This window comes from Phyllobates terribilis, unplaced genomic scaffold (genome assembly GCF_046119375.1).
Source record: "Phyllobates terribilis strain yellow unplaced genomic scaffold, ASM4611937v1 Scaffold_5__5_contigs__length_657084704, whole genome shotgun sequence".
NCBI classification, from domain to species: Eukaryota; Metazoa; Chordata; class Amphibia; order Anura; family Dendrobatidae; genus Phyllobates; species Phyllobates terribilis.
Genome location: NW_027362765.1, coordinates 288,411,271 through 288,555,449, shown reverse-complemented (window position 1 = coordinate 288,555,449; position 144,179 = coordinate 288,411,271). Strand labels below are relative to the sequence as shown.

The window sequence follows — 144,179 nt, the reverse complement described above, 5'->3', positions numbered from 1 at the left end:
TGATGACTGCTTTGCACACTCTTGGCATTCTCTTGATGAGCTTCAAGAGGTAGTCACCGGAAATGGTCTTCCAACAATCTTGAAGGAGTTCCCAGAGATGATTAGCACTTGTTGGCCCTTTTGCCTTCACTCTGCGGTACAGCTCACCCCAAACCATCTCGATTGGGTTTAGGTCTGGTGACTGTGGAGGCCAGGTCATCTGGCGTAGCACCCCATCACTCTCCTCCTTGGTCAAATAGCCCTTACACAGCCTGGAGGTGTGTTTGGGGTCATTGTCCTGTTGAAAAATAAATGATGGTCCAACTAAACGCAAACCGGATGGAATAGCATGCCGCTGCAAGATGCTGTGGTAGCCATGCTGGTTCAGTATGCCTTCAATTTTGAATAAATCCCCAACAGTGTCACCAGCAAAGCACCCCCACACCATCACACCTCCTCCTCCATGCTTCACGTTGGGAACCAGGCATGTAGCGTCCATCCGTTCACCTTTTCTGCATCGCACAAAGACACGGTGGTTGGCACCAAAGATCTCAAATTTGGACTCATCAGACCAAAGCACAGATTTCCACTGGTCTAATGTCCATTACTTGTGTTCTTTAGCCCAAACAAGTCTCTTCTGCTTGTTGCCTGTCCTTAGCAGTGGTTTCCTAGCAGCTATTTTACCATGAAGGCCTGCTGCACAAAGTCTCCTCTTAACAGTTGTTGAAGAGATGTGTCTGCTGCTAGAACTCTGTGTGGCATTGACCTGGTCTCTAATCTGAGCTGCTGTTAACCTGCGATTTCTAAGGCTGGTGACTCGGATAAACTTATCCTCAGAAGCAGAGGTGACTCTTGGTCTTCCTTTCCTGGGGCGGTCCTCATGTGAGCCAGTTTCTTTGTAGCGCTTGATGGTTTTTGCAACTGCACTAGGGGACACTTTCAAAGTTTGCCCAATTTTTCGGACTGACTGACCTTCATTTCTTAAAGTAATGATGGCCACTCGTTTTTCTTTACTTAGCTGCTTTTTTCTTGCCATAATACAAATTCTAACAGTCTATTTAGTAGGACTATCAGCTGTGTATCCACCTGACTTCTGCACAACACAACTGATGGTCCCAGCCCCATTTATAAGGCAAGAAATCCCACTTATTAAACCTGACAGGGCACACCTGTGAAGTGAAAACCATTTCCGGTGACTACCTCTTGAAGCTCATCAAGAGAATGCCAAGAGTGTGCAAAGCAGTCATCAAAGCAAAAGGTGGCAACTTTAAAGAACCTAGAATATAAGATATATTTTCAGTTGTTTCACATTTTTTTGTTAAGTATATAATTCCACATGAGATAATTCATAGTTTTGATGCTGTAACATACCTGGCGGCGTACTTGCATAGTGCACCATCTCCCACTATGTAAGATCGCAAACTTAATCTTCAGTCCAGTCTGCCAGCCTGGCTTCTGTTCTTGCTGTCTGCTTGTCCCCATCCTGACTGCTTAGGGCGGCGGCCCGATTACTTCCTGTTTCTTGTAGCTGCTGTGAGCACACCCGTAATGCGTCTCCAGCCTATTGCTGTCTGTCACTGGATATTTAAACCAGCTCCACCCTGAAGCTGGGGACTGAGCAACTCTTACCTTCAGAGGGCTCCTTGCCTCTGATGTGCCAGGTCCTGTCCCGTTCTGTTTCTTACCTGTCCGCCAACCTGGGGGCTGTATTCCCAGGCCTGTCTGAACTATCTCCTAGCCTGTTTGTCCGCCTTTCTGGGGGCCATATACCCAGACTCGCTCCTGTATCTTGTTGCCGTGTCAGTTCCTGTCTGAACACTCTCCTAGCCTGTTTGTCTCTGTGTCCGTATCTTCCCTTTTCCTGCAGTCTGTTTTGTTTTAAATGTTTTATTTAAAGTGAATCAGTAACACAAATAACCAGTACAAGGTATTCCCGCGGAAGAACAAAATCTGAGAGTACAAAAGTGCATTACAAACATTTTCAGAATAACATAACAAAGGTTGTAAAATAATAGGGCTAGGAAAGGGAAGGGTACCCTGCTGGGAAAAAGAAAGGTAAATGATTAAAGTTTTATTATTTTTTGAGAAGTGAACGAGGGATGAGATGAAGGAATTAGATGGGTTGGGGGGAAAGGGAGGGGAAGAGAGTAGGTCCGAAAGCAAATTAATGATTTGATGTCATGTTGGTAATTCTAGGAGATTAAGGAGATAAAATTAACGGATTTCCTAAACTTTTCCCAAGGGGCCCATATTTGAGTGAAAATGGGGAGGCTTCCTTGTGCCAGAGCTGCTACTTCTTCAATGAGGAATAGTTGATCAATTTTAGGAATAAGTTGTTTTTTGTTTGGTATGTTAGCTGTGCACCAGAATGTAGGAATAAGAAGTTTACCAGCTGATAAAATGAAAAAAGCCAGCTTTGATTCAGTTTTCCTGCTTGGATCTAAAGGAAGGTTCAAGAAAATATGTTCTGGTGTTAAAGCAGTATGTAAGTGGAGGACTTCGTAGATAGTTTGGGAAACTACTTTCCAGAAAGTTTGGATGACCTGGCATGACCACCATATATGAAGGTATGAATAGAGATGAGCGTTGTTCTACTCGAACTGTTCGCCAATCTCAAATTCGAGCTGTTTTGGGCGGTGTTCGAGCCGTTCGGCGAACACGAACAATTTGAGAAAAATTCGGCTGTTCGAGGTTATGTTCGATAACTGTTCGTGCACCAAAATCATAACTGGATTTTTTCTCAGTAATGATGAAAATTAATGTTAATACGCAGTTTGAGTGTACAGCGGGGTGGGGGGAGGGGCAGGGGATGGATCTCTGCAGGAACAATGAAGATCTCCATTTTTTTTTCTCTTTCCCGCATTTACAGTGGGGAGGTGCAGTCTGTCAGCCTATCAGCAGCGCACACACGGAGCGAAGTGCTTTTTTTCACACAAGCAAGGGCATGTGTCATTGGCAGTGTATGTCACATGTCCTTGCCCTATAAGACCAAGCCATTTTCCCCGTCGCCACCATTTTCTCACTGCTGCAGCTGCGTGTTAGACGGCACCGCTGTTGCTGTGTGCGCTATACCTTGTTAATTTCAAGCCAATTTTCGCACAAATATACAGATAGCTTGGGAGTAGGGAATAGTTGTGATTGCAGTCCTTTTAAGGACTAGGTTACAGCATTTCCTACGACTTTTATCAGGGAGGTCTGTGCTCTTAAATAGATCGGTTGTGGGAGTAAAGACTAATTGTAATTGCAGTCCTTTTCAGGACTAGGTTACATGAGTTCCTATCAGTTTTTGCCAGGCAGGTCTGTGCCAGTGCTGTGCAAGTTTTTTTCACAGCATTTGGCTGAATCTAGCAAAGCTAATCCTTTTTGGCCTATTGCAGAGTGTGTTAGTCAGTGGAGTAGCCTATCTGTGTTGCAAGATATACCACCTGTGTATAGAATACCAATTTTTTTACTGCACCTAGTGAAGTAAAATCTTTTGGGCATAGCATCATTCTATTAGTCCATCTATACTGACCTCCATCAGGTTGCAAATTAAAACTAATTTTTATCTGCATCTACAGTACCTCTGAAAAAATATTTGGGCTTCTAGCAGTGTGTGGGACTTGTTCTATTAGTCCATCTATACTGACCTCCATCAGGTTGCAAACTGAATATATTTTTTTCTGCATCTACCTCTGAAAAAATATTGGGCTTCTAGCTGTGTGTGGGTCTTGTTCTATTAATCCATCTATACTGACCTCCATCAGGTTGCAAACTGAATATATTTTTTTCTGCATCTACCTCTGAAAAAATATTTGGCCTTCTAGTAGTGTGTCGGACTTTCTCTATTAGTCCATCTATACTGACCTCCATCAGGTTGCAAATTAAAACTAATTTTTATCTGCATCTACAGTACCTCTGAAAAAATATTTGGGCTTCTAGCAGTGTGTGGGACTTGTTCTATTAGTCCATCTATACTGACCTCCATCAGGTTGCAAACTGAATATAGTTTTTTCTGCATCTACCTCTGAAAAAATATTGGGCTTGTTCTATTAATCCATCTATACTGACCTCCATCAGGTTGCAAACTGAATATATTTTTTTCTGCATCTACCTCTGAAAAAATATTTGGCCTTCTAGTAGTGTGTCGGACTTTCTCTGTTAGTCCATCTATACTGACCTCCATCAGGTTGCAAACTGAATATAATTTTTTTCTGCATCTAGCTCTGAAAAAATATTTGGCCTTCTAGTAGTGTGTCGGACTTTCTCTATTAGTCCATCTATACTGACCTCCATCAGGTTGCAAATTAAAACTAATTTTTATCTGCATCTACAGTACCTCTGAAAAAATATTTGGGCTTCTAGCAGTGTGTGGGACTTGTTCTATTAGTCCATCTATACTGACCTCCATCAGGTTGCAAACTGAATATATTTTTTTCTGCATCTACCTCTGAAAAAATATTGGGCTTCTAGCTGTGTGTGGGTCTTGTTCTATTAATCCATCTATACTGACCTCCATCAGGTTGCAAACTGAATATAATTTTTTTCTGCATCTAGCTCTGAAAAAATATTTGGCCTTCTAGTAGTGTGTCGGACTTTCTCTATTAGTCCATCTATACTGACCTCCATCAGGTTGCAAATTGAATATAATTTTTTTCTGCATCTAACCCAGCCAATAGTTTTGGCCTAATACCACAGTTTGGCCACTCAGCTCTGCTCGGTTACCATCCATTGTTTTTTTGTGCAAACAACTCCAGAGTTGTGAATTAGTTAACCACCAAAATGAGTGGAAAAAGGCCTGCTGCTGGTGGAAAGGGGAATAGGCGTGTTGGGAAGGGGAAAAAAGGTTGTGTCCGTGGGGTAGGTGTTAAAGCAACAGTAACATCTGCAGAAGAAAGACCATCTTCCAGCCAAACTAAAATGTCTACTTCTTTTAGCGGACAATGTGATAAGATCCCTTTCTTACGGCCACGCCAATCGCTACAAATTCCAGATGAGGCACAAAAACAGCAGGTGCTTCAACGGATATCAAGTGCTCCTTTAAGTGGGCTCTCCTCCACATCAACTTCAACATCACAAATACTCCAGTCCTCAAAGGTGTCACCCAAATCGCACTTGCTTCCTCACAGCTCCCAAATCTCCAGCTGCCCGTCTGAGTATGAGGTAGAACAGATGGTTGAGTCTGCAGAGCTGTTTACTCATACTATAGCCTGGGAATCAGAGGTCGACTCCAGCGCTTCTGTGAATCCAGACGAGGAAATGATCTGCACTGATGCCCAGAATCTTTATGAGTCGGATCCAGGACCAGACGCAGAAGGTTCTGACCATAATGTAGACCCTCATTCCCAAACTGTAACTCCTGTTGGTGGAGACAATGAGGAAGACGATGATAAGACTCAAATACCTGATTGGAGCGACAACTTTAGTTTTTTGTCAGGGCAGGAACAGGTTGGCTCTGAGGACGACGGGTGTGATAACGCACAGGGTGATGATGATGAGGTCGGAGATCCCACTTACTGTCAACCCACAGTCAGCCAAGAGATGAGGTCAGCAGAGGAGGTGGAGGAAGATGCTAGTGACGACGAGGTCAGGTTGCACCTTCCTGGACAGAGACGTAGTACTGGAAGCACGTCAACAACTGCATCCTCAAACACAACTCTGCCTCTCACCACAAGTCGTGGTGGCTCTTCAGGTCGCATGGGTGCTAAGCCTTGCATAGCCTGGGCATTTTTTCAGATCGATAAAGATGACCCAACTCGTGTTATCTGTAACATTTGTCAGCAAAAGCTAAGTAGAGGCCAAAAAATACATAGTTTGAGTACTTCATGCATGAACCGGCACATGGACATGAAGCATAAGTTGCAGTGGGAAGCTCAGTGTGCTACAATGCGGCCTAGCCGGCCGGGCCAACCACCGTCTGCCATATCTTGTGCATCCGCGGCCTCTTCATCCTCTGTGACTGGGGGGACAGCAGTCACACCTGTTTTGGGGCGCAGACCTGCCACCTCTTTACCCGCAACAGCCAGCGTGATTGGCAGGTCATCATTTTCTTTGGAGGTGGTAACACCAGCTGGTGTTGAGGGCTGTCCGACATCGATAGCACCACCTTTGGATGAAGGCAACCTAACATGTCCGCCTGCATCTTCCTCACAGACCGGCAGTTTGCCGGGGACACCCTTATCAACCCCGTCTAAGCACAATAGCCAGCCCTCGGTCCCTCAGATGTGGACAAGTAAAAGACCATTTCCTCCTAGCCATGAGAAAGCTAAGAGGTTGAATTTCACCATCTGCAAGCTCTTGGCTACAGAAATGCTGCCTTTCTGCCTTGTGCCCCAGTACCAGATGCCCAGTCGGCACTACTTCTCAAAGAAAGGTGTGCCTGCGCTCCACCAGCATGTCGCACACAACATCACCGCTTCTTTGAGAAACTCTGTGTGTGACAGGGTGCATTTCACCACAGACACTTGGACGAGTAGGCATGGACAGGGGCGTTACATGTCGCTGACTGGGCACTGGGTAACTATGGTGACAGCAGGACAAGGGGCTGCTGTCCAAGTCTTGCCGTCCCCACGAGTTGTGCGTCAATCCTCTTTATGTCAAAGTTCCTCCACTGCTTCTGCCTCCTCAACCTCCTCTCGGTCTTCCACCTGCACCCAAAGCCTGTCTGGTCATGCCACAAGCTTTCTAACTGCGCAGAAGGGATCCTGCACACCTCCTTACTATGCTGGCAGTAGGGCTCAACGTCATCAGGCGGTTTTTACATTGAAATGTCTGGGAAATGTGAGTCACACAGCTGAGGAGTTGTGGTCAGCTCTGGAGAACCAATTTCATGAATGGTTGTCTCCACTGGACCTGAAACCAGGGAAGGCCGTGTGCGACAATGCTGCAAACCTGGGTGCGGCCCGTCGCCGGGGCAATGTCACACACGTGCCTTGTATGGCTCACGTGTTGAACCTGGTTGTCCAGCAATTTTTAGCCCACTATCCCAGACTAGATGGCCTTCTGCAGAGGGCACGGTCGCTGTGTGCTCACTTCCGCCGTTCGCATCCCGCAGCTCAGCGACTTACATCTCTACAGAAGTCGTTGGGCCTGCCACTTCACCGGCTAAAATGCGATGTGCCTACCCGGTGGAATTCAACTCTGCACATGTTGCAGCGACTGTGGCAGCACCGACAAGCCCTGGTGCAATACGTTCTGACGTATAGCCTGGGCCAACGAGATTCAGAGGTGGGGCAAATCACGCTGGAGGAGTGGTCTCAGATCAGGGACCTATGCACCCTTCTGCACAGTTTTGAAATGGCGACGAAGATGTTTAGTGCTGACGATGCCATTATCAGCATGACTATTCCGGTGATTTACATGCTGGAGCACATGTTAAACAGAATTCGGAGTCAGGTGGTGGCACAAGAGGAGGTGGAGGAAGTAGAGGAGGAGGAGTTGTATGCGGAAGGGCTAACATCTGCAAGGTCCAGAAGGTCGGCAGCACCAAGGCGGCAGGCATGTGAGGGTGGGGGAGATGGTTTTACCAGGGCGCATGGTAGCAGCCAAACTAGTGAGGAAGGTGCAGGAGCCCAGGAAGAAGTGGAGGACGAACTGATGGAAGACTCATCAGATGAGGGAGACCTTGATCACATTTCTGTTGTGCGAGGTTGGGGGGAGAGGACAGAGGAAGGAAGCATGATTGTTACCTCGCCACCAACACAACAGGGACTTGGTGCTCCTGGATGCGCAACACACATGAGTGCCTTCTTGCTGCACTACCTGCAACATGACCCTCGAATTGTGAGAATTAGAAATAATCCTGACTACTGGGTTGCCACACTGTTAGATCCCCGGTACAAAAGTAAATTTGCAGAAATTATTCCTGCCATAGAAAGGGATGCACGCATGCAGGAGTATCAGCAGAGACTGTTGCAGAATCTTACATGTGCTTTTCCACAAAACACCAGTGGTGCACGTAGTGAATCTCACAGTTCCAACTTGCCAACCGTGGGACCGTCAAGTGTTCAGCACTCAAACCGTAACAGAACCACAGTATCTGCTGGTAACATCAATTTTGCGGAATCATTTCACCACTTTTTTAGCCCATCCTTTGCAAGGCCACAGGAGACAAGAAGTCTGACACATAGTCAACGCCTAGAGACGATGGTACAGGAGTATCTCCAAGTAAACATTGAAGCCATGACTGTGTCACTGGACCCTTGCTCTTTTTGGGCTTCCAATCTGGATAAATGGCCGGAGCTAGCCACTTACGCCTTGGAGATCTTGTCATGCCCCGCAGCCAGCGTTCTGTCTGAACGTGTGTTCAGCGCTGCTGGTGGTGTGCTGACAGATAAGCGCACGCGGCACTCCACTGATAATGTAGACAGACTCACGTTCATAAAGATGAACAAATCATGGATCCGAAACGACTTTTCTACCCCTGTGTCATCCTGGGGAGAGTAAAAGCTTGATGATTGGTTAAAATCACCCTACCAAACGTTTTAAGCTTTCAAATTACTAATCATGTTTATCTGTATCTTGACTGGAAAATAATTTGGGCTTTGTAGCAGTGTGCAGCACTGATCCTATTAGGCCATCTATAATAAGCTTCACCAGATTTAAAATTAAAAATAATTTTTAGCTGCATCTAGCCCGGAAAATAATTTTGGGGCTCCGAGATGCGCAAGACACATAAGTGCCTTCTTGCTGCACTACCTGCAGCATGACCCTCATATTGTCAGAATTCGAAGTAATCATGACTACTGGGTTGCCACACTCTTAGATCCCCCAAACTTTTCGATCAACTTTTTCATTTTAATAAAGACCAAAAAAATGGTCATTTTTGAAATTATAAGCATTAGCAGGTTGTTAGAAACTGAAATCAAACAGTTTTCAACTCAAAACTTTATTCTAGGTGATGTTACATTTTCACATAGGACCCCTTGTTCAAAAGGAGCTTCTGAACTCTCTCGTCCATTGAATTTGTCAGGTTTTGGATGGTTTCTGCTTCAATTGTTTTGCATGAGGACAGAATACCCTCCCAGAGCTGTTGCTTAGATGTGAACTGCCTCCCGCCATCATAGACACTCCTTTTAATGATGCTCCAAAGGTTCTGAATGGGGTAGAGGTCAGGGGAGCATGGGGGTCACACCATAAGTTTGTCCCCTTTTATGCCCATATCAGCCAGAGATGCAGATGTTTTATGTGCAGCATGAGATGGTGCATTATCATGCAGAAAAATGATCTTGCTGTGAAATACACGGTTCTTCTTCTTGAACCATGGCAGGAAGTGCTGTTTGAGAAAATCCACATACATTATGGAGTTAATCTTTAGCGCCTTCAGGGATCCTAAAGGGGCCGACAATCTCTCTCCCCATGATTCCAGCCCAAAACATTACTCCACCTCCTCCTTGTTGGCGCTGTAGCCGTGTTTGCGTGGGGTGTCCATCAACCAGCCATCCTCCACTCCATCCATCTGGACCATCGAGTGCTGCACGGCACTCATCCGTGAACAAAACAGTTTTGAAATCAGTCTTCATGTAATGTTTGGCCCACTGGAGCCGTTTCTGCTTGTGTGAAGTGGATAGAGGAGGTCGACAGGATGGCGTATGCACAGCTGCAAACCTCTGAAGGACCCTGCATCTTGTTGTTCGGGGGACGTTGGAGGCACAAGCAGCTTCAAAAACTTGTCTGCTGCTATGACAAGGCTTTTTTGCCGCTGCTCTTTCAACCTGACGTAATTGCCTGTAGGAAAGAGTCCTCAATTTGCCCTTATCAGCACGCACACGTGTGTACTGTGAATCAGCTACATACTTCTTGATTGCCAAGACACTTCATCCTGATCATCGCACAATGTTGATTGTAGTCATGCCTTGACCTAAACACTCCACAATTTGTTGCTTCTCAGCAGCCGACACATCCTTTTTCTTTCCCATTTTGGCAGAAAATGTAGGCTGCTTAATAATGTGAGAGAGCCTTCTTAAGTAGTCTTGCCTTTCATTGGACACACCTGCCAAACTAATTAGCACAGGTGTCTGCAATTGCTTACAGTGATATAAAGAGCCCTGACACACATCACCATCAATGAGTTTAACTGACAAACAAACAAATTCTTCCCTTATCACTCCTAAACACTTTTTGCATAATAATTTGGAACGCGGTGTACATGTGCTTTTCCACAAAACACCAGCGGTTCACGTAGTGAATCTTACAGTTCTAACTTGCCAACCGTGGTCTGTATGGAATTGTTCAATAAAGGGCCCAAAATTAAGATAACATAGATGGGAGAGGTCTCTATGAATAGGAATTCCTAAGTATTTGATACCCTGTGAGGGCCAGGCAAAGGGAAAGTTGGACTGGATGGAATCCTATATGGATTTGGGGAGGGAGACATCGAGGACCTCAGACTTCGCTGCATTGATTTTAAAATTTTACTATGTAACAAAGTGATCTATTTCAGCCATAACAGCATGGATGGATATATGTGATTGAGTGATATATACTAGGACATCATCAGCAAATAGAGAGCACTTGTACTCGGTGCCTCCCACCTCAATCCACCTAATATTGGGGTTATGGCGAATTGATGAGAGCAGGTGCTCCGTCACTAGGATGTATAAGAGAGGGGACAGAGGACATCCCTGCCTTGTCCCATTGGTGATTGTGAAAGGTGATGAAAATGTTCTGACGCACCCCCTGGGCCTTGGGACACCCGGAGCCGGACCCTTTTTGGTGGATGCTGGTGGTTGTAGTCTTCGTGGCGGTGACCCGGTTCCGTGGCTCAGGGCGGTCAAACCAGTGTCGGAACTATTTATGTGGTTTTGATGTTTAAATGTCCGACTACGCCACCCGTGGATTGCGGTCAGAGTGAACCGCCGCTACAGGGCAGACCGCTGAGGCTGGTGTTGTGGGTGCAGCAGAGCGTAGCATAACTCCCCACGGGAGGAGTATAGCCTCAGGGCAGTGTATGCGGAGGATGGGGGTGATGGTGCAGGGCAGCAGCAGTAACGACACGGAGTCAGTGATGCAGTCCAGGGCCTTTACTCACAGTTCTTATTATCCAGACCACGTCTGCAGGTAACGGCTGCCCACGTCGTACTGTGCTCACCAGGTGAGGGGCTCAGACAACTCCCAGATAACTTTGGAGCACTTCACAGGACCCCCTTTGTGTGTCCTTTGTCTGGCCTTTCTTACCAACACTTCTGTCCGGCTGCCTCGGGCCTCCTCTTGGTAAACTTGGCGCCAGTTTCCCTGACCCTATGTGGTGCCTTCCTAGCGGGTGTAGCGAGGGGCTGCGCCACATAAAATGTCAGAGCCTCCGGTTTCTAGCTGAGGGTCGTTTCCTGCCTCCACTAGTTCGGGGACCGGTCTCCCCCTTTGGCCTGACCCCTCCACGCAGGTGGATTCGGGCGTGCGGTGGCGACTCGCCCGTCCGCACCCCTGGGATCCCTTCATTCCTCGTTCCTGGAGCCTTCTCCGCTCCTCTTCCTTCCTTCTCCCTCTTCCAGGCCTGGGCCTCTGTTACTAGGCCCGCCTCCGGAGCAGAGCTCATGCAGAGCCCCTGCTCCCTGCCACTTCTGCTCAGACTTCTCTGCACTGAACTAAGATGGTGCCCACCTTTTATACTCCCTTCTCAATGCACCCAGGAAATGCTTCCTCCCTGCTCCTGCACTACAGGGTTCCCCTTCCTCAGTGTTCCCTCCCCCCACTCCAGCCAGGGACAGGGACTGTCGTGCCCATCTCAGGGGCATATTGGTCGCCCTGCCCCACGGCAATATGGTGTAATGCATGCAGGTGTCGGGTCCTGATCCACACTCCATCCTTACCTGAGAGTGAGATATCACACCTCTGGGTGAGGTGCAATACGTCTGTAGCAACCGAGCCCTCAGGGTGCTACAGTTCCATTTATCTTCAGCCTAGGTGACGTATTGCGATACAGGGCCGTGATTTTGGCTATAAAAGGGTCCCCTAGACCCCTACCCCAAGCTTTTTAAGAGAATCATATATGGCGTGCCAGGAGACTCTATGGAATGCTTTCTCAGCATCCAACGAGAGTATCTAATTACAAATGTTTAACTGCATCTAGCCCAGGAAATACTTTGTGCCTAGTAGCAGTGTCTGCTAGTCAGCGGATTATCCCGGCTGTTAAGCAAGCTACATCACCTGTAGTTTAGACATTTAATTTTTTCAAAGGAAATGCTTCGGGACCATGGGATACTCAGTGAAGAGCATCAGGAGGCACCCCAAGGCATAGGGGCTGGGACTGGCAGTAGGATGCCTTGCGGTGGACAGCCGAGCTCGATCCTTATAAAAGCTTTTTAACTGCAGCAGCTTTAGTGGACGCTACTGGAGCTGGAATTACGCGGCTGCTGGCATGAGACTTGCCCTCCAACAGATCCTTGTAAATGGATTTAAAGTGTATTCATTCAAATTAGAGAGACAATTTAAATTAAAAAGCTTAGAGCTGCCTCCACCACAGGGGGGCTCGCTCGACCCACCAGCGGACAGGCACCAGTATTGGGAGAGGGGGGCTGGCCATCAGGGTTCACCGCGGCTCTGGCACAAACCCGGCGACACGGAGGTGGCACGGGCAGGAGCGGACTGGCCGTGTCGGCTTCTCACTTTTTGGATTTTAGAAGGGCATGACATGCCTATATCTGTGTCTCCCCCTCCTTTTACTCCTCCACCTCTTTTATTTTCGCATGACTATATGTACTTGTCACTTTTCCATGTGTTAGTTGTGTCTTCTGAGCAGTTTGTCAGCTTTTGGACACCTTTGAAGGTGTTTTCTATGTGTTTCTATGTGTTTTTGTTTGCCTGCCATTGGTTTTAACGGTGTTCGAAGGTGTTCGACGAACAGTTCGACGAACAGTTCGGCGAACACACGGGTGTTCGACGAACCGAACTCGAACACTACGGGGATGGCTCAACACTAGGTATGAACCCTTTCCAGTTACACAACGCCAGCATAAATCTGCGGTGTTGGGAAACCATCTGTGCATCTGGATAGGGGATGTGTACCACTGAGAAAGTATTTTGTAATTATTTTCCTGAACTCTAACGCATTGTGAGGGGCCATGGGAAAATTTATAGATCCGTTTAATTTGAGAATCAGTAAAGGTAGAATCAAGTTCCTTTTCCCAGCTCAATAGGAAGGCTCTTTTCAGAGAAACATCCCTTGTGTTTAAAATATTATAGAGTGAGGAAAGCAACTTTTTTGGGGTCTTTACTTGTGAGCACATGGATTCGAATATAGTTAGCGATCTTGTGGAGTCTCCTTTAGAAATGAATTGTCGTATTGTTTTCTTTAGGGATTCGTAATGGATAAAGGTGTAGTTTGACATTGTGGGTAATGTCTTTAGATCTTGGAAGGATATAAAGGAGCCTTCATTATATAGTTGATCTATTAAGGGTGATGTAGTAGAGGATGAGTCATAATCTAGGTCTGGAGCTATTATGTCGGATATTCGAGTTAGTGGGGATGGGGATGGCGCAAGGTGGGACACGACGAGTTTCCAGCTTTTGACCGATGCTCTTGTGAGAGGGTTAAAGAATGAAATTTTATGGGAAAGTGTGAAGGGAAAAGATAATTGAGCGCAATTGGATAGGAGACATGTACTCTTCTAAGGAGAGCCAAGGTTTCTCTTTTGGTTTCCGTACCCAGTCAATAGTTCTAGACAGTGTGGCAGCTACATAGTAGTTATATATATTGGGAGCTCCCATACCCCCAAGCCTCTTTTGGTAGTGAGAGAGTGTGTGAGTTTAGCCTCGATCGATGTTTGTTCCAGATATAATTAAAGAATATAGAGTTGATTTTGGTGAGGAATGATTTTGGGAGGGCAATGGGTAACATTTGGAAAAGGTAGAGGATTTTAGACAGTAGAATACTTTTTAATTAAGTTTTTTCTAACCATCCAGGAAAGAAAGGGGGCCTTCCATTTTTTAATCTGATCAGGGATTGTAGTGAGAAGTTGTTTGTAGTTTAGATTGAAGAGCTCTTTATTAGACATGCTAATTTTAATGCCCAAATATTTTATGTATTTATCTGGCCAATTAAAGGGAAATTGGGATTTGAGATGGGCTAGGGTACTTAAAGGTATGTTTATTCCCAACGCTTCGGATTTAGTTAGATTTATTTTAAAGTTAGACAGGGAGCCATAATGCGCTAAAATTTGCATAATGGCCGGAATGCCTTTGCAAGGTTGCGACATTGTAATAAGAAGGTCGTCAGCAAAAGCCATAGTTTTGTGATGGATTCCTTGTATATGAACACCCTTTATATCTTTGCAGTCATTGATAGACTTAATCAGAGGTTCCATTACCATTATGAAAAGTAGAGGTGAAAGTGGGCAACCCGGTCTAGTACCATTGTATATATTAAATGATTGGGTAAGTGTGTTGTTGAGTTTAATCTTGGCGTAAGGGTGAGAGTACATCTGCAGAATAGCTGCTGTCACTGAGGGGGGAAATTAAAGCAATTTAGAGTTTCTTGTAGAAAGGTCCAGTCCACCCTGTCGAACGCTTTCTCTGCGTCAGTGCCAAGTAGCACTAATGGGAGTTTATGATGAGTAGAATATTGGATCAAGTGTAAGACTCGCCAGGCATTTTCCTTCCCCTCCCTCCCTCTGATAAAGCCCGTTTGGTCTGGGGAGACCAAGTTTGGAAGAAAGTCAGCAATTCGTTTAGTCAACATACTCGCATAAGTTTTAAGATCCACATTTAATAAGGAGATAGGTCTGTAATTGCTACAATATTCTGGATCCTTGCCTTCCTTATGAATAAGAGATATATGTGCTTCTAGAGTTTTTGGGGGGGAGGATTTACCCCGGAGTATTTCGTTACACATTTTGAGAAAAAATGGTTCTAATGTCTTTGAAAAAGTCTTATAATATACTGTAGGGAGGCCATCAGGGCCCGGGGCTTTCCCTTTAGGATTGCTAGTCAGGGTGGATCGGACCTCGCTCAAGGTGAAAGGTTTGGAGAGAGTTGTTTGTTTGTTCCATTGATAATTTAGGTAATTTAAGTTTATTTAGGAATGATTGTATTTCTAGACGTTTCTTTTCTTTATTTGTGGCAGATTCATCTGGGTGAAGATTATAAAGGTTAGAGTAATACTTTAAGAATTCTGAGGAGATTATTTTGAGATCTGATGAACATTGGCCAGTGGAGGTTTTTAAGGAATGGATATAAGTTTTAGCTTGTCTGGTTTTAATTAGTGACATCATGAGTTTAGAAGCTTTATCGCCATGAACAAACATACGATTTCTCCAGTTTAGATATTGTTTTGCGGATTGTTTGTTAAGCAGATCTCTTAATTGTAGACGTTTGGCGGTTAGGTCTACCAGACTTTGACGTAGTAAAGTTCTTTTATGCTGTGTTTCAAGTATGGCTATTTCCTCATATAGATCTTGTGTGGTCTTTTTGCGTTGTTTATTTAAGTGGGAAGCTATAGAGATCAACTCACCTCTGACTACTGCTTTATGGGATTCCCAGAGGATTGGGTAGCTTATTTCTGGTGTGTCATTAATTTTGAAGAAATTGGATAGGGCATCTTGAATTCTCTGTCTATTTATGTCGGAGGTTAGGAGTGATTAGTTTAACCTCCATGTACGATGGTTAGAGAAGGGTTTAGAAAGAGAAAAGCAGACTGAGACTATAGAATGATCTGAATGGACTGATGGGAGAATTTCTGCTTTTGATGTGTTTGTTAGTAAAGACTTTGGTAAGAAAACATAATCAATCCTGTGGTAAGAATTATGGGGATGGGAGAAAAAAGTAAAGTCTAGGTCATTAGGATGTAGATACCGCCATAAGTCCAAAAGTGAAAGGGAGTGGAGCGATTTTTTTTATCCTAATGATATTACGATAGGAGATTTGACACTTTTTTGAAGTAGAATCAAGAGAGGGGTCTAAGGGGATATTTGGTGTTCCTTCTATGAAGGTATGAAATTTGTTTAATTTCGAAACGATCCATTTAATTTGTTTCTTATTAGGGGCATAAAGATTGCCGATAGTAATTAAGGATCCCGCAAGGAGACCCTTCACAAAAATAAATCTCCCTTCCGGATCAACTATTGAATCAGATAATAAGAAGGGGGAGTTATTAGCGAATGCTATTGATACTCCTCTTGAAACTTTTTGCGGGGAGGTGGCATGGAACCATTGATTATAGTGATTTTTTTCAAAGGAAGGGAGTTTTTCCATTTGGAAATGAGTTTCTTGTAGGATGAGTATGTCAAAGTTATCTTTCTTGAATCTGTTCAAAATCTGAGATCTAGGTATTGGGGAGTTTAATCCATGCGCGTTGGAATTTGCTAATTTAAGTGTGGCTAGTTCATGTGTCATTCATGAGAGTGGTAAAAGAGGTGGGGGCCTTTGTTTTTTGTAACTGAAGAGTAGGACCTAGGTAAGGAGTAAGGAAAAATATAAAGGGAAGTGGGGGGAAAAAATTGGGTAAAGGTTAGGGTAGAGCACATAACTGAGAAATAACATGTAACAGTAATACTAAACATAATTAATATGTTAGAGTTAAACATTAGACAATGAAGGGAACGTGTTGATGTCATAGCAGTAGGCTTATAATAATTAGACCATCTCCACGTCCCCGGGGCCAGTCCCGTCTAATCATTTGGAATCAAGTCATAGCTAGATAATGACAGGAGGGATCCCACGGCAGGGAAGATGATAAACTCAAATAGGAACAAAGGCCTAAAAAATAATAAAAGGCCTAAAAAATAATCAAGGCAAGTTAAACTAGAGGAGTTGAGAGGCAAAGCGCCGACTCAAACTGTGTTGTTACCTTGGAAGAACAAGTCAAACATAAGAAACAGTTAAGTTTAAGCAATCAAAGAAAAAATGGGACAAATGAGTCCAGTAATATAGAATATAATATTATATTAAGATCAGATCTTGAAACACTAGTTCTTCCGTTTTCACCGTCGTCAGGAGCGTAGGGATGCTTCGTTGGTCTGCGTTTAGGCCTTTGGGTTTTAGATGGTGGGACCACATTCCATGGTGCGGGTTGAGCCAAGGGCTTTAAGGAGGATGAAGACTGGAAAGTCTCTAGATCAGGGTATTTCTCCAGTGTTATCTCAAGTTCTTTGCATGCCTTTTGGACATCTGACGAGGTCCTGACTTGAAAGCGTTTGTCTTTAGCCGTTATTGCGATACCGAAGGGAAAAAGCCAGCGGTACTGAAATTGATTGCGGCGTAGGGCCTCTGTGAAGGGTTTTAATAGGGCGTCTTTTGTAGAGGGTTGAGGCTGCAAGGTCTTGGAAGATCAAAATCGGCGAATCTTCAAAAGGTGATGTTATCAGACTCTCTCGACCTTTTAATTATTAAATCTTTGGTGCGGAAGTCCAAAAAACGGCAGATAACATCTCTTGGTGGTTCTCCTGATTTAGGCTTGGGTCTTAATGACCTGTGAGCTCTGACTATCTCAATTTGAGTGGTATCTTCAGAGCGTAGAATTTTAGAGAAAATCTCGATTAACGTCGGGGTTAAAATTTCTGCTGCTACTGATTCAGGAATGCCTTTAATACGTAGGTTATTTAGTCTCTCTCTGTTTTCGTGGTCCTCTAAAATGGAGTGTATTTGATTAATTTGTTCTTCTTGGTTATGGACACAAGTTATGGTAGCATTGGTTTGCTGAATTAAAGTAGAGTTTGTTGCTTCTAGAGTATCTACTCTGTTGCCAATTTGTGTGATTTCTTGTTTGATGTCAGACAAATCTTTTATGACTGGTTCTAGAGATTTAACTAGGATTCTTTTTATGAAAGATCGTGAGATTGGGTGGTCATTTGATAAACCGCATTCTTCTGTGTCTCTTTCTATTTCAGAATCAGAGTTGTCCATTGAACGCGAGTCCGAGGGTAACTGGGGTGTGGGTTTAGATGTGGAAGATTTTGATTGTTTTTTGTTGAGAAATTTGTTTAGGTCAGCTTGTGTGCGAGAGTTATTTGGTCTAGAAATTGCTCCTGAGGCTTTATTGCCGATTTTGACCATTATGACTTGCTCAAACTTGCCTTAATAGAGTAATTGACAAAACATCAGGCACGTTCCCTAGTGCATGAGGTCGGAGATGAGAAAAATAACTGTTAGGCTATGTGCCCACGTTGCATTTATGAAGCAGAAAATTTCTGCTGCATAAATGCAAGTCCTCTCCCGGAAAAACGCATGCGGAATTCCGCACGCGTTTATCGCGCATTTTTCGCGCGTTTATCACGCGTTTTCCACATGCGGAATTGCCTTGCGTTTTTTATGCATTGGACTAAGGCAATTCCGCTTGCGGAAACGCAAAATTAAATGACATGCTGCGGATTTTTGAACGCGGCATAAACGCTGCGGAAAAATCCGCAACATGTGCATAGAACTTGCGGAATCCCATTGGGGACCATGGGGTGCGGATATACATGCGTTTTTCAAGCGTTTACGCTGCGGAAATTCCGCAGCATATACGCTTGAAAAATGCTACGTGGGCACACAGCCTTACATCTTAAAGGGGAAAAAGATGCGCGGAATTCTCCTTTCTCCCTTGTTGGAGGATTTTGGGTGAGCTTGAAACAGTCTTATTAAATGACCACTAGGTGTCCCTCTTGTTCTTTGAGGGATAGAAATGGAGGAGTTTCAGTTTACAGGAGAAATGTATGAGATTCAATCATGGAGAAAAGACTCCTGTGATATCAAGCGCTCCCTAGGTCAGGGGAAGCAAATGGGAGACAGCACTTAGTTTATGTATCCTCTGTGTTCTTTAACGTTTCAGTATGAACTTTATATCCCTATCCTTTTCAATCAGTTCGTTCTGATCTGTGTTGGCAAAGGCAGGACGGGTAACAGTCAGTCCCAGCTTCTGACTACCGATCTGTCGTCTCTCTTTCAGGGCGCAGTTCAGCCAAGATGGCGTCGGCCGCGGCGGGAAAACCCCAGACAGCAGGGTCAGAGCCGACAAAGCAGCCCTGCAGGGCTCCCGTGCTCAGGAACAAGGGAGCAGCCAAAACTAGAGCCCCGAGAGTTAACCAGATCAGAGTCCGTGACGTGGGCTTGCCCAGCTGCAGGATATGGGCCGGTAGGTATAGAAGGCCTTCCCTTTTAGGTTTAGCGATGGCGATGTCTGTTGTGAGCGGGGGATAGCGGTACCTTGTGGAAGAGTCACGGAGCTCCCCAGACCTGCTGAATCGGATCCGGCGTCACTGTTCACCTCGGGGCTCTGTCGCGCTGCAACAGAAGCTGCGGGCCGTCGCGTTTCACGTGTCGGGTCTCCTCCTTCGGTATCATCAGCCGCACACCCGGCTCCGTCCGGAGGCCGGACCACTCCACTGCCGTGACACACCGCCGACTCGCGTCAAAACTCCGGAGACGAGTCAGGCGGTGTCCGATCCGCTCCACAGCCTGACGGGGACCCGCTACACAATGATGTGCCCTTCGGTTCCGCCGCGTACACGTGGGGAAGGCCGCGGTCTCGGCCCTCACGGTAGGCCTCAGACCTCTGTAAGGGGGAAATTCACTGCAAAAGCTCTATCTGGGATCAGAAGAGTCTGTAGCAATCTCCAGAGCTCACAAATGTGTCTGATAAGGAGAAAATACCCTTATAAACAAGGGGATTGAGGGAGATTTGTCAGAATGCACAGGAACTCCTCAGGATGCGACTGTCTCCTTCAGTGGCTGGACACGCCCCCCCTTCCTGCAGTCTCTGAACCTGCACCTAACTCCTACTCGTTGTCTCTGTACTTCTGTTGTGAGTTTAGAGTCCACTCTCTACTTCACTGTAAGTACCTTGTGCGTATCTGGTTCTGCTTTTCCCTTCCAGTCTGTTCAGTGTGAACAGAGCCCTGTCCTCTCTGCTTTGCATTGTTCACCGCTCCGGCGGTTCCTCTCTGCTTTGCCTTGTTCACCGCTCCGGCAGTTCCTTCCTGCTCTGCCTAGCTCACCGCTCTGGCGGTTCCTTACTGCTCTGCCTTGCTCACCGCTCCGGCGGTTCCTCTCCGCTCTGCCTTGTTCACCGCTCCCGCGGTTCCTCTCTGTTCTGCCTTGCTCACCGCTCCGGCGGTTCCTCTCTGCTCTGCCTTGCTCACCGCTCCGGCGGTTCCTCTCTGCTCTGCCTTGCTCACCGCTCCGGCGGTTCCTGCCTGCTCTGCCTTGCCCACTGCTCCGGCAGTTCCTGCCTGCTCTGCCTTGCTCACCGCTCCGGCGGTTCCTGCCTGCTCTGCCTTGCTCACCGCTCCGGCAGTTCCTGCCTGCTCTGCCTTGCTCACCGCTCCGGCGGTTCCTGCCTGCTCTGCCTTGCTCACTGCTCCGGCGGTTCCTGCCTGCTCTGCCTTGCTCACCGCTCCGGCGGTTTCTCCATGCCCTGCTTGCTCACCGCTCCGGCGGTACCTCTCTGCTCCGCCTTGCCCACCGCATCTGCGGTTCTGTTCCTGAAGCCCAGTCTGTACTGGACCCTATCCAGCCTGTGCTCCAACCTGCTAGTACCTCCCCGTCTGCACGCCAACCGTGCCTGCCAGTATCCTCCTGTCTGCACTCCAGTCGTGCCTGCCAGTGCCCACCTGTCTGCATGCCAGCCGTGCCTGCCAATTCCCACCTGTCTGTGTGCCAGCCTAATCTGCCTGTTCCTGTATTCCCCGGTGTGGGTCAACAGCCGTGTCCGGGGTCTGGCCTGGAGTAGCACCTGGTCCCTCTGCTCGGTTCCTCCCTGGTGCACGGCGTCGTTAGCCGTCGTGCGACCTTGGTCGGATCGGGTAGATACTTAGTTACGCCCCTCCAGGCACTCTCCGGTTCAAGGCACAGTGGAATCACTAAATCACGCACATGCCAGTCAGCCCGGGCGTGTGCATAACAGATGCCTTCAGTGTGAATGTACAATTTTCATAGTCATGAAAATACAGAAATTTCTTTAAATGAGAAGGTGTGTCCAAACTTTGTCTGTACTGTAGGCCCCTCAAAGTCAATTCAAATGTGATATGGTCCGTAAAAAAAAAAAAATGGTTTTGTAAATTTTGTTGGAAAAATGAGAAATTGCTGATCAACTTTTAACCCTTATAACTTCCTAACAAAAAAAAAAAAATGTCAAAAATGTGCTAATGTAAAGTAGACCTGTGGGAAATGTTATTTATTAACTATTTTGTGTGAAATAACTCTGATTTGAGGGCATAAGAATTCAACGTTTGAAAATTGCAAAATGTTCTCCAAATTTGCGTTTTTTCCACAAATAAACGCAAGTTATATCGAAGAAATTTTACCACTGTCATGAAGTACAATATGTTACGGAAAAACAGTCTCAGAAACCGTGGGATTTGTTGAAGCTTTCCAGAGTTATTATCTCATAAAGTGACAGTGGTCAGAATTGTAATAATTGGATTGGTCATTAAGGACATAATTGGCTCTGTTACTAAGGGGTTAAACTTACCCTACTGTTTTTTCGTTTGCAATTGTGTATTTTTACCTTTATCCATGACAGCACACCTGAGAGAGGATCCGCCCTTCGAGGACAGGAAACCATCTGAAATAAAAAGGCGGCACCTCTCTCCCGCTTCAGTTGGTTTCCTGTCCTTGATGGGAATCCTCATGAAGTATCAGGCGGCTGTCATGCTGAAGATCCTTACCCAGGCCTGTCCCGGCGCTGGAAGAGCGGGCTCTTGTCTGTGGCGCCGGCCTTCAGGTGCTGGTAGCGCCGTTTGCAGGTTTCCCGGCGACCTGTTGCACGTACGGGCGCAGGCCTGTGCGGAGGTCCTGGGCTTCCGTACACTGCCGCGCCACCCTCCCCCTGCCACCCATGTGACCGGAAGTGACCGCGGTCATGTGCCTCTGACATCATGGTGCGGGGCACGCTGGGTAGGGCGTGCCTCGAAGACGTCGGGGGTGGCACCGGAAGAAAGATGTCGGCGCCCTGTGTAATGCCGGCCGGCATGGCAAAAACGCTGGCGGCTGCAGAAATGGCGGCCAGGGGGAGGCGGCTAAACACCGGAAGGAGACCGCAGGGACCTGGAGGTGGCTGACCCCGCCCATCTCCCTATTTAAAGGAGCACCTGAGGTCAGAACGCTGCTCAAAGTCCCGACATAATGTCTGACATAGAGCAGCAGCAGCTGTCGCCACGGCCACAGTCGCTGCCACCTTCATCACCACCTTCGTCTGCTTGCCGATCTAGAGGGTCCAGCGGAAGGAGCAGCAGTCATCCCAGTCAGAAGGGTAAAGCTTCTCAGGACTCCACGGTCTCCACGGACTGCATTCAGAAAACTATTTGTGAGGGTACCCCGGATTTTGCAGCTAGCCTCAGGTCTGTCATCAGATCGGAGGTAGAGGGTTGCCTTAAAACAATTTTGAGGAAAAGAAGAAAAATCATATCTGATCCTTCTTCTGACTCTGGCTCCTCTGTTTTATCGGATGGACAGTGTCGTAGTGGGGCCTCATCCTCATCCTTTTCAGATAGTGATAGAGGGGGGAGACCATGCTTCCCTATAGAAGACACAGATAAATTGGTAAAGGCTGTCTGAACCACTGGGGTTAAAGGAAGATAAATCCGTTAAGTCCCTAGAAGACATCATGTTTGCAGGGTTAGAAGAAAAGAAAAAACTTACCTTCCCGGTGAACGCAAAGGTCCAGGCACCTATCAATAGAGAATGGAGGAAGCCTGAGAAAATAGGAGCCTTGCCTTCATCCTCAAAGAGGAAGTATCCCTTTGACCTAAAGGACTCTGAAAACTGGGATAAGGTGCCAAAAACTGACGCTGCGGTGTCTAGATCATCAAAAAGATCAGCACTCCCTCTTGAAGACTCAGGGGTACTTAGAGATCCCTTGGACAAAAAGGCGGATACCTTTTTAAAGGATACTTGGGAATCCGCAGCAGGAGGTCTAAAGCCAGCCATTGCAGGAACATGCACCGCTCGTTCCCTTATGATATGGTTACAGCAGTTGGAAGATCAGCTGAAAGATAAAAAGACTTCAAGGGAAAAATTCTAGCCAACCTTCCCCTGTTACATGGTGCAGCTGCCCACCTAGCAGATACCTCTGCTGACTCAGTAAAACTGGCAGCTAGGTCGGCTGGTCTATCAAACGCGGCTAGACGAGCTCTGTGGCTCAAGGGATGCCCTGGGGACTTACAATCAAAATCAAGATTGTGTTCTATCGCCTGTGACAGCCAATTTCTCTTTGGCAAAAAATTGGACGATGTCCTTGAGAAAGCGAGCGACAAAAAAGGAAGGTTCCTTGGGTTTTTGGCGGACGCCAGGAAGACTTCTTTTCAGAGGGGAAAATTTAGTAGAGGTCGCCCCCCCGGGAAAAAAAAGAAAGTGGGATTTCAAGAACAAGAAAGAGTCTGGATATACTGTATGTTTGGAGGTCCCTCCCCCGCCTCTAAAAAACCTCCACAATGATGCCAGGCTACAAGTTGGAGGGAGACTTTCTCAATTTGTTCAGGCCTGGGAAAACATTTCCTCCAGTCCCTGGGTCCTCAACATAGTGAGAGATGGACTAAGGATTCAATTCCTTCAGCAGCCACGGCACTTGTTTATGATAACTCCTGTAAGAAAATCCCCAGACGAACAGCTGGCCCTAGAATCAGAGATCTTGAGCCTGTTGAACAAACGAGTGCTATGCGAAGTTGTGGTCATTCAAAAAGGACGGGGATTTTATTCCCCTCTCTTTCTAATAAAAAAAACGGACGGTTCATTCAGAACTATTATAAATCTAAAAGGCCTCAACCGATTTGTAGACAACCATACATTCAAAATAGAATCGATAAATTCAACAATAAAGCTTCTTTTTCACAATTCCTTTATGGCAGTGATAGATCTCAAAGACGCGTATTATCACGTCCCAATTCACCCAGATTATCAAAAGTATCTAAGGGTTGCTCTTTACATCCAAGGAAGTTGCAGACACTTCCAATTTCAAGCTCTTCCCTTCGAGTTGTCGATTGCTCCAAGGGTATTCACCAAGCTGATAGCCGAGGTGACAGCCTTTCTTCGCATTCAAAATACAGTCATAATACCATATCTGGACGACTTCCTTATAGTGGGGAATTCAGAGAGCCACTGTATTTCACAACTGAATCTAGTCATGGCTGTCTTGCAGAACTTAGGCTGGATGGTCAATACCCAAAAATCAAGGCTAGAGCCTGCAAGGGTCCAGGCCTTTCTGGGGTTTACTCTAAACTCCGAGTGTCAGACTTGTCTTCCACCCGACAGCAAAATAGACAAAATCACAAATTTGGTCTCAGCAGCCATACACACCCCAGACAAGTCCTTAAGGAAGGCTAGGTACTCTAACATCATGCATTCCGGCAGTCAAGTGGGCCCAATTTCACACAAGAAACCTTCAGTGGGAAATCTTGTCAGCACAAAGATTGTTAAAAGGGTATTTAGAAGGAAAGGTACATCTCTCCTTGCGAACCAGGAATGCCCTCTTGTGGTGGACAGACTATCTTTGGGGGTCCAGTGGGACACACCAGTACAAAACATCATCACGACCGATGCGAGCAACTCAGGGTGGGGGGCACACCTGGAAAATCACATAATTCAAGGCTCTTGGTCATTCCTAGAGAAAAAGAGGTTGTCAAACGTAAAAGAGCTATGGGTAGTAAGGAACGCTTTAGAAGGCTTCCTCCCTTTACTCCAGGGTCATCATGTTCGGATTATGTCGGACAACAGAACCACTATGGCCTACATAAACCACCAGGGGGGAACAAGATCTCATTCTCTTCTGGAAGCAGTAGGCAGACTTTTTCAAATAGCGGAGCAAAATCTTTTACCTCTTACGGCGCTACATATACGAGGCATAGAAAATACGAGAGCAGACTTCCTAAGCTGCAACAAGTTGAGACAAGAGGAATGGGCCCTGAATCCCAGTATATTCCATCAGATAGTACAGCTGTGGGGTCTACCAGAGATAGATTTGTTCGCCGACAAAAACAGGAAAGTGGAGAAGTTCTGCTCACTAGACCCAAGGGGAAACCCATTGGCAATAGATGCTCTCCAGATTACTTGGAGCTTCAAGTTGGCCTATACCTTCCCTCCAATAGCTATGATACCTCTGGTAGTAAGGAAGATCAGGAAGGATCAAGCGAGAGTGATTCTCATAGCCCCCTTCTGGCCAAAGAGACCATGGTTCTCCCTTTTGAGGATGATGTCACGATCAGACCCATAGATCCTACCAGAGACCCCGGACCTTCTAGCTCAGGGACCAATATTCCACTCTCAAGTGAAGGGTTTCCACCTAGCAGCGTGGAATTTGAGAGGGCAATATTGAGGGGCAAAGGTTTTTCATCAGATTTAGTGTCTACTCTATTAAAAAGTAGAAAACCCATAACCACCAAAATCTATGGTAGAACATGGAGAAAATTTTTAGATTTTCTAGGAAAGCCTTTAAGCCAAAAACCTCCAATTAATTCCATCCTGGAGTTCAGAAAGGGTTTGAGTTAGGTCTGGCTACCAGTACACTTAAGGTCCAGGTTTCTGCCTTGGGTGTGCTGTATAACCATAACCTCGCAGCCAATATATGGATTACAAGGTTCAATAAATCTTGTGGTAGATCTAGGCCAGTCTCAATACCCAAAGTTCCTCTATGGAACCCGAATTTAGTACTTGACGCCCTAACTATGGAACCCTTTGAACCAGTTCAGGAGTTGTCTGCAAAATACATAACTCTCAAAACAATTATTTTGGTAGCTTTAACATCGGCCCGTAGAGTAAGTGATTTGCAGGCCCTATCCATAAATCCTCCATATACACAAATATTTGAGGATAGAATAGTATTGAGGCCAGATCCTGCCTACCTTCCTAAGGTTGAGCTCAAGTTTCATAGATCTCAGGAAACTCCTTTTGTAACAACCCGAAGAACCCAGGGGAATAAAAGTTTCATAACCTTGACGTTAGAAGGGCTCTATTACAATACATAAAAGTAACTAGCCAGTGGAGACGTAGCCAATCCCTGTTCATAGTCTTCCAGGAGAGTAGGAAGGGTTATGGGGTGACAAAAGCAACTGTAGCCAGATGGATTAGGGAGGCCATTTGCTTAGCCTACACGACTAGTAACACCCCGATCCCTGACGGCATCAAGGCTCACTCCACCAGAGCCGTGGCTACCTCCTGGGCAGAGAAGGCAGAGGTATCGATAGATCAGATCTGTAAGGCCGCTACATGGTCATCACCATCTACCTTTTTCAAACACTACCGTTTGGATCTATCCTGCCTATCTGACTTAACCTTTGGTAGAAGGGTGCTGCAAGCGGTGGTCCCTCTCTAAGGTGTTTCTTTCTCCAAAATTCTCTCAGGCGTGCTGTCATGGGTGAAGGGAAAACACGAAAGTTACTTACCGGTAGCCAGTTTTTCCAGAACCCATGACAGCACCCGTATATTCCCCCCCCCTTCTTTCTCACCATATGGATGTGCTCGTTTGTGTGGTGTTATTTGATGTGGTGTTGGATTTTGTATATAACTCTTTATTTTTATGGAGGTCCTCTCAATGCTCTGTTACCAACTGAATCGCCTGAGAGGTGCTGTCCTTTTATTTCAGATGGTTTCCTGTCCTCGAAGGGCGGATCCTCTCTCAGGTGTGCTGTCATGAGTTGTGGAAAAACAGGCTACCGGTAAGTAACCTTGGTGTTTTTCATGCACTCTCACAATATTAGTTCACGGCTGCGCTTTTTTGTTTAGAATAGTCACTATTTTTTCAGACAGAAAAGAACAATCTTTTTTGTTTCTCCCCACTCCAAGCATAGCCTAATTGAATTAGTGATAATTAAAATAATATTTGTTAAAAATAAACAATAACCTACCTAATAAACATTAAAAAACTTTTTCCCCCTAAATATTTAATCAAATGCCCTTTTTTGCAAAAATGTTTTGTTTTCACATACCTCTTACATTGGTGTCCTCACAATTATTTATGCTTGCAATGTAGAAGCAAGGCTGAACTTTGGGATCCTAGAAAAAAAACGCTAATACTCAGCAAAAAAACACAGAAAAATGGCCTGCGTTTTGGCTGCAGCTTTTTACTGCCAACAGATCAGGGTTTGGCTGTAGAAAAAAACACAGAAAAATGCGATGTGTGAACATAGCCTAAAGACTCATTTAGATGTTTCCAATGCATCACTTCTGAATGAGGCTTTACTACTGCGTCAGCGGGGTGTGGATCAATCATAAGGGGTGGCAGTGGTGGGATTCTGCGGGGTCCCTCTGGTGCCATTCTTCACAAGTGGTGGGATTCTACGGGGTCCCTCTGGTGCCATTCATCACAAGTGGTAGCAAGCAGTGTGGGATCGAGATAATAGAGCGTGTGAGTGTGGAACGCAAACTGACAGACACTAAAGACTGCCAGTGGTAGCTTTTGCTGCTGGAGTCTTAAGATCAGCTCAGCACTAGACGGTCCGAGTGCAAGTACTGTAAAGTGTGCGGGTGCATCAGGTTGCAGTTCGGTGTCAGTGACCATAGAGTGCAAGGATGGCCAGTGGCACCAGGGGGGCAGAACCAATGAGATGGCCAGTGCTCTGGATGGTAGGGAGGAGGTGGAAGACTATGTCGCTCCAGAAAAAGGGGAGTCCCGCCTAGGCTCCCCAGAGAGAGAGTCGCCGGTGGTCGGTCCCAGAGTGGGCCATCCACCACCTGACCATCCCCCGAGGCAGGCAGACTTGGATGACCTTGTGCAAACTGCCCTGGCCAGTCTCAAGGCTGGAGACAAGGCCACCTATGAGACCCTCACAGCTGCAGTGGAACGTCTTGAGGCAGCAGCAGCATGTTGCAAGGCAGCAGCAGCACGTTACGAGGCAACAGCCGCAGCAGAATGTCAGCGGGAGCGCGAGCACCAGGAAAATATGCTTCGGCTCCGGCTGCAGGCCCCAGCCAGTCCAAAGCCCCCTGAGATCCGAGTCCCAAAGCTACGGGTCGAGGACTTCCCCCTGCTGGACAAAGGAGGGGATTTGGTTCACTTTCTTGCTGGCATTTCAAAAAACCTGCTGTCAGTACCATCTGCCTGAGGACCAGTGGGTCCGGTTCTTAACCCCTCGCCTTAGGGGTAAGGCCCTGGAAATCTTTGGGTACCTGCCCAGTGAGACCACCCTGAGCTATGAGGACATCAAGTAGGCTCTGGTCCGGCAGTACAACTTGACCCCTGAAACATACCAGAAGAAGCTCCGGAGTATACAGCGGGGTCCTGCAGACAGCTGGGTCGATCACATGCGGGCAATCCTGAGAGCCGTTGATCAATGGACCACAGGACTGGAGCTCACCACCGTCCAGCAGCTGAAAGAGCTCATCGCGACTGAGCAGTTTCTGTGGAACTGCCCGGAGGACCTTCAACAGTACCTCCATGACCGGAAGCCAAAGGGGGCCTCTGCAACAGCGACACTTGCTGACGAGTACTCCAACAACAGGATTCCAGAGACCAAGAAACTTGCCGGCTGGAGAGGGAATAAGACGGAGCTTTCCTCTCTACGGAATTAGGGAAAACACGACTGTGTCAGCTTTGCAGCCAGGCCACTTCAAAGCCATGAATCCCCAGCGCCAGAAGGGCCCGTCCCTGTCCCAGAACCCGTCCACTGTTTTGTGTGTGAGTGAGGGTGGTGGGAGGTCCCTTGACAACCTTCAGACTGTCACCATAGGCCACGCCGGGGCCATGGGATTGTGAGACACCGGCGCTGAGATGACTCTTGTGCGGCCTGAACTGGTGTCACCTCAGGATTTGACACCTGGGAAAACTCGCCGTCTCCGGGACTGGAGCCGTTGAGCTGGCGCTGCCCATCCCCAAGATGTATTTGGACTGGGGTGCCGGGAGGGGAGTGCCGGAGGTGGGGGTAACTCCGAACATTTCCGCGAGTGTTTTCCTTGGGAGAGACTTGGGGCAGCTAGTGTCCCACTATGTGGCCACTGAACCCTTAAGGCCTGACCCTCCCGACAACGTCATGTCCACCCGTTGATGCCATTGTTATTGACATGCCTACTGATGGGGATGTGGGGGTGGGTAATGTACTGTGTCCCTCTCCCCTTGGGGGGCAGGAGATCAATCAAGTCAGCAGTGATAAGGACTTAGAGTGTGGCCAGCCGATAGGCTGGAGCAATTTTTCCTGCGAGGTTGTCACCGAGAGGACAGACATGAGGCAAAAGCTGCAGAGGGGGAGCATGCCATGGAGGGCAGGGCAGTCCCAGGAGAGGTAGGGCGTGCAGTGGTGGCACCCGGACCCCAGGGGCCCCTCGGGAGTCCGACGGCTTCTCTTCTTCTGACCAAGTGGCTTCCGAGTCAGACGGAGGCCAGGAGACAGGTCCTGGGGAACTGACAGAAGATGTGGCAGTTTCGTCTATTCTGGCCACGTCCAGTCAGGTTTCAGGCTGCGTTGGAGACTGACGACAGCCTGAAAGCTATCAAGGAGCAGACGGCACAGCCTCCCTCGGACTCAGACCTTGAGCGGGTGGTCTGGGACCAAGAACGGCTGTACAGGGTAACGGTCCAGCAAGGTTCACCGGAGGTGTGGCCCAGGTACCGCCCGTTAGTAGTATCCTATCCGTTCAGGGCGGAGTTGTTGTGGATGGCTTATGAGATTCCGATGGCCGGACATTTAGGGATCAATAAGATCAAGGCCAGGCTAGCCCAGCATTTCTACTGGCCAAGGATGGGGGCCGAGGTGACTGCCTACTGCCTGTCATGTGACATCTGTCAGAGGGTGGGGAAGACGGCGTGGCGCCCGCCCCAAAGCCCCACTGGTAACTCTGCCCATTGTTGAAGAGCCTTTCAGGAGGGTGGCTGTGGATTTGGTTGGCCCGATGGCCACTCCCAGCAGCTCGGGGAAACGCTTCATACTGACTGTAGTAGACTATGCCACCCAGAAGCGGTAGCCTTGTCATCCATTCGGGCCAACAAGGTGGCCACCGCCTTACTGGAGATTTTCTCCCGAGTGGGTGTTCCCTAGGAAATGCTCATCGAGCTGGGGACCCAGTTCATGTTGCAGCTGGAGTCCCTTGGTAAGCAAATAGAGGTGCAACATCATGTGACCAGCCCGTACCACACACAGACCAATGGCCTGTGCAAACGGTTCAGTGGCACCCTGAAGCAGATGCTTAAGATGTTGGTTGACTCCCACGGGCGCGACTGGGAGCGGTACCTCCCACACCTGCTATTTGCCTACCGGGAGGTTTCACAGGCCTCAACGGGGTTCTCCTCCTTTGAGCTCCTATACGGCCGGCGTGCGCGGGGCCCCCTGGCTCTGGTGAAGGAGGTCTGGGAAGGGGACTTAGCCACCCCTGGAGTGTCGGTTATCAAATATGTCGTGAGCTTCCGTGACAAAATGCAGGCCTTGGTGCAGCTTGTGCCCAACAATATGACGCGAGCCCAGGCCGACCAGAAGCAATGGTACGACCAGAATGCTTGTAAGAGAACCTACCAGTTGGATCAAAACGTACGGGGACACGTGGCTGGTCCCCGTACCCCAGGACAATCTTCAGGCGGCCTGGCAAGGCCCATACCTCGTACACCAGCAGCTCAACGCCGTGAAGTACCTGGTCACCCTGGACCACGCCTGGGGAAGTTTGAAGGCCTTCCACATAAACAGGATGAAGGCCCATCATGAGCGGGAGACCTGCGCCCTCCCTGTGTGCAACCTGCCAGAGGAGGGAGAGGCGGAGACCCTCCAGGACATGCTCGTCCAGGCTAGAGCGGGTGGGACCATCAAGGACGTGGAGGTTTGCCACCAACTGTTGTCGGACCAACGGTCCCAGCTTTGGGCAACCCTACACCCCATCCGTGATGTGCTCAGCAACGAGCCCGGAAGGACAGAGTCGGCCGTCCATCACATGGGCACCGGGCATCAACCCCCAATCCGGCGTTCAGCATATCGGGTCTCCCTGGAGGTACAGCAGCACATGCACCAGAAGATTGACGAGATGCTGAAGCTGGGGGTCATCCAACCATCCAGCAGCGCTTGGGCCTCGCCTGTGGTCTTCGTCCCAAAGAAGGACCGGACAACCCGGTTCTACATGGACTACAGGGGGCTCAATGCTGTCACGGTCACCGATGCCGCGCATAGATGACCTGCTCGATCAGTTGGCCAGGGCCAAGTACCTGACCATCATGGATCTGAGACGGGATATTGGCAGATTCCCCTGGCTCACGAGGCACAGGAACGCTCTGCCTTTATCACCCCCATTCGGACTGTACGAGTCCATGGTGATGCCATTCGGCATGAAGAATGCCCCTGCCACTCTTCATCAGGGTCAGGGTTTGGCTGCAGAAAAAAAAACACAGAAAAAATGCAATGTGTGAACACAGCCTAAAGCCTCATTTAAATGTCTCCAATGCATCACTCCTGAATGAGGCATTACTACTGCGTCAGCGGAGTGTGGATCAGTCACAAGGGATGGCAGCGGTGGGATTCTGCGGGGTCCCTCTGGTGCCATTCTTCACAAGTGGTGGCAGTGGTGGGATTATGCGGGGTCCCTCTGGTGCCATTCATCACAGAGGTTAAGATTGGAAATGCTGAAGCTTGACATAATGTCCTGGTGTGATTTCAGTGGAAAAGCTTTGGCTGTCATCATACCAGTAACGGGGCTCTGGGTGTCACTACTGTGAGTGGGGCAGAAGCTGGATGTGGCTCGCGACCCTCTTTCATAGATGAATGTGGCTCTCAAGGTCACAAAGGTTTGGGACTTCTGTTTTAGACCATAAAAAATACAATAAATACTTTATTTTTTCAATTGTTGAAAAAAAGCTTTTGTTTTAGTTTTTCCATTTTACTTTTACTTTAAACCATTGATTTTATGCCCTTAAATCAGAGATATGTTACACAAAATAGTTAATAAATAACATTTCCCGTATGTCTACTTTACATTAGCACAATTTTTTAAATAAAATTTTTTTTTGTGTTAGGAAGTTATAAGCGTTAAAAGTTGACCAACGATTTCTAATTTTTGAAATCTATAAAACCACTGCGCTGATATACTGAGAGGAGTAGGTACGGATTACTGGGGGTAGTAATGGAAGAATACACGAATGTTGATGAACATTAATATTCCTATCCTCATTTTGTGAACCAATAGTAAAAAATGTTATGGATACATATTAGCATTAAAACAAAGGTTAAAAATAGAGCATTGGGTAGTTCCTCCAGGGATCCAGAGCTGTTTGGAACCTGGGATGGCAGGAGGATCTTATTGGAGGATGAGGAGGAGAATAGGAGCGGAATAATAGATCTTCTTATTAGATAAAATATTGAAGTGATTACTGCACTGGTCTAGTTGTAGCAGGGTGTCTGCTCTGACTTCATAATGAAGATCTATTATTCCGCTCCTATTCTCCTCCTCATCCTCCAATAAGATCCTCCTGCCATCCCAGGTTCCAAACAGCTCTGGATCCCTGGAGGAACTACCCAATGCTCTATTTTTAACCTTTGTTTTAATGCTAATATGTATCCATAACATTTTTTACTATTGGTTCACAAAATGAGGATAGGACTATTAATGTTCATCAACATTCGTGTATTCTTCCATTACTACCCCCAGTAATCCGTACCTACTCCTCTCAGTATATCAGCGCAGTGGTTTTATATATTTCTGACTTTATTTTCTATAGTGGTCTATGGTGACACATACCATCTGCAGCAGATATACTGAGCTTACCTACCAGCGCCCCTGATTTTATATTTAATTCCCCGATTTCTAATTTTTCCAACATTTACAAAACCATTTTTTTAGGGACCACATCAAATTTGAAGTGACTTTGTGGGGTCTACATGACAGAAAATCCTCGAAAGTGACACCATTCTGAAAATTGCACCCCTCAAGGTGCTCAAAACCACATTCAAAAAGTTTATTAACCCTTCACGTGCTTCACAGGAACTGAAACAACGTGGAAGGAAAAAATGAACATTTAACTTTTTTTCACACAAATTTTACTTCAGGCCCCAAATGTTTTATTTTCACAATGGTAACAAGAGAAAATGGGCCACAAAATGTGTTTTGCAATTTCTCCTGAGTATGCCGATACCCCATATGTGGGGGAAAACCACTTTTTTGGCGCATAGCAGGGCTCGGAAGGGAAGGAGCGCCATTTGACTCTTTGAATGTAAAATTTGCTTGAATAATTAGTGGACGCAATGTTGCGTTTGGGGAGCCCCTGATGTACCTAAACAGTGGAAACCCCCCACAAGTGATACCATTTTGGAAACAAGACCCCTCAGGGAACTTATCTAGATGTGTGGTGAGCACCTTGAACCCCCAGGTATGTCACAAAAGTTTATAACATTGAGCCGTAAAAATAACATTTTCACATTTTTCCCACAAAAATGTTTTTCAGCCCCCAATTTTGTGATTTCATAAGGGTAACAGCAGATTTTGCACCATACCATTTGTTGTGCAATTTCTACTGAGTACACCGATACTTCATATGTGGGGAAAAACTACTGTTTGGACGCGTGGCAGGGTTCAGAAGGGAAAGAGCACTGTGTGACTTTATGAACGCAAAATTGGCTGGAATCGAGAGCAGACGCTATGTTGTGTTTGGAGAACCCCTGATGTGCCTAAACAGTGGAAACCCCCCACAAGTGACCCCATTTTGGAAAGACCCCTCAAAGATTTTATCAAGGGGTATAGTGAACATTTTGAATCCAGAGGTACGACACAGCATTTGATAAAATTAGGTCATCATATTGAATATGTTGTCATTAGTCTTGAGCGCAAGTGCTCGCTACTTGAGTTTGCATCGGGTACTTGGGTATGCACCAATATCGCGGGTGCTCGAGTGACATGCTCGAGTCCCCGTCCAGCATGTTTCACGGTTGTTAGACACACAAAAAAACATGCGGGGATTGCTCACGTATGGCAGGCAATCCCCGCGTGTTTTTTTTTTGCTGTATAACAGCCGCGAAACATGCGGGGCGAGGACTCGAGCACTCGCGATACTCAGTGCATACCTGAGCATCCGATGCAAACTCAAGTAGCGAGCACTTGCACTCAACACTAGTCGCCATATCATAATCATTTTTTTTTTTTGTTTACTTTTGAAAAAATCCCAACCTCAACACAACCCTAATCCTAACCCTACCACAACCCTAAGGGTATGTGCACACTGTCCGGAGCTGCCTGCGGCACCGACACTGCGGAATAGCCTCCAGTGGCTTCCGCTCAATATGCAAATGAGTGGCACCATTTTTTTTTTTCACCTGTGAACTTTCCTCATAGAGGTTAGGTCTATGGGGAAAGCCCACATGCAGACCTGCAAGAGAAATTGACATGCTGCGATCTGGAAAGACACGCAATGTGTCAGTTTCCGTGGGTGAGCCGCAGGTGCATGGAGACGCATAGCGGACATGGGATTTCTACAAATCCCATCCACTATGCTGTAACAGCTGGCCGCTGCGGGTTTGATGCTGCTTAAGCATGCAGCGTCAAACCTGCAGCGGCTCCTGATCGTGTGCACATACCCCAGCACACCCCTAATCCTAACACAACCCCAACCCTAACTGCAAAGAATGGAAAAAAAAATATTTTAGATTTTTTATCTAACAAAGGGGGCTTTGATGTATTATTTGGAGTCACCCCCAAAATTAAAGTGGAAAAACACACTACAGGCTGATCCAACTTTGATGTAATGTCTTTAAAACAAGTCAAAATGAGGCTCAGTATTGTGTGTGTGGCCTCCACATGCCTGTATGACCTCCCTACAACGCCTGAGCATGCTCCTGATGAGGTTGCAGATGGTCTCCTGTGGGATCTCCTCCCAGACCTGAATTAAAGCATCCGCCAACTCCTGGACAGTCTGTGTGCAAGCGAGACATGGATGGAGCGAGACATGATGTCCTAGATGTGCTCAATCGGATTCAGGTCTGGGGAACGGGAGGGCCAGTCCATAGCTTCAATGCCTTCATCTTGCAGGAACTGCTGACACACTCCAGCCACATGAGGTCTGGCATTGTCCTGCATTAGGAGGAAATCAGGGCCAACCGCACCAGCATATGGTCACACAAGGGGTCTGAGGATCTCATCTCAGTACCTAATGGCAGTCAGGCTACCTCTGGCGAGCACATGGAGGGCTGTTCGGCCCTCCAAAGAAATGTCACCCCAAACCATTACTGACCCACTGCCAAACCAGTCATGCTGAAGGATGTTGCAGGCAGCAGATCACTCTCCACGGAATCTCCAGACTCACGTCTGTTTCTGCCGCTGCGGAAACGCTTAAAAAATGTAATGTGGGCACACAGCCTAAAGCTGAGCTGTTAGTGTGCTAGAAATGAAGACTAGAGGGGTCCAGCTACGATACATGATGCCATCCCACGTCATAATCCTGGGAGTAGGCCTTTTGTGACATTCTCTCATTAAGGTCTCTCCATGGTGATGACCACATGTACCGTGTCCATTTTAGGACATGATCAGATATCAAAAGCAAACATCAGAATGATGTCAGGTTGAGGCTAAACACTATCTGAGAACTGATTCTGACAAGTGATTTTGACAACTGTAATAATAATAAAAATATATTCACTGTTTGTTGATGGGACTTGAACCCAATACTCTTAAGTCTAGAAACCAGTGCACTAACCATTGAGCAATAAACTCAGTTAAGTAAAGCTAAGAGTTCTATTTGATTATATGATTTTCAGTGCAAACCTTGTCTGAAATTGGGACTTTCAGAAATACCTCCCCCAAGCCACAATCAAATGATGTTTGATTTTGATGTGTGACTTTCTTCAAACATCAGAATCACAATGACTTTTAGTCACCCTGAGTATTTTCATGGTTGACCTCATAAGACAAGAAAAGCTCCCAGTCAGTATCGCTTGACTGGATAGCTCAATGGTACTCATTCAAGTGATACTGCCTGGTAGCTTTTCTTGTCTTATGAGATCAACCATGAAAATACTCAGGGTCACTAAAAGTCATTGTGATTGTGATCTTTGAAGAAAGTCACATATCAGACTCAAACATCATTTGAATTTGGCTTGGAGGAGGTATTTCTGAAAGTCCCAATCAGTTTCAGACAGGTTTGCACTGAAAATCATATAACCAAATAGAATGCTTGGCTTGTCTCAACAGAATTTATAGCTCAATGGTTAGTGCACTGGCTTCTTGATGTAGAGTTGTGTGTTCAAGTCCCATCAGCGAACAGTGAATTTTTTTTTTATTATTATTACAGTTGTAAAAGTCACTTGTCAAAATCACTTGTCAGACAGGGTATTTAGCCTCAAACTGACATCATTCTGATATCTGATCATGTCCTAAAATGGACACTGTACACACGGCCTCCATATTAATCTCTATCATTCCAGACAAGCCAAAAGCGGGACTCATCATGTTATGACTTTTCACATATTTGTGCAGAACCCTCCTGGGCCTCAAAACCGGGAACATCCCTCATCAAAGTCAGAAGTTTCTGTCCAACGTGTGGCGGGGATTTCACTGCGAGCTGAAGATGTGGTGCGAACCGGGCAGGTGACGTGAAGGGGCCAGAAAGGTAAATAGATTTTTTTTTCGACATTTTGATGATCTTTTACGGTTCAGAAATATGGTAGCTAGTGGCCGCCACTTTGCTGAATCAGCATGGAAATGAATTACAAAAAAATCTGCATTTTGGTAATTCATTTCGCTACAATTCAATTCCACGCCAAACTGAGTCACTCATCACTTATCTGAACAGACCTGATCACATCCCTACAGCTGTAGACATCAGTCCCTTCACACAGCACAGAAGCCCCCACCCACGGCACAGAGGAGGCCGCACAGGGAGCCCCCACCCACGGCACAGAGGAGGCCTCACAGGGCACAGGAAGCCCCCACCCACGGCACAGAGGAGGCCGCACAGGGAGCCCCCACCCACGGCACAGAGGCCTCACAGGGCACAGGGAGCCCCCACCCACGGCACAGAGGAGGCCTCACAGGGCACAGAGAGCCCCCACCCACGGCACAGAGGAGGCCTCACAGGGCACAGGGAGCCCCCACCCACGGCACAGAGGAGGCCTCACAGGGCACAGGGAGCCCCCACCCACGGCACAGAGGAGGCCTCACAGGGCACAGGGAGCCCCCACCCACGGCACAGAGGAGGCCTCACAGGGCACAGGGAGCCCCCACCCACGGCACAGAGGAGGCCTCACAGGGCACAGGGAGCCCCCACCCACGGCACAGAGGAGGCCTCACAGGGCACAGGGAGCCCCCACCCACGGCACAGAGGAGGCCTCACAGGGCACAGGGAGCCCCCACCCACGGCACAGAGGAGGCCTCACAGGGCACAGGGAGCCCCCACCCACGGCACAGAGGAGGCCTCACAGGGCACAGGGAGCCCCCACCCACGGCACAGAGGAGGCCTCACAGGGCACAGGGAGCCCCCACCCACGGCACAGAGGAGGCCTCACAGGGCACAGGGAGCCCCCACCCACGGCACAGAGGAGGCCTCACAGGGCACAGGGAGCCCCCACCCACAGAACAGGAGCATCTCCTTCAATGCTGAACTCCGCCCCCTAATGTCACATGACCTCCCAACAGGTCCTGCAGTCACTTATCCGCTCCACAGAGCCTGCCCATCTCTGTCACTGATCACGTGACGGTGACATCATCCCAGGTCCTGCAGGCACTATTACTGAGCAGCTACATTAGAGGCCGTGCTCGGGGTATGTATATGACTTATAGTCACCGGGTTGTGTATTATAGAATATCATAGTGTATCCCATCATTAATAAGGGCTGACAGTTTAGGGTTGAACCTGCTGACATATGCTGGACACAAGAGTAGGAGTGAATGATTCTTAGAATGCTTTGTCTGCTTCATAGGTAGAAATGTCACTGGCTGAATCCTCCCCTCCAAAAGCACAAACATAACACAGAAAGGGGAAGAAAGGAATTGTTTCGTTTCAGGCCACATTCACACATTCAGTATTTTACATCAGTATTTGTAAGCCAAAACCAGGAGTGGAACAGTCAGAGGAAAAGTATAATAGAAACACGTCACCACTTCTGTATTTATCACCCACTCCTGGTTTTGACTTACAAATACTGATGTAAAGTACTGACCAAATACTGAATGTGTGAATGTGGCCTAAGTCTTTGTACACATTTAAGTTTTTGAGGATTTTTTTTGAGCTTTCCCAAAAAACGCCTGAAAATAAACGCTTGAAAGACTCTTCCTATTCATTTCTATTGCAAAACCACTTTGCTGTTCATGTTTTTAGGGTTTTAAATGTTTTGTTTAAGTTTTACGTTTTGAAAAACTGATGGCAGAAAATAAAATGCATATCACATCTTTGGAAGCAGCTCCTGATGGAAAATGCTCCAAACTAAGCACTGTACAATTTAAATGCTGAAAAAAAAATACTTCAGGGAAATTTTTTTTAATATAAAACCGCTAAAAGAAATGAAAATCTGCTCTGAAAACCCCTCAAATAAGGAGCATTTCAGAGGTGGATGGCGCTGAACTGCAGTGCCAGCCACATCCCGTGGATAGACATGGTATTTTTATCTAATTAAAATATATACATACAGTGGTGCAAAAAAGTGTTTGCCCCCTTCCTGATTTCTTATTCTTTTGCATGTTTGTCACACTTAAATGTTTCAGATCACACAACAAATTTAAATATTAGACAAAGATAACACAAGTAATCACAAAATGCAGTTTTTAAATGAAGGTCTTTATTAAGGGAAAAGGAAATCCAAACCTACAGGGCCTTGTGTGAAAAAGTGATTGCCCCCTAAACTTAATAACTGTTTGGGCCACCCTTAGCAGCAACAACTGCAATCAAGCGTTTGTGATAACTTGCAATGAGTCTTACAACGCTCTGGAGGAATTTTCGCCCACTCATCCTTACAAAATTGTTGTCATTCTGGAACATTGGAGGGTTTCCGAGCATGAACCGCCTTTTTAAGGTCATGCCACAGCATCACAATCGAATTAAGGTCAGGACTTTGACTAGGCCACTCCAAAGTCTTAATTTTGTTTTTCTTAAGCCATTCAGGGGTGGACTTGCTGGTGTGTTTTAGATCATTGTCCTGCTGCATAACCCAAGTCCGCTTCAGCTTGATGTCACGAACAGATGGCCGGACATTCTCCTTCAGGATGTTTTGGTAAATCGCAGAATTCATGGTTCCATTTACCACAGCAAGTCTTCCAAGTCCTGAAGCAGTAAAACAGCCCCAGACCATCACAATATCACCACCATATTTTACTGTTGGTATGATGATCTTTTTCTGAAATGCTGTGTTACTTCTACGCCAGATGTAATGGGACATACACCTTCCAAAAAGTTCAACTTTTGTATCTTCAGTCCACAGAGTTTTCTCCCAAAAGTATTGGCAATCATCAAGATGTTTTCTGGCAAAACTGAGACGAGCCTTTATGTTCTTTTGCTCAGCAGTGGTGTTATCTGTGATGTTATCTGCCTGACAGCGTGCCAAATCAGGGATGTTCATGGGCGGAGCCAATTTTTTGGCATGAACAAGCCGGAACCACGAACACGAATTTGAAATACCGAACAAATTCGCTCAGCACTAGTCATAAGTATTCAGACCCTTTGCTCAGTATTGAGTAGAAGCTCCCTTTTGAGCTAGTACAGCCATGAGTCTTCTTGGGAATGATGTAACTAGTTTTTCACACCTGGATTTGGGGATCCTTTTTCATTCTTCCTTGCAGGTCCTCTCCAGTTCCGTCAGGTTGGATGGTGAACAGCCATTTTTAGGTCTCTCCAGAGATGTTCAATTGGGTTTAGGTCAGGGCTCTGGCTGGGCCAGTCAAGAATGGTCACAGAGTTGTTCTGAAGCCACTCCTTTGTTATTTTAGCTGTGTGCTTGGAAGGTGAACCTTCGGCCAAGTCTGAGGTCCAGATCACTCTGGAAGAGGTTTTCATCCAGGATATCTCTGTACTTGGCCGCATTCATGTTTCCTTCAATTGCAACCCGTCGTCCTGTCCCTGCAGCTGAAAAACACACCCATAACATGATGCTGTCACCACCATGTTTCACTGTTGGGATTGTATTGGGCAGGTGATGAGCAGTGCCTGGTTTTCTCCACACATACCACATAGAATTATCACCAAAAAGTTATATCTTCGTCTCATCAGACTAGAGAATCTTATTTCTTATAGTCTGGGAGTCCTTCATGTGTTTTTGAGCAAACTATATGCGGGCTTTCATATGTCTTGCACTGAGGAGAGGATGCTTCCGTCTGGCCACTCTGCCATAAAGGCCCGACTGGTGGAGGGCTGCAGTGAACTTTCTCCCATCTTCCTACTGCATCTTTGGAGCTCAGCCACAGTGATCTTGGGGTTCTTCTTTACCTCTCTCACCAAGGCTCTTCTCCCACGATTGCTCAGTTTGAATGGACGGCTAGGTCTAGGAAGACTTCTGGTGGTCCCAAACTTCTTCCATTTAAGGATTATGGAGGCCACTGTGCTCTTAGGAACCTCGAGTAATGCAGAAATTCTTTTGTAACCTTAGCCAGATCTGTGCTATGCCACAATTCTGTCTCTGAGCTCCTTGGGCAGTTCGTTTGATTCTCATTTGGTCTGACATGCACTGTGAGCTGTGAGGTCTTTTATAGACAGGTGTGTGCCTTTCCAAATCAAGTCCTATCAGTTTAATTAAACACAGCTGGACTCCAATGAAGGAGTAGAACCATCTCAAGGAGGATCACAAGGAAATAGACAGCATGTGACTTAAATATGAGTGTCTGAGCAAAGGGTCTGAATACTTATGACCATGTGATATTTCAGTTTTTCTTTTTTAATAAATTTACAAAAATTTCTACATTTCTTTTTTTTTCAGTCAAGATGGGGTGCGGAGTGTACTTTAATAAGAAAAAAAATGAACTTTTTAGAATTTACCAAATGGCTGCAATGAAACAAAGAGTGAAAAATTTAAAGGGGTCTGAATACTTTCCGTACCCACTGTAACTGACAATAGAATCATAGAATCATAGAATGGTAGAGTTGGAAGGGACCTCCTGGGTCATCTGGTCCAACCCCCTGCTCAAAGCAGGATTCACTAGATCATCTCAGACAGATGTCTGTCCAGCCTCTGTTTGAAGACGTCCATTGAAGGGGAACTCACCACCTCTCGTGGCAGGATGTTCCACTCATTAATCACCCTAACTGTCAAAAAGTTTTTTCTAATATCTAATCTGTGTCTCCTCCCATTTAGTTTCATCCCATTGCTTCTAGTCTTTCCTTGTGCAAATGAGAATAAAGATGATCCTTCTACAATGTGACAGCCCTTGACATATTTGTAGACAGCTATTAAGTCTCCTCTCAGTCTTCTTTTTTGCAAGCTAAACATTCCCAAATCCTGCAACCGTTCCTCATAGGACATGGTTTGCAGACCAGTCACCATTCTGGTCGCTCTTCTCTGAACTTGCTCCAGTTTGTCTATGTCTTTTTTAAAATGTGGTGCCCAAAACTGTACACAGTATTCCAGATGAGGTCTGACCAAAGAGGAGTAAAGACCGATAATGACTTCACGTGATCTAGACTGTATGCTTCTGCTAATACATCCCAGAATTGTATTTGCCTTTTTTGCTGCTGCATCACACTGTTGACTCATGTTCAGTCTATGATCTATTAGTATACCTAAGTCTTTTTCACATGTACTGTTGCTTAGCTCTATTCCTCCCATTCTGTATATGCTTTTTTCATTTTTATTGCCCAGATGTAGTACTTTGCATTTTTCCCTGTTAAAAACCATTCTGTTGGTTGCTGCCCACTGCTCCAGTTTATTTAGGTCTTTTTGAATCCTCTCTCTCTCTTCTCTAGTATTAGCTATCCCTCCTAGCTTTGTGTCATCAGCAAATTTAATCAGCTTACCCTCAATTCCTTCATCTAAATCATTAATAAAGATGTTGAACAATACAGGTTCCAGGACGGAGCCCTGTGGTACCCCACTTGAGACATTCATCCAGCTGGATGTGAAGCCATTTACAACCACCCTTTGAGTCCGATCACTAAGCCAGTTATGAATCCACCTAACAGTTGCCTGGTCCATTGCGTACTTGGTCATTTTTTCAATAAGGATGGTGTGAGATACTTTGTCAAATGCTTTGCTGAAGTCAAGATATACTATATCTACAGCATTTCCCTGATCCACCCAGTCAGTTAGTCTGACATGACTTGTTAGTTACAAACCCATGCTGACTCTGGTTAATCACTTCATTCTTATCCATGTACTTACATACATGTTGTTTAATAATTTGTTCAAAGATCTTTCCTGGTATAGAAGTCAGACTCACCGGCCTATAGTTCCCTGGGTCCACCTTCTTCCCCTTTTTGAAGATAGGAACAACATTTGCTCTTCTCCAGTCTTCTGGGACTTCTCCTGTTCTCCAAGAATTTTCAAAGATTATGCAGAGTGGTTCTAAAATTTCTTCTACGATCTCCTTCAGTACTCTGGGGTGTAATTCATCTGGACCTGGAGACTTGAACTCATTTATGTTAGCTAAATATTCCCTCACAATCTTTCTGTTTACAGATAACTTGGATTCCTCTATTCCTTTAAAAGGACAGTGAAGATCAGTTGATGTTACATTTTCTTTCTGAGAGAAAACAGATGCAAAATAGGAATTAAAAAGTTTGGCCTTCTCAACATCCTCTCTTACCATTTCTCCATTTTCATCTTGTAAAAATCCTATAGCATCTTTGACTTTTCTTTTACTTTTGACATACCCCCAAAATCCTTTTTTATTGCTTTTGACATCTCTTGCAAGCCTTAATTCATTGTCAGCTTTAGCTAACCTGATACATGCCCTGCAGGATCTGCAGACTGCATTATAATCTTCTTTAGATATGCCTCCCTCTTTCCATTTAATAAACATTTCTTTCTTTCTTTTTAGCATGTGTTTAAGTTCTGTGTTCATCCATCCTGGTTTCCTTAAAAGCTTCCCATTCTTCCTACTTTTCGGGATTGTTAACGATTGTGCTTTGAGAATCTCATTTTTAAAAATTTCCCATCCTTCCTGGACATTTTTGTCCTTAAGGACATCCAGCCATTGGATCCCTCCTATTCTCTTTCTGAGTCTCTTAAAATCTGCCTTTCTAAAATCTAACCTTGAAGTTTGAGTCTTCACATGTCTTCCTCCTCTAGTTATCCAAAATTCTATAATAGCATGATCGCTGCCTCCTAGGGTCCCAGCCACCTTTACCTCCTCAACCATTTCCTCCCTGTTTATAAGGATTAGATCCAAAGTAGCAGATCCCCTTGTTTTCTCCCCTACCTTTTGGAAGATAAAGTTGTCAGCAAGAGAGGATAAGAATTTGCTTGACCTGTTAGTTTTACTTGAGAGAGATTCCCAACAAATGTCTGGATAGTTGAAATCTCCCATGACCACTACGTCATATTTTTTGGAGAACTTGGTCATTTGATACATAAAGAGTTCATCCATATCTTCAGCTTGCCCAGGTGGCCTGTAGTAAATGCCTACAATGGTGTCCTTTCCGTTGTTCTCTCCTTGTATTCTTACCCAAACAGTTTCCACAGAACTCCCAGTCTCTGAAGCTTCAATCTCTGTGCAGATATACGCTTTTCTAACATACAATGCAACACCTCCTCCTCGTTTATCAAGTCTGTTTCTTGCAAATAAGTTGTATCCTTTTAGCCTTTTATTCCAATCATGTGTATCGTCCCACCAAGTTTCAGTGATTCCAATGACATCATATTCCTTTTCCTGCATTAGTAGTTCCAATTCTCCTTGTTTGTTGCCCATGCTTTGTGCATTTGTATAAAAACATTTTCGTTTGTGATTGGTTTCTCTTCCTCCCATATTTTTATTATTTAAATTGTTTTGTCTTTGTTCTTCTTTTCCACTTCCAGTAGCAGAGATCTCAATAGTATTTGTCAGCTGTATGGCTTTTTCTGGCCTTTTGCTTCCCTTCCCACATTGTTCTAGTTTAAAGCTCTTCTGATGTGTAGCAAGGCGACTTCCAAATACATGTTTTCCAGTCTTCGTAAGGTGTACCCCATCTCTAGCAAGTAGTCCATCGTATAGGTAATTCATTCCGTGATCCAGAAATCCAAATCCTTGTTGACGGCACCATCGACGTAGCCAGTTGTTCACCTGTAGAATCTTATTCCACCTCATTGTTCCATGGCCATCCACTGGGAGGATGGATGAGAAGACCACCTGCGCTCCCAATTCTTTCACTTTCTTGCCTAAGTCTTCAAAGTCACTGCAGATGGTTTCCAGGTCCTTTCTTGCGGTGTCATTTGTCCCCACATGTATTAGCAGGAATGGGTAGTGATCTGTAGGTCTGAAGAGTCTTGATATCCTGTCAGACACATCTTTAATTTTTGCTCCTGGAAGACAGCACATTTCTCTTGAGGTTATGTCTGGTCTGCAGATAGCGGCCTCTGTTCCTCTTAACAGGGAATCCCCCATAACCACCATTTTCCGTTTTTTCTTCACAACATTCTTCTTTCTCCATCCAGGAGGATTCTGAGGGCTTACAAGGTTATTCATTGCTGGCAAAGTCTTATTTTGCTGTATTTCTTCATGGTTCTCCTGCGTGAGAGCCTGGTACTGGTTCCTGAGCAGTATGGGTGCTGACTGCCTCTCGATCCTCCTGCTTCTGTGGGTCACATGCTTCCATTCCTCGGTTTCGTCAGGTGCAGTTCGAATTTCTTCTCTTTCTGAATCATGAAGAGATAATTCTGCTCTGTCTAAGAACTCTTCACCTTCCTTAATGATTTTCAAGGTAGTTAACCTCTCTTCTAGATTTCGCAACTTTTCCTCCAACAGGGACACAAGCTTGCATTTCTGGCATGTGAAGTTTGGCTTTTCCACTGGCAAGTCTGTGAACATGTAGCAGGATATGCAGCTCACCAAATGGCTCCTGGACTCTTCCATGTTCTTATTGTTAATGTTCTGAAAACAGTGAAAAAAGCTTAAAAAAAAAGCGCGCGGTTTACCGATGTCCTCTTTTCAGCTCCAACAGCCAAAATCCAGTGTTCTTTGAGCTCGCGGAGACTCTTCACTTACCCCAAAATGCAGTGGGAATATGCAAATTATCTCCTCAGGACTCCTCCCTCCTCCCAATAGGAAAGGTGTGAGAACTGCTGCTTTTCTCTGACTTCTTCCGGATGTCAGTTTTGTTCAAAAGAAGTGAGAGTGGAGTGGCCACTGATTGGCTGCAAGGCTCACGCGTAATTACAATGTCACGCAAGCCCCAGGACACCCGTTTCTAGAATGGCGCCAGCTCTGGAGGCGAGTATAAGGTGTTTTTACTCGACATGGAGGACTATTGTAATTTAAGAAGGAGTTTTCCGAGTAGTAGATCTCCCCTTTAAGGTATTCTCCGGGATCTTTTCCCTGTGTATGCATTGGGCTAAGTGCACAAATGCAGTGTACACTTTACCCTAAATATTGTATTATGTTTAAATCGACTTTTTTTTTACATATGTGATATACAGGTGATAGAAAGGAGATTGCTCCTAGTCCACATTAGTTAAATAATAAAGGATCTGGTGAAGGTCAAAAACAGGCCCCATTTTGAACTTTGCTTTAGGAACACTCACCTATATATGTTCCTTCTATAAGTGCTATAGTTTTGACTTCCCACCTGGCAGAGGACATTTCACCAAAGTTTTCATGTTGAGCTGGACACGCAATGCGGTAATGACTGCAGATCAGAATAAAACTTTTCTTTTTATTATTTCACCTCTACATTGTGGAGATATTAGTAATCAAAATATTGGCACATAATGAATTCACTTTAGTTAAAGGGAAGCTGCCATGTAAAAATACACTATTAACCTGCAGATATGGGGTTAATCTGCAGGTTACTGCCTGGCACTCGCACTTAGCCGAATGTTGTGGAGGGAAAATTAAATTTATTCCCCCCGGCAACATAAGGGTTTTCGTCACGGGGGGGGGGGGGGGAGCGGGTCTGGCGGTGCAGCCGTGAGCTGGGTCTGGCTGTCAGCCAGAGCTAGGGGCGCGGTTAAAGCCTTCACTCTGTATTCTCTGTATTCGGCTAAGTGCGGGCGGCAGGCAGGTTAGTAACGCTATTAACCTTCAGATTAACCCCATAAAGTGTTTTTTTTCTGGTGACAGGTTCCTTTTAAGTTATGTGTAGTAATGAGAAATGACACAGGGAAAAAGTACTGAACACATGAAGAAAGAGAGGTGCAAAAAAGGCATAGAAAGTCTTGTCATCAACTGAAATCTTTCAGTATTTAGAAAGCAATCCTGCCACAAAGTGAAAAATAATATCAGCTGGTTCAAGTGAGGGCCTATAAAAAGGTGTCTCATTACCAAGGTGCCACACAAGAAACATCTCATGATGGGTAAAACTAGTGAGCTGTCTCAAGACCTTCGCAACTTATTCTTTCAAAACCTACTGATGGCATTAGTTAAAGAAGAATTTCTAAACTACTGAAGGTTCCAGTGAGCAATGTTTGGGCCATAATCCAGAGGAAAGAGCATAATTTCAGCATAAACTGTCCACGAGCAGGTACTCACTGCATGATTTCAGACAGAGGAGTGAAAAGAATTATCAGAAAAGTTGTCCAAGAGTCAAAGACCATCTATGGAGATTTACGTAATACCTGGAATCAGCAGGTACACTTGTTTCAAAGTAAACGGTAAGTAATGCACTTGACCTCCATGTCCTGTATGCACGCTCACCACACATGACTCCATTGCTGAACAAAAAGCATGTTCTACAGTTTGCTCAACAACATTATACTGCTTTTTTTTATGCAAATTAAAATCTTCGTTTTACAGTACCAGTAGACGCTATGAGAAATCTCATTTTTTTTTCCCTCACTAAGGCTATGTGCGCACGATCAGGATTTGAAGCAGAAATTTCCTGAGCGTTTTTGCATCTCCTTGGCAGGAAAACATCTGCGGAAAAAACGTGCGTTTTTTTACGTGTTTTTTGAAGCGTTTTTGTACATCAATGGATGCTTTTTGGAGCTAAATAAAGTTATTTGGTGGGACATTGCTTAAACCCTTGGATTACCGTCATAATTGCGGTGAGTATATTGGTTAATTTAAATGATTAATGGATGTGTCCGTTGTATTTCAAACAAAGTGCTTGCTCTGTGTCTGTGTGTTTATTCACTCTTTACTTTAATTAGGTTTGGTGATGAAAGGGTCTGATTGACACCTTGTCATCACCAAACAAAAGAGCTGGTGTCAGCTAATCCCATTCACCCAATCTTCATTAGCATTTCCATTCAGGCAAATTCTGGGGCAGCTGTAAGCTGCTATTTTTAGCCTAGGAAGGTGCCATTAGGAGAACATTGTCCTTGGCCATTATTAACAGCTCACAGCTGTTTCGTTAGCCTCTATGTCCCCACGAACAGCACTCAGCAGCGCTTTGGACGCAACGCATTTTTGCTGCGTCCAAAACGCGGTGTTCTAATGCCGCACTTTTGTTGTCAGTACATGTGAATCCAGTGCATATAATGACACTTCAATTGGTCAAAATCGGCAGCGGAGACTGGCGTGTCCGCTTCTGAAATTGGCATGCTGCGAGTTAAATTTCCTGAGCGGAAATTTCCACATCATGTGCACAGCACATCAGGATTACCATTGCAATAGCTGCCAGAGCTTTTTTGATGCGCTTTCACGCCGGCAAAACTGCTGTGAAAACGCATCAAAAACGCTACGTGTGCACTTAACCAGAGTTGGTAAACTGCTTTTTTGAAAACTGCAGCATGTCAATTCTTTCAGTGTTTTCGTAGCTTTTTTTCACCCATAGAAAGCAATGAGTAAGTGCAAAAACACAGCAAAAAATGTTGCCATAAGGTTTTGCTCCGTTTTTAGTGAAAAAAGCATGTATAGCAATATGTGAAACCCATTTATTTTTGTGATTTTTTCCAAAGTTTAAACCATAATGTCTTGGTCTCCTCACGGGAGAATGGCAGTTAGGATTAGTCCAATTTAATTAAATTAGTGATATGTGCTAAAGTAAACATTGGCTGACCAATACCTGACCAACTCCATAGCCCTGACCAATGTGTGAAAGTAAACAGTGTCCTACAAACTCAATGCTCTGCCAATCTCTTAGGTAAAATATGCCCGACCAATTCAACTTCCCCACTGTTTTTACATTTGTAATTGTGTATTTTTTCTTGAACTTATGAATTTTTTTTGTTCAGAATAGTCATTATTTTTTCAGACATAAAAATCTTTTTCCAATCTTTTTTATGGTTTCATATGTGTCTTGCATTGGTGACCTAACACCTTTTATTGTTCATGCTGATATGGTGGAAGCAAAGCTGAACTTTGGAATCATGAAAAACGCAGCAAGAAAACGCAGCAAAAAGCCAGCAAAGGTTATGTGCGCACGATCAGGATTTAAAGCAGAAATTTCCTGAGCGTTTCGGCATCTCCTTGGCAGGAAAAACGCTGCGGAAATTCCGCACGGTTTTTGACACTTTATTTGATGCCTGTGACGTGGCATACTGCTAGCTCCCCGCAGTCTACCACCGAGAGGAAAGGATCGCCGGAGACCAGGAGGACACCGGGGGGGGCGCCGGACAGTCGAGTATGAGGTCTTTTTTTTATGTTTACTTTTTTTAAATTTTTTTAACTGCTTGGTAGCCGGCTTGGCTGAGGAGAACTACTGCTCTCCCCAGCCATGCCGCTCTCGCTATAATCAGCAGGAGTGGCGGTCAGATGAGAAGAGTAGTAGTCCTCTCCCGACCCGGGTACCACCCGCACCACGTTTCCGCCACGGAGTCGCGGCTATTGGCTTTAATTGAAATGCAGCAAATCCGCAGGTATAAATATTATACCTGCGGGTTTGCTGCGGTTCAATTCAAGTTAATGGGCGCAAATTCGCGGCGGAAACGCCTGAACAATGGTCATTCTGCGGTTTTTACCGCAATGGTAATCCTGAGCGGAAATTTTCACATCATGTGCACAGCACATCAGGATTACCATTGCTATAGCTGGCAGACCAATTAACAAGCGTTTTTGCAGCGTTTCCATGGTGGAAAAAACGCATCAAAAACTCTTTGTGTGCACATAGCCAAAACCTGCTTTTTGTCTGCAGCTTTTTTACTGCCAAGAGATCAGGTTTTGGCTGCAGAAAAAAAAGCAACATGTGAACAATCTGCTCCAAAAACGCATGTAAAAAAATGTGTGTAATATATGTTGCGTTTTTCCTGCCAAGAGATTCAGAAATGGTGCAGAAATTTCTGCACCAAATACTTAGGCTATGTGCACACGTTGAGTAAAATTTCTGCATCTCTTGGGAGGAAAAATGCAGCTGCAAAAACACACATTTTTTCCTCGTTTTTGAGTGAAGTCAATGGTGAAAAACGCACAGAGAATTGCCATGCTGAAGATTATTTTCTGCACCAAATCTGCAAGTCACAACTAAGTAACGTGTGCATGACTCTTCAGGTTTCTCATTCACTGACATCAGGATTGCTTCAGGTTTTGCTAGAAAATCTGCATGGCAAAAATGCACGAAATCTGCAACGTGTGCACAAGCCATAACGTGTGCACATACCGTAAAACCTTTACTCATTTGTAACTAAAGGCAACAGGAGACGCTAAGCCTGGAAGATGTGTAAGGGTATGTGCAAACGATGTATCCTGTCAGCGCTTTGAACGCAACATACTTGATGCGTCCAAAGCGCTGCACGCAGGTGAATCCGCATGTGTTCATTGAACCATGCGGATTCACCGCATTCTATACATTGCACTGATGGAATTACTCTTGCGGAGACCAGTGTCTCCGCAAGAGAAATTGACATGCTGCAGTCTGGAAAGACACGCCGCATGTCTGTGTCCGCGGGTGAGCCGCAGGAGCACGGAGACGCATAGTGGGTATGGGATTTCTACAAATCCCATCCACTATGCTGTAACATCTGGCCACTGCGGATTGCTCACAGCGCAAGTGCTCTGCGTCCAATCCGCAGCTTTTACTGACCGTGTGCACACACCCATATGTTCTCCACTTAGCTTTCTCTCCCAGTCCCATAAATAATCAAAGGAGCTGTAGTTTGCATGCTTGACCCTGAGGGTACCATTGTCGGCCTCTTTTTTTTTTTGCATTAAGAGTTGAATTTTTAGTATTATAGTTAAGAGCAGAGATTCTGAAATTAGATTTTGGGGTTTTATTTTTATGGTGTTGGCCTTACAGTATACAGTTGCAATCAAAATTATTCAGCCGCTTTGCAAATTAGGTTTGTTAGAAAAATATGAAAACTGTTTGCAATTTATCAATGAAATAGGAAGAATTTAAATAGCAAATGGTAGAAAGTTTGTAAATTTTGCAAATATACCTGATCTGCAATGGGGATTGAAAGATTTTAACTGCAAGTTAACTCTTTTCTGCAGGTCAGTGTGATTACAGCAATTCCCAATTTATACAGTTTTTATTGTTTACTTTGTTATAATTCTGAAAACATAAAAAAGTGCATTTTTATGTGAATTTTTAGAGCCATAACTGCTTAACATTTGTGGAGCTTTGTTGTCCGTTTTGATTTTCATTGCTGAACTTGAATAGTCACCTACCAAAGTTCAACCAATACTTGTTATTGCTGCCAGCATACCTGCCTGTCCCTTCTGTTTGCCTTCTAGCAGGGAACATCACATGAACTCTGCATATTTCAGCACAGAAACATTTTTTAAGACATCCAATTGTGGAATTTATTATTATTGCAATGCACTTTGTTCACCTCTTTATATGTATCCTTATATACTTCCAGATTGACATATCAAAATAATCTCAATAGCCTATAAGCATTAACTCAAAAGTTTATCAAGAAGCAAAGAACCAAGAATCCACAAAGCTATTAAAATAAGAATTTTATTGTAAGCAAAATATTAAAAAAATAACAGAAAAAAACACACATGATGCATTATTTCAATGAAGAAATCCTAGTGAAAAGCAGGTAGGCTACTGCAGCAACAAATGGGTTACAGTATATTTGAAAATTGCTTTACATCAGAAACATATAAATATGACCATGTATTAACTATTCTCTGGATCAGCCTAAAATATTAAATCAGGATTCGTGATAATATCACAGATGAAGAGACCGATGTTGAAAAAACCAGTCATGGCCGAAAGTGTAGGCACCCTTGAAATTGTTCCAGAAAACGAAGTACGGTATTTCTCTCAGAAAATTATTACACGTTTATTTCCTTTGTGTGTATTGAAACAACACAAAAAAACAGAGGAAAAAAAGGCAAATTTGACATAATTTCACACAAGATATCCAAAAGGGGTCGGACAAAATTGTTCGCACCCTCAGCTTAATATTTGGTTGCACACCCTTTGGAATAAATAACTGCAATCAATCGCTTCCTATAACCATTAACAAGCTTATTACACCTCTCAACTGGAATTTTGGACCACTCTTCTGTTGCAAACTGCCCCAGGTCTCTCATATTTGAAGGGTGCCTGCTCCCAACAGCAGTTTAAAGATTTCTCCACACATGTTCAGTGGTATTTAGATCCAGGCTCATTGTTGGCCACTTCAGAACTCTTCAGCGCTTTGCTTCTATTTATTTCTGGGTGCTTCTTGAAGCATGTTTGGGGTCATTATCCTGCTGGAAGCCTCGGCACTCAAAACGTCCTTTATATGTGAAAATTAATTTTAGCATGATAAACACACAGCAATATTACAACAAAACGTTTCGGTCATGATGACCTTCAGTTGGCTGTAGAAGATAAAGAACAATGTAAGATCTTGTCGGGAAATATAATTCATTACAAACAATAATAATAAAGACAAAAATAGCTTTACAAAAATGATAGTAGTAATCTCGAATACAATGGGTGATTAGAGGAAAAAAAAAAAAAAATAGTGCCCAGAGGGCATATTCAATAAATGAACACAGCAATATGATAATAAAAGGAAGAAACAAAGGGGAAAAAGAGGGGGAAATTATTTTTTTTTTAAATAAAAAGTGTGTGAGACCACGAGAAAGAGCAAGTAAATATGATATCACTGGTACTGTAAAAGGTGAATATCAAAAGAGAGTGAATATTGTACACAGTACAGGATAGGGAGGACAGGATAAAAAAGGGGAGGAAAGAAACACAGAGGAGGGATGAGTCGAAAAGAATGGGAAAAAAAAGGAAAAAGCGAGCAGCTATATAGGAATATGTGGAGGAAATACTAGAGGAGACACAGTGGAGAGTATAAACATACCAAAATAGAACTGCTGGTGTAGGTAGAGGGATAGGGTCCCAAACGGGCTGCCTGTGGATGAGGGGATAGGATGAGGCAAATAAGTATATAGGGCGACATAGATTATGACCAGCATATCCAGTAGTGGTGGGAAGGTTACCTTAGAGGAGCGTGCCTTGGCTCCAGTTGCGCATCGCGGTGTCCACCGCTCGATGTGAGACCAGAGTGATAGAGGGGGCGTATATAGGGGGAGAGGCTGATGAGTGAGCCAATGGAAGCGCAGGTACAAAAACAGGTGACCGCGCGAGACCGGAAGTGGCAAGTCGCGTGACCGGAAGTAATATTGCTGTGTGTTTATCATGCTAAAATTAATTTTCACATATAAAGGACGTTTTGAGTGCCGAGGTTTCTTGAACTGTGTCCTAAATGGTTCGGCCCCTGCTCGAGCACCTACAAAGGGAGTGCAGTGATATTTATTTTCATTATCCTGCTGGAAGACCCATGACCTAGGACGCAAGCCCAGCTTTCTGACACTGGGCACTATATTGGGAGCCAAAATCCGTTGGTAATCTTTAAATTTCACAATGCCGTGCACACAGTCAAGGCACCCGGTGCCAGAGGCTGCAAAGCAACCCCAAAATATCTTTGAAAATCTACCATATTTGACTTGTAGGTACTGTGTTCTTTTCTTTGCAGGCCTCATTCTGTTTTTGGTAAACTGTAGAATGATGTGCTTTACCTAAAAAGCTCTACCTTGGTCTCATCTGTCCACAAGACGCTTACTCACATACATTTTGGCAAACAGCAGTCTACCTTTTTTATGTCTGTGTCAGCAGTCGGGTCCTCCTGGGTCTCCTGCCATAGCATTTAATTCCATTCAAATGTTGATAGTTCATGCTGACACTAATGCACCCTGAGCCTGCAGGACAGCTTGAATTTTTTGGGACTTGATTGGGGCTGCTTAACCACCACCATCTGGACATTCCTGCGTTGCAACCTTTCACCAATTTTTCTCTGCCGTTCACATCCCCAGAGATTAGCTACAGTGCCATGGGTTGTAAATTTTTTCATTATGTTGCGCACCGTGGACAAAGGAACATCAAGATCTCTGGAGATGGACTTGTAACCTTGAGATTGTTGATATTTTTCAACAGGTTTGGTTCTCAAGTCCTCACAGTTCTCTTTGCTTCTTTCTGTTCTCCATGCTTAGTGTGGCACACACGGACAAACAATGCAAAGATTGAGTCACCTCCCCTTTTTATTTGTTTACAGGTGTGATTGTCATATTGTCCACACCTGTTACTTTCCACAGGTGAGTTTGAACGAGCAACACATACTTGAAACACAGTGGTTTACCCACAATTTTGGAAAGGTGCCAACAATTTTGTCCGGCCCATGTTTGGGTTTTGTGTGAAATGATGTCCAATTTGCCTTTTGTTCCTGTTTTTTTGTGTTGTTCCAATACACACAAAGGAAATAAACATGTGTATAACAGAGCATGTGTAAATGCAATAATTTCCTGGGAGAGATACTTCATTTTCTGGAACAATTTCAAGGGTGCCAACACTTTTGGCCATGACTGTATTTAAATATTATTCCATCTTTTTGGAACAGCCAATAAACATAGATTACCTATATTTGCATCTACAATAGGTGAGCAATACACAGTACACAGCCATTTATATATGGAAGGTCATAAGAATGCCTATAACTACGTGGCTTCATAATGGCAATAAAGTGCAATCACATATACCGTATATTCCGGCGTATAAGACGACCTGGTGTATAAGACGACCCCCCTACTTTCCTGTTAAAATATAGAGTTTAGGATATATTCACCGTATAAGACTACCCCTTTTCCAACGCATACCAAACACCGGTAAAAATTAAAAAAAAACAGATTTGAATTTAACATGGTCCTTTTTTAATTTAAATTCTTATGACATGCAGGTATATAGCAGGAAAACTGTCACTCATAAACATATTAAAATAGGGGGGACCCCACGTCATTTTTTGGGGGGGTCCCCCATTCTAATAGCTAGTAAAGGCTAGGTATTCAGCTGGGGGCTGATATTAGTAGCCTGGGAAGCTCCGTGGGTATTACCCCCTTCCCAGACTTCAAACATCTGCCCCAGCCGTCTGCTTAACCTCCGCTAGAGACTATAATGATGGTGGATCCCACGCCAATTTTCTTTTTAAAAAATCCTTTATTTTAACACTAAATGACAATTGAGGGGTTAATAAAGATGCAGTCCCTAAATTATTATTAATTTTGTAATTAATTTTTCCCAAAAATGTTGACGTGGGCTTCGCCATATTTTTGTGTCCAGCCAGGTACAGCAGGCAGGAACGGGCTGCCCCCAACCACCAGCTGCCTATTTGTACCTGGCCGGACACAACAATATAGGGAAGCCCTTTTTTTTTTAATTATTTCATGAAATAATTAAAAAAAAAAAAAAGACGTGGGGCTTCGCCCTATTTTTGTGTCCAGCCAGGTACAACTAGGCAGCTGGGGGCTGGAATCTGCAGCGCAGGGAGGCCCAAGCTTTCTGCCCCCCCCCCCCCCCCGCTGCAAATTGCAGTCCGCAGCCACCCCGGAAAATGGCGCGTTCATAGAAGCGCCATCTTCTGGCGCTGTACCCAACTCATCCAGGGCCCTGGTGCGGTGGCTCACTGGGTAATAAAGGGGTTAAGGCCAGCTTGGCATTATCAGCTGGCCCTAAGCCCGAAATTCATGGGGTCACGCCAATATTAGACATGACCGCCATGAATTTCTAGTAAAGTAATTAAAAAAAACACAAACACCCAGAATAAAGTCCTTTAATTGAAATAAAGACACAATTTTTTAATGTTCTAAATTAAACCATACTTACCATCACACCCATTCCAGCTGAAGCCAACGATCTCCTGCAATAAAAGTAAAATAATAAAGCAACCTCATCCTTACCTCTCCATGGTTCCCAGGACCGGTCCAGCTCTGCTACATTCACATGACAGGCTGCACCGCAGCAGAACGCTGCCGTTCAGCTTGCCATGCGGCAGACACTGAGAAGCGCAGGCATGCTTGTGCTCCTCAGTGTCTGACTGTGACGGCATCCAGATGAGCCGAGATCATGTCCAATGAACTCGGCTCACCTCATGCACGTCACTGACAGCGTGGGAAAATTCTCCTGCTCCCTGCATGCGCAGTAGAAGTTTCCCACGCTGACAGTGACGGACGTCCAGGAGGTGAGCTGAGTTCATTGTCGGCTCATCTGGATGCCGTCACAGCCAGACACTGCAGAGCGCAAGCATGCCTGCGCTTCTCAGTGTCTGCGGGATGACAGGCTGGATGGCAGCGTTCTGCTGCGGTCCAGCCTGTCATCTCGATGTAGCAGAGCTGAAGCTGTCCTGGGAACCATGGAAAGGTAAGGATGAGGTTGCTTTATTATTTTACTTTTATTGCAGGAGATCGTTGGCTTCAGCTGGAATGGGCGTGATGGTAAGTATGGTTTAATTTAGAACAATAAAGAATTGTGTGTTTATTTCAATTAAAGGACTTTATTCTGGGTGTTTGTGTTTTTTTTAAACTTTTACTATGGGGTTAGTAATGGGGGTGTCTTATAGACGCCTCTCCATTACTAACCTGGGCTTGATGTCAGCTGGCATTATAAGCTGACATCAACCCCAGCCCTATTACCCCCTGCCACCGCACCAGGGCAGCGTGGAAGAGCGAGGCTAAGTGCCAGAATTGGCGCATCCTATGAATGCGCCATTTCTGGGGCGGCTGACGGCTGGTGTTTCTAGCCTGGGAGGGGGCCAATATTCATGGCTCCCTTCCTGGGCTATTAATATCAGCCCCCAGCTGTCTGCCTAGCCTTTGCTAGCTATTAAATTAGGGGGGACCCCACGTCATTTTTTTTGGGGGGTCCCCCATTTTAATAGCTAGTAAAGGCTATGTATTCAGCTGGGGGCTGATATTAGTAGCCTGGGAAGCTCCGTGGGTATTACCCCCTTCCCAGGCTTCAAACATCTGCCCCAGCCGTCTGCTTAACCTCCGCTAGAGACTAAAATTAAGGGGAACCCCACGCCAATTTTTTTTTAAATAAATCCGTTATTTTAACACTAGATGACAAGTACAGTAACCAGCACTGTCACTGTACTTCATATATATGTGACTGACATGTTTCTATCTATCTAATCTATGTGTGATGCTCTATCTTTCTGTTATAAATTGTCGGGTACAGATGCTGAAATGCCGGCCGGCTTTTTTAAAGAGACGGTGCATGAAAACACTATTATTTGTTTTAATAAATCCTTTACACTAAATGACAAGTACAGTAAGCAATACTGTCACTGTACTTCATATATATGTGACTGACATGTTTCTATCTATCTAATCTATGTGTGATTCTCTATTCTTTCTATTCTAAATTGTCGGGTGCTGGCTTATGCCGCTGCTGAATTGCCGGCTTTTCATATATTGTCACAGAAGCGATGCGAACTTCCCAGCTCCGGACACAGCGCAGCGCTTCTGTGACAAGTGAAAGCTGTCGGCACAGAAGCCCTGCGCTGTGTCCGGAGCTGGGAATACGCAGCGATGTGTCAGTTTCAGCACAGAAGCGCTTACTGTCTGGACCTACCGCCGCCGTATTTTAACTCCCTCCACCTTATATTAACTCCGACATGGCAGGGATACGGCCACGGCAGCTTATTAACACCCCCAGAGTATCCCCGCATGTCAATTTCTGAAAGTTCAAAAGCATTACCGGCGTATAAGACGACCCCAGACTAGACAGAAGATTTTTCAGTCTTCAAAAGTCGTCTTATACGCCGGAATATACGGTATATAAATATCCATTCCATAAATGCTAATAAACATAAACCACTGGGGGGGGTGATCGGGGGGCGTTTATATGAATGGAGCTTGACACCAAGGAATTGATGAGGAGTGTATGTCAGGTAATAATTATTTTAGTTAGGGGAAATCTGACCTTATGTTTTTTCTTTACTAATAAAAGTTGAAGTTAAAAATGTCTTTAGTGATATATATCAATGCCTCTAATTACACAGGATTACACCATAGTAAAAAAAAAGACATTTAGTGGGTGTGTGACCCCCAGCAGCCATTCTCATGTGTCAGCAAGATGCAACATTACAGAGACTCAATTTTGCTTACTAAAACTTAAGAGAAACCATGGATTGAAGATCCTGGACCTTGCCAACAAGATCATTGATCTTCTGACTGGAGAGGTGAGCGCTGCTGGGAATACTGGGGCATTATACAGGAACACAAGGGATGATGTGTCTGGATGATGATGTATCATTGTGTGTCAGGTTCCTATAAGGTGTCAGGATGTCACTGTCCATTTCTCCATGGAGGAGTGGGAGTATATAGGAGAGCACAAGGCCCTGTACAAGGACATCCTGATGGAGAACTACCAGTCCCTCACACCACAGGGTAAGTAGGTAAATTTCTATTAAGAATCTATCGTAACTCCATCATGCTAGCTGAAATCATTGTAAGTTTGTGGCTAGCGCTGGGAAACCGAACAATTTTATATACCTGTTTCACTCACTGGACAAGGATAGCCAAGGCCGGAACCTAGCTCTTGGAAGTCAACCCTGGCTCAAAACAGGCAAGCAAGAATTAAAAAGGAAGATATTGCCATAGGAGCGCTGCTGATAGGTTAGTTCCTAGCCTAAAAAATCTACGGCAAGCACAGGTCTGAAACTCAGAGCTGTGTCTGCTTTTAACGTGACGCTAAACTAATAGCGAACAAATAAATATAACAAAAATAAACGAATAGCACTCGGCCCAATGTTATACTATGATGCAGTGCAGATCAGCTATTATTTTCTCATGCCGATTCAAAGCATGCTGCGAGTGCATCCAATAATCGGACCATGCGCACCCATAAAAGTCTATGGGTGCGTGTGAAACATCGGACTGCATTCTGATGTCATACCTTGAGACAGGCAATGGCGGAGATGCTGAAATTAATTTCTCCATCTCCTCCGATTCTCTCATGCGAGACAATCGGAGCACAGTGCACTGACACTCTGCTCCTGCTCGCAGCACAGCTGGAGCCGAGTGTCATTAGCATATCGCCTCCCATGCTCATTCATCGATTATTATACGCTCTTGTGATTCCAGCCTAAGATGTATTGTTAGTGTCAGTTTCCAGGTGGTACAATATAACCCATGGTTCCTGTGTCCCCCAATGAAGGCTACAAGAAAGAGATTTTACGCTTAGTATCAAAAATCTTCATTTGGTATCGCTGCATTCGTAAAAGTCTGAGCTATTTAAAGTATGAAATTAATTCACCCAATCAGTAAACGCCGTAAAGAGAAAAAAATCAAAAGTCCAGAATTGTGTTTTTTTTGGTCACCTCAACTCTTTGAGAAACTAATAAGCAATCAAGCATCGTATGTACAGGAAATTAGTATTAATAAAAATGTCAGCTCAAAAAACAAGCCCTCACTTAGCCCCATTAATAGAAAAATAAAATTCTTATGCTTCTCAGAAAATGGCAACCCAAAGGAAACCATTTTTTTTTTTAAATATTCAGAATTTTTAAGTAGAAAAAAAGATGCACGCTTGGTATCTCCATAATCCTATTGGTCTGGATAATCATATTTCTAGGTCATTTACACTGCATTATAAATGCAGTAAAATTAAAACAAAAAAAACAATGGCTGAATTGCATTTTTTTCACCATTTTATCACACTTGCAATTTTTCCCCAATTTTCAGTATATTATATGATAAAATGAATGCTTTCTTTCAAAATTCTTAAGGGGTTAACATGGCATAGAACATTAAGGTGTCCATTTTGGCCTAAAGTTATTTCTGATTGTTCTGCTGACTGTTGTTGCTGATTTACAAACACCATTGATTAGACAGTAATTTTAGGGGTATTTTTTATATACGGGTACGTTCCCACGATCATTGTTTGTTAAGGCATTCACGCAGGTGAATTTCCGCATGAATCCCGCCCCTCAGTTCACTTGTGTTTTTCCTTGCGTTTTTGCCACATTTTTGATGCATGCATTTTTGTCTCTCTTTGGTATGTTATTAGATTTGCAAAGATATAGATAGATATGGGTAGATAGATATGAGATATTTAGATAGCTAGATAGAAATTGGGCAGATAGATAGCTAGATGGATATCCATGAGATATATAATTAATGCCGTGGATGTGTAGTTTACTGTACATGGATTAACCTAATAAGTAAATGAAAAAAATGACGTGGGGCCCCACCCCTATTTTTGATAACCATTAGTGTTGAGCGAGTATGTTCTGTTAACCCTTTCGCCGAGTATGCTCGGGCCGAGCTCCGAGTATTTACAGCTGCTCGGTGATATGGTTGAATCACTCCCGTGTGCATGATTTGCAACTGTTTGACAGCTTTATTACATGTGAGGAATGTGTAAGAAATAGACATTCCTCACATGTAATAAAACTGTCATACAGTCGCAAATCATGCACACGGGAGCGATTCAAACATAACACCAAGCAGCTGTAACTACTCGGTGCTCGGCCCGAGCATACTCTGCGAAAGGGTTAACAGAACATACTCGCTCAACACTAATAACCATCCAAGGTAAAGCAGACAGCTGCGAGCTGGTATTATAAAGCTGGGATGGTCCCTGGTTATTGGGCCCTTCCTAGCCTAAAAATACCAGCCCGCAGCCGCCCTAGAAGTGGCACATCACATTAAATGCGTCAATTCTAGCGCTGTTCCCTGATTTTCCTGATTGCCCTGGTGCGGTGGCAATCGGGGTAATGGTAGTTGGTTTTGATGACAGCTATGATTAGTCAAAAATCACAGCTGACATCAAGCCCTGGTGTTAGTAATGGAAAGGTGTCTATCTGACACCCTTGTCACTAACCCGGTAATAAAAAATAAAACCACACATACAGAAAAACACTTTTTTTTAAATTTAAAGACACTATCGCTCATTCACCAATTTTTTTTTGGGGGGGGGAATCCCATGCAGGTCTGCTCCGCAGTAATCCACCTAGTCTGAAGTAGTCCAGGAAAGTATACCCGAAAGACATAAAAAGACAGAAATAACGACAAAAGATGGTCCCTCTTTCACCAATTTATTACCCGAAATGTTGACACGCAGGTCCGATATAGTCCACTTTCCCCTATTCTGTCTCACGCACCTGTGAATAGCAGTAAAAGTGACTGCTATTCACAGGCGTTGGGTAGTGACGTCAACGCTCATCGTCACCGGGACTCGCTGAGTGCAGTGAGACTCGGCGGCTCTATACTGTCACATAAGCCGAGCTCCCAGCAGAACTCCTGTGTTGTGCACAATCGCCGTGACCTACCCATATGTCAAAGGTCGCGAACCCCTACCCGACCATGACGTATGGGTACGTCAAAGGTCGTGAAGGGATTAAAATCACTCCTATAAAGTTTTTCAGATGTTTTTTTTTTCTGTATGGGGTAAAAAAAAAAAAAAAAAAAGGCTCAACTTGATTAACCCCTTTACCCCCAAGGGTGGTTTGCACGTTAATGACCAGGCCAATTTTTACAATTCTGACTGTCACATTATGAGCTAATAACTCTGGAACGCTTCAACGGATCCCCCTGATTCTGAGATTGTTTTTTCGTGATATATTGTACTTCATGATAGTGGTAAAATTTCTTTAATATGACTTGCATTTATTTGTGAAAAAAATCTGAAATTTGGCGAAAATTTTGCAATTTTCTAAATTTGAACATTCACGCCCTTAAATCAGAGAGATTTTTCACACAAAATTGTTAATAAATAACATTTCCCACATGTCTACTTTACATCAGCACAATTTTGTAACCAAAATTTTTTTTGTTAGGAAGTTATAGGGGTTAAAAGTTGGCCAGCGATTTCTCATTTTTCCAACAAAATTTATAAAACCATTTTTTAGGGAGCACATCACATTTGAAGTGACTTTGAGGGGCCTTTATGACAGAAAATACCCAAAAGTGACACCATTCTAAAAACTGCACCCCCAAGGTGCTCAAAACCACATTCAAGAAGTTTATTAACTCTTCAGGTGCTTTACAGAAATTTTTGGAATGTGGAAGAAAAAAATGAAAAATTAACTTTTTTCACAAAAATGTTACTTTTAGACCCCAGTTTTATTATTTTCGCAAGGGTAACTGGAAAAAATGGACCCCAAAATGTGTTGTGCATTTTCTCCTGAGCACGCAAATACTCCATATGTGGGAGAAAACCACTGTTTGGGCGCACGGCAGGGTTCGGAAGGGAAGGAGCGCCATTGGACTTTTTAAATGTAAAATTTGCTTGAATAATTAGCGGATGCCATGTATCGTTTGGAGATCCCCTGATGTGCCTAAACAGTGGAAACCCCCCACAAGTGACCCCATTTTGGAAACTAGACCCCTCAGGGAACTTATCTAGATGTGTGGTGAGCACCCTGAACTCCCAGGTGCTTCACAGAAGTTTATAACATTGAGCGGTAAAAATAACATTTTCCCATTTTTCACACACAAATGTTTTTCAGCCTCCAATTTTGCATTTTCATAAGGGTAACAGGAGAAATTGCACCATACCATTTGTTGTGCAATTTCTCCTGAGTACGCCGATACCCCATATATGGGGAAAATACACTGTTTGGGCGCACGGCAGGGTTCGGAAGAGAAGGAGCACTGTGTGACTTTTTGAACAAAAAATTGGCTGGAATCAAGAGCGGGCACCCTGTCGTGTTTGGAGAGCCCCTGATGTGCATAAACAGTGGAAACCCCCCACAAGTGACCCCATTTTAGAAACTAAGCCCCTCAAGGATTTTATGAAGGGGTATAGTGAACATTTTGAACCCAGAGGTATGACACAGAATTTGATGACATTAGGTCATCATATTGAATAAGTTGTCATTAGTCTTGAGTGAAAGTGCTCGCTACTTCAGTTTGCATCGGGTACTCGGCTATGCACCATGTATTGAGGGTGCTTGAGTGACATGCTCAAGTTCCCAGCCCGCCCCGCATGTTTCACGGTCGTTAGACACCCAAAAAAAAAACATACAGGGATCGCTCGTTCAAGGCAGGCAAACCCCGCAAGTTTTTTGTGGCCGCAAAGCATATGGGGCGTAGACTCAAGCATGTCACTTGAGCACCCGCGATACTCGGTGCATACTCTGTGTGACTGCAGACTTATGAATCCCCCCTCCCCACTGCAAGCACTGTGCGCTGCGGGGATTCACCGGTATGAGACCCGGTAATGGAGGGTATATGTACATACCCCCGGCCAGTGGGCGTGGCCTCTCTCCTTTCACTTGTATTGACAAAGGCCACGCCCCGCCTAGTGACGCAGACGGCCAGTGGGAGCATCCGACCAGAAGGCGTGGCCTCGCTCAATACAAGTGTATGGAGAGCAAGGCCACGCCCACTTGCAGGGGGTATGTATAACATATACATACCCTTCGTTACCGGGTCTCATACCAGCAAATCCCCGCAGCGCACAGTGCCTGTTCCTAATGTTTTTAGGTTTTTGTATATTTTCCCCAATAAACTTTACATATTTTATGAATATCTAGGTGCGCTCATCACTATCACATCATTTTTTTTTCCCTTGATTCAGTTGCGTCTCTACATGTTGTAGCACCCTCTCATGGATATTTTGTGCAATTAGTGGTGCACTGTAGCCATCTATATATACTTGTTAGCAGTCAGGCCATGGGAAATTTTGCACTATTTATAGTGTGATCATATTCTAAAGCAGATCATTAAGGGGTTAAGCATGTTATACAGAAGATGTCTTTACTTGCTGTGTGATTGTTTCTTACAGATGGATCCAGCAAAAGAAACCCAAGTCCTCTGTATTCCCAGGATTTTCCAAAGGAATATCACAATATCTATCAAAATGACCAGGTAGATGGAGCCTCAGGCTCATCAATTATTACAATGTCATCATCGGGATCCATAAGTTCACAGTGATTTATTAATGATTTCTTGTTATCTTCTCCATGTAGGATGATGATCAGCTTGGTATTAAAGTTGAGGTTGTAGATGAAGAAGATGAGATGTACATGAGAGCTAATTGGGGTGAGAATGGGAAGCTTTTTATAGGTTGTCAAATATCAGTTTTGAGGGTCACCGAGATAAATCTTTGTGCTTCCAACAGATGTATCCACTGAGAGAAACCCGTCAGAGGATTGTCCACAGGCAGTTCACAATTTCCCATGCTATGATCAGGTATATAGACTTTTTAGCTGTGTCTTATATTTTAGGCCGGTTTCACACGTCTGACATCTACAGTCTGATAGGAACCATGATGTCTGGAATGGCTACAGGTCACCTGACCCGAACTCAACAGCCTCATATACCTCTCGGTCCATACGCTGTGGACATCAAACCGGCAACTGGTATGCTGCATTTAGAAAGGTTGACTGCGAGCATTAAACGACTGCCAAACGGCAATGGTTTAATAGCCTGTTTAGCCATGCCCACAGTACGTCTACGCTCACAGAATGCTCACGAATAAATTTGTTTTCCTTACAGCAATGTTGTGCTGCCGAGAGCAATGGTTTTTAAGCAAACCTAAAAATATTTTCACCCGATGAACGAGTGTTTCTTTTGTTTGTTACGTGTGTAGGCCTCTGTACACAGACTGATAATTCGGAAACGCTCGTTCCTGATTTTGGGCCAGTGTAAATGGGCTGTTCGATTTTTGCGGCTATCTGCTGAATTGTACTTATTTATCCAAATTTTAAATCAGGATGAAGATCTGGCTAATATTAAAGTTGAAATTAAAGAAGAAGAGACCTATGTGACAGGTGATCAGGAGTGTAATGAGAATGGTATTCTGTTAGATAATGGCACAGGTAAGTAACATCAAATTGATCAAATTTTATATTCGATTCGTTAGTACAAAATATATAACTATTAAATATACAGCGGGTGAAATAAGTATTGAACACGTCACAAATTTTCTAAGTAAATACATTTCCAAAGGGGCTATTGACATGAATTTCTCACAAGATGCCGGTAACAACCCATCCAATCCACACAGGCAAAGAAATCAAATCATAAATGTCCATAAATTATGTGTGTGTAATAATGAGAAATGACACAGGATAAAAGTATTGAACACGCTGACTGAAATTTATTTAATACTATGTAGAAAAGCCTTTATTGGTGATGACAGCTTCCAGACACGCCTCCTGTATGGAGAAACTAGTCGCATGCATTGCTCAGGTGAGATTTTGGCCCATTCTTCCACACAAACACTCTTCACATCCTGAAGAGCGCATGGGCTCCTTCTATGAACTCTGAGCTTTAGTTCCTTCCATAGATTTTATATTGGATTCAGGTCAGGTGATTGGCTGGGCCATTCTAGCAGCTTTATATTGTTTCTCTGAAACCAAATGAGACTTTCCTTGGCTGTGTGTGATCATTGTCTTGCTGAAATGTCCACCCTCTTTTCATTTTAATCATCCTGGTAGATGGCTGCAGATTTTAATTAAGAATGTCTCCGTCTATTTGCTCATTCATCCTTTCTTCAATTATATTAAGTTTGCCAGTGCCGTATGCTGAAACACAGCCCCACACCATGATGTTCCCACCTCCAAACTTCACTGTTGCTATGGTGTTTTGGGGGTGATATGCAGGGCCTTTTGGCCTGTGGATTGGATGGGTTGTTACCTACATCTCGTGAGAATTTCATGTCAATAGCACCTTTAGAAGTACCGTATATACTCGTGTATAAGCCGACTTTTTCAGCACATTTTTTTTTACGCTGAAAAAGCGCCCCTCGGCTTATACTCAAGTATATACTTACATTCCGGCATAGAGAGTATGAATATTCACTCTTCTCTACTCCCATGGGTGTCAAGAGAAGTGAATATTTATTCTCTTTAGTAGCGGGCACCCAGGATCACTGAGCCACAGCAGGAAGCCGGCGGCTGCGGCTACAGTGTGCACTATTAAAGAAAATCAATATATTCACTCTTCTCCATGCCCATAGTCCCGGCATGGAGAGGAGTGAATATCCTCGCAGCTCTCCTCAGCGTCTGAGGGCGCATGGCAGTGATGTCATGCGCTGCTCAAATGCTGAGATCAGCTGCTGGCAGAACAGGACGCAGCGCTGGAACAGAAGGGAGATGAGTAGAAGGGTTTATTTTTTTCATGTGTGCAGTGATGGGGGTGGTCCATGCATACCAGGATTGGGGATGAGGGAGCCATGCATACCAGGATTGGGGGTGAGGGGTGCCATGCATACCAGGATTGGGGATGAGGGAGCCATGCATACCAGGATTGGGGATGAGGGAGCCATGCATACCAGGATTGGGGATGAGGGGTGCCATGCATACCTGGATTGGTGATGAGGAGGCCATGCATACCAGGATTGTGGATGAGGGAGCCATGCATACCAGGATTGGTGATGAGAGGGGGCCATGCATACCATGATTGGGATGAGGGGGGCATGCATACCAGGATTGGGGATGAGGGGGGCATGCATACCAGGATTGGGGATGAGGGGGCCATGCTTACCAGGATTGGGGATGAGGGGGCCATTTCTTACCAGGATGGGGAAATTTACCAGTAGCTGCTGCATTTCCCACCATAGGCTTATACTCAAGTCAATAAGTTTTCCCATTTTTCTGTGGTAAAAATTAGGTGCCTCTGCTTATATTCGGGTCGACTTATACTCGAGTATATGCGGTATATTTACTTAGAAGATTGGTGACGTGCTCAATTCTTATTTCGCCCACTGTGTATTAAAGGGGTTTTCCCACGAAGAAAAGTTCATTTTAATTAATGGCTGTTCCTGACCATGTACGGAGCATACCACATCTCCTGGGCAGGGGAGGAAGCAAAAGACAATACATATATTACAGCAGGGGATCGCAGAGGATTCATTTTGTGAGATAAAACATTGTTTAAAGACAGTTAGTGAAATGTTTTACCTCACAAAATGAATCCTCTGCCATCCACGGCTGTAATATATGTATTGTCTTTTGCTTCCTCCCCTGCCCAGGAGATGTGGTATGTTCCGTACACGGTCAGGAACAGCCATTAGTTAAAATGAACTTTTCTTCGTGGGAAAACCCCTTTAAAGATGATATTTAATAATCATTTGCATAGTAATCATTAGCATATAGCATGACTGAATAAAAGATCTTTTTCATTTTTTTTTTTATTTTTTACTAATCCTTGAAGCAATTCCTATGACACAAATTCTTAAAAGAGCAAAGCCCACTAGATAGTCTTTTAACGCTAACAGGTTATGAAACTTACTTTTTAATTCATTATGCTAAAAGATGCAATCTATTTAGGGATATGAATAAAATAATCACTTTTCCTCTAAAATGAAATGAATAATATTTAGATTGATAGAGTAGCTGTTGCTTATCACAGGTATTTTTGATGACACCCCGGGGTGTCCTAAAAGGATAGAGAGGCAAATGTGATAGGTTTAAGACCAAGCACATGTCTCCTTGACATGTTTCAACGAATACATGGCGTCATCAGGAGATGGGACAGTGGCGTGACTCCCAGGTTTTTTCTGTCTCTCTGGGTTAGTACAGGAGCTTTTGAAAAATTGTCACAATATCACATCATTTTGTTAAAGGAAATCCATCACCAGGTGTTTTCTACCCCATCTGAGAGGAGCATGATGTAGGGGCAGAGACCCTGATTTTATGTATTGTAAGGAGACAAGACACTGTGGAACCAGAACAGCGAGGAGGCGTGGCAGAGGGGAGGAGTTTGATAAGGATTCTGGGTACAGTGTTGTCAGGGAAACGAGCTGAGGAGAAAAACAGCATGTGTGCAAGTTCTGAGGTGATTCTGACGCCGAAGAGAGAGACGGGAGGAGCAACAGCAGCGTCTGGAACTCCTGTCAGGAAGAAAGGTGCCACAAGTCCGCCCAGACGTCGACGGTCAAGCCCCGAAGACTCGAGCGACGCCAGTCAAGGTTCCCAGCCCAGACATCGACGGTCAAGCCCCGAAGAGTCGAGCAATGCCAGTCACGGTTCCCAGCCCATACATCGACGGGCAAGCCCTGAAGATCCGAGCGACACCAGTCAAGGTTCCCAGCCCAAACATCGACGGTCAAGCCCTGAAGATCCGAGCGACACCAGTCAAGGTTCCCAGCCCAGACATCGACGATCAAGCCCTGAAGATCCGAGCGACGCCAGTCAAGGTTCCCAGCCCAGACATCGACGGGCAAGCCCTGAAGATCCGAGCGACACCAGTCAAGGTTCCCAGCCCAAACATCGACGGTCAAGCCCTGAAGATCCGAGCGACACCAGTCAAGGTTCCCAGCCCAGACATCGACGATCAAGCCCTGAAGATCCGAGCGACGCCAGTCAAGGTTCCCAGCCCAGACATCGACGGTCAAGCCCTGAAGATCCGAGCGATGCCAGTCAAGGTTCCCAGCCCAGACATCGACGGTCAAGCCCTGAAGATCTGAGCGACGCCGGTCAAGGTTCCCAGCCCAGACATCGACGGTCAAGCCCTGAAGATCTGAGCGACGCCAGTCAAGGTTCCCAGCCCAGACATCGACGGTCAAGCCCTGAAGATCCGAGCGACGCCAGTCAAGGTTCCCAGCCCAGACATCGACGGTCAAGCCCTGAAGAGCCGAGCGACGCCAGTCAAGGTTCCCAGCCCAGGCATCGACGGTCAAGCCCTGAAGAGCCGAGCGACGCCAGTCAAGGTTCCTCACCCGGGTGATGTCGGTAGACAGAACGGGAACAGGTTACGGCAGCACAGTTCTCAGACATGTGCGCCAGTGATAGGATGTCGCAGAAGCTCCGGAGGTGTCAGATCGTAGATTCACAGCCGGTTCGGCGACCAGGAAGGACGCAAGAGACAGGCCCTTACCTCTGACGGGGACATATGGTACTGGGCACCAACAGATGCCAGAGCGACATCGCAAAAGTGGATAGAGAGTTACGGCGAAACTGGCATTTGTTGCTATCACAACTCGCTGCCCAAGCTTTAACCCCTTACTGGCCTGGGGCGTATTAGTACGCCCCAGGCCATCACCCCCGTTTCAGTGAGGGCTCCGGCGGTGAGCCTGCACTGAACCGAGCACATGTCAGTTGATTTATACAGCTGACATGTGCCCGCAACAGCTGCGGGTGGAATCGCGATCCACCCACGGCTGTTACCAGTTAAATGCCGCTGTCAATCTCTGACAGCGGCATTTAACAGCGCCACGCCGGAAGCGCTTCACTTACCCCGCCCATCGGTCACCCCGTCACGTGATCGCGGGTCACTGATTGTTGGGCATGACAACCCTGGGTCTGCAGCAGCAGACCCGGGTGGTTGTCATGTACTGCTCGCTATGAGCGCCACCTAGTGGTCGGCGCTCATAGCACAGGAGCATTTCTGTTACATAGAGGTGATCTGCTCATCGCCTCTATGTAGCAGAGGTGATCAGACAGTTGCTGCTTCTAGTCTCCTATGGAGACTATAGAAGCATGCAAAAACTGTAAAAACAAAATCTTTTTAAATTTTTTTTAAAAATATAAAAGTTTAAATCACCCCCCTTTTGCCCATTCAAAATAAAATAATAAAAAATATACCCCACATACACATATTTGGTACAGCCGCGTTCAGAATCGCCCGATCTATCAATATAAAAAAAAGAATTAATCTGATCGGTAAACGGCGTAAGGAGAAAAAAATTCCAAACGCCAGAATTACGTTTTTTTTGGTCACCGCAACATTGCAATAAAATGTAATAACAGGCGATAAAAACATTGGATCTACTCCAAAATGGTATCAATAAAAACATCAGCCTGGTGCGCAAAATATAAGCCCTCACCCGGCCCCAGATCCCGAAAAATGGAGACGCTACGGGTCTCGGAAAATCACACTTTTTTTTTTTTTTTTTTTAGCAAACTTTGGATTTTTTTTTCACCACTTAAATAAAAAAGAACCTAAATATGTTTGGTGTCTACGAACTCGTAATGACCTGGAGAATAATAATGGCAGGTCAGTTTTAGCAGCCAGTGAACGTGGAAAGGAAAAAAAAAAAACAACTGTGGAATTGCATTTTTTTGGCAATTTCACCTCACTTGGAATTTTTTTCCCGTTTTCTAGTACACGATATGGTAAAACTAGAAATGGCTTTTAAAAGTACAGCTCGTCCCGCAAAAAATAAGCCCTCACATGGCCATATTGCCCAAAAAATAAAAACGCTATGCCTCTGGGAACAAGGGGAGCAAAAAACGAAAATGCAAAAACGGAAAATCCCAAGGTCGTAAAGGGGTTAAAAGACTGCCCCTCGCACAGTATAGTTAATGTCAATCTTGTTCCCCTTCCCTCCAGTAGATCATTTAAACTACCAGCCCCTGAATTCTAGTGTATTCTGATAATTTATCCTGTTATGTGATTTACTCCTTATTTTACTGTCAAACATTGTAAAGAAATTGTTACCATATAATACGTTTTACAATTAATATTAGTTGTTAAATAAAATAAATATACTGTTGTTCCGCCTGTGTCTCTGCTGTTGCGTACTGTTTACCTTTATTATATTATCACTTACTGGGCTGCTTATTGCACTTTTGATTAAAACTGTTTTCTGTGCTGTAGCTCTACCAGTTCTCTGTATAACCCTGCCCACGCCACTGATTGGCAGCTTTCTGTGTACACTGTGAATAGGCAGAAAGCTGTGGTAGGAGCATGGTGGAACTATCTGGCAGCAGGTTTACTAGTCTTCTATCTCCTGCTGATATAACAGTGATTTTATAAAACTACACCAAGCAGTCCAGTAAGTGACACATTGCTGAAATCAGTGTCTCTGCCCCTACATTATGCTGCTCTCAGATTAGGTAGCAAAAACCGGTATTGCTTCTGGGGCAAAGGGGGAACATGTAATTTTCTGCCCCCTTATTTCTTTGCACTTTTTCTTCCATTATCTCATATGCCTTGTGGAAAGTAACCATGTTCTGCAACATTGTAGGCAGTGTAGACATAACACTAGATCAAGATCACACCAGGTAAGCAAAAATTCACACAAGGTCTCCATGACACTGTATTTTAACTAGGTGGACTAGTTTTCTTTTATAAATAATTACTGCATGTAAGTGGGAATATCACCTTTATACTCCAGTGCTAAAACGACTCTAGATGATTTGTACGGTTTTAAAAATGGGAGAAGTGGATAATTCATTTCTAGAGCAAATTTTGTTAGTTAAAGGGATCCTATCAGCAGATTTGATCTCCATAAATGCTTGCCACCACTGAAGAAGTGTTGGTCTCAATGTGTCCAATGGTAATCTCCAAGCACACCTGAGAAAATGATCCATTATTCAGTCATGAGCCATATGCTAATGAATCACTAGTCTACTGGGTATTAATTCTTTAGTGTCCTGAATTATCGGTGGTAACCCCTCTCAAACCCCTACTGTCTGCTCTTGGATGACCTGTATTGGAGGTGTTACCATTAAAAACACAGGTCACTTCAGAGATTCATTAGCCTATGGCGGGCGAGGTTTATTGGTGTCAAATCTGCAGATAGACCCCCTTTACACCAACTATATTGCATTACATATTAAGAAAAAGAAGGCCAATAACATGGTCTAGAGAACACCCCACGCAACTGGTTCCAACTGGAGCCAAAGTCCGCAGGTAAATACCAACTCCAGATAGTCATATACCGAAAAGGAGAACAGGGAGTTTAACTGGTAATAAAAACACTTTTTATTAAATATAAATATAATACAAGATTAATTCATGAAATAGTCATACAGAATATAGAACAATGACAAGATAAGATACAACGGATTGCAGCTGCAAGTACCACATAAGGTACTCTCTTGCAACTGCAAGTATTGAGATACAACGCAGATCGTCAAAGGTCCTAAATCGGTGTAGTAAATGTTGTACAAGCAAGTTAAAAAATGTATATAACAATCACAGATAGGACCAAAGTACCATTTGTAGGGAGTAGGGCAGTTGTCAAGAGGCCTCTTGAGAAAGCTGACAACTGTGTGGCGAAATGCGCGTTGAGGTGTGTTCTACCATTACTTCTAGAAATTCATGGAGAAATACATAAAGAACCTGGGTGTTAGTAGTTGGGTATGTTTCCAGACTGGGTAGGGACACACCTCTTTGACAAGGGGAATGGCAAAATCAAGCTGATAGACATATTAGTTGTGGTGATAGATACTTTTTACGAAGTGATAAAGATTTTTCTCTTCAATTTAAAAATGGAATGGATTAATTCAGTGTTGTGGTCTGGATTTTATTTACCATAAAGCAGTCGTGCACTCAACATATAATAGGGGAGGCACCACATTGCTTATACAGAGTCTGCTATAGAAGCTCAGGGACAGCATGGAGCATGTGTGTATTTCTATTCTTACACAATCACACACACGATCTGTATACAAGGCGTTCATTAATGTAATGTTGATACACGCTCTTTTGTCATACATTCCTACCTTATATTTTTAACTTGATGTGAACAGAGCCATAAAGTACTTTCAGACTGCTCACTGTTGACCACCGACCGACAACATGGCAGATGGTCGTTTAAGGCTACATTCCATGATGAGCTTTTGGTGAGTTCTGATGTTGCAGATTTTCTGCACCCATTAAGTAAAATAGGTTACTTTCATTTTTTCAAAAATATGCAGTGTAAAAAAACTCTCCAAAAACTCATGGTATGTACGTAGCCTATTAGCCTCTTTACATGGGCTGGCCTGGCTTCAGATGCACACTAAACGATGTGTAATAGGTCGTTCAGTGCACACGGATTGCCATTATTCGTGGCAGTGGATAGAACAATGTACTGCCAAAAATATTACCTTTTGTGTAAACCAAAGGATCGTTTCACCAAACAAACAAGCTAAATGCTTGTTCGTCGGGTGATTGGCAGCCAACTTAGATTACATGATTATTGTGACATGAGCACTCCTAGGAATACTTGTTAATGATGATCATGCTGTGTAAATGGAACTGTAGGATTTGGCTACACAGCAACTAAAAATCTGGCATATAGGGGAAAATGTATAGTTGAAACCAGAAGGTTACATACACTATATAAAAAGACACATATGCATGTTTTTCTCAATATCTGACATGAAATCAGAATAAACCTTTTCCGTTTTAGATCAATTAGGATTACCATAATTTTTAATATTTGCCAAATGCCAGAATAATGAGAGAGAGAGAATGTTTTAAGGCATTTTTATTACTTACTGCAAAGTCAAAAGTTTTCATACACTAAGATTACTATGCCTTTAAACAATTCTGGATTGCCCATATGATGATGTCATGTGTTTGGAAGCTTCTGATAGGTGTGAGGCAGTGACCGGGATCGTATACGAGGGACTTTATATATCCCCCAGAATGTGTACAGAGACCTATTAAATCCATTGGAGTGCATTGCAGTCACAAACTCACCTGCGGCTGCAATGCAGGAGTGAAGGTGAGCAATGACCTGGTCAGACTACCTGGCTAAGGCAGATTAAGTAAAACCCAGCAGGGCCTTCATTTCTTGGAGGAGGTCACAGGAGGCAGTGGGGCGGCCTCCTCTTTCCAACCTGGGTTTTCCAGTGGCTCTTGCCACAGGTCCTTTAAAATCCCTGCACTAAGGATTAGTGTTGTTCTATGTTGGAACCTGCTAGGAGCACAGCAGGGAAGCTCAGCAGGATTGAGGGTGGCTGAACCCACTCCTGGGAAGCCTCTGCAGCTGTCAGGCTCTGAGCGGCCCGGCACGGCCATTGCCCATGGCAACCGTTGTTTAAAGACTTGTGTTAACCCGGCTGCGAACCGGAGGATTGTCCTGTTTACCCGTGAGTTGCTGAATAAAGCTGTTTATGTTGGACTTGCTTGGGTCACTGCCTCAGGTACTGCACGGTGTGAACACCGCCGCCTTACATAGGTTTCTTGGCAACAGCTGAGTTAATTAGAGACACACCTGTAAATGTATTTTAAAGCACACCTGAAACACACTGCTTCTTTGTGTAGCATCATGGGAAAGTCTAAAGAAATCAGCCAAGATATCAGGAAGAGAATTGTGGACTTGCACAAGTCTGGCTCATCCTTAGGTACAATTTCAAGATACCTGTAACATCCGTGTAGCATCCCTGGCGGTGTGCTTGCATAGTGCACCACCTCCCACTATGCAAGACCGCAATCTTACCGATCAGTCCAGCCTACAAACCTTGCTCCAGTTCATGCTGTGTGCATGTCTCTTGTCTGATTGCTTAGGGCGGCGGCCCGGTTACTTCCTGATTCTTATAGCTGCTGTGGGCACGCTCCTAATGCGTCCCAAGCCTATTGCTGTGAGTCACTGGATATTTAAACGCCCTCCACCCAGAAGGGGGTGCCTGAGCAACACCTTCACTCAGTTTGTCTTTGCAACTGAATTGCCAGGTCCTGTCCTGTATCTTGTCTGTTTCCGCCACTCTGGGGGCTGCATACCCAGACCTGTTATCTCTGACTTCTAGTCTGTTTCTGCCACCCTGGGGGCTGTATACCCAGGCTTGTTCTTGTATCTCGTTGCAGTATCAGTTCCTGTCTGAACTGTCTCGTAGCCTGTTACCTGTTTGTCTCTATGTCTGTACCTTCCCTTTTCTTGCAGTGTCTGAACCTGCACCTAACTCCAACTCGTTGTCTCTGTACTTCTGTTTGTGAGTTTTGTGTCCACTCGCTACTTCATAGTAAGTACCTTGTGTGTATGTGGTTCTGCTTGTCCCTTTTCCCTTCCTCCGTATCTACCTCCTGTGTTCTAGCCATCTTCCTGTATTTTCCAGTCTGTTCCATGTGAACAGAGTCCTGTCCTCTCTGCCTGCACCTTCAGCCCTGTTCGGCTCTGCTTGCTCACCGCGCCAGCGGTTTCCCTCTGCTGTGCCTTGACCACCACTCCGGCGGTTCCGCTCTGCTCTGCCTTGTCCACCGCACCTGCTGTTTCGCTCTGCCTTGTCCACCGCACCTGCGGTTTCGCTCTGCTCTGCCTTGTCCACCGCACCTGCGGTTTCGCTCTGCTCTGCCTTGTCCACCGCACCTGCGGTTTCGCTCTGCTCTGCCTTGTCCACCGCACCTGCGGTTTCGCTCTGCTCTGCCTTGTCCACCGCACCTGCGGTTTCGCTCTGCTCTGCCTTGTCCACCGCACCTGCGGTTTCGCTCTGCACTGCCTTGTCCACCGCACCTGCGGTTTCGCTCTGCCTTGTCCACCGCACCAGCGGTTCCTCTCTGCTCTGCCTTGCCCGGCGGTTTCTCTCTGCTCTGCCTTGTCCACCGCACCGGCGGTTCCTCTATGCTCTGCCTTGTCCTCCGCTCCAGCGGTTTAGCTTTACTCTGCTTGTCTACCGCATCTGCGGCTCTGTTCCTGTCTCCCAGTCTGTACTGGACCCTATCCAGCTTGCGCTCCAACCTGCTAGTACCTCCCTGTCTGCACTCCAGCCGTGCTTACCAGTATCTCCCTGTCTGCACTCCAGCCGTGCTTGCCAGTACCCACCTGTCTGCATACCAGCCGTATTTGCCAGTGCCCACCTGTCTGCACACCAGCCGTGTTTGCCAGTGCCCACCTGTCTGCATACCAGCAGTGCTTGCCAGTACCCACCTGTCTGCATACCAGCCGTGCCTGCCAATACCCACCTGCCTGTATGCTAGTCTAACCTGCCTGTTCCTGCATTCCCCGGTGTGGGTCAACAGCTGTGGCCAGGGTCTGACCTGGAGTAGCACCTGGTCCCTCTGCTCGGTTCCTCCTTGGTTCACTTAGTCGACTGAGCCGCCGTGCGACCTAGGTCGGATCGGGTTGATACGTAGTTACGCCCCTCCAGGCACTCCTCGGTTCATGGTACAGTGGGATCACTAATCATGCTCACACCAGTCATTCCGGGCGCAAGCGTAACAGTTTGCTCAGGCCATGGTTCCCATTGAGCCCCACGGCCTTTCGCTCTCAGAGACATTTTGAATCCTTGTCTGGCGAATACGTGCACCAAGAAAATTTTTTTTCTCAAGCTATGGCCCAGGCGATTTACGCACCAGCCCAAATGGATCTATCAGCACTCGTTCCTGCGGATCCACCACGGTATTATGGGGATCCAAAACGAAGCCGTGCATTTGTGGAGCAATGCATTCTGCATTTCAAGTTCTATGCAAACTATTTTCTTACTGATCGGGTTAAAGTAGCATTCATAATGTCCTACCTAGCGGGTGATGCCTTGAAATGGATCATCCCCCTATGGGAAGCATGGGATCCTATCATCTTTGACCTGCAGGCCTTCCTGGTGGCCTTTCTAGTGGTCTTCGATGACCCTAATCCTGAAGCCTCTGCTAAAGCTTCCCTTCCCAATATCCCGGAGCAGCCCCGATGGGTAATGTGTGTAGGTAGCCTACCAGTTCTCCAGCCCGAAGAGACTGCTGCCCACCAAGAATCCACACAGGTTGACTATGCTCCACAGAATACTTCTCTTCCCAACCTCAAGAGGCAGTCCAGACGTGCAAGGCATAGAGGTAAACCGTCACGCCAGGTTCTGTCCTCCCAAAGACCTCCTGTTCCCCAGCCTGTAAAGGCAGCTTTCCGCACAGAATCCATGAAGGATGACTATGTTTTTTCAGGCAAAGCAGAAGCCAGAACTCAGTCACAAAGTCAGATTGCGGTCCCGCTGCGGTGGTTTGGGACCCCCTGACGGTCTTTGTCCAGCGAAGGTTGGAGAATCCCAAGAAATTAGGCCTGTAGGAGAGGTTGCCCTTGGCGTTAGTGTTCCCTCTCCACAGATGACCATGACTGTCTCCTTGGCAAGTGAATGCCTCGGATTAACCTGAAGTTTTGGGCTTAAAGCCTTGAAAAGTCGGTGTCTGATTCCCGTCCGACAACTCCAGAAGCCGGTTTGGGCATTGTCAGCAGAAGGACGAGCCCTACTCAGAAACAGTCAAAATATGTCTGTACAAATTAAGCTCCAGATTGGAGCATTACAGAAGTTCACATTGCAGGTGCTGACTGACTTACCCACAGGTCGTCCAGAGCCGAGAGATCTAGTGCCCGCTCAGGTCTGGAGATCCTGCATGGTGTATCCTGGGGAACTGCTAAGGTACAAGGGGTGTCCAGTCCCCATATCTTCAGGACAGTCAGCAGTTTCTTCTTCTTCTTCACCAGATCTGCTAGTCGCTGACTCGCTGTGCGCTGAAGTCTCCGAAGGAAGAGAAGCGGAGGCGATGTCCCCACACCGTCTCGACGATTGTACCAATGATCTGGCTTCAGGTACCATCCCGCCTTACAGACATGTCTTCTCTGAAACCAGACTGAAGATGGTCCTAAAGCAAGGACCCTCCGTCTCTAATAAATCTGGTCTTACGTCCATCAAGGCGGTGTTTACCCCCGAGTCTCTGCACCCCTCCAACCAGGCGGAGGACCTCCTGTTGTCTCCTGAATTCCCCGTGTGCTACCTGATAAACGGAGAGAGACTTTCCTACACCCGGTACCTGGTACGCCGCCCACTTCATTCAGTAAGCTTGGCAAAGTGTACGTCAAGGCGGTGGTTACCCCCTAATCTCTGCACCCCTCCAACCAGTCAGAGGACCTTCAGTTGTCTCATGAATCCACCAGGGTGCTACCTGATAACAAATGGAGAGAGACTTTTCTGTGTGCTGTTCCTGGTACTTCACCCACTTTATCTGTTGCTGAGGATGGCTTGATAGGAGGAAGCATCCTAGTCACCAAGATGATGAGATCAGTTTTGTTTCCTCTAATGGACAGAAGAGGTAATCCTCTTGAAGAGAAGGATTGGCCTCCAAATTCTCTGCAGAAGACCCTTGCAGGCTTTCAAGAAGACGGGGCGTAAAGGGGGGGGTACTGTAACAACCCTGGCGGTGTGCTTGCAAAGTGCACCACCTCCCACTATGTACGACCACAATCTTACCCATCAGTCCAGCCAACAAACCTTGCTCCAGTTCATGCTGTGTGCATGTCTCTTGTCTGATTGCTTAGGGCGGCGGCCCGGTTACTTCCTGATTCTTATAGCTGCTGTTGGTGCGCTCCTAATGTGTCCCCAGCCTATTGCTGCCAGTTCTGGATATTTAAACCCCCTCCACCCAGAAGGAGGTGCCTGAGCAACACCTTCACTCAGTTTGTCTTTGCAACTGAATTGCCAGGTCCTGTCCTGTATCTTGTCTGTTTCCGCCACTCTGGGGGCTGCATACCCAGACCTGTTATCTCTGACTTCTAGTCTGTTTCCGCCACTCTGGGGGCTGCATACCCAGACCTGTTACCTGTGACTTCTAGTCTGTTTCTGCCACCCTGGGGGCTGCATACCCAGGCCTGTTATCTCTGACTTCTAGTCTGTTTCCGCCACTCTGGGGGCTGTATACCCAGGCCTGTTGCCTGTGACTTCTAGTCTGTTTCTGCCACCCTGGGGGCTGTATACCCAGGCTCGTTCTTGTATTTCGTTGCAGTTTTAGTTCCTGTCTGAACTGTCTCCTAGCCTGTTACCTGTTTGTCTCTATGTCCGTACCTTCCCTTTTCTTGCAGTGTCTGAACCTGCACCTAACTCCAACTCGTTGTCTCTGTACTTCTGTTTGTGAGTTTTGTGTCCACTCGCTACTTCATAGTAAGTACCTTGTGTGTATGTGGTTCTGCTGGTCCCTTTTCCCTTCCTCCGTATCTACCTCCTGTGTTCTAGCCATCTTCCTGTATTTTCCAGTCTGTTCCATGTGAACAGAGTCCTGTCCTCTCTGCCTGCACCTTCAGCCCTGTTTGGCTCTGCTTGCTCACCGCGCCAGCGGTTTCCCTCTGCTCTGCCTTGCCCACCGCTCCGGCGATTCCGCTCTGCTCTGCCTTGTCCACCGCACCGGCGATTCCGCTCTGCTCTGCCTTGTCCACCGCACCTGCAGTTTCGCTCTGCTCTGCCTTGTCCACCACACCTGCGGTTCCGCTCTGCTCTGCCTTGTCCACCACACCTGCGGTTCCACTCTGCTCTGCCTTGTCCACCGCACCTGCGGTTTCGCTCTGCTCTGCCTTGTCCACCGCACCTGCGGTTCCGCTCTGCTCTGCCTTGTCCACCGCACCTGCGGTTTCGCTCTGCTCTGCCTTGTCCACCGCACCTGCGGTTTCGCTCTGCTCTGCCTTGTCCACCGCACCTGCGGTTTCGCTCTGCTCTGCCTTGTCCACCGCACCTGCGGTTTTGCTCTGCCTTGTCCACCGCACCTGCGGTTTCGCTCTGCTCTGCCTTGTCCACCGCACCTGCGGTTTCGCTCTGCTCTGCCTTGTCCACCGCACCTGCGGTTTCTCTCTGCTCTGCCTTGTCCACCACACCTGCTGTTTCGCTCTGCTCTGCCTTGTCCACCGCACCTGCGGTTTCGCTCTGCTCTGCCTTGTCCACCGCACCTGCGGTTTCGCTCTGCTCTGCCTTGTCCACCGCACCTGCGGTTTCGCTCTGCACTGCCTTGTCCACCGCACCTGCGGTTCCTCTCTGCTCTGCCTTGACCACCGCTCCGGCGGTTCCTCTCTGCTCTGCCTTGACCACCGCTCCGGCGGTTCCTCTCTGCTCTGCCTTGACCACCGCTCCGGCGGTTCCTCTCTGCTCTGCCTTGTCCACCGCTCCGGCGGTTCCTCTCTGCTCTGCCTTGTCCTCCGCTCCGGCGGTTCCTCTCTGCTCTGCCTTGTCCACCGCTCCGGCGGTTCCTCTCAGCTCTGCCTTGTCCTCCGCTCCGGCGGTTTCTCTTTACTCTGCTTGTCTACCGCATCTGCGGCTCTGTTCCTATCTCCCAGTCTGTACTGGACCCTATCCAGCCTGCGTTCCAACCTGCCCTGCTAGTACCTCCCTGTCTGCACTCCAGCCATGCTTGCCAGTATCTCCCTGGCTGTCTGCACTCCAGCCATGCTTGCCAGTATCTCCCTGTCTGCACTCCAGCCGTGCCCCACTATCTTTGTACCCCATATACCACACCATACCATCAAGATACGAGATGTGCAGCATCTGAACCAACGGATACTGGAAGCCTGTGCTAGCATTTCTTCAGTGGTGTTGCTATCAGTGTGTCAAGAATGGGAGAAGAGGGTTGCATTGACAATCCAACACAATGGGCAGCACTTTGAACACATTTTATAAGTGGTCATAAACTTGTAAAAAACTCATGAAAGAATAAAGTTACGTTAAAACCAAGCACACCATTGTTTTTCTTATGAAATTCTCAATAAGTTTGATGTGTCACATGACCCTCTTCCCATTGAAAAAAATAAAATTGGATCCAAAATGGCCGACTTCAAAATGGCCACCATGGTCACCACCCATCTGGAAAAGTTTTCCCCCTCCCATATACTAATGTGCCACAAACAGGAAGTTGATATCACCAACCATTCCCATTTAATTTAGGTGTATCAATATAAATGGCCCACCCTGTATTTCTGAGAAGTTTAAGAGAACCTGGCGGTGTAGTACTGATTACATTGATACCATTGGTAAGGAAATCTGCTTTGTTGTTCTTCTATAATCACCATTTGAAGTTTTCTGCTAGTTAGAGTTCAGTATACAGGGACCCGACTGTACACTCGTTCTTTTTCTCCCTGCCTGTGATTCCCGGCCCCTCCGCTTTCCTGCGATCTTTGAATGACAGGTCGTTGCTTTTACAATGACCTGCTTCCTCTGTTTGAAATATCACACCAGCGCCATCATTTCCGTGGGCAGTGCATGAGCTGAATCAGTTCCCAGCAGGTCTTCAATGTACAGTTGTGCTCAAAAGTTTACATACCCCAGCAGAATTTTTCCTTTCTTGGCCTTGTTTCAGAGACTATGAATAATAACAAAAAAACTTTTTCTCCACTAATGGTTATTGGTTGGGTGAAGACATTTATTGTCAAACTACTGTGTTTTCTCTTTTTAAATCTTAATGACAACCAAAAAAACATCCAAATGACCCTGATCAAAAGTTCACATACCCTGGTGATTTTGGCCTGATAATATGCACAGAATTTGACACAAATGGGTTTGAATGGCTACTAAAGGTAACATCCTCACATGTGACCTGTTTGCTTTTAGTCAGTGTGTGTGAATAAAAGCTGAGTGAGTTTCTGGGATCCAGACAGACTCTTGCATCTTTGAGAGATTTCAAATAGAGGAGGCTGGTCACTGAAAAAGCAGTAACTTGCCATTCAAAGACTGGAAGCAGGCTGAGGTGCCAAAGAATCACAGACAGGGAGGAGAAGAGCAAGTGCATAGAAAATTAATGGTGTATGAAGGAATGGCACAAAAAGGAATAGTTTTTATTTAATGCTTTTTATTTTTATTCCCTCGTATTTAAAAAAAAATTATGTATAGCAACGTTTCAGGTAATGTACCCTTCGTCAGGCTTAAACGGTAAAAAGATATCCGGCACTTCCGTGAGTGGACTAAAATCTTCAAAATTTATTTCAGGAACATAAATATAGATAGGACAGTCCAGTCAGCAAAACCAACACGTTTAGACCACAAATTCTTAATCATGATTGAAATTATGAGCAAAAGTTAGAAGAAAATACTATGAGCACAAAAAAAGAGAAAATATATAAACATATGATGAAAAGTTAAGTTAAATTATATCTCGGACTTCAGGCTGCAGGAGAGTGAGTGCCAGTAATAAATCTCCTGGATATCCTAGCTCAGATGTCAGGTATTTAAGATCTTCTCCTCTGTCAGGGGTTTTAACCTTCCTGTTCCTTTGGATCCAGAGAATCAGAAGATTTTTTGCAGGCCCTTCCTCTGATAGCAGGTATTAACGATAATCTCCACTGTAAGGGGATTTAACCCTCTCTATTCTTTTGGGTCCAGAGTCTTAATGTACCTAAACTAGTGGTTCTCAACCTTCCTAATGCTGCCAGTTCCTCATGTTGTGGTGACTCCCAACCATAAAATTATTTTCGTTGCCACTTCATAACTGTAATTTTGCTACTGTTATGAATGTAAACATCTTATATGCAGGATGTATTTTCATTGTTACAAATTGAACATTAATAATACAGGGATCATCAGTGACATTATACACAGGAGCTCTGTATATAGTGTCAGTGTACAGGTAATACAGGGATGATCAGTGACATTATACACAGGAGCTCTGCATATAGTGTCAGTGTACATGTAATACAGGGATCACTAGTGACATTACACTGTGTTCCAAATTATTATGCAAATAATATTTTCTCAGATTGCCTATATGAATTGCAGTCATTGTAATTTTCCAGTCAAATAACTATTAGAGTACAAGTGAAAGGTTTTTGTACAAACTGCCTATGATAACAGTATATTTTAAAAAAAATAAAAAACTCAAACTGCATTCAAAATGCATGTTCCAAATTATTATGCACAGCAGAGTTTTCAACCTTTTCATTTTAATAAAGAACAAAAAAATGGTCATTTTTGAAATTATAAGCATTAGCAGGTTATTACGAACAGTTTTCAACTCAAAACTTTATTCTAGGTGATGTTACATTTGCACATAGGACCCCTTGTTCGAAAGGAGCTTCTGAACTCTCTCGTCCAATTTGTCAGGTTTTGGATGGTTTCTGCTTTAATTGTTTTGCATGAGGACAGAATACCCTCCCAGAGCTGTTGCTTAGATGTGAACTGCCTCCCGCCATCATAGACACTCCTTTTGATGATGCTCCAGAGGTTCTCAATGGGGTTGAGGTCAGGGGAGCATGGGTGCCACACCATAAGTTTGTCCCCTTTTATGCCCATAGCAGCCAGAGATGCAGATGTGTTATGTGCTGCATGAATGTGCAAATGTAACATCACCTAGAATAAAGTTTTGAGTTGAAAACTGTTTGATTTCAGTTTGTAATAACCTGCTAATGCTTATAATTTCAAAAATGACCATTTTTTTGTTCTTTATTAAAATGAAAAGGTTGAAAACTCTGCTGTGCATAATAATTTGGAACATGCATTTTGAGTGCAGTTTGAGTTTTTTATTTTTTTTTAAATATACTGTTATCATAGGCAGTTTGTACAAAAACCTTTCAATTGTACTCTAATAGTTATTTGACTGGAAAATTACAATGACTGCAATTCATTTAGGTAATTTGGGAAAATCTGAGAAAATATTATTTGCATAATAATTTGGAACACAGTGTATACACAGGACCTCTGTATATAGTGTCAGTGTACAGGTAATGGTGACTCACCAGTGACCTTATACACAGGAGCTTTGTACATAGTATATACTGTTTAATGGCAGTGTACAGGTAACACACTGACTCACCAGTGACATCTCTAGTTGAAGTCCTCAATCTTCACTTTTCTCCTTCATCAAGCGCAGACCGCTATCACTTCTTCCAGCCAGGACTCATCTCTGCATAAAGTAACACACCGTTATATAGAGCACATTCCCCAACTTCTACACTACGCAGCTGAATACAGACATCCACACACCATTAATATATAATTAGTTATTATGCAACCCACCAATGCAAATATAAATTGTAATCCACCACTGCACCCCTACTAACTGTAAATAGCCACTTTCCCCACCTAATAAATATATAAATTAATTAGAACCTGTACTCGTTCCCCCAATTCATTACCAGTCACACTCCGTCACCCTCAACGCCCCCACATTCTCCCGATTCATTATATTTACATGCCCCCCTCCGCCCCAATTCATTTTGTCATGTCCTCTCTCTCTCCCACTTCATCATCATTTACTCTCCCCCACCCCCAATTCATCATTTACTCTCCCCTTCCACCCTCAATTCATCATTTGCTCCCCCTCCACCCTCAATTCATCATTTGCTCTCCCCAACCCCACCTTCAATTCATCATTTGCTCTCCCCCATCCCCCACCTTCAATTCTTCATTAATTGAGCTCCCCCAATCCCAATTCATTTGCTCCCCCCCCCCACTCCCAATTCATCATTTGCTCTTCCCACCCCACTCCCAAATCATTAGCTCTCCCCACCCCCTACTCCCAGTACATCATGTGCTCTCCCCACCCCCAGTTCATCATATGCTTTCCCCACCCCCACTCTCAGTTCATCATGTGCTCTCCCTACACCCCACTCCCAGTTCATCGTGTGCTCTCCCAACACCCCACTCCCTGTTCATCATGTGCTTTCCCCACACCCCACTCTCAGTTCATCATGTGCTCTCCCCACTCCCAGTTCATCATATGCTCTCCCCACCCCCCACTATCAGTTCTTCATGTGCCCCAAGACCATTTAATTAATTGTATTAAAAAAAAAAAAGATTTTCATACTTGCCTCTCATACGATCCCTGCAGCTCCACTTCTGGACTGACATCCTGGCGCTCGATGCCGGCAAGTACGCGATGACGTCATCGCTTACGCACCGATTCCAGCACGTCATAGAAGAGGCGGAGGGACTGCTTTGGAGCTGCATGGCCGTGAGAGCTCCAAGGCTGAAGCTCCCTGCGCCAAGATGTAAGCTGCCTATGGATGATCTCCGGCACACGATACTCCGGGGCAGCAGCACAAGAGGGGAGGCCCCAGATCGGGCCCCCGCTCTTTACCCCTGTTCACCGGGTCCCATAAAGCAGTAAGGGCAGTAATGCCCTGATGGTGACCCTGCCTAAGACCATCAGAAAACACATATTTCCGATGGTCTTAGGCGACCCCTGTGAAAGGGTCGTCGACCCCTAAAGGGGTCGTGACCCACAGGTTGAGAACCGCTGACCTAAAAATTTATTTTATAGGAAAAAATCAATAGTGAAAAGTTAGATTATGTCTTTGATTTAAACCTGCTGGAGAACGAGTGCCCATTATGAATATCTAGAATGCTTCCTGTTCCAGTAAAAAACGTTTACGATCTCCTCATCTGTTGGGGATTCTAACCCTCGTAATGCCTTTAAATCTAAAATTTGATGTGTCACCATCATGTTGCTGGAAGAAATGTTTGGATACAGCTGATGGATTTGCTGGCATTTGGATTATGGAATGATGTCTTCTGATTCTCACTTTTAGGGGAAATAGATCAAATAGATCACGTTAGTTGTATTGCAGTTAATAACACACAACATAAAATTAAAACTATGATTATCAGTGGAAATAAATTCCTTACTGGTATCGGCAAATGTGCATGTTGTGCATATGTTGTGCCTACATTTAAAAAATACTATTGAAGATAAAAAGAAAAAACTAGGTGAAAGAATTTGTCCTCCTGTATGGGCTTTTTTTGGGATTACTTTGATACTATTTATTTTTATTATATTGTCAAAAATTTTATCTTGTCATAATATTTGAATGTTTTTTAAAACAATATTCTTAATGCGATTAAATTCCAGACTGAAGGTAGGGGAAAAGTGAATAAAATGATCACTATTTTCTGAAAAACTATGACATTTTGATTTTTATATGTCTTTTCTGTCCTGATTTATTTACTATATTAATATCTCTATCTATCATCCAAAGAGGATAACCTCTCTGCTTTAACCTGTCACAAACCATTTTTTGTTCATTCTCCCATTTTGCCCATTTTGAATTGTCCAAGCAATTTCTCCTAGCCTCTGTCACTTCACCAATGGAGAGTGCCTTTTTGGAATACATAGAGTGACATGATTCTTCATACAATAAGGAATTGCTTGCTACGGGTTTACGAAAAGTACAAGTGGATAGAATACCAGTATCGATATCGGCTCTTAGGTTTAGGTCAAATGACTTCTTGTTTGAAAATTTCAGAGGTAGAGGTCAACTTAAATGGCTTGTTGTTAATGTACCGTATAATGTGTATCTAGTGTCAGACATCCAGATAATAATCCAGTCATCGATAAAGCGGCCATACCAGACTATGTCATTTGCGAAGAAAATGTACATATCCTCCCACCAAGCCATATAAATTATAGCCAGAGATGGAGAGAATTTAGAGCACATACTAGCTCATGTGGTCTGAAGATGATAATATTCACCGTCAAATCAGAAAAAATTGAGAACTGTAAAATTACCATATTTCTTTAAAAACCACTGTAAGGCTCTCAATGCACAATCAGGTAGTATGGATGTACAAGTGTAATACACTTTTATAATCTGGTGAAAATTAAATATCGGACAATAATTGCAAGACATTTTTGGTATCCTTGATAAGACCAGGATTTAAACTTACCGAAGGTTGCAATAAGCTCTCAGCCCATCCACTGAGATTTTCATTAAGCGAACCAATCCCGGCAACAATGGGGCACATAGGTGGATGGAAGACGAGCTTGTGCACCTTTAGGAACAGCGTGAAAAATAGGGGTTACAGGGCAATCAGGTACCATGAACTCACCCTGATTTTTTGTCCCATGTCTATACCTTTTTGCACCAGTCCCATTAAAGTCTCTTGAAAAATTTGAACAAGATTACTAGGCAGTTTTCTGTAGGTGGTTTCCTGAGATAACCTTTCCATGCTGAGTTTTTATATAGATTAATATCAAGAATCACCCGGGATCCACCTTTATCCACCTGCCGTATAATAATTATTTTATTTTTCAATTCAAATAATGCAGCTCATATCATAAAACAGAATGGTTAAATCACGTTCTGTTTAGTGATGAGCGAGCACTAAAATGCTCGGGTGCTCGATGCTCGGGTCGAGCACATTGGAATACTCGGGTGCTCGACCCGAGCAACTAGCCCAATGTAAGTCTATGGGACACTCAAACATTTTTCAGGTGGCACCCCCCGGCGGTCTGCAGAGGGCCTAAAAATTGCTCAAATCGATGGGAACAGTGCTCAAATGACATGGGGACAGCATGGGGAAGACCCCTGGAAGCATTTCTGACTCCCAGGTTACTTCTGTCAACAACGTTGTCAGAGTATTACGCCACTTTTATGGACTCACAATAAAACATATCAAAACGAAACCAAAATGGATTTTCTTGGGAAATATGTTAAGGAACATCCTTTCCAGGCTAATGACTTGTATATAAAGCAAAATAAATAACCAAAAACAAAAATGCTACTCCACACCTTGGGCTATGTTCACACATAGCGTTTTTGATGCTTTTTTCATTGTTGCATTGCTTTCAACTGTGACAAATACATTCACCAGGAAATATCATTTTAACATTTTACAACCTTATCTGGCCATATGGTGTGTGAGATATCATCAGACACATCGTGTTTCATTTATGAAGGAGGGACTCTGAAAGTCACAAAGCCTATTTTTGTAGGGCCATCAGGCGGCCTTTACTATTCTTAAAGAACCAGCAGTCAGCCCTCACTATTCTTAGGGAGCCATCAGCCGGCTAAGTTTTATTGTTCCCATTACTAAAGAGTGGGTCTCCTATACTGTTATTGCATATGCAGTGAGTGCCAGGGCTTCCCAAAATTTGAAACGCACCCCAATACCACTTTGAAAATTTGGATGCACCTCTTTGAAGAGACTTAGAGGAAGGCCTCCTGAAAACAATGTTCCCATTATTAGGAAGTGGGTCTCCCATAGTGTTGGCCTATGCAGTGAATGCAAGGGTTGCCAAAAATTTAGAGGCACTTCAGTGCCCCTTGGAAGAGACATGGAGGTCAGAGGGCCTCCTCAAAACAATGTTCCCATTATTAGGAAGTGGGTCTACCATAGTGTTGGCCTATGCAGTGAATGCAAGGGTTGCCAAAAATTTGGAGGCACTACAAGGCCCCTTGGAAGAGACATGGAGGTCAGAGGGCCTCATAAAAAAATGTTCCCATTAGAAAGGAGTGGGCCTCCTATACTTGTAATGCTCATGCACTAAGTGTGTGGGCTGACAAACATTTACCCCTGGGGGGTATACACGAACATACTGTATAAAAAAATTTTTTTACGGGCATCATAAACACCCTTTAAAAAAATTATGTCGGTGTTGCATCATGGACAACGGTGACCCTGGTGATATGGTGGTGGAGGATGAGGAGAAGGAGGAGGACAAGAGCAAATAGCCAAAATCAGAAAGCCTATACCCATGTCTGGGTGTGAAAAGGTGCATGAGAATACACCTCCCAAGAAAAGACACTGGATTTGAGTTTATGTTACGCTGCTATCATTCGGTGGTGTTGAGAAGTCTGGCTCAATCCAGCCCTTGTTCATTTTTATAAGAGTCAGCCTGTCAGCATTTTCAGTTGACAGGCGGATGCGCTTATCAGTTATAATTCCACCAGCGGCACTAAAAACCCGCTCTGATAAAACGCTGGTGGCAGGGCAGGCCAGGACCTCGAAGGCATAGAGAGCCAGTTCATTCCACGTATCCAGCTTGGATACCCAATAATTATAAGGCACAGAGGAATCACGGAGGACATTGGTACGGTCGGCAAGGTACTCCCTCAGCATCTTCCCAAAGTTTGCACTCCTTGTGAGAGTACCCCACGCCTCAGGGCCTGTGCGATGGGAGGGGCTGAGAAAACGCTCCCAGAACTTTGACTGTGTTCCCCTGTATCTGCTGGATTGAAGTTGTGTCGCTCTCGCTTGTACTCCTTGGTTGTCCAACGAAGTGTGCCCTCTGCTGCCAGAGTTTTCAGATGGGAAATTTTTTAATAGTTCCGCAACAAGGGCCTTCTGGTACAGCCCCATTTTTGTAGACCTGTCCGCCTCAGGAATAAGAGATATAAAGTTTTCCTTGTAGCGTGGGTCTAGAAGTGTCACCAACCAGTAATGACTGTCACCCAAAATTTTGAGAACGCGAGGGTCATGGGAAAGGCAGCGTAACATAAACTCAGCCATGCGTGCCAGACTACTAACAGGCAAGACTTCCGAGTCCTCACCAAGTGGATGACTGACCATGCTCTCCTCCTCCTCTCTGTCCTCTGGCCATCCCTGCTGAACAGACGGTATGACAGCTGTGCAGGTAGTACCTTCTATAGCGCATGAAACTAGCACGTCCTTCCTCCTCCTCCTCTTCCTCATTGTCACCCAATCCACGTTGCGATGAGATGAGGCTGGGCTGTGTGTAATCACCCTGTATGATTCCTTGCTCCGACTGCAATGCATCCTCTTTGATTGTGAGCAGAGAGCGTTTCAGAAGACAGAGAAGCGGGATGGTGACGCTAATTATGACGTCATCGCCGTTCACCATCTTGGTGGAGTCCTCAAAGTTTCAAAGTTTTGGAGGATGGTACATATGTCTGACATCCATGTCCACTCCTAAGGTCTTATGTGTGGAGTCTGAACTGAATACCGACGGCCTTGTTGATGCTGGTACTCAACAACTGCCCTCTTCTGCTCACAAATCCTTCCCAACATCTGCAGTGTAGAGTTCCAACGCGTAGGGACATCACACACCAGTCTGTGAGCCGGAAGCTGCAAACGCTGCTGAAACACGGCAAGGGCGGCGGAAGCTGTAGATGACTTTCTAATGGGCACACGTACTTTAACAAGCAGATCAGGCAGCTCCGGGTAGGATTTGAGAAACCGCTGAACCACGAGGTTAAGCACATGTTCCAGGCATGGTACGTGTGTGAGCTCGCCTCGCCTCACAGCCGCCACCAGGTTCCGGCCATTGTTCACGACCATGCCTGGCTGTAGGTTCAGCAGTGTGAGCCACAGATCTGCCTGCTCTTTCAGAGCTGTCCACAACTCTTCAGCATTGTGCGGTTTGTCACCTAAGCATATTAGCTTCAGCACAGCCTGTTGCCGCTTGGCCGAGGCAGTGCTGCAGTGCTTCCAGCTTGTGACTGATGTGGTCATTTCGGAGATGGAGGCTGAAGAGGAGGAGGAGGATGAGGTGCAGGAGCTGTAGACCGTGGGGGCAACCCTGATTGACCTAGGGCCCGCAATCCTTGGCATCGGGAGGACGTGTTCCGTCCCAAGGTCCAACTGGGTCCCGGCTTCCACTATGTTAACCCAGTGTGCCGTCAGCGAGATGTACCGTCCCTGCCCACAAGCACTTGTCCACGTGTCCGTGGTTAGGTGGACTTTCCCGGTAACTGCGTTGTTGAGGGCACGGCTAATGTTTTGGGACACGTGCTTGTGTAATGCGGCGATGGCACACCGGGAGAAATAGTGGCTGCTGGGGACCGAGTACCGAGGGATGGCCACCACCATCAGGTTGCGGAATGCTTCCGTCTCCACGAGCCTAAAAGGCAACATTTCGAGTGCAAGCAGTCATGAAATGTGAGAATTTAGTAGTGTGGCCTGTGGGGCGTTGGCTGCATATTTGCGTTTGTGTTACAAAGACTGGGGTATGGACAACTGAACGCTGCGCTGGGACAAGGACATGGACGTGTTTCCTGATGCTGCTACTTGAGAGTGTGCAGAGCAGGATGCATATTCGCATGCACCATGGACAGGGGATTGGCTTGCATGCACAACAGTGGAAGAAGCAATGGTGCCACCCGCAGACACTGTTCCTGCACCCTGGGGTTCGGCCCACAAAGTCGGGTGCTTTGCTGACATGTGCCTGATCATGCTGGTGGTGGTCAGGCTGGTAGTTTTGTCACCCCTGCTGATGCTGGCATGGCAGGTGGTACAAATGGCCTTTTTGGGGTTATCAGCAGAGTCTTTAAAAAACTTCCGGACTCTGGAAGACCTACCGGTTGTACTGGCAACGTCCCTCGTGTTGGTGTTACGGGGAACGGTTGCCCGCCTTCTATCTGCGGCCACCACACTGCTTCTTCCTGCCTGTTGGGGTACTTTGCCTCCCTCCCCCTGTGTGCTGCTGGCCTCACTCTGCGTGTCCTGTCACGTTGGGTCAGTTACTAGATCATCCACCACCTCCTCTTCCTCTTCCGCACCACGGTCCTCCTCATCACTTCGTGACAATTGTGTCTCGTCATCATCCACCTCTTGTGACAAATTGCCAGCGTCGTCTTCCTGTGGCCGTGGCTGTTCAAATATTTGGCCATCGCTACATGGGATCTCCTCTTCCATCACTTCAAGCGGAGCAGGCGAGGGGCACAAATATGGAAATGGACCAGTGAACAGCTCTTCAGAGTGTCCAAGTGTGGGATCAGTTGTCTCCGGGCACTCGGCATGGTGGGAGGAAGGAAGATCAGGGTGAGAAATATGTGGTCCAGACTCGCGGCTACTGAGACTTGACCGTATGGAAGACCGGGTGGTGGTGGTGGCTAAGTGACTGGAAGCATTATCCGCTATCCAACCAACAACCTTTTGACACTGCTCTGGGTTCAATAGTGGTATGCTGCGGTCCCCTAGGAATTGGGACAGGAAGGTCGGGCTAGAAGATGTGGGTGTATGTTGTGGCACTATTTCAGCTTGCCCACGTCCTTGTCCTCGGCCTCTGCATGCACCATCACCATCACGTCCAGCTCACCGTCCCTTGCTACGTGCCTTGCCCATTTTAAATGGAGGACAGTATCTTCCATGCTCACTACAAATGACTGAGTTTGGAGCGAACTTATATGTGATCCGTGTGACGGAGAAAACAGAGTTTTTTAAATACCTGGCCTGTAGGTAAGTAGTTTGAACAGCAAACTGGTGTGAATTGACTCTCTGACACAGTGAAAGAAATTTTTAATAGAGGCCAAAAATGGCAGTATTTTCTGAAAACGTATATGTGATCCGTGTGACGGAGAAAACACAGTTTTAAATAGCTGAATTTCTAGCGCTGTAATATGGAAAGGACCTGGCTGTATTCTGCAGTGCCAACAAGCAAATGGCGCAGAAAAACGGTGTTCTCTGGATTGCTTTTTAAGCAAATAATGAGCATTAAGATCCCCAAAAAAGTATTCCTGGCCCCTGAGACCTGGGCCTTTGTATAGAAATATCTTACAGCAGCAGAAGGCGAAATTGGAATGGAGCATCTTGTGATATATGCACTGCAGTCTGCTATATACACTGCCTGCCTATATACCCTGCCTGCCTGATATCCTGCAGATGGTTTAGTTAGTCCTCAAAAGGACTGTTTGTTGAGATGGATATGTGTAATGTACGGTTTTTCTCCCTACACTACCTAATACACAAACAAATCTCTCCCTGACGCAGCAGCACCTCTCCCTACTCTGCCTGATTCCGGAGTGACTGTGACGAGCACAGCGGCGCCAGGTCTGATATAGACCTGATGACGCTGTGCGGCCAGCCAATCACTGTAATGCCACAACCACCATAGCTGCAGCATTACAATGAGTGGCAGGCAATCCCTGCATGTTGATTGGCTCTCTAAAGAGCGCCAAACATGCAGGGAGGGGACCCAAGCATCCGCCCGAGCATCTCGCAAGTACTCGGCGAGCTCCGAGCATCTCGAGTACTGAGATGCTCGGGCGAGTACCGAGTACTTGCGAGTATTCTTGCTCATCACTAATTCTGTTAGATCCTGAAAATTAGCCAAAGCCTCCACCCTGAACTGTAGCCTCTCCCTGGTACGTAGATTAACCTTTTAAATATTGTAAATTTGAAAGACATATTTAATCATTATAAAACAGGAATGAACCATTATTATTAGATACTTGTTTAATATTGCCAGCATCAATGTTATCATCAGAATTGAAAAAATGCTTTTTGATCGTCAAAGCTCTACCTACAAAACCTACTGACGCCAAGAATGGTATTAAATAAATCAAAATGTCTGTTAGGTGAAAAAGAAAATCATTTGGACAAAACCTCTTCTTGATGATTAGAAATAATACAGGCGGATAGGTTGACAACTTGAATTAGGTTTATTTACATTATTGCAATCTTACAATTTCCTAGTTTTTCATAATAGAGTGCCCTATTGTTTTGTTGCTTTTCTAGTTTCACTTAAATTTGTGATTGCCAAACCAGAAATTAATGAAAAAACATTTCTTCCTATCAGATAATTCCTGTGGGAACTGGAAGAAACACATTCTTGTAATTCCAAATAATAAAGCAGAAGATAAAGAAACCAAAGAACACTTTTCAGGAGAAAATCTCAAAAACCTTAATGTACATCCAGGAAAGCAGAGTAAAGAAAAATCATACAGTTTCCCTCACAAGGAAATGTATCCCAGTCATTCACAGATACTTACCCTGAGTACCAGTCAGAAAGCGGGTAAAATGTTTCAATGTTATGATTGTGGAAAACAGTTTTCAAAAAACTCAAATCTTTTTATACACAGAAGAATTCACACAGGCGAGAAGCCATACTCTTGTTCAGAATGTGGGAAATGCTTTACTCGAAAAGCAGGTCTTGATCAACATGAAAGAAGTCATACAGGCGAGAAGTCCTTTATGTGTTCAGAATGTGGAAAATGTTTTGCTCGGAAATCATTTCTTTCTAGACATAAAATAATTCACACTGGGGAAAAACCATTTTCTTGTTCCAAATGTGGGAAATGTTTTACACAGAAGCCTTCTCTTGTTGAACATCAGAGGATTCATACAGGGGAGAAGCCACATTCATGTTCTGAATGTGGAAAATGTTTTACCCAGAAATCATCACTTGTTAAACATAAGAGATTTCACTCAGGGGAGAGGCCATATCCATGTTCAGAATGTGGAAAACGTTTTATTACTAAAGCTAAACTTGGGGATCATCATAGAAGTCACACAGGAGAAAAACCGTTTTCATGTTCTGAATGTGGGAAGTATTTTATTACTAAAGCCAAACTACGGGATCATCATAGAAGTCACACTGGGGTGAAACCATTTCCATGTTCAGAATGTGAGAAATGTTTCATACAAAAATCAGATCTTGTAGAACATCAAAGAATTCACACGGGGGAGAAGCCATTTTCTTGTTCTGAATGTGGGAAATGTTTTATTAGCAAAGTTAAACTCAGGATTCATCAAAGAATTCACACAGGGGAGAAGCCATTTTCATGTTCAGAATGTGCGAAATGTTTTACCCAGAAATCAAATCTTGTTAAACATCATAGAACTCACACTGGGGAGAAGCCATATTCATGTTCAGAATGTGGAAAATGCTTTACACGAAAGTCAGTTCTTGATCATCATCAGTTAATTCACACAGGAGAGAGGCCATTTTCTTGTTCAGTATGTGGGAAAAGTTTCAGGAACAAATCAAGACTTTTAAGTCATCATGGTGTCCACTCATATTAAACATTGATTTGTTGAAATTATAATTGTTGTGTGTGGACAACTGTAGATGGGCTTCATGAAAGAAAAGAGCCTTGTTGTGTTTCAAAGCAATGAAGCAGAAATGTCACTATAAATTCTAAGTAGAGATGGAGCCCATACCACTGTGGAATAGTGCTTAACATACTGTGGAGCTTGAAAATTTGCAAACCCGTCAGAATTGTCCATATTTCTGTATAAATTTGACATAAAATTACGTCCGATTGTCACACAAGTTATAAAAGTAGATAGAGAGAACCAAATCAAAATGAGTAAAAAATATTAGACTTTGTCATTTTTTATTGAAGAAAATTATCCAGTATCACATGTTTGAGTGGCAAAATTATATGAACATTTGCTTTCATTATCAACTGGGTACCTCTTGTGCAGCAAAATCTGCATCTAAATGTTTTAATTAGTCCTCCACATCTGCTTGGAGGAATTGTAGCCAATTTCTTCTTACAAAACAGTTTCATCTCTGTTTTATTGATGGGTTTACTCCCATGAACTGCTTACTTCAGGTACCTGCACAACATTTCTATAGGATTAAGGTTAGCAGTTTTGTAAAGTCGTGACCAAAAGTTTGACAACAGGTTCTCAATGAGAGTGAGATCTGGAGGAATTGCTGGCCATGGACCCAAAATGTCAATGTTTTGTTCACTGTACCAATTGGTTTTCTCTTTTGTCTTGTGACATGTTGCTCCATCTTGCTGAAAAAAAGCATTCTTCATCACAAAATTGCTCCTGGATCATTGGAAGAAGTTGCTCTTGGATGATGTTTAGATACCATTCTTTATTCACAGCAATGTTCTAAGGGAAAATTGGGAGTGAGCCCATCACTTTGGATGAAAGCAACTCCACACATGCATGGTCTTAGGATGCTTTACTGTTGGCATGACACAAGACTTATGGTAGCACTCACCATCATTTCTCCAGACAATGATTCTTCCAGAAATCCCAAACAACCTGAAGGGGGGCTTCATCAGAGAAAGTTTTTGTTAAATCTAAGTTGATCTTATCAGATAGTTTTCACTGGGTTTGTGTACTTCTTTTCCCTGTGTGATCTTGCCCAATCACAAGCAGGCAGCAACACATAGCAGAAAAAGAACATGCCCCCAACATAGATTTGAACAGGCTACTGCTGTGTGAAATGTAAAGACAGCCTGCTCTGATCGCTCGCAGAGCGATTACACGTTGCTGTGAGCACAAAAGATAGACAAGTATGATTATGACACTTATGAGCTCTCAGCCTTGGACATTCAGTGTGGAGGGAGAGGCAGTACAGCAGAGATGACAGTGATATAAAAAGAAGAGAGCTGATAGAAGGGTTTGTAATGTGACACAGCTAAACTCAGCTGTGCCACCCCTCCCTCCATGCTGACTCATGCCGGAGGTTAGACTAGGTGATCAGGGCTGTCTGTCATACAGCTCATAGACTGAAACCTGCTTTAAGCTGTTGGGTGTGTTCTTCTTTTCTGAGTGTTGCTGCTGGCTTATGATTGGTCAGCGTCATACAGGAGGAGAAGTACATGCCCTCTGTGAAAACTCTCTGATTACACCCATTTGGATTTAACGAAAATAAACTCATGAAGTGTCAAATTATTTGACTGCTTATATCTCTGCAACGGAGAGGCAAAATTAAAAAAAGAAAAATATTTTATTCCAGTCTGCAACCATTATTACACCCTGTGTCCAGTTCAACATGAAAAGTGTAATTAAAGATCCTTTTTAAAATGCATGTTGTTTTATTGTGTCCCAGTGAAGTGGTTAAAGAAGAAGTTCTCTCAGGTAAAGGGACTGATTTTTTGATTAAGCTAAAGCTATATGGAGAAGTAAAATAAGCGGCTTTTAAAAAAAAAACAAATGAACCCATTACAACAAACACGTCATACAGCTTATATAAATAACTGTGTTCTTATGGGAGTTCTCCAGTGAAAACAATTTATCACCTATTCACGTGTTATGTGACAACTTATTGATTGGTGGGTTTCTCATAACAGAGAACTTTTATCCCCATTATAATGGAGCGGCAGCGCGTATGCCCAATTGCCGCTCCATTTATTTCTCATGTGGATCCCAGAATATTCTGCGCGCAGCACTTGACAGCCCCATAGGTAATGTGTGATCAAACATGCCACTACATTTTTAACCCCTTAGTGACCGGACCTATTTTTTTAAACATGACCAGTGTCACTTTATGTAATAATAACTCTAGAATGCTTCAATATATCCCAGTGATTTTGAGACTGTTTTTTTTGTGACACATGATACTTTATAATAATGGTAAATTTAGGTTGATTTGTTTTGTGTTTATTTATAAAAATATCAGAAGTTTGACAAAAAAGTTTTAAAAATTGCAATTTTAAAACTTTGAATGACTATCCCTTTAATCCCAATAGTCATACCACACAAAAATATTAATAAATAACATTTCCCTCATGTCTGCTTTACATCAGCACCATTTGTAAAGTGTTGTTTTATTTTGTTAGCATTTTAGAAGGTTTAAGATTGTAGCAGTAATTTTTCATTTTTTCAAGGAAATTTACAAAAATTATTTTTATAGGGACCTGTTCAGTTTTGAAGTGACTTTGGGGCTCTTATATGTTGGAAACCACCCAAAAGTGATACCATTTTAAAAACTGCACCCCTCAGCGTATTTAACCCCTTAAGCCCCGAGGGTGGTTTGCACGTTAATGACCAGGCCAATTTTTACAATTCTGACCACTGTCACTTTATGAGGTAATTACTCTGGAACGCTTCAACGGATCCTCCTGATTCTGAGATTGTTTTTTCGTGACATATTGTACTTCATGATTGTGGAAAAATTTCTTCGATATCACTTGCGTTTATTTGTGAAAAAAATGGAAATTTGGCGAAAATTTTGAAAATTTTGCAATTTTCAAAATTTGAATTTTTAAGCCCTGAAATCAGAGAGATATGTCACACAAAAGAGTTAATAAATAACATTTCCCACATGTCTACTTTACATCAGCACAATTTTGGAACCAAAATTTTTTTTTGTTAGGGAACTATAAGGGTTAAAAGTTGACCAGCGATTTCTCATTTTTCCAACAAAATTTACAAAACCATTTTTTTAGGGACCACATCACATTTGAAGTCACTTTGAGAGGTCTTTATGACAGAAAATACCCAAAAGTGACACCATTCTAAAAACTGCACTCCTCAAGGTGCTCAAAACCACATTCAAGAACTTTATTAACCCTTCAGGTGCTTCACAGGAATTTTTTGAATGTGGAAGAAAAAAATGAACATTTAACTTTTTTCACAAAAATGTTACTTTAGACCCAATTTTTTTTATTTTCACAGGGGTAACAAGAAAAAATGGACCCCAAAATTTGTTGTGCAATTTCCCCTGGCCACGCAGATACCCAATATTTGGGGAAAAAACACTGTTTGGGCGCACGGCAGGGCTCGGAAGGGAAGGAGCGCCATTTGACTTTTTGATTGTAAAATTTGCTTGAATAATTAGCGGACGCCATGTTGTGTTTGGAGAGCCCCTGTGTGCCCAAACTTTGGAGCTCCCCCACAAGTGACCCCATTTTGGAAACTAGACCCCCCAAGGCACCTATCTAGATGCATAGTGAGCACTTGGAACCCCCAGGTGCTTCACAAATTGATTCGTAAAAATGAAAAAGTGAAAAAAAAAACACTTTTTCATTTTTTTGAATCAATTTGGAAACTAGACCCCCCAAGGCACCTTTCCAGATGCATAGTGAGCACTTGGAACCCCCAGGTGCTTCACAAATTCATTCGTAAAAATGAAAATGTGAAAAAAAAAACACTTTTTCATTTTTACGAATCAATTTGTGAAGCACCTGGGGGTTCCAAGTGCTCACTATGCATCTAGATAGGTGCCTTGGGGGGTCTAGTTTCCAAAATGGGGTCACTTGTGGGGGAGCTCCAATGTTTGGGCACACAGGGACTCTCCAAATGCAACATGGTATCCGCTAACAAATTGAATGGAAAATCGGCTCAAATTGTTAGCGGACACCATGTTGCGTTTGGAGAGCCCCTGTGTGCCCAAACTTTAGAGCTCCCCCACAAGTGACCCCATTTTGGAAACTAGACCCCCCAAGGCATCTATCTAGATGCATAGTGAGCACTTGGAACCCCCAGGTGCTTCACAAATTGATTCGTAAAAATGAAAAAGTGAAAAAAAAAACACTTTTTCATTTTTTTGAATCAATTTGTGAAGCACCTGGGGTTCCAAGTGCTCACTATGAATCTAGATAGGTGCCTTGGGGGGTCTAGTTTCCAAAATGGGGTCACTTGTGGGGGAGCTCCAAAGTTTGGGCACACAGGGGCTCTCCAAACGCAACATGGTGTCCGCTAACAATTTGAGCCGACAATTTGTTAGCGGATATCATGTTGCATTTGGAGAGTCCCTGTGTGCCCAAACATTGGAGCTCCCCCACAAGTGACCCCATTTTGGAAACCAGACCCCCCAAGGCACCTATCTAGATTCATAGTGAGCACTTGGAACCCCAGGTGCTTCACAAATTGATTCATAAAAATGAAAAAGTGTTTTTTTTTTCACTTTTTCATTTTTACGAATCAATTTGTGAAGCACCTGGGGGTTCCAAGTGCTCACTATGCATCTAGATAGGTGCCTTGGGGGGTCTAGTTTCCAAAATGGGGTCACTTGTGGGGGAGCTCCAATGTTTGGGCACACAGGGGCTCTCCAAACGCAACATGGCGTCCGCTAACAATTTGAGCCGATTTTCCATTCAATTCGTTAGCGGACACCATGTCGCGTTTGGAGAGCCCGTGATGTGCCTAAACAGTGGAGCTCCCCCACAAGTGTCCCCATTTTGGAAACTATACCCCTCAAGTATTTTATTAAGGTGTATAGTGAACATTTTGAACCCAGAGGTACGGCACAGAATTTGTTTACATTAGGTCATCATATTGAATAAGTTGTCATTATTCTTGAGCGCAAGTGCTCGCTACTTGAGTTTGCATCGGGTACTCAGGTATGCACCATGTACAGCGTGTGCTCGAGTGACCTGCTCGAGTCCCTGCTCCGCATGTTTCACGGTTATTAGACACCCAAAAAAAAACATGCGGGGATCGCTCGTGCATGGCAGGCAATCCCCGTAAAGTTTTTTTGGCCGCGAAGCATATGGGGCAGAGACTCGAGCATGTCACTCAAATACCCACGATACTCAATGCATACCAGAGCACCCGATGCAAACTCAAGTAGCGAGCACTTGTGCTCAACACTAGTCGCCATATCGTCATCTTTTTTTCTTACTTTTGAAAAAAATCACAACCCCTGCCCTAACCCTAGCACAACCCTAACCATAGCACAACCCTAGCCCCAGCACAACCCTAGCCCCAAACCCAGCCCTAACCCTAGCCCAATCCTAACCCAAGAGTTTATTTTTGACGCCGTTCCTTGTGCGGTATAAGTGATTAGACGACTTTATTCTTCAGGTCGGTGTGATTACAGCAATGCCAGAATCATATGGGGTTTTTATGACTGACAGCTGTCACACACTAAAAGACGCATTTTTTGTAAAATCTAGTTTTTGCATCGCCATATTTTGAGAGCTATAATTTTTCCAGATTTTGGCAGACAGTCATGTGACGGCTCGTTTTTTGCGGGATGACTTGACGTTGTTATTGGTGCCATTTTCAGGCACGTGACATTTTTTGATCGCTTTCTATTCCGATTTTTGGGAGGCAGAATAAACAAAAACCAACAATTCAGGAATTGTGTTTTTTTTTTTTTTTTTTTTTTTTTATTCTGTTCCGCGTGTGGTAAAATTGATGAGGTAGCTTTATTCTTCGGGTCAGTACGTTTACAGCGGTACCACATTTGTATCATTTTTCTATGTTTTGGCGCTTATACACAATAAAATCTATTTTATAGAAAAAAATATTTTTTAGCATAGCTTTATTCTGAGAGCTTTAACTTTTTTATTTTTCGGCTGATGGAGCTGTATGGCGGCTTGTTTTTTGCGGGACGAGATGACGTTTTCAGCGGTACCATTTTTATTTATATGCGTCTTTTTGATCGCGTGTTATTCCACTTTTTGTTTGGCGGTATGGTGATAAAGCATTGTTTTTTGCTTCGTTTTTTTTTTTTTTTTTTTTTACCGTGTTCACTGAAGGGGTTAACTAGTGGGACAGTTTTTTAGGTCAGGTTGTTCCGGACGCGGCGATACCAAATATGTGTACTTTTATTGTTTTTTTTGTTTTTTTTTAATAATATTTATTGATGGGTACATTATATTTTTATTTTTGGTGGATTATTTTTTTTTTTTTTTTTTTATATTTTTGCAATTCTTTTTTTCCACTTTCAGACAGTTTATACACTTTATTACTTTGTCCCACTCTGGGACTTTCACTTTTTTTTCTCTGATCGCCTGCATGGCATAGGAATGGAGCACCATCCCTATGCCATGCAGGCTGTCAGCGGTGCAGTGTGAAGATTGTTTGGAGATGCACTGCGCATGTCCAAACAATCTTCCTGCTGTCTGGTGACCCGGATGTTGTCATGACTACATCGGGTCGTCATGGCAACACCCGGGAAGCCTTTGCAGACTGCGCTGGAAGCCGGAAGAGGAGGTGAGTATCGGCGATCACCTCCCCTTGCCCCCGCAATGCCGCGATCGACTTCGATCGCAGCATCGCAGGGGTTAATGTGCTGGGAGCGGTGCAGGACCGCTCCCTGCACATAGTACCGGGTGTCAGCTGTGACAATCAGCTGACACCCGGCGGCGATCGCGCCCGCACAGCCTGTGTGCGCGCGCGATCGCGATGACGTACTAATACGGGTCTGGCTCTTAAGTCCCAGGGCACAGACGCGTATTAGTACGTCAGATGTTGTTAAGGGGTTAAAATGGCTTTCAGGTAGTTCATTAACCCTTCTGGGTTCTTTTCAGGAAGTAATGGAAAGTGGCATGACGAGAATAAAAAATTTATTTTTACCGCCTAAATTTTGATAACTTCTGAACAGGCCGCTATAGCCAGCAGACTCTAAGGCCGTTATTAGGCCATTAACTGCCAAGGCAAACATCAGGACCACCCAATCAAGATCTCAGGGTGCCGATGAGGTTAAAGAGGGAGCCCCCACACTCTGTTAACTATTTAGATTCTGTAGTTACTATTGACAGCAGAATCTAAGGGGTTAAACGTCCATGCCAACACTTATTGTGGCTGATGCAGCAAGTTGTCAGCTATAGTGTACAGGTGACAGCTACAGGATTGTCACCTGTCTGGGAACTCTAGTCTCTTATATCGCAGGTCAGTAAAAAGATGTCTATTGTTCACTAAGGTGTTAAAGGGATAAAATTGCCCCGTTCTGCCCAGAGGGTGGACCCTCACTGACCAATAAGTTGTCACCTTATTTTTTTTTTTTACCGGAAAACCCCTTCAAGGTTTTTGCAAGTAAAAACTGTTTTAGTAAATCACTGTGCCTCAGTGGCAACTCGCACTCAGTTGTGTGGGCAAAATTGCTGCAAAACTGTCATAAATCCCATCTGTGTATACACATTCTCAGCTTGTAAAGATATTTTTGTGTACAGGTGTTAACCCTAGCTCTGGAGTTATGCCCCTTCCCTCACTTGCCCTTGCACAGGCCCTAAATACTTTGTTATAACATTGTTTTCCATCACACAGAACAAAAATGCATTTTGCTGCCCTAACACTGTAAGGCTGTGTGCCCACGTAGCATTTTTCAAGCGTATATGCTGCGGAATTTCCGCAGCGTAAACGCTTGAAAAACGCATGTATATCCGCACCCCATGGTCCCCAATGGCATTCCGCAATGTCAATGCCCATGCTGCGGATTTTTCCGCAGCGTATATGCTGCGGTCAAAAATCCGCAGCATGTTCATTAATTTTGCGGAAGCGCAGCGGAATCAATGTGCGGATGGTACCCAAGTCTGGATGAGAGGAGACTCTCATCCAGACCTGGGTACCAAAGAACCTGTAAAAAAAAGAATAAAATAAAGTTTATACTTATCTTCTGATGTTTTCCCTCCGTTGCACTGTTGTCTGAAGGACCTGCCACATCATTGAGTCATGTGGCCCACCACATGACTCAATGACGTCACCGCAGGTCCTGCACACAACAGCGTGAGCCGCTCAAGCCTCCGGATGGGGCAGAGAATGCATCAGAAGGTGAGTATAAAGTTTATTTTTTTATTTTTTACCATTCTGAACAAGTTGTCAAGCACTTTTCCAAGTGATGCTTGGAGAAGTGCTTGATAACCCGCATGCGGAAATGCATGCAAAGACGCCTCACAAACGCTTCTACCTGGCGGGAAAACCGCATGTAATATGTAATATCCGCATGCGATTTTCCCGCCAGGGAGAAGCGTAAAAAATATGCTTCAGGTCCGCAACGTGGGCACATAGCCTTATTATACATCCTGTTTGTAGTAGAATGACGTTTTGACCCCTATTACTTTGTGTGCCTCAAAACTAGGTACACATGACCAAAAGCTAAAGGGAGTCTGTCATCACAAAATGACTGTACAAACCAAGCACACACTTGATAGATCAGTTTAGTTCACCTTCCCACCTACTTGTTTTCTATCTTTCTCCACCGTCCTCTGGCTCTTGTAAAGCTAGAGGTGTCAGTCAGGGATTAGGGGGAAGATAAATGCAAACCAAGTAAATGGGAAGTTGCACTGAGCTACTTTCCACATAAAGGATGCTTGGTTTGAACAGTGATTTTGTGCTGATAGACTCCATTTAAAGGGAACAGGTCACTTAAATTTCCCACAATAAATCACCATTGTCAGGTTATTCATCTATTTTACAGCTTGAGGGCTCGCTCACACTTGCTGCGTATAAATAATCAGTCCCATTCTCATCCAGGAGAGTGTGATGATTTTTTCTCACTTGTCATCCATGTGCTGTCCGTATACAATCCGTTTATTTACTCAGCAGCTATTAATCTTTTACAGGACCATTTACAGTTTCCTATGTTACAGAATTGTAATGTATCCGTAAAAATCAGATTCCATACTGATGGTCCATATGACATGCGATTTTTTTTTTTCCCACACTGTCCGATTTTGGGGTGAAATCGCAGCATGCTGCAATTTTTTTTTTCCAATACCGAATACAGCTGAGAAAAAATACGCAGATCTGCACGACCTCATTGAATAACATTGGTCCGAGTGCAATCCGATTTTTTTATCGGATTGCACTCGTCCGATTTATACACAAGTGTGAGCGACACCTTACATGCAAGCTCTGAGATAAGTTACAAGTCAACAGTAGTTATCTGTTTGGGGCAGTTCCCATCATGCAGCCCTATCTGTAATTACCACTTTATGGCTTATATTATACAGGTGCATATGATGCTGTTGGATCCCATATTATATGAAAGCATACTGCTCGATATACGTTGCTTTGTGATATGCCTATGTCCTAGGCTTAACCCCTTAATGACCACTGATACTTTTTTTTGATTGTGGTGGTTAAGAGGACTCCAACATTAAGGAGCATGTAAATATGGTAGCACCCGCCGATGGGCAAAATTACAGCAGATGTCAGCTATATATTATAGCTGAAATCCTGCTGCATTGGCCACAATTGTTAGCATTTATTGTGATCATTTAATTCCTAATATCCCACTGTCAATAGTGACCACTGCATTTTGATGGCTAACAGAAGGAGGAGGCTCCCTTTTTCACCCCATTAGCACCCGGCGATAGCGAGGCCAGATACTTGGCTATGGTACGGTGGCCTGTCAGACCAATAAACAATAGTCTACTACGCCAGATGACCTGGCCTCCACAGTCACTAGACCTGAACCCAATTGAGATGGTTTGGGGTGAGCTGGACCGCAGAGTGAAGGCAAAATGGCCAACAAGTGCTAAGCATCTCTGGGAACTCCTTCAAAATTGTTGGAAGACCATTTCCGGTGTCTACCTCTTGAAGCTCATCAAGAGAATGCCAAGAGTGTGCAAAGCAGTCATCAAAGCAAAAGGTGGCTACTTTGAAGAACCTAGAATATAAGACATATTTTCAGTTGTTTCACACTTTTTTGTTAAGTATATAATTCCACATGTGTTAATTCATAGTTTTGATGCCTTCAGTGTGAATGTACAATTTTCATAGTCATGAAAATACAGAAAAATCTTTAAATGAGAAGGTGTGTCCAAACTTTTGGTCTGTACTGTAAGTGCTCAGCGTAGAACACAAGAATGTGATCCAGCCTTATTCTGGAAGCAATCGAAAATTATGTACCCCAAAATCTTACTAATAAAACCCCTAATTTATCCCACACCAAACCAGCCCCCTCTCAGGTCTGTCATCTGTCACTGGGACTATAGGTGGTCCCACATTACTGGTAGAACAAAGAGTCCGGAAAATCAACATGGCTCCCACCCCCTCAAATAAAATCCAGTGAATTCTGCGCTCCCAAATCCAAATGCCCCTTCCTTCTGAGCCCCACTGTGCCTAAACCGCAAAAAGCAGCCACATGTTTGGCATTATTGTAGCGGGGAGAGCACTTAATTTACGGGGTGTTTGTCACCAGGAGAAATGTATGGGGGCACTACACTTTATGGGGGCACAATGTGTGGGCACTAAACTGGCATAAGAATAAAGCCTGGCTTGGATGTTACATAATAGTCACTGCAGCAGTAGATTAATTCATTGAGATGTGCAATTTCTACGATAGGGTCACTTTTGGGGATTTTCTGCTGTTCTGGCACCTTAGGGGCTCCGCAAATGTCGCCCACAAACTATTCTACCAAAATCTATGCTCCAAAAGCCAAATAGTGCTCCTTCCTTCTCAGTCCTGACGTGTGGCCTAACAGTAATTTCTGATGACATATGGGGCATCATCGCGTTTGGGAGAAATTGTCACGGGTGTGTCGCCACGAAGATCGTCGCGATTACACAGCCTGACTTCTCGCAGCTGAGATTTTGGTGCTTGGTGTTTTTCGGCAGGGAGGGAGTTAATTCTCTCTCTCTGTGCTAGACGAGGCCCAGCCTCGCCCAGCTGCAGTTAATTCTGCAGTATTGAGACGCCTTCAAATACCTGCCGTTCTGATAGGGTAGTTGTCGGTGAAAGCTTTTCATGCAGACTATCAGAGTGATACGTGGTATTGTTGAGTTAGGAGCGAAGTGTACTCGGTGTGGTTTTTTCCCTTCCTCGCTTTATTCTTCATCCCCTTACCCGTTGGTGTTCCCTCCGTTGTAGTGGTGTAAGTTTTTGTATGCAAGGTGGTTTTAGGTTTGCCCCTTGTACTGTCTCGTTCGTCTTGTACTGTGTTTGGCTTATACGGTCCTGTCCCCAATTGTTGTGATCGGGGTCCTTCTCAGGACTAGATTACTGAGGTTCAGGGATTCTCAGGAGGTAGGTTTACGCTGGCGGCCTGGACCTCTGTACCATCAACAGTACCTCCAGGTAGAGGGATTAGGCAGGGCCTCAGTGTAGGGTCAGCATAGGCCCCTGACCTCCTGAACGCCAAGACAGCGTGACATTTTCACCGACCCACTAAAAGATTCTCTCCAGCCACCATGGATCCAGTAGCCAATATAGCTCGGCAGTTGCAGAGTTTGTCCTTGGAGCTGGCGGACGTTAAGTCCAAGGTTTTGTATCCCCTGGAGCAAGCCGGATCAGAACCCAAAGTAGCTCTCCCTGACAGGTTCACGGGGGGGCGGGACAAGTTTTTTGTTTTCCGGGAGGCATGTAAGTTGCACTTTCGGCTGCGGCCTCGGTCATCGGGGAGTGAAGAACAAAGGGTGGGAATAGTCATCTCGCTCCTTCAAGGGGACCCCCAATCTTGGGCGTTCTCTCTTCCCCCGGGCTCTCCGGCTCTCCGGACAGTGGATGGGTTTTTCTCTGCTCTGGGTCTTGTATATGATGACCCGGATCGGATCTCCCTTGCTGAATCTAAGTTACGTAGGATCCAGCAGGGAGATCATCCAGCGGAGGAATTCTGTTCAGAGTTCCGTAGGTGGGCCACGGACACCCAGTGGAATGACCCGGAGCCAGTTTTGTCAAGGTTTATCTGACAAATTAAAGGATATGTTGGCACAGTATGACTCTCCCGCGTCGCTGGAAGCCGCTATGGCCCTTGCTATTCGCATTGACAGACGGCTTCGGGAGAGGTGCGGGATAACTCCACCCCCTGTGATGACTCCATCTTCTACAAGGGTCCCTTATATGGAGGTTCCCCTGGTCAGTCCAGAGGAGCCTATGCAGTTAGGAGGAACATCCTTTCGGGGGAGGGGACCGGCGGTGCGCCACAAGACAGGAAGGTGTTTCTTCTGCGGGAGAAAGGGACATTTTATTGGTGGGTGTCCTTCCCATCCTTCGCAGAGCAAAGAGTCGTCGGAAAACTATTGATCCCAGGTTGTGTGGTGGACGGCAATCTGGGAGTAGGTATTTCGTCCCTAGGTTCGTCTCAGTTTCTTGTACTGGCGGAGGTGGTGGTGGGTACGAGAACTGAGAGGTTATCTGTTCTTCTGGATAGTGGGGCCGGGGCTAATCTGGTGGACGCTCGGTTTGCTCGGGTTCAAGGTATGCGATTGAGTGTGTTGGCTAAACCCATACCCATATTCTCGATCGACGCCAGGCCTCTCGGTCAGGGAAGTTTTTCGCAAGCGGTGCATAACATAAATCTTCAGGTGGGGGCGATACATAAAGAACTGTTGTCTTGTTACGTGTTGGAGGGTCTTTCCACTCCTATTGTGTTGGGCCTTCCTTGGTTAACTAAGCATAACCCGGTTATTAATTGGCAATCTAGAGAGATAAGCCAATGGAGTGAATTCTGTAAAAAAAACTGCATGAATACGGTCATCGGTACGGTCGCTCCTAGGGTCTTACCCCCATTTCTGGCTGACTTTGAGGATGTGTTCTCGGAAAGAGGGTGTCAGGAACTACCTCCTCATTGCGTGTATGACTGTTCGGTAAAACTGCTTCCTGGGGTCAAGTTACCTAAATCTAGGTTGTATAATTTGTCTGATCCGGAGAGGCAGGCCATGAAGGATTATATTTCAGAGAGTCTGGCTAAGGGGCATATTAGACCTTCATCTTCCCCGGTGGCCGCGGGGTTCTTCTTTGTGAAGAAGAAAGATGGTGGCCTACGCCCTTGCCTGGATTTCCGTGAACTTAATCGGATTACGGTCCGAGATCCGTATCCGCTCCCACTTATCCCCGATCTCTTCAATCAGATCGTGGGCGCCAAATGGTTCTCTAAATTGGATCTCAGGGGGGCGTACAATCTGATTAGGATGAAGGAGGGGGATGAGTGGAAGACGGCTTTTAACACTCCGGAGGGACATTATGAGAACCTTGTCATGCCATTTGGTCTGACTAATGCCCCGGCGGTGTTCCAACACTTTGTTAATGACATTTTTCGCTGCCTGGTGGGTCAGTTTGTTGTTATTTATCTGGATGACATCTTAATTTACTCGCCTGATCTCGTGTCTCATCAGGAGCATGTTAGGCAGGTGTTACAGATCTTGCGGGATAATAAACTGTACGCCAAGTGGGAAAAGTGTGTGTTCGCCGTTCAGGAACTCCAGTTTCTAGGCTTCCTGGTGTCAGCGTCTGGTTTTCGTATGGACCCTGGGAAAGTGCGGGCAGTTCTTGAGTGGGATCTGCCAGAGAATCTTAAGGCACTACAACGTTTTTTGGGGTTTGCTAATTATTACCGGAAATTCATTCGTAATTTCTCGTCCATGGTTAAACCTCTCACAGACATGACAAAAAAAGGGACGGATTTTTCTAGGTGCTCTGACAAGGCTTGTCAAGCTTTCTCCTCCTTGAAAAAATGTTTTGCCTCGGCACCCATACTCATTCAACCTGATGCGTCACAGCCATTCATTGTAGAGGCAGACGCTTCTGAGGTAGGGGTAGGGGCAGTATTATCACAAGGTTCGTCTCCTGGTAAATGGCGTCCGTGCGCTTTTTTCTCTAAAAAATTGTCGTCCGCTGAGAGGAATTACGATGTCGGCAATAGGGAACTCTTGGCCATTAAGTTAGCTTTTGAGGAGTGGCGCCATTTTTTGGAGGGGGCTATCCATCCGGTCACCGTCATCACCGATCACAAGAACCTGCTATATCTGGAGTCCGCAAAACGTCTGAATCCCAGACAAGCTAGGTGGTCATTGTTTTTTACCAGGTTTAATTTTGTCGTCACATATCATCCTGGATCAAAAAATGTAAAGGCGGATGCCTTATCTCGTAGTTTCCCTGGGGCCGGGAATACGGATGACCCAGTTCCTATCCTTCAGGAGGGGGTGGTGGTGTCGGCAGTATTCACTGAGCTTGAGGAGGAAGTATTGGAGGCTCAGGGGGACGCCCCTGTTGGACCTCCTGGGAGACTGTTTGTTCCAGATCAGTTGCGACAAAAGGTGATCGAGGCACACCATAACTCAGCTTTGGCAGGACACCCAGGGAGTAAAGCAACTGTGGATCTCCTTTCGCGTCGGTTTTGGTGGCCTAATTTACATAGGGAGGTGGGAACTTTTGTTGTGTCCTGTGGGGTTTGTGCACGCTCTAAGACCCCACGTACCCGTCTGTCTGGGGCTCTCTTACCTTTGAAGATCCCGGAGCGTCCTTGGACTCATCTGTCTATGGACTTTATTACGGATCTCCCGCCATCTTCGGGTAAAACGGTCATACTCGTTGTAGTGGACAGGTTCAGCAAGATGGCACATTTTATCGCTCTTCCTGCTCTTCCTAATGCTAAAACTCTTGCGCAGGTGTTCATTGGGGAGATTGTAAGGCTTCACGGTGTACCCTCTGATGTGGTGTCTGATCGGGGGTCTCAGTTTGTGTCCAAATTCTGGAGGGCATTTTGTACACGGCGGGGGATGCATTTATCGTTTTCTTCGGCTTTTCATCCTCAGATCAATGGTCAGACGGAACGTCTGAACCAGAGTTTGGAGACATATCTCCGGTGTTTTGTGTCAGAGAACCAGGAGGACTGGGCTTCTTTCTTACGTCTGGCGGAGTTTGCTCTTAATAATAGGCGGAGTGAGTCCACTGGTAAGTCCCCGTTTTTTGGGGCATATGGTTTTCACCCCCAGTTTTGTACTTTCAGTAGGGGGGGCTCTTCGGGGGTTCCTGAGGAGGAACGGTTTTCGTCATCACTCGCTTCGATATGGAAAGGGTTGCTGTATAATCTAAGTTCTATGGGGAACCAATACAAACGTATGGCTGATAGGTCCGGACCAGACACTCTCTTCCTAAGTGTGAACGATCGGGTATGGTTGTCTACCAAGAATATAAAACTTAAGGTTCCCTCCTGGAAACTGGGTCCCAGGTTCATCGGGCCGTATAGGATCTGCTCTATAATTAATCCGGTGGCATTTCGTCTTGACCTCCCCTCTACTTTTAAAATTCACAACGTGTTCCACAGATCTTTGCTTAAAAGGTATGTGGCGCCGGTGATACCATCGCCTTTACCTCCTCCTCCTCCTGTGGTGGTCAGTGGTAACTTGGAGTTTCAGGTATCGAAGGTCATCGATTCACGTTTTAATCGCCGGTCCCTTCAGTACCTGGTTCATTGGAAGGGGTATGGTCCTGAGGAGAGGATGTGGGTTCCTGCATCAGATATTAACGCAGACCGATTAATTCGACTCACCCGGATAAACCTGGCCCTGAGGGTCCGGAGGCCCCTTGTAGAAGGGGGGGTACTGTCACGGGTGTGTCGCCACGAAGATCGTCGCGATTACACAGCCTGACTTCTCGCAGCTGAGTTTTTGGTGCTTGGTGTTTTTCGGCAGGGAGGGAGTTAATTCTCTCTCTCTGTGCTAGACGAGGCCCAGCCTCGCCCAGCTGCAGTTAATTCTGCAGTATTGGGACGCCTTCAAATACCTGCCGTTCTGATAGGGTAGTTGTCGTTGAAAGCTTTTCATGCAGACTATCAGAGTGATACGTGGTATTTTGGAGTTAGGAGCGAAGTGTACTCGGTGTGGTTTTTTCCCTTCCTTGCTTTATTCTTTATCCCCTTACCCGTTGGTGTTCCCTCCGTTGTAGTGGTGTAAGTTTTTGTATGCAAGGTGGTTTTAGGTTTGCCCGTTGTACTGTCTCGTTCGTCTTGTACTGTGTTTGGCTTATACGGTCCTGTCCCCAATTATTGTGATCGGGGTCCTTCTCAGGACTAGATTACTGAGGTTCAGGGATTCTCAGGAGGTAGGTTTACGCTGGCGGCCTGGACCTCTGTACCATCAACAGTACCTCCAGGTAGAGGGATTAGGCAGGGCCTCAGTGTAGGGTCAGCATAGGCCCCTGACCTCCTGAACGCCGAGACAGCGTGACAGAAATAGCATAACATTATGGGGTCTGTTTTCTTCTATTATCCATTGCAAAAATTACATATTTGGGGCTAAAACTACATTTTTGTGAAAAAAAAATGAAAATTTTCAGTATGACCACCTAATGTTATCAAATTCTGTATAGTACCTGTGGGTTAAAAATGCTCACTATACTCCTGGATAAAATCCTTGAGGGGTGTAGTTTCCAAAATGGGGCAACTTGTCGGGGTTTTCCACTGTTTACGCACATCAGGGGCTCTCCAAACGCGACATGACACCCTCAGACCATTCCATCAAAGTCTGCGTGCCAAATATCACTCCTTCCTTTCCAAGACCCAAACAATAGTTTTCCCCTTCATATAGGGTATGTCCGTACTCAGGAACTATTGCACAACAAATTTTGGGGTCCATTTTCTCCTGCTACCCTTGTGAAAATAAAAAAATTGGGACTAAAAGTACATTTTTGTGGAAAACAATTTGATTTCTTAATTTCACGGCTCTACGTTATAAACTTCTGTGAAGCACCTGGCGGTTCAAGGTGCTCACCACACATCTAGATAAGTTCACTGAGGGGTCTAGTTTCCAAAATGGGGTCACTTGTGGGGGGTTTCCACTGTTTAGGCACATCAGCGGCTCCCCAAACATGACATGGCGTCCACTAATTATTCAAACAAATTTTACATTCAAGAAGTCAAATGGCGCTCCTTCCCTTCCGAGCCCTGCCGTGCGCCCAAACAGTGGTTTTCCCGCGCATATGGTGCATCGGCTTACTCAAGAGGAATTGCACACCAAATTGCATGGGGCAATTTCTCCTGTTACCCTTATGAAAATGCAAAATTGGGGGCTGAAAAACATTTTTGTGGGAAAAATGTGAAAATTTTATTTTTACCGCTCAATGTTATAAACTTCTGTGAAGCACCTGGCGGTTCAAGGTGCTCACCACACATCTAAATAAGTTCACTGAGGGGTCTAGTTTCCAAAATGGTGACACTTATGGGGGGTTTCCACTGTTTAGGCACATCAGGGGCTCCCCAAATGCAACATGGCGTCCGCTAATTATTCAAGCAAATTTGCATTCAAAAAGTCAAATGGCACTCCTTACCTTCCAAACCCTGCTGTACGCCATGTGTTTTTCCCCCACATATGGGGTATCGGCTTACTAGGGGGAATTACACAAAAAAATTTGTGGTCCATTTTCTCTTGTTACCCTTGTGAAAATAAAAAAATTGGGTCTGAACTAAACATTTTGTGAAAAAAAAGTTAAATGTTCATTTTTTTTCCTTACACGTTGCTTCAGTTCCTGTGAAGCACATGAAGGGTTAATAAACTTCTTGAATGTGGTTTTGAGCGCCTTGAGGGGTGCAGTTTTTAGAATGGTGTCACTTTTGGGCATTTTCTGTCATATAGACCCCTCTAAGTCACGTCAAATGATGATGTAGTCCCTAAAAAAATGGTTTTGTAAATTTTGTTGAAAAAATGAGAAATCGCGGGTCAACTTTTAACCCTTTTGGTTCCAAAATTGTTCTGATGTAAAGTAGACATGTGAGAAATATTATTTATTAACTATTTTGTGTTACATATTTCTCTGGTTTAAGGGCATAACAATCCTAAGTTTGAAAATTGCAAAATTTTCAAAATTTTCACCAAATTTCCATTTTTTTTCACAAGTAAATGCAAGTATTATCAAAGAAATTTTACCACTATCATGAAGTACAATATGTCACGAAAAAACATTCTCAGAATCAGAGGGCTCCGTTGAAGCGTTCCAGAGTTATTACCTCATAAAGTGACAGTGGTCAGAATTGTAAAAATTGGCTCATTAAGTACATAATTGGCTCCGTCCTTAAGGGGTTAGTGATCAGCTTGAATAAAAAACATATGACCTTTTTTATTCGCACACCTCCCCTTGAAAAAAAAAATGGAAGAAAAAAAAAAACAGATGTTACTAGGATGACGCCTGAGAATAAAAAACAGTCCATTTCTCTCGGATGGTAGACCGCAGACGGATGTAAAATTGACAGGACTCTGTCACTCACTGCAATACAAAAGTATTGCAATGTATAAGATCAGCAATCAAACCATTAAAAGTACCATATGGGATCAAGTAAAAAATAATATCTCACAAAAAAGTACAAAGAATTGTGGAAAACTGTTTAGTCACTATAAACCTGAGCTTTTATATAAAATTAAAAATAAACAAAAAAAACTTACACATTGATATTGACACTTTCATAATGACCCGACCTATAAGGCTGTGTGCGGATGGTACCCGGGTTTGGAGAAGAGGAGACTCTCCTCCAGACCCGGGTACCATAGTACCTGTAAAGAAAAAAAGAATTAAAATAAAAAATATACATTATACTTACCTTCTGATAGCCCCCGTCTCCTCTATGGTGCGTCCTGGCTTCCTGGCAGCTCGCGATGGTCTAAAAGGACCTGCCATGACGTCATTTAGTCATGTGACGGGTCACACGTCCGCTGAAATCGGCGGTCGCATGACCAGTCCCATGACTAAATGACGTCATGGCAGGTCCTTTTACACAACCGCGAGACTCCGGGAAGACCGGACGCATCAGATAAGGAGACCGGGGGCCATTGGAAGGTGAGTATAATGTTTTTTTTTTATTTTTACCATTTTTATTATTTTTTTTAACTAACTTGGTCACACTATATAAAATCCATGCCGGTTGCATGGATTTATAAAGTGTGATCAAGTTGTCAAGCACTTTTCCAAGTGATGCTAAAAATCGCTTGGAAAGCGCTTGACAACCTGCATGCGAAATCGCATGATCAAAATGCTTCACTTCCTCTTGTCCATGGCAGGAAAAAATGTAAAATCCGCATGCATTTTTTCTGCCAGGGAGATGCAGAAACGCTCAGGAAAAATCCGGAGCATTTCTGCATAGTGGGCACTTAGCCGAAAACTGTCATTATCCCATATGGTGAAAAAATAAAAAGTAGTATGTAAACAAAACAAAAACAACTATCCCGGAAAATGTTAACTCGTCCTGCAAAAAATATGCCCTCAGATGACTATCAGCATAAAAAGAAAAAAAGTTACAAAGTTCAGATTATGACAATGCAAAAAAACTATTTTTTTGTAAAATATTGGAGGTGATCAGCCTGTGGCACTGCTGAGGTGTTATGGAAGTCCAGGTTGCTTTGATAGCAGTCTTCAGCTCGTCTGCATTGTTGGGTCTGGTGTCTCTTATCTTCCTCTTGACAATACCCCATAGATTCTCTATGGGGTTAAGGTCAGGCGAGTTTGCTGGTCAATCAAGCACAGTGTTACTGTTGTTTTTAAATCAGGTACTGGTACTTTTGTCGGTGTGGACAGGTGCCAAGTCCTGCTGGAGAATGAAATTTCCATCTCCAAAAAGCTTGTCGGCAGAGGGAAGCATGAAGTGCTCTAAAATTTCCTGGTAGATAGCTGTGCTGACTTTGGTCTTGATAAAACAGAGTGGAGCTACACCAGCATATGAGATGGCTCCCCAAACCATCACTGATTGTGGAAACTTCACACTAGACCTCAAGCAGCTTGGATTGTGTGCCTCTCCACTCTTCCTCCAGACTCTGGGACCTTGATTTCCAAATGAAAATTGGAACTCTGGGACCTTGTGGAGTGTGTTAATGACTGCCTTCTGGACATCTGTCAAGTTAGCAGTCTACCCCATGATTGTGGAGCCTACTGAAACAGACTAAGGGACCTTTTTAAATGCTTAGGAAGCCTTTGTGTTTTTTGTTAATTCTTTTAATTTACTGAGATAATGACTTTTGTGTTTTCATTGACTGTAAGCCATAATCTTCAACATTAACAGATATAAGCACTTGAAATAGACCACTCTGTTTGTAATGACTCTTTGTATTGAAGAACTGAAATAAATTAACTTTTTGATGATATTCTAATTTAGTGAGATGCACCTATAGCAGGTTTTTGAGCAGTTGTGACGATAAAAAAAAACTAAAACATAATTCTGGCGTCTCGCGTTTTTTTATTTTTACAGTTTTTACCAATTGGGTTAATTAATTTTATATTTTGAAAGATTGGACTTTTACGTATGCAGCGATACTACATATACAGCTCTGGCAAAAATTAAGAGACCACTGAACAGTTTTCTATTGGAAAGCATGGAAAGACTGGTGGAAAGCATGCCAAGACACATGAAAACTGTGATTTAGGCTATGTGCCCACGATGCAGAAATGAAGCAGAAAATGTCTGCATCTCCCTGGCAGAAAAAACGCATGTAGATTGTACAATCGGATTGAGCATGCGTTTTTCCTGCAGAATACATGCTGATCCACATGCGGATTCACATGCGTTTCCGCATGCAGATTGACAAGCGCTTTCCAGGCGATAGCATCACTTGGAAAGTGCTTGACAACTAGGTCACACTATATAAATCCATGCAAACGGCATGGATTTATACAGTGTGAACCGTAAAAATTAAAACAAAGCTATACTCACCCCCGAGGCCTCGGTGTGTGCTGCAGCGCTCGTTCCTGTCTGGTTCCCGGCTGCCGGCATATCGCGAGACAGAGCGGTAAAGGGCCTGCGGTCACATGACTGTGACGTCACCGCAGGTCCTCAAGCGATGCCGACATTCAGAGAAAAGCCTTCGGAAAGGTGAGTATAAACTTTATTTGTTATTTTATTCTTTTTTTACAGGTACAATGGTACCCAGGTCTGGATGAGAGTCTCCTCTCCTCCAGAACTGGGTACCATCCGCACATAGAGATGCATAGAAGCCGCTTGTACAAATGTACAGTCGCGGTTTCTATGCGTTTCAATGCAAGTCAATGGCGGGAGTTCCGCTGCGCTTCCGCAAAATTAAATGACATGCTGAGGATTTTTGTACGCAGCATAAACGCTGCGGAAAAATCCGCAGCATGTGCATAGAACATGCGGAATCCCCTTGGGGACCATGGGGTGCGAATTACCTAGCGTTTCACAAGCGTTTCCGCTGCGGAAATTCCGCAGCATAAACGCTTGAAAAACGCTACGTGGGCACCCAGCCTAAAAATCATGGTTATTCCACCAAATATTGTTTTCTGAGCTGTTCCTGAGTTAAAACATGAGTAATTTGAGGTCTGAAAGCACGGTTTCTCTGTTTCTTTTTTAGTATTTTGACGCTTTATCATTTGCTGCAAATAAATACAAAATTTTTAGCTTTGAATTTTAGAGACATGTTGTCAGTAGTTTATAGACTAAAGCAACAAAGCTCAAAAATATACTTATAAAGAGAAAAATCAGAGAAACTGAAAATTTTGCAGTGGTCTCTTAATTTTTGCCAGAGCTGTATGTGTTTCTTAGACCTTTCTTTTAAATGGGAGAGAAGGGTGGTTCGAAATATAGTTTTTTTTTATTTAAATTTTAAAAAAGTTTTTTACTATATTTTGCAGTATTTTGACATGTATAGTACTTGGGTCAGGAACCTTACGTTAGTGACATCACTCCAGCGCTGAAATTAAAAAAAAGAAGCTGGAATGGTGCTGTTAGTGCTTAATTGACAGAACAGAGCTGGAACAGAGGCTTGATAGAATCCACAGAGATTCCCTCTACTTGCTTATAGTGAATGGCTCTGTCACGAGTTTTGTCTGAATCTCGTTTTTGTGGACTTAGATGGAAGTCCCAAGGTAAATGATTAGTATAGTGCACTGGATTCATGTGAAACTAGCTTTAAATGCAATCAAAAAATGTTATGTACTCCAAAATGCTACCAATAAAAACTATAACTTATCTCTCAAAAAGCAAGATAAGTCTATCATTTGTCAATGGAAAGATAGGGGGTTTCCACCTCACTGATAGCTCAGAGGCTCTGGAAAAGCAAAATGGCTAACCTTTGCCCACCCTCCAAAAAAAATCCAGTGAATTCTGTTTATTCAAATGCCCATCTTTTTTTCTGAACGCCCTTAGTATTACATTTTGCAGGGTGGGCTCTTCAGTGGTGGTGAGTAATGTGGGGTATTTGTCCTGTGGGTGCACATATCGTATTGGTAGCCTGCCTGATATACTGGTAATAGTAGGGGTGTTGCTAATAGGCTGTTATACGGACAGAGGGCAGCCACCCCACAGATGTTTGGTGGGCTAGTAAGTGGTTGATCTATTAGTATTTTGCACCTGTGCTTCCCCTGTCTTTATCATAGGGGACCTGCTGCATCCTATTGTGCATTTGTGTCAGGTATTGCAGGTATGGCTGCTATTTTTTTCTATGATATCTTTTTATTGATTTTCATCCTTTTTTCAGTGATATAATTTTGAATTTAGTATAGGGACTTGCAAGATAATGAGGACCCTTGACGTGGGTTGCAAGCTTGTGTATTTTGGCCAAAATATAGGCCAATATCTCATGCATTATGAACCCCACCGTTAGCATCCACATGTACAGTCATGTTGTAGCACAAACCTGGGCAAAGTGTGGCCCGCGGGCCTTTGGCTGTTCCAGTGCGGCCCACGACAGGCAAAGAGCTAGATTCAATGGAGTCCCACACCACATACCCGCCGCCTCACTTTCAATGGTATTTGCATCCTATGCTATCAGCTCCCTCTTCCATCATTGAGCCTGTGTCTGGGAATGCAGCAGGAGTAATGGTGTTACTACATCACGCCAGCTGTGCCTCAATACATAGCGCAGAACGGAACAGTAGGGGAGCAGAGTTAGGTGAGTAGCAGGTGTGAAGATCCAGGGTCTTCCATGGGTGTAATGCTACTCAGACAACACAGGGTGAGGGTAAAACAGCGTGGCAATACTTTATTGAACCACAAAGAGGACAATAAACACACAGAACAGTACCAGCAAATACCCAAGATGGTACAACATTACAGAGTCTCACCCTTCCTTCTCCGCCCGCCTGGGATAGAACAGCTGCAACTTCCAGGGCTGACTACCTCAAATAGTGGCCCCCCCGCTTCCGGCGGGTCCCCACAGAGAGACGGTAGTGGCTAGCTTAGGAAGCTAGCAGTCCATAGAGGTACAAGGCCAGGAGACCCAAGGGTCCCACCCTGGCCTCTCTGAAAGTTTACTTGGGGCCAGGCAACCAGTGGGTCCTCCTGGCAACTCCAAATGTCTCCATGGGTTCTCGGCGACCGGTGGGTCCCTCCCAGAAACCCTAAAACAACATATCCATGGGGCCAGGTGACTTCTTCGTCCTTTCATTGACTCCCCATAAGTATCCATGGTCTCTCTGATGGCTAATGGAGCAGATCCCAATCTTTCCAGTCAGGGCCGATACCCTTAGACTAGAATCATGTAGAATACAAATCTGTGTCTCTTTGGGTAATGCCATGCAATCCATCTGCTGTCCTGAATGATGTCTCTCATTCTCCTTCTAAAGCCTTTCTGATGTTCCTTGATTCTCTGTCCCAAGTCTCTCTGCTACAGAAACACATGTCCCTTCTGCTTATCTGGGCTCAGCCCCTTGAATGGCAGAACTGCTCTCACCCTCCTCTCCCAAAGCTAAGTGTGCATTAGAGGAGGTATCTTTTGCAGGTTGACCACATCACCTGAGCCTACATGTGAGACTCCTTGTGGTGAAGGCTCCGCCGGAACTTCTTTCAACACTTACACAATGGGCCTAGACGATTCCTGAACAATAGCTAGAGGCTCCTGAGATACCAATGAGATTAGTGGAATGCTGGACACTTTACAAGTTAAATTAGTGTACATAAACTGAGGAGCAAGCAGAACTCCAATAAAATACCCTTTAGCAATCTCTAATAAAACACAATAAGGTATTTCTCTTGGGTTAACAAATCTAATCGTCTGGCTATTTAAGATTTTACGCTGTATCGTCACATTAATGATTATGGCTTGCAGCCAATGAAAAAGCAAAAGTCATTATCTCAGTAAATTAGAAGAATTAACAAAAAACACCTGCAAAGGCTTCCGATGCATTTAAAAAGGTCCCTTAGTCTGTTTCAGTATCCTCCACTATCTTGGGGAAGACTGCAGATTTGACAGATGTCCAGAAGGCAGCCATTGACACACTCCACAAGGAGGGTAAGCCGCAAAAGGTAATTGCTAAAGAAGCTGGCTGTTCAAAGAGTGCTGTATCCAAGCATATTAATGGAAAGTTGAGTGGAAGGAAAAAGTGTGGTAGAAAAAGATGCACAAGCTACCGGGATAACCGCAGCCTTGAAAGGATTGTTAAGAAAAGGCCATTCAAAAATTTGGGGGAGATTCACAAGGAGTGGACTGCCGCTGGAGTCATTGCTTCAAGAGCCACCACAACAGACGTATCCAGGACATGGGTTAAAAGTGTTGCATTCCTTGTGTCAAGCCACTCATGACCAATAGACAACGCCAGAAGCGTCTTACCTGGGCCAAGGAAAAAAAAAGACCTGGACTGTTGTTCAGTGGTCCAAGGTGTTGTTTTCAGATGAAAGTAAATTTTGCATTTCATTTGGAATCAAGGTCCCTGAGTCTGGAGGAAGAGTGGAGAGGCACACAATCCAAGCTACTTGAGGTCTAGTGTGAAGTTTCCACAATTAGTGATGGTTTGGGGAGCCATGTCATCTGCTGGTGTAGGTCCACTGTGTTTTATCAAGACTAAAGCCAGCGCAGACGTCTACCAGGAAATTTTAGATCACTTCATGCTTCCCTCTGCCGACAAGCTTTTTGGAGATGGAAATTTCATTCTCTGGGACTTGGCACCTGTTCACACTGCCAATAGTAGGGCTGCCATCAGAACATTATGGCCCTTACTGCTTTATGGGGCCCGGTGAACAGCAGTAAAGAGCAGGGGCCCGGTCCAGGGCCCCCCTATTGTGCTACTGCTCACCGGGTCCCTGGGTATCGTGTGCCGCGGAGCTTCCGCCTAGTGCCTTGGAGCTCCTAAGGAGTCCCTCCACCTGGAGTCAGCGGGTAAGCGCTGACATCATCGCGTACCCATCGGCATTGAGCACCAGGATGCCAGTCCGGAAGTGGAGCTGCAGGGATCTATGAGAGGTAAGTATGAAATCTTTGTTGTTTTTTAAATAGAATTAAATGATCTTCGGGGGGGGAAGCATATGATGGACTGTGACTGGGGAGTGGGCAGAGCATATGAGGTCTGGGACTGAGGAGTGGGCAGAGCAATTAAGGGCTGGGACTGGGGAGTGGGCAGAGCATGTGATGAACTGGGACTGGGGAGTGGGTAGAGCATGTGATGAACTGGGACTGGGGAGTGGGCAGTGCATATGATGAACTGGGGAGTGGGCAGAGCATATGGTGTACTGGTGAGTGGGCAGAGCATATCATGAACTGGGACTGAGGAGTGAGCAGAGCATATGATGGAGTGGGCAGAGCATATGATGGACTGGGACTGGGGAGTAGGCAGAGCATATAATGAACTGGGGAGTGGGCAGAGCGTATGGTGAACTGGGGAGTGGGCAGAGCATATTATGAACTGGGACTGGGGAGTGAGCAGAGCATATGATGGACTGGTAGTAGGGAGTGGGCAGAGCATATAATGGACTGGGACTGGGAAGTGGACAGAGCATATGATGGACTGGGACTGGGAAGTGGGCAGAGCATATGATGGACTGGTACTGGGGAGTGGGCTGTGCATATGATGAACTGGGGAGTGGGCAGAGCATATGGTGAACTGGGTAGTGGGCAGAGCATATGATGAACTGGAACTGGGGAGTGGGCAGAGCATATGATGAACTGGGACTGAGGGGTGAGGAGAGCAAATAATCAACTGGGGGTGGGGAGAGCAAATAATGAACTGGGAGTGGGGAGAGCAAATAATGAATTGGGAGTGGGGGTGGGGAGAGCTAATGATGAATTAGAAGTGGGGGGGGAGCAAATGATGGTGGGTTGTATAATAAATAATTATATATTAATGGTTAGTTCATGTCTGTATTCAGCTGTGCAGTGTAGAAGTTGGGGAATGTGCTCTAGATAACTATGTTATTTTATGCAGAGATGAGTCCTGGCTGGAAGAAGTGATGGCGATCTGCACTGGATGAAGGAGAAAAGCGAAGATGAAGGACTTCAACTAGTGACTTCACCTGTGAGTCAGTGTGTTATCTGTTTACTGACACTATACACTATATACTATATAAAGAGCTCCTTCGTATATTGTCACTGGTGATCACTGCATTACCTGTACACTGACACTATATACAGAGTTCCTGTGTATAATGTCACTGGTGATCACTGTATTACCTGTACACTGACACTATGTACAGAGCTCCTGTTTATAATGTCACTTATGGTAATATTAGTATTGTGTTTTTTTTTACTAATGATCAGTATTGTACTATTCAGTCACTATGTGGTGTATTATGTGGTCTGGTCATGGTGTTGCGGTATTTGTTTCTTGTATGTGGTATTATTTGGTCACTATGTGGTGGTAATATGTGGTCCAGCCATGATGTAATGGTATTTGTCTCTTGTATGTGTTATTATTGGTCATTTTAAAACATTTATATGACACATTCCGTTAAAAAATATATACTGCATATATATACAGTACAAACCAAAAGTTTGGACACACCTCATTTAAAGATTTTTCTGTATTTTCATGACTATGAAAATTGTACATTCACACTGAAGGCATCAAAACTATGAATTAACACATGTGGAATTATATACTTAACAAAAAAGTGTGAAACAACTGAAAATATGTCTTATATTCTAGGTTCTTCAAAGTAGCCACTTTTTGCTTTGATGACTGCTTTGCACACTCTTGGCATTCTCTTGATGAGCTTCAAGAGGTAGTCACCGGAAATGGTTTTCACTTCACAGGTGTGCCCTGTCAGGTTTAATAAGTGGGATTTCTTGCCTTATAAATGGGGTTGGGACCATCAGTTATGTTGTACAGAAGTCTGGTGGATACATAGCTGACCGGGAGGAGCGTTGCCGCAGCGCCTCTCTTCTGGCTGGAGTGAAGGCGTCGGAATCGGCACATATGCATAGCGCTATCCAGCGCCATTTTACTGAAGACACATTTGCAGCACTCCTCCCACGGCCTCCAGCAGAACAGGACACAGCAGCGCTGGAGCACAGGGAAGAAAGGTGAGTATAAGTGTTTATTTTTTTGTATGTGTGCAGAGGAGTACAATGCATACCAGGATTGGGGGATGAGGGGTACCATACATACCAGGATTGGGGGATGAGGGGTATCATACATACCAGGATTAGGGGATGAGGGGGTGCCATACATACCAGGATTGAGGGATGAGGGGGCCACATATACCAAGATTGAGGCGAACAAGGCAGAGCGGGCAGAAACCGCCGGAGCGGCGAACAAGGCAGAGCGGGCAGAAACCTCCGGAGCGGCGAACAAGGCAGAGCGGGCAGAAACCTCCGGAGCGGTGAGCAAGGCAGAGCAGGCAAGAACCGCCGGAGCGGTGAGCAAGGCAGAGCAGGCAAGAACCGCCGGAGCGGCGAACAAGGCAGAGCGGGCAGAAACCGCCGGAGCGGCGAACAAGGCAGAGTGGGCAGAAACCGCCGGAGCGGCGAACAAGGCAGAGCGGCCAGAAACCTCCGGAGCGGCGAACAAGGCAGAGCGGGCAGAAACCGCCGGAGCGGTGAGCAAGGCAGAGCGGGCAGAAACCGCCGGAGCGGCGAGCAAGGCAGAGCAGAGGGGACAGGGCTCTGTTCACACGGAACAGGCAGGAAGGGAAAGGCAGAACCAGATACCCACAGGGTACTTGCAGTGAAGTAGCGAGTGGACCACAAACTCACAAACGGAAGTACAGTGACAACGAGCAGGAGTTAGGTAAGAGTTCAGACTCTGCAAAAAAAGGGAAGATATGGGCGTAGAGAGAAACGGGAAACAGGCTGTAAGAAAGTTAGCGCAGGAACAGACACTGGGAAAAGACACAGACAACAGATCTAGGTATGCGGCCCCTAGAGGGCAGAAGAAACAGGCAGAGAGCGTGCTCACACGGGCCTGGAATTACAGCCTCCAGGAAAGGCAGAAAGACAGCTGGCTAGAGAGCACAGACAGGACACAGTTCAGACACGGGAACTGATACCGCAAGGCAGGAAACATAGACAGGACCTGGCACATCAGTGACAAGAAGCCAACTGACAGAACAAGATGCTCAGCCATGGATTCCAAGGAGGAGCTGGTTTAAATACCAGGTGACAGACAGCAATAGTCTGAGGACGCATTAGGGGTGTGTCTGCAGCAGCTACAAGAAACAGAAAGTTCAGCGGGCATCGCCCTAAGCAGCCAGCGCAAAGCAAAGCAGACAGTATGGAAAGAAGCCAGAGTGGCAGTCTGGACTGGAAATCAAGTGCGCGCTCTTTCACAGTGGGAGATGGACCACTATGCAAGGACGCCGCCAGGTATGTTACAGTCATCATTTTTTTTTCTTTACTTTTGAAAAAATCCCAACCCTAACCCTAGCTCAACCCTAACCCTAGCCCAACCCTAACCCTAGCTCAACCCTAACCCTAGCCCAACCCTAACCCTAGCTCAACCCTAACCCCAACCCCAACCCTAGCCCAACCCTAACCCTAGCACAACCCTAATCCCAACCCTAACCCTAGAGTTTATTTTTTTACACCGCTCCTTGTGTGGTATAAGTGATTAGACGACTTTATTCTTTTGGTCGGTGCAATTACAGTGATACCAGATTCATATCGGGTTTTTATGATTGACAGCTGTCACACACTAAAAGACGCTTTTTTTTTTGCAAAGACTAGTTTTTGCATTGCCATATTTTGAGAGCTATCATTTTTCCATATTTTGGCCGACAGAGACATGTGATGGCTTGTTTTTTGCGGGACAAGTTGATGTTTTTATTGGTACCATTTTCGGACATGTGACATTTTTTGATCGCTTTCTATTCCGATTTTTGGGAGGCAGAATAAACAAAAAACAGCAATTCCGGAATTGTTTTTTTTTTATGCCGCTCCGCATGTGGTAAAATTGATAAGGCAGCTTTATTCTTCGGGTCAGTACGTTTACAGCTGTACCGCATTTATATTATAGTTTTTATGTTTTGCCACATTTACACAATAAAAACTATTTTCTAGAAAAAAATAATTTTTTGGTATCGCTTTATTCTGAGAGCTATAACTTTTTTATTTTTCTGATGATGGAGCTGTATGGCGGCTTGTTTTTATAGGCCATGTTGTTCCGGACGTTGTGATACCAAATATGTGTACTTTTATTGGGTTTTTTTTGTTATTTTTTCATAAGAAATAAATATTATGGGCTCCATATATTTTTTTTGGGGGGAGTTATTTTTTTCTTTTTTTTTATATTTTACAACTTTTTTTTTTTTTCACTTTCCTATACTTTTTTCTTACTTTTACACATTGTCCTACTATGGGACTTTCACTTTTTGCAGCCTGATTGGCTGCATAGCATAGATAGCAGCAGTTCCCTATGCCTTGCAGCCTGTCAGCGCTGCATACAGGGGAGACATTACTTTGGTCATGCACTGCACATGACCAAAGTAACGTCCTGCCTCCTGGTGACCTGGATGTTGTCATGACGACATCGGGTCGTCATGACAACATCCGGAAGCCGCCGCAGACATCGTTGGACGCCGGCAGGAGAGGTGAGTGTAGCGATCACTTCCCGCCTTGCCCCTGCAATGCTACAATCGACTTCGATCGCAGCATTGCAGGGGTAAATGTGCAGGGAGCAGTGCGGGACTGATCCTGCACATAGCACCGGGTGTCAGCTGTGACAATCAGCTGACACCCGGCAGTGATCGCACCACACCGCTGCGCATAGAAGCATACTGAACCCTCTGGAGTGGATTGTAGTTACAGCCACAGCTGTGGTTACAATAAAAAGGGTGGACTTGGTCAAACTGTTTGACTACGTTAGATTTAAGAAAACATGACATGGGCTTTTATTTTTGTAGAGATATGTAGGATTGGTAATGGGCCGGATCTCTTCTTTCACTCTGGGTATTGGGAGTTGCCCAGGTCCTACAAACCCATTTAAACTTTCAGTTGAGGTTTTGGATGTGTCAGTGTTTTGTTTGCAAGCAGCAGAGCAGGAGGCTCTGTGCAGGACAGGTGTGTGTGAGTCTGAACTGTATCACCTACCAGTGATACAGGGGTGTAGTCGCCCACGGCAATGGACTGTCATGGACTATCCGGTTGCGAATCGGAGGATAAAGTTCTTGATTTTGTTTGTGAGTAGAAAATAAAGACATTTAAGTCGGACTAATCTGGGTCACTGCCTCTTTATTTGTGAAAACCGCTGCATTACACTTTGCAGAGTAAAAGTTCAATATTTGCAGATGATACTAAATTTTCAAGTAATCAACATCAAGGCGTCTAATTTACAACACAACTCCAGCGTTTTTTTAATTTCAGCACTGGAGTGGTGCTGCTAATCCAAGTTCCCTGACCCAGTGTTCTACTTACCAGCCATCGTCTTCAGCTCTTCCAAAGGCCGTTGCGGTCTTGTACGATCTTCTTTTGACCACAACTTCTGCCTTTGAGAGCCTCTATCTGGCTCTTAGACTTACATTGAGTTGTAACTTTCACATTGTCCAGAAAACATTGGAGCCATCAGGCAGGTCACAACCTGTAGAAGACCAGCTGGAGTGGCGCCGATAAAAGATGTAGATGGCGGCTGGTAAGTATAATACTTAGATTAGTCTAGTTTTGTTTTCTGTGAGTGTCCCAGTCCCGAACCCACAACCTTTACATTACAGACAGAAGGAGCTTAACCTGCTGAGCTACAAGGTCTAGGACTAGTACTTAGGCTATGTGCTCACGATGCAGAAATGAAGCAGAAAATTTCTGCGGCATTTCTGCATCTCCCTGGCAGAAAAAACGCATGCAGATTGTGCATGCGTTTTTCCTGCAGAATACATGCGGATCCACATGCAGATTGACAAGCGCTTTCCAGGCGATAGCATCACTTGGAAAGTGCTTGACAGCTAGGTCACACTGTATAAATCCATGCAAACAGCATGGATTTATACAGTGTGAACCTTAAAAATAAAATAAAGCTATACTCACTCCCGATGCTCCGGCGTGCAGCGCTGCTTCCTGGCTGGTTCCCGGCTGCCGGCATATCGCGAGACAGAGCGGTGAAGGGCCTGCGGTCACATGACTGTGACGTCACCGAAGGTCCTTCAGCGATGCCGGCATGCAGAGAAGCCTTCGGAAAGGTGAGTATAAACTTTATTTATTATTTTATTCTTTTTTTACAGGTACAATGGTACCCAGGTCTGGATGAGAGTCTCATCTCCTCCAGACTTGGGTACCATCCGCACATTGAAACGCATATAGAATCCGCTTGTCAAATGTACAGACGCGCATTCTATGCGTCTCAATGCAAGTCAATGGCGGGAGTTACGCTGCGCTTCCGCAAAATTAAATGACATGCTGCGGATTTTTGTACGCAGCATAAACGCTGCGGAAAAATCCGCAGCATGTGCATAGAACATGCGGAATCCCCTTGGGGACCATGGGGTGTGGATTACCTAGCGTTTCACAAGCATTTACGCTGCGGAAATTCCGCAGCATAAACGCTTGAAAAACGCTACGTGGGCACCCAGCCTTAGATTAGTAGCACCACTCCAGCGCTTCAATAAAAAATAACACTGGTGTGTATAAGTTGGAGGCTTGGGCTGAGAAATGGCAATTGAAGTTTAATGTAGATAAATGTACGGTCATGCACTTTGGCAGAGGAGATAATATGTATAATTATGTACTAAACTGTAAAACACTGGGTAAAACTGTCACTGAAAAGACTTGGGTGTATGGGTGGACGGCAAACACAACTTTAGTGATCAGTGTCAGACAATGTCCTTGAAAATAAAAGTACACAAAGAAAATGGGACACTTTTATAAGCATCCTGTCTAGGACCTGTGCACAATATATACCCTATAGGAACAAACAAGATAGAAATTGGAGGAAACCACTATTGCTAAATAGACCTGTAAGGGGCATTATAAATAAAAACAAAAAACAAAAAAAAAAAAACACATTTAGGGAATTAAAGCAAGAGGGTAGTGATGAGTCATTAAATAATTATAGAGAAAAGATAAAATGTGTAAAAAAAAATAAAAAAATCTAGGTAGCAAAGATTGAGATAAAGAGGCTCATTACCAAAGAAAGTAAAAAATAATCCAAAAATATTATTCATCTGCATAAACAGTAAACATAAAATGCCACAATAACTGCTGCTATCACGTCTCTCGCTGTGGACGCCTCTACAAGGGATTCTCCTTCTTCATGAATGTTCTCAGGAGGATCTGATCACCGGGTGTCCATTATATGGGGGTCCTGACTGCAGGGGGCAGCGTTGTAGCAGATCCACTACCCCCACTGTGCCGCATCTAGTGTATCCAGTCCAGGTGATGGTCTGTGAGCTGAATAGTTCCCAGCTGCCCTGATACACTGTAACAAATCCTCTCCTCTATTATATGACAATTGTTCTCTGGTTTAGGAAACCCATTCTTCTATGTCCTTTTAGGAAATTCTGGGGAATTAGGAGAAACCGGCTCAGTGTTCTCATTTATTAGTCGAATGGAGAAAGGCAACAGCATCTCCTGCTCCGGACCCGAAACTCCCAGGAATCGGAGCAATCAGCTGATTTATCCCCATAGGATAGGACAGTGATGATATCGGGGGGTTCATCATGTGTGACAGGGATTCCCAAACACATCATGGGGTCAGGATTCCCTTCGTTTTGCACCGTGGATGGAATTATTATCACCAGAAGCTGCCGCAGGTTCTCTGCCCTGAGGGATACGGGGGAAATCCTGACACCATGATGTGTTGGGGCCGTGAGGACTGGAGTTTGGGAGACACTGCTGTATGTGGTCACAACACATAGGGGGCAGTATAATAATGACTACATGGACGAGCAATGGAATAAAGACAAGCACAAAGATATAGGGGGTAAAAAAGAAGATTTTATTTAGAGATTAAGTTAATTTATATTTTAGTATTATGTATATGTGTAAATTATTCATCTATCAGACTAAACCTATTTATGGGCCGTGTTGATCCCGAGGAAGGCGAAAACCCCCTGTGAGAAATAGGCCAAATTCCTTCCTGACCCCAAATAAAGTATGGCAGTCAGAATAAATCCCAGGATCAAAGGCTGATACCGGATCAATGACATTAAAGTAAAAAAAATGTGTTTTGTTATTTTTTTTCTACTGATCCAATAGCATGTTTGCACTAATTTATGTCTATATTTGTCTTAAGCTAACATTTTTTTAACTAATATTATTTTATTTTATACCTTTATTTTATGCTCTCAAATGTGTACCTACTTATTAACCTCTCACATTAATGTATGTAGGGGCCGTGTTGATCCAGAGGAAGGCGAAAACTCCCTGTGAGGAATAAGCCAATTGTCCTCATATCAGGGGGGGAAATTCCTTCCTGACCCCAAATATGGCTATCAGAACGAATCCCAAGATCAAAGGCTGAAACCTGACCTGTGTAATGTACCTGACCTGTGCATTGTACCTAACCTGTGCATTGTACCCAAGTTGTGTAATGTACCTGACCTGTGTAATGTACCTAACCTGTGTAATGTACCTAACCTGTGCATGGTACCTAAGTTGTGTAATGTACCTGACCTGTGTAATGTAAGTGTCATGTAAAAATATTTTTTTTTATTTACTTGTACTAATTATTGTTTATATTTGTAGGAACTAATTTTTATTTTAAATTAATAATATTTTTTTATAACTTTATTTTATCACGCTACTATTGTGTGAATCTACTTATTAATTTATGATACTAAACCTGTTTAAGGCCGTGTAGATCCAGAGGAAGGCGAAAACCCCCTATGAGGAATGGGCCAATTATCCTCATATCAGGGGAGAAAATTCCTTCCTGACCCCAAATATGGCGATCAGAATAAATCCCAGGATCAAAAGCCGAACTATGCCCTATATCTAAATTACTGTGTGTGTGCCTATACTGATCATGTAGTGTGTGTGCCTATACTGATCATGTAGTGTGTGTGCCTATACTGATCATGTAGTGTGGGTGATGTGATGTGTGATGGGTGCGGTACTTACCAGGCCTGTGCTAAGGTGAGTTCAGGGGTAATGGCCGCTCCCTACATTCTGCTGCCCCAGGACTATTGCTCCTGAACTCACCAGATGGAAACTTAGCACAGGCCGCTCCTGGGGTAGAAGATCTTCGGGCAGGAGGGATGTCGGATGTCAGCCCAGGATTGGAGGAGGCCAAGTCAAGGGTCTGGGGCAGCAAAACAATGGCATGAAGATGGTATAGAGAGAGTTGATGTTGAAGGGCAGCCGAGGTGATGTACAGCAGGTACGGGTCAGGAGGCATGGAGTTCTGGGCAGTTGGCACGGGCTCATCCTGCAAGACATAAGAGGAAGACATGAAATCTTCTGTCTACCCCATCTTCTGTTATTAGGGGAATGGTCTTTATAATGAACCATTCCGCTATGTAACATCAGATACAATGTACTGATATAATAGGTGTCCTGTGTGGACAGCGGTCACTCACCAGATGGTCGTGGATTCTTTCACAGTCAAGATCATTTCATCCACCTAAGAAAAACAGAGATAAAGTTATTGTCAGAAAATGTGAAAAAAGACAGGATGGATGATGATTACCACAATGTGAGAACACCTGATGGGAGTTATCCCCAGATGAAGAGATCCTTACCGGGCCCAACTTGGTGACACGTACGTAAATCCAGCCACGGGGTGAAGGACTGTATGCTGCAGCCACTGCAGATGGTGGTTCTCCAGAACAGGCCTGAATGGTGTAAATGGTGGCACTGCTCTCCTTTCCTCCAGTTCCTTCCAGCCGATGGTGGTAAAGAATGGATGCTGTCGGATGTTCCCGCTCACACCCAGGCGTGTCTGAGGGTCTTTGTGACTCGCCCCCTGGGCCTGTGTTGTGCGTGCACGTGGGTGCGGGGAATACCCGGATCGCTGGGGGTTGTAGTCTCGGTGGCGATGACCCGGTCCGTGCCCAGGGTGGTCAAATCAGTGGCAGGGTTATTAGTATGATGATGGTCCGACTACGCCACTCGTGGATTGCTGTCAGTGGGGATAGCCGCTGCAAGGCAGACCGCTGAGGCCGGTGTTGTGTGTGCAGCTAGGAATGGGATGACTCCCCACGGGAGAAGTATAGCCTCAGGGCAGTTGGTATGGATGATGGGAGTGATGGTGCACGAGCGCAACAGGAACAACTCAGAGTCTGTGCAGTGCAGTTCAGGGTCTTTACTGGTGTTATAAAGCAGACCCTCCCGGGAGTACTGGTTAGCAGTAGAGGCCTGGTCAGTCTGTGAGCAACCAGGATCTCCCCTGGTCAGGTGGAGTTGTAGGCCTCCCCGTCTATCTGTACTCTTCCTGGCTACTTTGCTGTATGCGGGTAGAAGTAGCCCACGTCCCTGAGTGTACCGTGTGGTGCTCACCCGTATGGCCGGTGACTCGGGGCCTTCGGTTAGCCTCCGCTCCACGATGGCGGTGCTGGTCCCTTGCTTGTGACCGTGCCTCCGGGCTTCTATGGCCAGAGGACCTGGAATCCCCTGCCGGTTGGATTCTGCTGCTGGACCTGGATGTCCCCACAGCCTCGGACTCCGTGTCCGGTCTTAAATTCTTCTGCCAGGGCGAGCTATCTGGCTTCCAGCCCCTGGCACTCGCTCCTGCTCCTACAGAGCTCCTAGTTCTTGCTTTCACTCTCCAGGCTCTGACTCCCAGACTCTGACTCTGACTCTGACTGAACTAATCCCGCCCCAGACCCAGTTTATAAGGGCAGATTCCTCCCCTCCCAGGTCTGGGCGGGAGGTGTTGCATGCTTAGGGCTCCTGACCAGAGAAACCTCCCACTTGCTCTCAGATGTAATATTTCTATTACTGCGGCAACCAGACCCCTGGGGTGCCACATTTGCGCAGCAGCTTCTTGATGAGATGTTTCACGTCAGCATCAATCCAAGATGGAAATTTTGGATGGTCATTGATGATAGCTTTGAAAGCCATTTGCTTGACGGTGCCGTTGTAAAATGGGGATCGTGCTGCTGCTATCCTGGACACCAGGATCCCCAGGCTCCACCAGTCCACTGCTGCGCCGTATCGTTTTCTACGAAACACCTCAGGGGCCATGGAGTGGAAAGTGCCCATCACTCCAGAGATGTTTTTGGAGGAGGTAACGCCATCTTGGGCAAGCCCAAGGTCGATGATACAGATGTGGCCATCTTCATCCAGCATGATGTTATCCAGCTTAATGTCTCTGCAATGAAAGAAGAAAACAGAATAAGAAATATGTCCATTGATACAAGAGATGGAAAATGGGTCATTACAAGATCAGGTAGAATAGGCAGCAGGACACCAGGAAAGCTGAGGGACATATCTCCAGAATGTAAAGGGGACACAGAGAAGGAGGAAAGTTCTGCTTACCGGTGGATGATGTTGTGTCTGTGGAGGAACTGGAGACCACATACTATCTCTGCTGTGTAGAATCTGGTGGATAGAACAGAGTGTAGTATCAACGTCATCACATCCTACACTAGCAATCCCCAAATACAATGGCACCCCACCTCCTGCATCCAGCACCCTAAATATGTGCCCGGCTTGCGCTCGCTTAGCTACACCCGGACCTTAGTTTTTTTTTCCATCTCTTTAGTGGTCTTTTAGGTACATTATCCGCTTTCTCACCTCATATTGCCGATGTTCAGGCAGCCGCACATCCTAATCAAGTCCTCCAGACTGCCACCGGACAGATACTCCGTGATGAAATAGGCCCTGTGCTGAGACTGGTGTGCGGCATAGAGGTGGCATAGGAATGGGCAGTCTCTGGCCGCCAGGAGTATCTGCCGCTCTCTCTTGATGGTGTCCTCATTGTCCTCTTTTTTGGTGATCATTTTGATGGCCACATTGATGTTACGGCCGGGGACTGATGCCAGGACCACCTGAAAATCACAAATGGAGAATACTTAGAAGGTGTCTGCAGGGGATGGAAGGGATCTGGATTTTATAGCACACAAGGCACATGAGAAAACGGAGTGGTCACTCAGTCTGCTGGTGATCAGGACCTGATGGGTAAATCTATCAGCATAATGCACTGCCTGATCCATGGATGGGCTATGGAGAGGTCTGACTCTTAAAAATAATAAAATGAGGATTATACTTTATTTCATAAATCAACAGCACGCATGAAAATAAGCAACTTTGCAATAAGTCTTATCAGAGGAATCTGCTTCTTTCCAGAACAGATTTTCAATTTTCACAATTCTCTGTTTCTGGGTTAAATCTGTAGTCAGTGAAAACAGATTGTTACATTACTGAGATAGGAGGTGTAACATACCTGGCGGCGTCCTTGCATGGTGGTCCATCTCCCACTGTGCAAGAGAGCGCACTTGATCTCCTGTCCAGAATGTCTCTCTGGCTTCCCTCCATGCTGTCTGTTTGTGTCTGTCTCTGCTGCTTAAGGGCGGCGCCCGATCACTTCCTGCTCTTTGTACCTGCTGTGGGTCACGCCCCTTGTGCGTCCTCAGCCTATTGCTGTCTGACACTTGGTATATAGCTCAGCAGCTCCCTTCTATCCCTGCCTGAGCATAGTGTTTTCCTTCAGTGTGTGCTTGCACTCTGAAGGTGCCAGGTCTCGTCTTTGTTTCCTTGTCTGCCTTTCCTGGAGGCTGTATTTCCAGGCCTGTCTGAACTTAGTCCTGTATGTCTCCTGCTTTGCGGTATCAGCTCCCGTGTCTGAACTGTGTCCTGTATGTCTCCTGCTTTGCGGTATCAGCTCCCGTGTCTGAACTGTGTCCTGTATGTCTCCTGCTTTGCGGTATTAGTTCCCGTGTCTGAACTGTGTCCTGTATGTCTCCTGCTTTGCGGTATTAGTTCCCGTGTCTGAACTGAGTCCTGTATGTCTCCTGCTTTGCGGTATTAGTTCCCGTGTCTGAACTGAGTCCTGTATGTCTCCTGCTTTGCGGTATTAGTTCCCGTGTCTGAACTGAGTCCTTTCTGTGTATCTTGTCTGTCCTGTCTGAACACGCTCCTAGCCTGTTCCTCCCGCCTTCTAGGGGCCGATTACCTAGACCCGCTCCTGTATTTTGTCTGTCCTGTCTGAACACGCTCCTAGCCTGTTCCTCCCGCCTTCTAGGGGCCGATTACCTAGACCCGCTCCTGTATTTTGTCTGTCCTGTCTGAACACGCTCCTTGCCTGTTCGTCCCGCCTCTCTGGGGGCAGTATTCCCAGACCCACTCCTGTATCCCGCTGCAGTGTCGGTCCCCTCCGTACACTCAGTTCCAGTCTGAACTCTCTCCTATCCTTTACCTGTTTTTCCTCTATGTCCGTTCCCTTCCTTTTTCTGCAGAGTCTGAACTCGTACCTAACTCCTGCTTGTTGTCTCTGTACTCCCGTTTGTGAGTTTGTGGTCCCCTCGCTACTTCACTGCAAGTACCCTGTGGGTATCTGGCTCTGCCTTTCCCTTCCTGTCTGTTCCGTGTGTACAGAGTCCTGTCCGTTCTGCTCCGGCAGTCCTGTCCTGCCCTGCTTCTGCCCGCTGCTCCGGCAGTCCTGTCCTGCCCTGCCTGTACCCCTCTGCCTGTAATGTTCCTGAGTCCCAGTGTGTACTGGGCCCTATCCCGCCTGTGTTCCTACCTGCTAGTGCCTCCCTGTCTGCACTCTAGCTGTGCTTGCCTGTAACCCTCTGCCTGTATTGTTCCTGAGTCCCGGTGTGTACTGGGTCCTATCCCGCCTGTGTTCCTACCTGCTAGTGCCTCCCTGTCTGCACTCTAGCTGTGCTTGCCTTTACCCCCCTGCCTGCATACCCGCCTGCCTGCATACCAGTCGTGCCTGCCTATACCCACCAGTCTGTGTGCCAGCCTACCAGCCTGTTCCTGTATTCCCCTGTGTGGGTCAACAGCCGTGTCCGGGGTCTGTCCTGGAGTAGCACCTGGTCCCTCTGCTCGGTTCCTCCTTGGTGCACTGGCGTCGTATGCCGTCGTGCGACCCTGGTCGGATCGGGTGAATACTTAGTCACGCCCCTCCAGGCATTCACTCTCCGGCACGGTCCAGTGGAATCACTACCAATCACACGCACACGCCGCTTAGCCCGGGCGTGTGCATAACAGCATGCTCAGGCCATGGTTCCCGTTGAGCCTCACGGCCTTCGCTCTTTGAGAAGTTTTTCCAGCGAATATATGCATTAAAATAAATAAATAATTTTTTTTTTTTTCTCTTAGCTGAGTTCCAGGCGAAATTACGCACCGTCCAGATGGATCTATCAGCTCTCGTTCCTGCGGATCCGCCACGTTACTATGGGGATCCAAGACAGTGTCGTGCATTTGTGGAGCAATGCATGCTACACTTTAAGGCCTACCCTCTCTATTTTCCTTCCGATTGGGCTAAAGTGGCCTTTATTATGTCTTACCTGGCGGGTGATGCCTTGGAATGGATCAACCCCCTATATGAAACACAGGATCCGATCCTCCGGGACCTAATGGCCTTCCTGGTGGCCTTTCTAATGGTCTTCGATGATCCTAACCCGGAGGCTCCTGCTGAAGCTTCACCTCCCAATATCCCGGAGCAGCCCCAATGGGTAATGTGTGTGGGTAGCGCAATAGTCCTCCAGCCCAATGAGACTACTGCCCACCCAGAATCCTCACAGGGTGACTACGCTTTCCGGAATACTTCTCTCAACCTCAAGAGGCAGTCCAGACGTGCTAGACGTAGAGGCAAGCCGTCACGCCAGGGTCTGTCCTCCCTGAGACCTCCTGACCCCAACCTTGAAGTCCCTACTGAAGCTTCATCTCCCTGTATCCCGGAGAAACCCCAATGGGTAATGTGCGTGGGTAGTGCACCAGTTCTCCTGCCCGAAGAGACTTCTGCCCATCCAGACTCCACACAGGAGAACTTCCTGCACCCGGCATCAGATGCTTCTCTCTCTTTAACCGGTGTGCATGTCCAAGGATGCTCCAAAGCTGTGGTTACCTCTGAGTCTGTGCACCTCTACTACCTGGCGGAGGATCCCCTGTTGCCTCCTGAATCCTCCGGGATACCACTCGATGACAAATGGAGAGAGACTTCTCTACACCCGGTACTCAATACCTTGTCCGCTTCGTCCTGTGAGCCTGACAATGGGTACCCCAAAGTGGTAGTTACCTCCGAGTCTCTACACCCCTCCGACCAGGCGGAGGATCTCCAGTTGTCTCCTGAACCCTTCGGGGTGCTACCTGGTAGCGAAAGGACAGAGACTCTCCTATACTCTGTACCTGATACCTCGCTCGCTTCGTCCAGTGAGTCCAACCTAGTGTACTCCGAAGCAGAGGTTACTCCTGAGTCTCTACACCCCTCCGACCAGGCGGAGGACCTCCAGTTGTGTTCAGAATCCTTCGGGGTGCCACCTGGTGGTGAATGGACAGAGACTTTCCTATATCCTGTACCTGATACCTCGCTCGCTTCGTCCAGTGAGTCCGACCTAGTGTACTCCGAAGCAGAGGTTACTCCCGAGTCTCTACACCCCTCCGACCAGGCGGAGGACCTCCAGTTGTGTTCAGAACCCTTCGGGGTGCCACCTGGTGGTGAATGGACAGAGACTTTCCTATACTCGGTACCCGATACCTCGCCTGCTTCCTCCAGTGAGTCCGACCTAGTGTACTCTGAAGCAGTTGTTTTCTCTGAGCCTCTGCACTCTTCTGACCCGGCGGAGGACCTCCAGTTGTTTCCTGAATCCTCCGGGATACCACCAGATAACAAAGAGACAGTGACTTTTCCTCATTATGTACCTGATAACCCGTCTATTTTTTCCTGTGAGCTTGACAAGATGTACCTCGAAGCAGAGATTACCCTCAAGTCTCTGTCCCCCTCCAACCCAGTGAACGACTGGTCCTCGAATTCCCTGCGGAAGATTCTGGCAGGCCTGAAGAAGAGGGGGCGTAAGGGGGGAGGTACTGTAACATACCTGGCGGCGTCCTTGCATGGTGGTCCATCTCCCACTGTGCAAGAGAGCGCACTTGATCTCCTGTCCAGAATGTCACTCTGGCTTCCCTCCATGCTGTCTGTTTGTGTCTGTCTCTGCTGCTTAAGGGCGGCGCCCGATCACTTCCTGCTCTTTGTACCTGCTGTGGGTCACGCCCCTTGTGCGTCCTCAGCCTATTGCTGTCTGACACTTGGTATATAGCTCAGCAGCTCCCTTCTATCCCTGCCTGAGCATAGTGTTTTCCTTCAGTGTGTGCTTGCACTCTGAAGGTGCCAGGTCTCGTCTTTGTTTCCTTGTCTGCCTTTCCTGGAGGCTGTATTTCCAGGCCTGTCTGAACTTAGTCCTGTATGTCTCCTGCTTTGCGGTATCAGCTCCCGTGTCTGAACTGTGTCCTGTATGTCTCCTGCTTTGCGGTATCAGCTCCCGTGTCTGAACTGTGTCCTGTATGTCTCCTGCTTTGCGGTATTAGTTCCCGTGTCTGAACTGAGTCCTGTATGTCTCCTGCTTTGCGGTATTAGTTCCCGTGTCTGAACTGAGTCCTGTATGTCTCCTGCTTTGCGGTATTAGTTCCCGTGTCTGAACTGAGTCCTTTCTGTGTATCTTGTCTGTCCTGTCTGAACACGCTCCTAGCCTGTTCCTCCCGCCTTCTAGGGGCCGATTACCTAGACCCGCTCCTGTATTTTGTCTGTCCTGTCTGAACACGCTCCTAGCCTGTTCCTCCCGCCTTCTAGGGGCCGATTACCTAGACCCGCTCCTGTATTTTGTCTGTCCTGTCTGAACACGCTCCTTGCCTGTTCGTCCCGCCTCTCTGGGGGCAGTATTCCCAGACCCACTCCTGTATCCCGCTGCAGTGTCGGTCCCCTCCGTACACTCAGTTCCAGTCTGAACTCTCTCCTATCCTTTACCTGTTTTTCCTCTATGTCCGTTCCCTTCCTTTTTCTGCAGAGTCTGAACTCGTACCTAACTCCTACTTGTTGTCTCTGTACTCCCGTTTGTGAGTTTGTGGTCCCCTCGCTACTTCACTGCAAGTACCCTGTGGGTATCTGGCTCTGCCTTTCCCTTCCTGTCTGTTCCGTGTGTACAGAGTCCTGTCCGTTCTGCTCCGGCAGTCCTGTCCTGCCCTGCTTCTGCCCGCTGCTCCGGCAGTCCTGTCCTGCCCTGCCTGTACCCCTCTGCCTGTAATGTTCCTGAGTCCCAGTGTGTACTGGGCCCTATCCCGCCTGTGTTCCTACCTGCTAGTGCCTCCCTGTCTGCACTCTAGCTGTGCTTGCCTGTAACCCTCTGCCTGTATTGTTCCTGAGTCCCGGTGTGTACTGGGTCCTATCCCGCCTGTGTTCCTACCTGCTAGTGCCTCCCTGTCTGCACTCTAGCTGTGCTTGCCTTTACCCCCCTGCCTGCATACCCGCCTGCCTGCATACCAGTCGTGCCTGCCTATACCCACCAGTCTGTGTGCCAGCCTACCAGCCTGTTCCTGTATTCCCCTGTGTGGGTCAACAGCCGTGTCCGGGGTCTGTCCTGGAGTAGCACCTGGTCCCTCTGCTCGGTTCCTCCTTGGTGCACTGGCGTCGTATGCCGTCGTGCGACCCTGGTCGGATCGGGTGAATACTTAGTCACGCCCCTCCAGGCATTCACTCTCCGGCACGGTCCAGTGGAATCACTACCAATCACACGCACACGCCGCTTAGCCCGGGCGTGTGCATAACAGGAGGTGACAGTTGGTGCTGATAATATTCTATGTAGAAGGCAAGGGAAAGGAGGAGGGAGGAATTCTGCATTTAGATTCTCCCTCTCCCCCTCTAGATAGAATATTATCAGCACCAACTGTCATCTCCTTCCACTAATGTCACTAAATACAGATTTTACCTGGAAATTGAGAATATAAAAAATGAAAAATCATTCCTGGTGGAGAAAGAACCAAGTATCTATGACAAGATTTATTACAAAGTTGCTTATTTTCATGTGTGCTGTTCATATATGAAATAAAAATGAAAATGGTGGCGCCTCTTTAAAGGGTTTTCCACTGTTACCATATGGGAATTAATAGAACAAGCATTAGTGGAGGCCTTGAGTTGGCATTAGTGTGGTCCGAATATCATTGTGCATTAACGTTTAATAAAAAACACAGGAAAAAAAAAATGTCCCCTGCCCCCTACAGCTGTGACCCCTGAGATCAACCATTCAGTATAGAAGAATACCACATTATAGCAGCACTAGACCTAACTATGGAGATGTCTTATATGTCATCTCACAGAACAACACTATGCTGTGCAACCACAAAGCATGACATGGCTGATAACAGAGAACAATACATGGGGATCTAAAATAACCTTCAGGTTTCCAATAAATTAAAAAGGATGTGGGACCTACTTTGCCAAAGGCGCCCCTACCCAAGACCTGGTGGATGTGGAAGCGGCTGATGTTAAGCCTGGCATAGGGGCTGGATGATCCAGGATCTCCACTGCATCCAGGTGTTGGCTCCTCCAATCCGTTGTTGGCTCCTATTCTTCGTGATCTTCTTGAATACGGTCACGCTCTCCTCTTCTCTCTTCCTCTTCTTCTCCTCGCTCTGTTCTCCATGTTCAGTAGACGCCATTCTCCGTAATCTCTTCCCGCCTGTAGACCTCCGTCCGTTCGCTTCAGCCGACAGTAGAAAGCAAACGGCAGTTGGTCGTATGCAGGTGATCTCAGAGGTGACGGAACATCAGGTGGCCCCTGCCAGGCAGCGGCTCATGGCCTGCTCTGCCTTATACACTGATGTGGGCATTATGGGTGACAGTTTAGAGTTCAGAGGAACGGCAGAGAACTTCATTAGGACTGTTAGTGATTATTAATCCCTCTGTGTGTTTCATCATCATTCCATTTTATAACGTACATTTTTTTGTCCAAAGTTATTATCTTTGCACAGTATTTTCTAACTTTCTTATATTTCTTCCATGTCCCATTTTCCTTTTATCTTATTAATTCTCCCAAGTGTCTATTTCACCAAAGTGGTGCGCACCCAGTGTCACCCAGCCGGCACTACTGTATCCCCATGTACAGAATACACTGAGCTGTAAACTCTTCCTGCGCTATTATATACTCTGTATAACCAGCACTTTCTACCAATTATCACCTCTTACCATTATCAGTAAGATTGTCCCTATATCAGCGCCAGTCATGGTGCCCAATACTTTATTATAACAGCCAACACCAGACAGGACAGGTGTCACTAACAGTTATATGTAGTGTGGATGGCGTCTTATAGCACTATTGTACTGTGTATGTGGTTACTGTGTGCGGGGGATACTTGGTGGCACAGTCACTTATACAGAGGTCCTGGCTGGCACTGGTGTAAGGCACTCTAGTTGGGGCTGGTCTGCCATTTGCACCATGTAATGAGCATGTGGCCGGCTGTAGATGGTGATATGTAGTCACAGTGGCTACTATTACATGTGTACTGAGCATGAAGGGTGTTATATGTCCTGATATAGAATATACACCATGTATGAAGACAGGAATATGGTGATATTGGAGAAGTATATAATAAAGCCATCAGTGTTATATATAACTAGCTATTGAACCCGTTCTACGCCTGGGTGGCGGGCATTTTTATTGGTATATGGTCTCCCATCCTGTTATGTTCTGTCCCCATCCTGCGCCCCCATCCTGGTATTTGTGCTGCCCCCATCCTGTTCCTCCATCCTGTTATGTGCTGCCCACATCCTATCCTGTATGCATGGCACCCCTCATCCCTATCCTGGTATGCATGGTACCCCTCATCCCTATCCTGGTATGTATGGCACCCTCATCCCTATCTTGTTTTTTTGGCACCCCTCATCCCCAATGCTGGTATGCATGGCACCCCTCATCCCCAATCCTGGTAGGTATGGCAGCCCTCATCCCCAATCCTGGTAGGTATGGCACCCCCTCATCCCTATCCTGGTATGCATGGCACCCCATCCCTCATCCCTATCATGCTGCACATACATAAAAAATAAACACTTATACTCACCTGTCTTCCCTGTGCTCCAGCGCTGCATCTTGTTCTGCCGGAGGCCGGGAGAGGAGTGCTGTGCCCATACCGCACTGTCTAGCGCCATTTTGCTGAAGACACACTACAAATGTGTCTTCAGTAAAATGGTGTCGGATATCGCGATATGAGCATGCGCCGATTCCGACACCGCACTCCCCCTCCACCCCCCGGCCTCTGGACAGAACAGAAGCGCCGCGGCAACACTTCTCCCGGTCAGGTAAGTACGCAAGTATGGCGCCGGAGATCGCGGTATGCTTTCAATATCTACGCATACTGTGATCTCCGGCGCCATACACTCCTCTTACCTGTAAAGGCTCGATGCATTCTTCTGTCTGGAGCCAGACTGTGCAGGCGTGTCGCGCTTGCGCAGTCTATAAAGGTTTCAGACAGAGGTACGCATCTCCGATTATATTATAGATACAGGGTGTACAATTACCAATGGCTGATCACAGGCACTGAATATACTGTATCATTTACTGCTGCAGTCAGTGATTAGTTATATATACACAGTTGAAACCAATATATAAAAAGACACATATGCATGTTTTTTTCAATATGTGTCATGAAATAAGAATAAACGTTTCACGTTTTAGGTCAATTAGGATTACCATAATTTTTAATATTTGCCAAATGCCAGAATAATGAGAGAGAGAGAATGTTTTAAGGCATTTGTATTACTTACTGCCAAGTCGAAAGTTTACCTACATTTCATTAGTATTTGGTACCATTGCCCTTAAACTGAATAACTTGGGTCAAACATTTGGGATATCCTTCCACAAGCTTCTCACAATAGTTGGTTGGAATTTGGGCCCATTCCTCCGGACAAAACTGGTGTAACTGATCCAGGTTTGTAGGTCGACTTGCTCACACCTGCCTTTTCAGCTTTGCCTATATATTTTCAATAGGATTGAGATCAGGGCTTTGTGATGGCCACTCAAAAACATTGACTTTGCTATCGTTAAGCCACTTTGTTACAATTTTGGCTGTATGCTTCGGGTCATTGTCCATTTGGAAGACCCATTTCCACTCAAGCTTTAACTTCCTGGTTGGTGTCTTGAGATGTTGCTTCAGTATTGCCACATAATCTTCTTTTCTCATGATGCCATCTATTTTGTCAAGTGCACCAATGCCTCATTCAGCAAAACATGATGCGGCCACGCCTGTGTTTCACAGTTGGAATGGAGTTCTTAGGCTTCCAAGCTTCTCCCCTTTTCCTCTAAATGTAACAATGGTCATTATGCCCAAAAAAGTTCAATTTTAGTTTCATCAGACCACAGGACATGTCTCCAAAAATGAAGGTCTTTGTTCCTGTGTGAATTTGTAAACATTAATCTGGCTTTTTTCTTTTGGAGTGGCTTCTTCCTGGCAGAGTGGCCTTTCAGACCATGTTGATACAGTTCTCGTTTCACTGTGGTTATTGACACAATCTTACCAGCTTCTGTCATCATTTTCACAAGGTCTTTTGCTTTTGTCCTTGGGTTGACATGCACATGTTGGACCAAAGTACGTTCATCTCTGGGACAAGAACCTGTCTCCTTCCTGAGTGGTATGATGGCTGGACATTCCCATCTAGTTTGTACTTGCGTATAATTGTTTGTACAGATGAACGAGGCACCTTCAGGTATCTTGAAATTGTACCCAAGGATGAGCCAGACTTGTGTAAGTCCACAATTCTCTTCCTGATATCTTGGCTGATTTCTTTAGACTTTCCCATGATGCTACACAAAGAAGTAGTGTGTTTCAGGTGTGCATTAAAAAACATCCACAGGTGTGTCTCTAACTCAAAAAAACTATCAGAAGATTCCAAACACATGACATCATTATATGGGCAGTTCAGAACACTATGTGAAAGCACTGTAATAGAAATGCCTTAAAACATTCTCTCTCTCATTACTCTGACATTTGCAAATATTAAAAATGATAGTAAGCTTAACTGACCTAAAACGGGAAAGGTTTATTCTGATTTCATGTCAGATATTGAGAAAAACATGCATATGTATCTTTTTATATAGTGTATGTAAACTTCTGGTTTCAACTGTAGGTGGATTGTCACCCTTAGGCCACGGCCCCACTATCAGTATTTGGTCAGTATTTTTTCTCAGAAGTGGGAGCCCAAACCAGGTGAGGAACAATCAGAAAAGGTATAATAGAAACAAGTCACCAATTCTGCAGTTATCGCCCACTCCTGGTTGGCTCCCACTCCTGAGAAAAAATACTGACCGAATACTGATAGTGGGGCCGTGGCCTTATTGTAATTCAGGGCAATTCTTGCTGACCGTGCACTTGGCTGAGTACACCTCACTCCACAGGCACATCCCAATATTTTACACTTGTGTGGTGAATAGACACAGACATGGGTGGATGAGTGTTTGGTTTCCACTGTCCTCTGTGTTGTATGATTGTATGAGAAAGTGTGTCGGATACTCGTTACCTTATTGAGCATCAGCATTGGGTGCGGTCTGATTACTTGTGTCCCAAACACAGTTATAGTGCTGCACAGTGATGGCCGTAATCCATCTGCGTCAGTACAAGTGTCCCTGATAGCCGTTCTCTGGCCCGTAGATGAGCTTGGCTTAGTCCGGCTTATATCTGGGAAATATTCACCAATGGAGTCCAACTCTCCTAACTTGAGCGACTCTCAATGTCTTTGATAGCATAGGTTAAAAGGATGATGACCGGCCATCTTTCAATACAATTCCACATTATTTATAACTATATCCACGTTCTCAGGTACAGAGAAGGCACTGTTACTATGCGGAGGCACTGTTACTATGCGGAGGCACATAGGGAGGCACTATTACTATTTACAGGCAAAATGGGGACACTATTTTCTGATGAAGGTACATAGGGGGATTATTTTCTTAAGGAGACACAGAGGGGGCATTATTGCTATAAGGAGGCAGAGATGGGGCATTATTGCTATATGGTGGCACAGAGGGGGCACTATTGCTATATGGAGGCACAATGGAGGCGCTATTGCTATATGGAGGCACAATGGGGGCACTATTGCTATATGGAGGCACAGAGCAGGACAGTATTACTATATGGAGAGACAGGGTGACATTATTGCTATATGTAGGCACTATTGTTATATGGAGGCACAGAGGGGGCATTATTGCTATATGGTGGCAGAGGGGGCACTATTGCTATATGGAAGCACAGAGGGGGCATTATTGCTATATGGAGGCACAGAGGGGCACAGAATGACTATAAGGAGGCACAGAGGGGGCATTATTATTATATGGAGACAAGAAAGGGTATAATTACTATGTGGAGGCACAGAGGGGGGCACTATTGCTATATGGAGGCACAGAAGGGGGCACTATTGCTATATGGAGGCACAGAGCGGAGCATTTTTACTATATGGAGGCACAGAGGGTGCATTATTGCTGTATGGAGACTCAGAGGGGGTACTATTGCTATTGGAAGGCACCGAGTGTGGCATCATTACTTTATGAGGAATAAAATAGAGACATTATTACTATATGGAGGCAAAAAAAGGTGAACTGTTACTATATGGAGGCACAGAGGAGAGAACTAATACTACAGGAAGGCTCAGAGGCACAATATTACTATGTAGAGGTAGAGAGTGGACACTTTTATAAAAATAAAAAATGGCATATAGGGGGCACTATATGGAAGCACATTTTTTTGAGGAATATTTTTATCTACAGAGAAGTATTTAATTTGCAATATTTTAAATTTGCAACACTGAGGAATAATAATGTTACGAGATTACGATTTATGTCTGAAAACATAACTAGATCTTACAACAATAATTCCTTGCAAAAATAGAGAATTGAGGAGATTAAATTAAATTAAAAGGGAAACTATACTTTTAAATAAGTTTTAATAATAATCTTCAGTGTGTATCTGGCCATCATTTTTTTTACTTGTATCCTCCATTTTAACCAGTTTTCTCCTCTCTAATTTGCAATCAACTCTTAGCTAGAAAGTGGAGAGTAGCCGCTATGATGTCTCCCATACACTAAACCTACAGAAAAGGTCAGGGCTGCCCCTTATCACATCTTTTTTTGCCATGGGCATTGAACCATACTATGCAAATTGTATAACTCCCCAGTATGGATCCCAAGAGATGCTTTCATAAAATACAGATTCTTTTTAAGAAATTTTTATGGGAGAAAAAAAGCTGAGAAACTAGAGACTCTTTGCCAGGATAGAGATATGGGAGGGTTGGCAGTTCCAGATCCATGGATATGTTATATTGGTTCTCAATTGCAACATTTTCATAGGTGGGCTCAGAGAGATAGTATGGGCAAATCGGGCCTAGCCTAGCTTCTGTACTCTTTCACTCTCCTCACCTGCATGCTTGGTGGTAAGAACTTTCTTCTGGCTACCATTATCCCTGGACGCTGGGGCCTTCGTGGTTCCTAGTTCTTTAAATGATTGTAGCTTCAGGTTGACCAGGGGTTTAGAATCCTCCTGGTATACCGGTTATTCCTACTGGGCGTAGAGGACCCTGTAGGCGCGGACCCGGTGTCTGGCTTGTGTTCTGGGGTGAGCCTAAGATGCTCCTCTGCCCCCATAACTCCTCTCACTCTTCTCCTTGCTTCCGGCCACGCTCTAGGCCCTGAGGCTTCAGCACGTGCTTTAGGCCCTGGCTGGCCCTCAGCACTGCAACTCATATGCTGCTTCTTCACTGATCTCTGTGCCATCACACACTGACTGCCTAACTCCACCCTCCAGTATATATATCCCTAACAGGCTCCCTCTGGTGGTATGAGGTGGAAGGGTGGAGGTGTCCGTTATGTAATGAGGGCCTCTTGTGGAGAAGTCCGTCCATGCACCCTGTGGTACCTGTAATAGCAGGGTGCCACATATGTGCGCACCTGTGACTTTCCCATCAGTATTTAGGTGCCAACAAAAGAGCAGGTTTCATCTATTTTGTGGACATACTTTTTTTTGCAAGTAGAAGCTCTCTGGCAGGAAGGAGCCTTAGTGTGTGCACATATAGAAACTTGCAGCAGCATCCTTTATCAATGTACTAAGGCATTTAAGTATGGTCTATTAGACCTATGTACAGTTTACCTTAGGGTGTTAATCATCACTAAGTATATTTCCAGAGTGAAAGCGCGGTAGTACACCTCAGTTACCATTTTTTTTCACTTCTGGCGGGGGGTTGCACGGAATCTGCCTGACTACCAGCAGCTACACGGTATCCGGATTTAGTGTAGCGCGAGTGTGTGTTAATATCTGTTATATATGTTTTTATATATTACTAAAATCTGCAATACCAGTATGATTTTCTTAGTGGCTAAGTCCCCTATATGAGGGTTTGGGGCTAACAGACTGACTTTAAGAGTGGCTGTACTGATTAGTTGATTGGTAAAGACATCAGAATAGGAGTCATAGACATGGTTTATAGGAACTTGTATAGATTATATATTTAGGGACATTTACAAATAAACAAGATCTGGGTCAGAAATTATAAAAATACTTAAAAAGACACATTGAAAAAAAACTAATTTTTTAGATGTATTGAGACAATAACCATTGGTTCGGTCTTATCTTTTAAAGCAAATTTATAAGTGGATATAATTTAAGAAATAAAAAGGGACATAAGTAGTAAAATAAAATCAATACTGATGCCTTTTAGATGGGCACAGGAAATGAAGAAAGCAAATGTACAGAGCAGAAGTTTTTAACGTGTGTCTATCAGCGCCATATTACTATCTACATGGAAGAATAAAATACATCAAAAGTGAAGTAACATGAAATAAATGTGTGATATATGGGGGTCTAACTTCTGGGACCACCACCATTTGGGAAGACCACATCTGCTACATTAGGCTGGTTATCAGAATACACCATAATAGATTCAATATTAAATATTTATGTTAAAGTCATATTGTAGATATCTAATCTTCATCTTCATATCAAGTAACATCATTAATATTGTGTTCTACCTCAAGTTCATAATTTGTATTTAAAAAAAATAAAGGTAAAAAAGGAAAGTGAATTTTCTAAAAAACTTGTAACCCACTCTCCACCCCTCTGAAAACAATGGACCTGCCAACATTCGCAATAACACCGGGCTGGTAGTATCTCAGGTACCTTTGTGATATCTGTATGTTCTAAAAGTCACTTGACATCTCCAATTCCTTTTTGACATTAAGAAGGAGGTGACATCACAATGGGCTGTGATGTCATGTAAGAGTTGGTTTAGGTTTAAGGTCTCTTCCATCTGAATTTCATCCATATTGTTTCTTCACTTGGTGGTTGAAAGTGATATTTTTGTTTCTG

General features: G+C 45.1%; 1 protein-coding gene across 1 annotated transcript; it reads left to right on the top strand.

Annotated features, from left to right (window-relative positions):
• Nucleotides 1-31,405: 31,405 nt before the first annotated feature.
• LOC141271539 (uncharacterized) lies at nucleotides 31,406-94,526 on the top strand. The gene is made up of 10 exons (XM_073681593.1): nucleotides 31,406-31,453; nucleotides 36,226-36,336; nucleotides 45,791-45,862; nucleotides 57,024-57,203; nucleotides 57,288-57,411; nucleotides 62,756-62,838; nucleotides 62,940-63,012; nucleotides 63,092-63,162; nucleotides 63,686-63,791; nucleotides 91,552-94,526. Exons 1-10 carry the CDS (start codon nucleotides 31,406-31,408, stop codon nucleotides 92,775-92,777), a joined length of 2,094 nt encoding a protein of 697 aa, XP_073537694.1. The 3' UTR covers nucleotides 92,778-94,526.
• The last annotated feature ends 49,653 nt before the right edge of the window (nucleotides 94,527-144,179 follow it).

Excerpts from the sequence above, each read along its gene's own strand:
- LOC141271539 (XM_073681593.1), top strand. The coding sequence starts at position 31,406 with ATGTCCTGGTGTGATTTCAGTGGAAAAGCTTTGGCTGTCATCATACCA. Across the intron at positions 45,863-57,023 it reads TAAGTGCGGGCGGCAGGCAG|GATTACACCATAGTAAAAAA; the intron begins GTTAGTAACGCT and ends CTAATTACACAG. Across the intron at positions 63,013-63,091 it reads GTACATGAGAGCTAATTGGG|ATGTATCCACTGAGAGAAAC; the intron begins GTGAGAATGGGA and ends TGCTTCCAACAG.